The sequence below is a fragment of the Dermacentor andersoni genome, chromosome 3, assembly GCF_023375885.2.
Source record: "Dermacentor andersoni chromosome 3, qqDerAnde1_hic_scaffold, whole genome shotgun sequence".
Lineage (NCBI taxonomy): Eukaryota > Metazoa > Arthropoda > Arachnida > Ixodida > Ixodidae > Dermacentor > Dermacentor andersoni.
In genome coordinates, this window is record NC_092816.1 from 76291407 (window position 1) to 76434502 (window position 143096).

The following is a 143096-nucleotide window of genomic DNA, read 5'->3' on the forward strand; positions in this document are numbered from 1 at the left end:
GCTTATTGAAGGACCTTTCGGAGCACTTGAGACGGAGGCCGCAGTGTCATCTATGCTGCCCCCCCAGTACCCGTACCTATTTTCGAACAGGTCCGATCACCTCCTGCGCGAGAAGGGGCTTTTGTTTGGTGAGGCTAGCGTTCAGGCCTTAACCAGATCGAAGGTTCGGGAGCTCGCTGCAAAGGCGGTAGTTGCGGGGCCGACGTTGTTGAACGATGAAAAAGGGTCAGAGGCGCAGCAAGCTGGTATTCAGAGCACGCCCGAACAGAATAAAATTGAGCCTGTAGCGTTAAAGGCAGCAGATACTGGAGAGGAAATTCCCGACACGGGAAAGTTAGAAGAGCTGTCTCCAGATTTGCTCATCGCGCCTACGTCAGACGGACTTAACAGGTTGCTAAAAGTCAGCCGCTCGGCTTTGATAGCCGAGCAAAAGAAGGATGGCAGCCTAGAAAACATACGCTGCATTATCAAGGAAGGTATCGCCAAGAAAAATGCTCGCTTTGTGGAAAGAGGTGGGGTCCTGTACCGGAAGTATCTAGACCGCAGAGGAGTGGAGTTCGATCAGCTGATCGTGCCTCAATGCTATCGTCAGGATCTGTTGCGCTTGTCGCATGGGGGTTCGTGGTCCGGACACCTAGGAGTTAAGAAAACTAAGGACCGTCTCTTGCAGGAGTACTATTGGCCAGGGTGTTTTCGGGACGCAGACCACTTTGTGAAGACATGCGACACCTGTCAGCGGGTGGGCAAGCCAGGGGACAAATCGAGGGCGCCGTTGAAGTTGGTACCTATCATTACGGAGCCTTTTAGACGGCTCGTTATTGATACAGTGGGACCTCTGCCGGTAACAGCCACGGGGTACCGACACATTTTGACTGTGATCTGCCCAGCGACAAAGTTCCCTGAAGCAGTGCCGCTTAAAGAACTCAGCTCAGTTGAGATAGTCAATGCACTACTGTCCATATTTGCGCGAGTTGGTTTTCCTGCAGAAATCCAGTCAGATCAGGGTACAGTGTTTACTAGCGCTTTGACGACAGCCTTTCTCGAAAGGTGGGGGGTAAGGCTGTTACACAGCTCAGTGCACCACCCCCAGTCGAATTCCGTTGAGAAGCTCCACTCCGTCATGAAGCGCGTGTTGAGAGCATTGTGTTTTGAACATCAAACTGACTGGGAGCTGTGTCTGCCTGGAGTGATGTTTGCTTTAAGAACCGCGCCGCATGCGGCTACGGGGTTCTCGCCAGCTGAGCTGGTGTACGGTCGCTCGCTGCGATCTCCGCTTCGCAATGTGCATCACTATTCTCGCTTTCGGAGGCAAGGCGCACTTCTCGCCAGAATCACTTGATGGCGGAGCCTGTTTAGAAAGAAGCGCCGGAGAGGAACCCGGTTGCCGCATGACGCCTTTCTCAGCGTTCACAGGGACCGGCCCACCATGCATTTCTGATGCCATGCGCCGGCTTCGCGGCGCCGCCGCTGGATGTGGTCGAGTGTCAGGGAAGCGCGCAAGGGGAGTCCCACTGCAGTACGTGCCTCGTACACAACTCGTTTCGAATGTGGCAATACGTTGCGTTGCTATATTGAGTCGACGCTAAACGCATTACCGTTGACAGTCACGGCGAGATCGGTTCTGCCCAATTACTTATTGCTATTATTGTGCCGAAACTGAAAGTGTAAGCCATGCAAATCTTGGAAAATTGGAAAATCTTGGAACGAAGCTGCAAGTATTTCGACACAGTATATTTGTTTCGGCGAACCAGTTGCAGTTTCAGTACCCAGGAGGTGGAATCTGTGGTGACGTCACTATAGACTGCCTCGCTCCGTTCGCGTTATCACTGCACCTGACACACGCGAGTGCGGCCAGAAGAAGCGAACACAGCTACCTCGGTGTATTTTGATTATTATTATTATTATTTTTTGATGAGCACAAACTCGCAGTTTCGTCCGAAAGGCAAAGCATTGAGAGCGATAGCGAGGTGTTAGACTTTACGCAATCTAGGGCTCGTAGTTTCCTGACCAGTATAAACTGCAGTAAACATTTGCTAACGCACTAAACAAGCATCCAAAAACACACATGAACAGTGTATATTCGCAGACTGCGAGCACTCACCTTGGCAACGCTGGCGTTATGCGGAGCTCCGGCAGCAGTTTCTTGTCCCAAAGCGATTGTTCCGTGCTGATGCTCCTATCACCAAAGAAATGGTGCCGCGCTTACGAACACAGGAGGTCACACCATATTTTTAACACTGGGCACGCAAGCACTCTAAGTGTATTAAGCCGAGAGCCTTTCGGTATTGCCCCTGCATGCTTGCCCATGGCACCTGCAACAGATTAGATACACCTTGAAACAACGGTTCGCGGGCCACATACGCTGGACTCCCGATCTCGGATGCCTTGCGGCGCGTGTGCGGCGAATCAGTTCAGCAGAAATCTGCAAGGTGGTGGAGGCAGTTGCACGAAACGAAAACGTGTCATCTATCTCACATTAGCACAAAGCTACAAAGGAAGCCCATACAGGTTCCTAAAAAATACAGCTTCGCAAATAAAAGAAAATTTTGTTCTGGTCTCGATTATCGACTAGAAGTCTGTTTTTGTTCTTTTATGTTGAAGTATTTGGGCTGCCGATAGAATTCTTTAATTGACTTTCAATTCATTATATGATTTTAAAAGATTGCAACGAAGCCAGACCGACTTTTGCGGTAATGCAAAATAGCATCTTTGCAATGTTGCCTATTGTAATTGATTTTTAAAAATTGCTTGCACGATGCTAGTAACCGTAGTAGGCGTAAATAAGAAACGTTGCGATTGGGCACTTTCTGTAAGGACTCTTTTTCATGCGAGAAACCTATAGGATAAATACTTCGTGTCTTATTGTAGGATTCGTACCCAGTGTCACCCCGCGCAGCAGCCCAATGCTTTACCCAGTAGAACGCACGTATTTCACGAAAGAAGAGCAAGTTTACTAGTCCTTCCCTCACGTATGCTACAGAGCTTTGAGGCGCTTCACGCCTGTCGAATAATAGTGATCAAAGTAAGAGTGCGTTAGTTTTCCGCATCGTTCCCTGTGGCAACTATAGCGCTTTGAGACGTGGTGCCACTGCACCGCCTTCGAGATCAGCAAAAGCGAGCGACAGAAAGGACACGCGCCGCGTTGTGCGCTGCGTAAAACGAAACAAATGTTTTAGGAACAGTTTTTCAGGCGTTGACTAAGGGTGTGCCTTATAATTTACAGAACCAAATCGAATAGGAATCGAGTCATTTCTGAGGCTGGCGCGAACGGTGCGATTGGGCGGGAAGAAAGCGAGTAGCGTCAGCACATCTCCCATTTATTAGGCTCATCCATCCAATTCAATTGGTTCATTCAATCGGATCATCTTTTCCATCCAATCGGCATCACTGCATGAAGGGGCAGCAAGCTATCTTTGATGGCACGCAATTAACCGGCACAAAATACCAACAAAACAAGAAGCCGAAGCGCGGCTATTCTTGGGGCTCTACCCTTCGAAGTCGCTTTCGCTCACATGCTTTTCCACTCTAGGGTGCCTCAATCCGTACCTCCTCCCCCGCTCCGGAGCGGTGGGAAAAGAGTACATTGAGGGCACCCTGTTGAATCATCAGCTTCTCCCGCGTTTGGCCATTGCACTCCACTTCTGCTTCGGTGGTGACGTCAACGGTACCTGCATCCAATCACTGCGCAGCTTTGTCTCTGAGTGTTTTCCGCTTTTCTGCGGTCTCTCCGCCTTTCACCTTTTTGTGCGGCGCGTGCGAAAGCTCCCCACATACCCCGCTCACAGAAGCAGTGACGTTTGTAGAATGCTACGAATTCAGCCAGTATAGCTGAGATGCGTCATGGTATTTATTGATCATATGTGTAGATCCATACACTGCAAGTGCAAAGCCACTCATGTGATACGTAAATACGTCTTCATCAATCTATGTCCACTACAAGACCAACGCCTCCCCCAGTGGTCTTCAATAAGCCCAACGCGAGTTGACAACATGTTACGCTTCAAAGTTTCTAAAAATTTCTTCACGACATCTAATTCTCTGCCGTCCTCGACTGCACTTAGATCCCTCTTATCATGCTAGTGTGGAGTCTTTTTATTTTTTTGTTATTCCCACTTGAGCCATCATATCCTTGCCACGTTTCAAAACTTACTTAACTTCTCTATCCCCTCTTGAAGCCTGCTAAACGTATGATGGTGCTAGTGAGAACTAAAAAAAAATGCTACACAATAATACGTTAACAGAATGCGTGGCTGCAGGAAAAAGAACTTCGCGATTCCTTCCTACGCTTACGTAGAGCTTATGCGAACGAAACTTTCTGAGCTCCGCTTGAAATCGACGCGAGCTGCTCAAATGACAAGTCGGCTTGACTCCATCCAAACCGACCGCGTTTACAAGCATTTGGCTGTGCAGACGCAGCTATACAATTCATTCACCGCCGTCGAGATGGCTGAATCCGCACGGCCGTTTGTATGAAATCATCGGTCTGACTTTGGTACGATATGCTGGCTCGGCGCTGCTTCATCATACTAGTGTATATGCAGACACTAGCCTGACGTTATCTTTGGAACCTGCAACATTGGGCCTGTCCATGCTTGGCCTGTCCCACCCGACCGACATACAAGAACGTGACCCTAGTTTGGTCCTGAAATACGTTATTCGGAATGACTGGCAGATTAATGCATAAAGATTGGTTCTTGGTGATACTCGAATGCAGCGATCTGATTGGACCATCACACAAGGCGTGCTATTGCAAACACTGAAGGCTTTTGTGGTCGAATAATGGTAACGCGACCATAGATATTTACACACAGCCAGCAGTGAGAATGATCTCGTTTTGAAGCGCAAAAGACAGCGTAATAAAGCACACAATGGCTGCTATGGAATACCAGCCCACCACCCAAAAGAGACCGCCATTCCACGACGCTGCCTCCGAAGGTTTCGGCTTAACCGTGACTGGACGAATACGTAACACTTCGAAAAGCACCGGCGTTTGCGTTGGCAAGTAACTGTGTGGCCAATAGAACACTGCCAGGACAATGAACAATTTTCGTAATTATTGGTCTTACGTCCTTACATTAACTGCGCAGCAATAAAGGTAGTTGACAAACTATGTTCAAACAAATTACCCAACGAAAAAAATTCTGGCACCGGTGGGATTCGAACCCACGCCCCCGAAGAGACTAATGCCTTAAATAAACCAGCGCCATAGACAACTCGGCCACGCTGCCTTTACTAATATTACCGTCTTTGACATACACAAACAATACCCAAACGATAAAACATTTCAAGGATTTTTCTTGCACGACTTATTTAAAGATTTTCAGTGCTGCCAGGTTCTCTAGCATGTCAATCCATGTTGGCTGTTCAGGGAGTGCCCGATGGACATCCCTGAACCATGCATACTACAGCTTCAATGAAGTGACCACGTCTAGGTCGCGAATTGACACCCACATTGTTCAATTGCGTTCTAGCTTTCCACAAACTGTGCAGGCCCAGGAGCATTATAGCGTCATACGGAAAACCGCCATGTGCAGCTTAAATGAATTGTAATGCAATCGCAAAGCTTGTTGTGGAACGGCTATAAACAAGGCATAAAGAAATTCCCGAATTCCTTCTTCCCAAATGTAAAAAGAAATATAAAGGAAATATATCAAATACCTACGCAAGACAGCTCTCCACAGTATGATTACACGCCATTAGTATGGTTAGCGGCTTAAGGCTTTTGATTCGGAAGCATCAAGAAGAGCTACACAAAATGCCATAGAATACCGAAGATGCAGTAAAACCTGATTAGCTCAACCTGGAGAGGTGGCTATATGTTACCGCCCGGTTTCCTAGGGGGTGCAAATAAACATAATCATCATAGTTAAAGAAAAATAAAATATTTCAATCATTAGATAAGCTTAAATATGTCAGGTGACATGCATCGATTTGAATGCAACAAAAGGATCTAAACAACAATGTTTGGGACTTAGTTCAAAGGGATTTCTCGTTCATCATTACAGATTAACTTTTGGAGTTGTGCATTGCGCTAACCAAAGTAACATAGACATGAGAGTCGCGATGCTGTGCTTATTGATCGTAATAGTGCACTATTATAATGGCATTTCCTTTCCCGCCCCACATTGAAAGAGCCAAGATACGACATGCTGCTGCTATAAAATTCAGGCATCGAAGCAAAAAAGTCATTGGCAGCGGTGGGATTCGAACCCACGCCCCCGAAGAGACTGGTGCCTAAAACCAGCGCCTTAGACCGCTCGGCCACGCTACCGCCACGGGCGGCTTAAATGAATTCGATTGGAATTGCAATGTTTGCTGGCCTTGAACGGCAATAAACAAGGCGCTAAAGTAATCAAAAGCGTGGCAGTTTGGGCGAGTTGGTATGTCATGACTGTTTTAGGCTTGTAGCGCAGCTCAGGAAGAGCAAAAAAGGAAGGAGGTAGGCGTAATCAAAGGGAACGCGCTCACTCATAGCGCTCACTCTGTTTTCCGTTCCCTTTGATTACCCCTACCTCCTTCCTTTTTTGCTCTTCCTGAGCTGCGCTACAAGCCTAAAACGCTAAAGTAATACTTTGTGTGCTCCTTCCCAAATGTAAAAATTAGATGCACAGGAAATATATCAAATACCTATGGAAGACAGCTCTCCACAGTATGATCACACGACTTCAGTACGCTTAGCTGCTTAAAGGTTTTTATTAGGAAACATCAAGAAGAGCGACGCGAAATGCTATAGACTGCCAAAGATGCAGTAAAACCTCAATAGCTCAACCTAGCAAGGTGGCTATATGTTACCACCCGGTTTCGTAGGGGGTGCAAATAAACATAATCGTCATAGTTAAAGATAACTAAGATATTTCGATCGTTAGATAAGCGTAAATATGCCAGGTGACATGCATGGATTTGAATGCAACGAAAGTATCTTAAGAACAATCTTTGGGACTCAGTTCAAAGGGATTTCTCGTTCATCATTTCAGATGAACTTTTGCAGTTGTGCATTGCGCTGAACAAAGTAACGTAGACATGAAGGTCGCGATGCTGCGCTTATTAATCGTAATATTGCACCATTATAATGGCATTTCCTTTCCGACCCCACATTCAAAGAGCCAAGATACAACATGCCGCTGCTATCAAAATTCAGGCATCCAAGCAAAAAGTTATTGGCAGTGGTGGGATTCGAACCCACGCCCCCGAAGAGACTGGTGCCTTAAACCAGCGCCTTAGACCGTTCGGCCCCGCTACTTTTTTTTGTTATTGCCAGTCCTCGACATTTCACCAGAACACACATTCCTTAAATGATATACAGAAAAACAAAAGAAAAAGATAATGAATACAAATACCGAACAAGAAACAGTAATGTACACATTCCTTGCCGTCCGCTACTGTGGCATGACATTGTCGTATTAAATTCCTTGAGCGCTGTCAGGGGTTCAACCCTCGGCAGCCACTCAGGAACAGGCTGTTGCAACTTCTGCACTTCTACATATCGCTGCGTACATTTTCGGAAGTATACACGCGCCGGTCGGGCATCCGGGTCACAATGGTAGCCCGCCATTCTTGCGCGCCATAAACAGTGGAAGCCCGTAAGCATGATAAGGTCGTACGGGAATCCTTCGTCATCATTTACTGCCAGAAATCTGATTCCGTGTGGATCTACCGGTAACTCCTTTTTCAAAGTCCTTTGCAACACGTCCCAGAAGAAAACCCCCTCCCAACAGTGGATGAAGACATGATCTATGCTTTCCGGCTTTTTTACAAATGAGGCAGTGGGTTCCCCATGGCATGTAGAACCCACGTTGTTCCAGGAAGATTTTAACAGGTAGAGTACCGGTGTGCAATTTAAAGAAGAACGATTGCGTGGCTGGTTGAGCTGCCATCATCTTCACCCTTTTCAATACGTCTAGGCCTGGGCCTCCACTGTACACGGCTCTGTACATGGGTACAAGCAAAACACTATCACACAAATCACGGTATAACTTTTTCCGTTTTGCACTCCACAAATATTCACTTGAAAAACGAACACGCAAAAAAGAAACACTATCAACTATTTCCCGAAAGAAACCACGGACAGATCCTGGCATTATTTCGGTACCTACTACAAATTCGGGAAGTGCTCTTGACAGCCTCATTTGAATCACGGTGCGCAGAAATCGGTCATTTGTGTCTCGAAAAAATAAGAACCTGTTCACCAGTTGACGCAAGAAGAGGTGCGCCAATCCCAGACCGCCATCCTTCACACGCCGGAAGAGACTATCTCGGCTGCATCGCTCCCAGCTTGATGCCCACACGAAAACAGCAAACACGTGGTGCAGTTTCTGCACATTAATCCAGGAGCACTGTAGGACCTGCATTACGTACCAGATTTTTGTCACGAGAAACATATTGCACGCTGTAGCTCTCGCGAATATTGACAAGTGACAGGCGTTCCATCGGTCGGCTTTTCCTTTTAGTTCTTTTGTCCGCTCCTTCCAGTACTCGCTGCTGTCCTTGTAGGCATCAAGGGGTGCGCCAAGGTACTTAACTGGCGTCGTGACCCAGGTTACGTTCGAAAAGTGGTCTGGTGTGGACGCCCGTCTTCCATGCCAAAACCCCAAACATTTCTGCCAGTTAACGAAGCTGTTAGTGACGTTACCAAACTTTCTGACGATACCAATGGTATTCAGTACACTCTGCTTATCTTTACAGAAAACAGCCACATCGTCAGAATGTGCTAGTAGCTTCACCTCTGCTGATTGAAGACAAAAGCCCTTAATATATTCATTTTCGATGATGGCCTGACATAGCGTTCCTATGTAGACACAAAACAGGAGTGGACTGAGTGGACAACCCTGGCGAACGGAGCTCTTCACGTTAATGGGGGCCCCCAACGTCTGATTAATTATAAGTCTGCTTTAGCAGCTCCGGTACGCCATGGTCACCCCCTCAGTGATTATGTGCCCAAAATTAACGTGTTCGAGGATGGTGAGCAATATCTCGTGAGAAACACAGTCAAATGCTTTCTCCAAGTCTAGCTGGAGGATCGCTACTGCATCGCACATGGCGTCACAACACTCCAGCACACACTTCATCTTATGGATGTTAGTGAAAATTGTTCTTGCACGAATACCACACGTCTGGTGTGGGCCGACTACTTCCTGAATAACTGACTGGACCCGTCGTGCCAACACCTTCATCAATATTTTGTAGTCGCAGTTAGTAAGCGCTATGGGTCTGTAGGAGGAAAGTTGCTTGAGCTTTTCGTTCTCTTCTGTTTTCGGTATTAATACTGTATGGGACTGAACAAAGGATGGTGGAAGTATTTTCAGTTCGTATGCTTCATTGAAAACTGCTGTTAAGATACGAGCTAGGTGGCCTTTAAACGATTTGTACCAAGCGGCACAAGGACCGTAAGGTCCTGGCGACTTGCCAGGATTCAGGTCTTCGATGGCCTTCATCACTTCATGTTCTGTTAGTGATCGTTCTAAGGTTTCTTTAACTTCGCCCGACAGCTGTGGCATTCGTTGCAAAAATAAATTCTTGAAATCGTGCATGTTGACAGGCCTGTATGCAAAACGTTTTATGTAATGCTCAAAGAAAGTACGCCCTATACTATTATTATCCGTTAATACCACCCCTTCATATTCGATAGCCTCGATCTGCTTACGTCTCGAGTGCTTTTTTTCTAGTCCCATCGCTCTTTACGTTGGCGTTTCCCCGCATGGTAGCCTTTCTGCTCTCGCGCGCATGAGCGCACCTCGGAAGCGCTCTTCGTCGAACGCCTCGAGCTTCTTCTTAACAACGCGCATATCTTCTTGAAAGGCGCCCGGTCGCATGCATTCGAGCTTCGCCAATTTCTCCAATAATGATATTAAATCCTTTTCTCTGGCCTTTTCTTGATATCGGAGTACGCTACTTCTTTCAACTGCCCTCATTTTAATGCTTTGCTACAGCAACTCCCATTCCTCACCAAGACTCATAGAACTGTCTGTTCCAAAAGAATTCAGAGCAGCCACTACCTTTTCGTTGAAGGTTTCATCCCGTAGCAGTTCTACATTCATTTTCCAGAGTTCCCAGACGAATTTGTTTCGTTCTTTCTTGCTGCCCACCCTGCATTTTACTAGGCAGTGGTCAGAATACGATATGGCGGTAACTGTATAGCATTGGCATTGTTCTACTAAATCATATGAAAGATAGATACGGTCTAATCGTGCGTGATTTGTGCCCTGAAAGTGAGTGTACATCACGTCTCGGTCAGCCCTAAAACAGTCAGCGATATCTTCTAATTCGAATTCGTGTATTATCTGCGCCAGGATGTCGCTGCTTTTGTCATAAACTACGCGTCGCGTGGACCTATCCTCAGCGTTCAATACGCAATTGAAATCCCCAACACAGGCTATCGTTCTTTGCACAGAGAAGTGATGCTTTATGTTCAAAAAGAAAGCTGCCCTCGCTTGCACTGTATTAGGTGCATAAATGCAAAACACGCGCCATGGGACATTGCAATAGCTAAAGTCACAAAAGACAAGTCGACCAGAAGTGCTCGAAAAGTAACCCTCTATGACAAGACCTGGGAGCTTCCTCACAAACAACACACACCCCGCCGAAGTCCCTAAGGCGTGGCTCACTACTGTATATTAGTTATACGTGAACCTTCGCACCATGCTCCCGGTCTCCTCCTCGCCGTCTGCCTTGGTTTCTTGCAGGGCTAAAACGTCGAGGTCGTGGTCCACTAGTAGTCTGTAAACCTGATCCTGTTTCCTTTTGGCGGCCAGATCTGAACGTTTAGCGTGCCGAGGCTAAACAGCGGGTTGGTAGCCATTATTGATGAAAACCGGAGGGGAGAAGGCCCGGAGCATGGTGCTCACCTTAACGTCTAGCTGACCGCTAGACGCCTCCGTGGCCATCCGGTGGCCGTCGCCCGGGTTCGTCTTTCGTCGGCTTCGGGGTAAGCCTACGGTCAGTCTCCAGGTTCGGCTTAGGCTTGAGGGTGGAGCGCCTTCCGGGTAGCGTCTTAGCGGGCAGTGCCTCGGAGTCACCGCCGGCCTTTCCGTCGAATTTCTCCTCGTGCTGCAGGGGGATCTCTTGACCGGTGCCGAGACGGATTCGACGCGGGCGCTAGCAGGGGTCGCGTTGTCGTCCGCCTCTGCCTGCGTTGCATCCGTAGCTGGCTGGTGGCTCTCATTTTCTTGCGGAGCCGTCCTCACGCTCTCGACTGTAGCTGCTGGTTCCTTGGGGGGAGGGATATTATTCCGTCCTCCTTCGGCCTGCTTAGTCGTCGCGCCCGTTTCTGCCGCCACTTTGCCGTTTCCAGCTCCCGTGGCCGCTTTCTCCGCCTCGGTCACGTCCATCACGTGGTCTAACGTCGACGGCTCGCTCTCCGCCGAACCCGCTGCTACTGCGTGCGAACACACACAGTCCGCATCGTTGTGTCCAAAAACCCTGCAGCGCGAGCAACGGGGAACCTTGCATTCACGACGAACGTGGCCAGATCCCCGGCAGCACAGGCACTGAATGGGACGAACTGCGGCTACCACCAGCGCAAGCTCGCCGGCTACGCGGATCTGGTGGGGCAGGTCGTCAACTTTCATTCCAGCCTTCAGCTGCAGCAGCACTGCCCGGGTCGTCGAGCCCTTGTCGGAAACGCCATCCACTCGCCAGCGCTCCCGGTTCACTTCCGTCACTTTTCCGAAGCTCAGCCACGCTACCGCCATGTTTGGCTAAAATGAATGGCATTGCAATTGCAATGTTTGCTGGCCTTGAACGGCTATGAACAAGGCGCTAAAGAATCATTTGTGTGCTCCTTCCCAAATGTAAAAATTAAATGTACAGGAAATATATCAAATACCCACAGAAGACAGCTCTCCACAGTATGATTACACAACTTTAGGACGCTAAGCTCGTTAAAGGTTTTGGTTAGGAAACATCAAGAACAGCTACGCAAAATGATATAGACTGCCAAAGATGCAGTAAAACCTGATTAGCTCAAGCTGGCAAGGTGGCTATATGTTACCGCCCGGTTTCGTAGGAGTTGCAGATAAACACAATCATCATAGTTAAAAATTAATAAAATATTTCAAGCATTAGATAAGCGTAAATATGTCAGGTGACATGCATAGATTTGAATGCGACGGACGTATCTAAACAACAATCTTTGGGAGTCAGTTCAAAGGGATTTCTCGTTCATCTTTACAGATTAACTTCTGCAGTTGTGCATTGCGCTGAGCAAAGTAACGTAGACATCAAGGTCGCGATGCTGTGCTTATTAATCGTAATATTGCACCATTATAATGGCATTTCCTTTCCGACACCACATTCAAAGAGCCAAGAAACAACATGCCCCTGCTATCAAAATTCAGGCATCCAAGCAAAAAGTTGTTGGCAGCGGTGGGATTCGAACCCACGCCCCCGAAGAGACTGGTGCCTTAAACCAGCGCCTTAGACCGCTCGGCCACGCTACCGCCATGTGTGGCTAAAATGAATGGTATTGCAATCGCAATGTTTGCTGGTCTTGAACGGCTATAAAGAAGGCGCTAAAGAATCATTTGTGTGCTCCTTGCCAAATGTAAAAATTAAATGTACAGGAAATATATCAAATATCTACGGAAGACAGCTCTCCACAGTATGATTACACGACTTTAGTACGCTTAGCTGCCTAAAGGTTTTGGTTAGGAAACACCAAGAACAGCTACGCAAAATCATATAGACTGCCAAAGATGCAGTAAAACCTGATTAGTTCAAGCTGGCCAGGTGGCTATATGTTACCGCCCGCTTTCGTAGGAGTTGCAGATAAACACAATCGTCATAGTTAAATATAAATAACATATTTCGATCGTTAGATAAGCGTAAATATGCCAGGTGACATGCATGGATTTCAATGCAACGAAAGTATCTAAAGAACAATCTTTGGGACTCAGTTCAAAGGGATTTCTCGTTCATCTTTACAGATTAACTTCTGCAGTTGTGCATTGCGTTGAACAAAGTAACATAGACATGAAAAAGGCGATGCTGCGCTTATTAATCGTAATATTGCACCATTACAATGGCATTTCCTTTCCGACCCCACATTCAAAGAGCCAAGATACATGCCGCTGCTATCAAAATTCAGGCATGCAAGCAAAAAGTTGTTGGCAGCGGTGGGATTCGAACCCACGCCCCCGAAGAGACTGGTGCCTTAAACCAGCGCCTTAGACCGCTCGGCCACGCTACCGCCATGTGTGGCTAAAATGAATGGCATTGCAATTGCAATGTTTGCTGGCCTTGAACGGCTATAAAGAAGGCGCTAAAGAATTATTTGTGTGCTTCTTGCCAAATGTAAAAATTAAATGTACAGGAGTTATATCAAATATCGACGGAAGACAGCTCTCCACAGTATGATTACACGACTTTTGTACCCTTAGCTGCTTAAGGGTTTTGATTAGGAAACATCAAGAAGAGCTACGCAAAATGATATAGACTGCCAAAGATGCAGTAAAACCTGATTAGTTCAAACTGGCAAGGTGGCTATATGTTACCGCCCGGTTTCGTAGGAGTTGCAGATAAACACAATCATCATAGCTAAAGATAAATAAAATATTTCAAGCATTAGATAAGCATAAATATGTCAGGTGACATGCATAGATTTGAATGCGACGGAAGGATCTAAACAACAATCCTTGGGACTCAGTTCAAAGCGATTTCTCGTTCATCCTTACAGATTAACTTTTGGAGTTGTGCATTCCGCTAAACAATGTAAAATAGTCGTGAAAATGGCGATGCTGCGCTTAATAGTCGTAATATTGCACCATTATAATGGCATTTCCTTTCCGACCCCACATTCAAAGAGCCAAGATACAACATGCCCCTGCTATCAAAATTCAGGCATCCAAGCAAAAAGTTATTGGCAGCGGTGGGATTCGAACCCACGCCCCCGAAGAGACTGGTGCCTTAAACCAGCGCCTTAGACCGCTCGGCCACGCTACCGCCATGTGTGGCTAAAATGAATGGCATTGCAATTGCAATGTTTGCTGGCCTGGAACGGCTATAAAGAAGGCGCTAAAGAATCATTTGTGTGCTCCTTGCCAAATGTAAAAATTAAATGTACAGGAAATATATCAAATATCTACGGAAGACAGCTCTCCACAGTATGATTACACGACTTTAGTACGCTTAGCTGCCTAGAGGTTTTGGTTAGGAAACACCAAGAACAGCTACGCAAAATCATATAGACTGCCAAAGATACAGTAAAACCTGATTAGCTCAACCTGGCAAGGGGGCTATATGTTACCGCCCGGTTTCGTAGAGGCTGCAAATACACATAATCGTCATAGTTAAAGATAAATAAGATATTTCGATCGTTAGACAAGCGTAAATATGCCAGGTTACATGCATAGATTTGAATGCAACGAAAGTATCTAAAGAACAATCTTTTGGACTTAGTTCAAAGGAATTTCTCGTTCATCTTTACAGATTAACTTTTGGAGTTGTGCATTGCGTAGAACAAAGTAACATTGACATGAAAAAGGCGATGCTGTGCTTAATAATCGTAATAGCGCACTAAGTAAAGGGAAGTTCCTTTCCCGCCCCACATTCAGAGAGCCAAGATACGACATGCCGCTGCTATCAAAATTCAGGCGTCCAAGCAAAAAGTTATTGGCAGCGGTGGGATTCGAACCCACGCCCCCGAAGAGACTGGTGCCTTAAACCAGCGCCTTAGACCGCTCGGCCACGCTACTTTTTATTTATTTATTTATTGCCGGTCTTCGACATTATTCAGACGATACAGTTATCACACACTTATGTATCACAAATTCCAACCATTGGAGGAAACAAAAAAAAGAAGCACCAACGGAAGGTGCGTAAGGATAGGATCCGCACAATTGAGCCGTCTGTCCATATTGGACTGGCGTTGTCAAACTAAAATTCCTTCATGGCTGTCAGGGGTTCTAGCCTTGACAGCCAATCCGGTACACATTCCTCTAGTTTCTGAATTTCAATAAATCGCGAGATACATTCTTTGAAATAAGCACGAGCTGGCCTAGCGTCAGGATCGCAATGGTACCCTGCCATACGGGCCCGCCATATACAGTGTAGAGCATTCAACATAACAAAGTCATAGGGAACCCCGTCGTCATCTTTAATGGCCAGATACCTGATACCTTGGAGGTCCACCGGTTGCTCTTTCTTCAGGGTTCGCTTTAAGACGTCCCAGAAGAAAACTGCCGCCCAGCAATGTAGGAAAACGTGATCTATATTTTCGGGCTTCTTGCATATCAAGCAGTGCGACCCCCAAAGTACGAGACAACCCTTTCCTCCAGAAACGTCTTCACGGAGAGCGTTCCGGTGTGTAGCTTAAAGAAGAAGGTCTTTACCCCTGGTGGCACCTGCATATGTTTTACTCGTTTAAGTACGTCCTGTCCTGGCCCTCCACTGTATATGGATCTGTATAAGGGCACTGGGGACACTATGTCGCATACATCTCTATACAATATTTTCCTTTTCACTTCAGAAAGATAATCATTTGTAAAACGAACAGAAAGGAAGTGTACACTGTCGACCACTTCCTTGAAATAACCACGCAGCGTTCCCGTCATGCTTGCCGTGCTAACATGTTCCGGCAAAGCGTTACTCAACCTTAGCTGACATATGGTGCGCAGAAAAGGGGCGCGCACATCGCGAAAAAACAAAAATCGGTTTAGAACTTGAAGAAAAAGATGCGCCAGCCCCACACCCCCATCCTGCACTCTTCTGAACAAATTTGTTCGGCTGCACCGTTCCCATGTTGATCCCCAGATGAAAACCGCAAACACTCTGTGCAGCCTTTGCACATTTACTCTAGAACAATAGTGTTTGCAGGACGTAATATAACTTAGTAATAAAAAACACGTTACAAACTGTCGCTCTTGCAAAAATGGACAGGTTATTGCCTTTCCATTTATCTACTTTTTCTTTCAGTTCTTTGGTTTGGTTCCTCCAGTATTCGTCGCTGCTATTGTACCTGTCTAGGGGAACACCCAGATACCTTGTCGGAGTTCTCACCCAGTTCACGTTCGCGAAACAGTCGGGTGCAGAAAACCAGTCCCCGTGCCACAGCCCTAGCGATTTGCCCCAGTTTACTCTGCTACCCGTTACGGCACAGAAATGCTTTACTACAGATATTGTTTCCGTTACGCTCGGTTGGTCAGTGCAACACACTGCAATGTCGTCTGCATATGCAAGCAACTTCACTTCTGTCGCTGCCAATCTGAAACGCCGTATTCCGTTATTTTCATTAATTGCTACACACATTGCTTCTACGTTGATAGCAAATAACAGCGAGCTGAGGGGGCAGCCTTGGCGCACTGAACGCATGATGTTAATAGGGGCCCCCAGAGACTTATTAACAATTAATCTTGTTGTGCAATTCTGGTACGCCAAGGCCACGCCCTCAGTGATGATGGAACCGACATTAACATGATCTAAGATGGCAAACAAAATAACGTGAGCGACACAATCGAGCGCTTTCTCTAGGTCGAGCTGAAGAACTGCAACACCGCCACCGGTGACGTCACAGCACTCGAGCACACATCGCATCTTATGGATGTTTGAAAAAATAGATCGCCCTTTGATGCCACAAGTTTGATGGTCTCCGACTATTTCTTTGATGACGCCTTGAAGCCTGCTAGCTAAAACCTTCATAAATATTTTATAATCGACGTTTGTTAGTGAAATCGGTCTGTAGGATGACACGAATCTGAGTTTGTCTATTTGATCGCTCTTCGGTATTAGAATGGTGTGCGTTTTTCCGAAGGAAGGTGGTAATGATTTCTTCTCGTATGCATCATTAAATACGTATGCTAGCAAAGGCGCCAGCTCTCTTTTAAAAGCTTTATATAGACCTGCGCTGAGTCCATCAGGTCCCGGTGATTTACCCATGTTCAAATCGTCGATTGCCTTTTCGACTTCCCTCTCCATTATTTTTTCTTCTAATCGCTTTTTAACATCATCACTCAAACGTGGCATGCGATGCAGAAAACCTGCTTTAAAACCGTCAACATTCGCTTCCTGAAATGCAAAAAGCGACTGGTAGTGCTCAAAGAAGGCTTGACGAATGCTATCACTGTCTTCAAGGACATTCCCGTTCACTAAGATCTGGTCGACATGGTTTCTTCGTCCATACGCCTTCTCTAAGCCGAGCGCCCTTTTCGTGGGCGTCTCCCCTGCCGCTAGTGCATCTGCTCGTGCTCGCACGATGGCACCTTGATAGCGTTCCTTGTCAAACAGTTCAAGTTTTTCTTTGACGTTTCGCACATCGTCTTTGTACGCACCAGGCGCTCTGCACTCAAGCGTTAGCAGCTGCCCAAGCAGTGTTCTTAAACTCTTTTCTTTCATTTCCTTCTCGAATTTTTTACAACTGGATCTTTCTATCGCTTTCATTTTAATCTTTTGTTTAAAACATTCCCACTTGTCGACGATTGTTCCCGCAGCATCCCATTGAACTTCATTAACCGCATCCCGTACTACCTGTAAAAAGGGCTGGTCATTTAGTAACAAGGCATTCATTTTCCACATATCCCAGTTAAATACATGTCTCCTTTTAATTATACCTACGTTACATTTCACCAGGCAGTGATCTGAAAACGACACTGGTACTACACAATAACTGTGGCATCTTGGAATTGTATCCAATGAAATGTAAATTCGGTCCAAACGCGCATGGTTGCTGCCCTGAAAACGTATGAAAGTCACTTCACGCCCCCCTTCCAAACATTCAAAAACATCATCGAGTTCATTTTCATTAATTAAATCTGATACCACTTCACTGCTTCGGTCACGCACACCTGTATTATTGACTCTGTCTCCAGCACTTAACACACAATTAAAGTCACCTAACAGCATCACGCACATATTACAACATACATATTGTGAAAGGTTCGAAAAAAAAAAACGGACGCGCTCATCTACTGAATTCGGCGCATATACGCATATAACGCGGAACTCAGCATCACACATAACAATATCACAAAGAACAATCCTTCCTGACTGACACGAAAAAATGCTTTGAATCTGCAGTCCAGGCAGCTTCTTCACAAGAAGAACGCACCCTCCAGCCGTGCCTACCGCATGGCTAACCACCGCAAAATACCTAGTCGTGAAACGTCGCACCATGCTCCCGGTCGCCTCCTCTCCTTCAACCTTAGTTTCCTGGACGGCTAGTACGTCTATGTCGTGGTCAGTGACCAACCGTAGGACCTGACTTTGCCTACGACTAGCCGCCAGCCCTCTCACGTTTAATGTGGCAAACCTAAGAGACGGTATTTGAGCCATCTTGATCTAAAAGAAAAGTAGGCCCGGAGCATGGTGCTTACCGCTCACGACTAGCCCTCGGCTAGCCGCCTCCGGGACCTCCCGGCTTGTTGGTGTCCTTAGACGTGGCCGCTTTGTCGGCAGGCTTCTTTTCATGCGGTACATTGGGCTTTGGCTTGTAGCCCAATCGCCTCCCATGAGGCGTCTTCGTCGGCGGTCCCTCACTGGTGCTGGTTGCCCGATCCTCGCGGTCCTTCGTCTGGTCGTGGGTGCGCTTGACGGAGGCAGCAAGAGCCCCAGTATGGTCGTCGTCGGTGACGCTCTCGTCCTGCTGCATTGCGGTCGCGTCTTCAGGTGCGTCTTCACTGACGCTTCCCGTCGCCTGCCCCTCAGTCGTAGCATCCCGTTCCGCCTTACTCGGCTTATGAGTTGGCTGAGCCACGTTGCCGTCTGCCTCCAGAATCGTCGTCACACTACTTGTCGCTGTCGACACCATGTCACCGGTTCCTTTAGCCGCGTCCTCCGCCTCGGTCACGTCCATGATGTGCTCTGCCGCAACATCATTCGCTGGTGGGCCTGTCACAGCGGCATAGGACTTCACGCATTCAGCGTCGACGTGGCCGAAACGTCTGCACCGGGTACAACGTGGGACTCTGCACTCACGGCGGACGTGTCCCGTGCCGTGGCAGCGCAGGCACTGCATCGGTCGACCGGGAACGACGACCAAGGCTAACTCTCCACCAACGCGGATCTGATGGGGGAGGTCTTCCACCTTCATGCTGGCCTTCAGCTTGAGAAGGACGGTTCTGGTGGTTGAGGTCTTGGTTCCCATGCCTTCAACATGCCACCGCTCCCGGCTCACCGCCTCCACCTTGCTGAAAGCCGCGAAAGCCGTCCGGACGTCCTCGTCGGCAACGCCGTAGAGCAGCCAATAAAGCCTAAGCTTCACCTGATGGTCCTGCAGGTCAACGATGAGGCACCGTCGTCCCTTCACTTGAAGTTCCTTCGGGGCAAGCAGCTTTTTCGTTGCAGCTGCATCGCAGAGGGTCACTGCCCAGACATGGTTGATTTGGTAAGCCCCTGTGCATACCACATCAGGCAGCATGCCCGCCGGCAGAAGAGCATCCCTGAAATCCTCCACCTTGTACGGCCTCGCACGTACATCACCGTGCAAAAAGACGGTGTTAACCACCAGTTGTCCTTTAGGCAGCTGCGGCAAAATAAAAGCATAATCCTTATCATCGTTGAGCCTGTTTCCGCGGCAAAAATTGGCCGCTGTCGCTGCTCCACTGGAGCCCATGATTCTGCTGACCGCTCAGCTCGGCTGCCGGAAGCAGAATGTGCTCGGCCACGCTACCGCCATGTGTGGCTAAAATGAATGGCATTGCAATTGCAATGTTTGCTGGCCTGGAACGCCTATAAACAAAGCGCTAAAGAATTATTTGTGTGCTCCTTCCCAAATGTAAAAATTCAATGTACAGGAAATATATCAAATATCTACGGAAGACAGCTCTCCACAGTATGATTACACGACTTTAGTACACTTAGCTTCTTAAAAGTCTTGATTAGGAAACACCAAGAAGAGCTACGCAAAATCATAGAGACTGCCAAAGATACAGTAAAACCTGATTAGCTCAACCTGGCAAGGGGGCTATATGTTCCGCCCGGTTTCGTAGGGGGTGCAAATACACATAATCGTCATAGTTAAATATAAATGAGATATTTCGATCTTTAGATAAGCGTAAATATGCCAGGTGACATGCATGGATTTGAATGCAACGAAACTATCTAAACAACAATCTTTGAGACTTAGTTCAAAGTAATTTCTCTATCATCTTTACAGATTAACTTTTGGAGTTGTGCATTGCGTAGAACAAAGTAACATTGACATGAAAAAGGTGAGGCTGTGCTTATTAATCGTAATAGCGCACTAATTAAAAAGAAGTTCCCTTCCCGCCCCAGATTCAGAGAGCCAAGATACGACATGCCGCTGCAATCAAAATTCAGGCGTCCAAGCAAAAAGTTCTTGGCAGCGGTGGGATTCGAAGACACGCACCCGAAGAGACTGGTGCCTTAAACCTGCGCCTTAGACCTCTCGTCCACGCTACCGCCATGTGTGGCGAAAGTGAATGCCATTGCAATTGCAATGTTTGCTGGCCTGGAACGGCTATAAACAAAGCGCTAAAGAATTATTTGTGTGCTCCTTCCGAAATGTAAAAATAAATGTACAGGAAATATATCAAATATCTACGGAAGACAGCTCTCCACAGTATGATTACACGACTTTAGTACACTTAGCTTCTTAAAAGTCTTGATTAGGAAACATCAAGAAGAGCTACGCAAAATCATAGAGACTGCCAAAGATACAGTAAAACCTGATTAGCTTAAACTGGCGAGGTGGCTATATGTTACCGCCCGGTTTCGTAGGGGTTGCAGATAAACACAATCATCATAGTTAAAGATAAATAAATATTTCAAGCATTAGATAAGCGTAAATATGTCAGGTGACATGCATATATTTGAATGCGACGGAAGTATCTAAACAACAATCTTTGGGACTCAGTTCAAAGGGATTTCTCGTTCATCTTTACAGATTAACTTCTGCAGCTGTGCTTTGTGCTGAACAAAGTAACGTAGACATGAAGGTCGTGATGCTGTGCTTATTAATCGTAATATTGCACCATTATAATGGCATTTCCTTTCCGACCCCACATTAAAGAGCCAAGATACAACATGCCGCTGCTATCAAAATTCAGGCACCCAAGCAAAAAGTTGTTCGCAGCGGTGGGATTCGAACCCACGCCCCCGAAGAGACTGGTGCCTTAAACCAGCGCCTTAGACCGCTCGGCCACGCTACCGCCATGTGTTGCTACAATGAATGGCATTCCAATTGCAATGTTTGCTGGACTGGAACGGCTATAAACAAAGCGCTAAAGAATTATTTGTGTGCTCCTTCCGAAATGTAAAAATTAAATGTACAGGAAATATATCAAATATCTACGGAAGACAGCTCTTCACAGTATGATTACACGACTTTAGTACACTTAGCTTCTTAAAAGTCTTGATTAAGAAACACCAAGAAGAGCTACGCAAAATCATAGAGACTGCCAAAGATACAGTAAAACCTGATTAGCTCAACCTGGCAAGGTGGCTATATGTTACGGCCCGCTCTCGTAGGGGTTGCAGATAAACACAATCATCATAGTTAAAGATAAATAAAATATTTCAAGCATTAGATAAGCGTAATTATGTCAGGTGACATGCATAGATTTGAATGCGACAGAAGTATCTAAACAACAATCTTTGGGACTCAGTTCAAAGGGATTTCTCGTTCATCTTTACAGATTAATTCCTGCAGTTGTGCATTGCGTTGAAAAAAGTAACATAGGCATGAAAAAGGCGATGCTGCGCTTATTAATCGTAATATTGCACCATTATAATGGCATTTCCTTTCCGACCCCCCATTAAAGAGCCAAGATACAACATGCCGCTGCTATCAAAATTCAGGCATCCAAGCAAAAAGTTGTTGGCAGCGGTGGGATTCGAACCCACGCCCCCGAAGAGGCTGGTGCCTTAAACCAGCGCCTTAGACCGCTCGGCCACGCTACCGCCATGTGTTGCTACAATGAATGGCATTGCAATTGCAATGTTTGCTGGCCTGGAACGGCTATAAACAAAGCGCTAAAGAATTATTTGTGTGCTCCTTCCGAAATGTAAAAATTAAATGTACAGGAAATATATCAAATATCTACGGAAGACAGCTCTTCACAGTATGATTACACGACTTTAGTACACTTAGCTTCTTAAAAGTCTTGATTAAGAAACACCAAGAAGATCTACGCAAAATGATATAGACTGTCAAAGATGCAGTAAAACCTGATAAGCTCAAACTGGCAAGGTGGCTATATGTTACCGCCCTGTCTCGTAGGGGTTGCAGATAAACACAATCATCTTAGTTAAAGATAAATAAAATATTTCAAGCATTAGATAAGCATTAAATATGTCAGGTGACATGCATAAATTTGAATGCGACGGAAGTATCTAAACAACAATCTTTGGGACTCAGTTCAAAGCGATTTCTCGTTCATCCTTACAGATTAACTTTTGGAGTTGTGCATTCCACTAAACAATGTAAAATAGTCATGAAAATGGCGATGCTGCGCTTATTAATCGTAATATCGCACCATTAAAATGGCATTTCCTTTCCGACCCCACATTCAAAGAGCCAAGATACAACATGCCCCTGCTATCAAAATTCAGGCATCCAAGCAAAAAGTTGTTGGCAGCGGTGGGATTCGAACCCACGCCCCCGAAGAGACTGGTGCCTAAAACCAGCGCCTTAGACCGCTCGGCCACGCTACCGCCATGTGTGGCTAAAATGAATGGCATTCCAATTGCAATGTTTGGTGACCTTGAACGACTATAAACAATGCGCTAAAGAATTATTTGTGTGCTCCTTCCCAAATGTAAATAATATATGTACAGGAAATATATCAGATACCTACGGAAGACAGCTCTCCACAGTATGATTACACGACTTTAGTACCCTTAGCTGCTTAAGGGTTTTGGTTAGGAAACACCAAGAACAGCTACGCAAAATGATATAGACTGCCAAAGATGCAGTAAAACCTGATAAGCTCAAACTGGCAAAGTGGCTATATGTTACCGCCCTGTCTCGTAGGGGTTGCAGATAAACACAATCATCATAGTTAAAGATAAATAAAATATTTCAAGCATTAGATAAGCATTAAATATGTCAGGTGACATGCATAAATTTGAATGCGACGGAAGTATCTAAACAACAATCTTTGGGACTCAGTTCAAAGCGATTTCTCGTTCATCCTTACAGATTAACTTTTGGAGTTGTGCATTCCACTAAACAATGTAAAATAGTCATGAAAATGGCGATGCTGCGCTTATTAATCGTAATATCGCACCATTAAAATGGCATTTCCTTTCCGACCCCACATTCAGTGCCAAGAAACAACATGCCCCTGCTATCAAAATGCAGGCATCCAAGCAAAAAGTTGTTGGCAGCGGTGGGATTCGAACCCACGCCCCCGAAGAGACTGGTGCCTAAAACCAGCGCCTTAGACCGCTCGGCCACGCTACCGCCATGTGTGGCTAAAATGAATGCCATTGCAATTGCAATGTTTGCTGGCCTGGAACAGCTATAAACAAAGCGCTAAAGAATTATTTGTGTGCTCCTTCCGAAATGTAAAAATAAATGTACAGGAAATATATCAAATATCTACGGAAGACAGCTCTCCACAGTATGATTACACGACTTTAGTACACTTAGCTTCTTAAAAGTCTTGATTAAGAAACACCAAGAAGATCTACGCAAAATCATAGAGTCTGCCAAAGATACAGTAAAACCTGATAAGCTCAACCTGGCAAGGTGGCTATATGTTACCGCCCGGTCTCGTAGGGGTTGCAGATAAACACAATCATCATAGTTAAAGATAAATAAAATATTTCAAGCATTAGATAAGCGTAATTATGTCAGGTGACATGCATAGATTTGAATGCGACAGAAGTATCTAAACAACAATCTTTGGGACTCAGTTCAAAGGGATTTCTCGTTCATCTTTACAGATTAACTTCTGCAGCTGTGCTTCGTGCTGAACAAAGTAACGTAGACATGAAGGTCGTGATGCTGTGCTTATTAATCGTTATATTGCACCATTATAATGGCATTTCCTTTCCGACCCCACATTCAAAGAGCCAAGATACAACATGCCGCTGCTATCAAAATTCAGGCATCCAAGCAAAAAGTTGTTGGCAGCGGTGGGATTCGAACCCACGCCCCCGAAGAGACTGGTGCCTTAAACCAGCGCCTTAGACCGCTCGGCCACGCTACCGCCATGTGTGGCTAAAATGAATGCCATTGCAATTGCAATGTTTGCTGGCCTGGAACGGCTATAAACAAAGCGCTAAAGAATTATTTGTGTGCTCCTTCCGAAATGTAAAAATAAATGTACAGGAAATATATCAAATATCTACGGAAGACAGCTCTCCACAGTATGATTACACGACTTTAGTACCCTTAGCTGCTTAAGGGTTTTGGTTAGGAAATACCAAGAACAGCTACGCAAAATGATATAGACTGCCAAAGATGCAGTAAAACCTGATAAGCTCAAACTGGCAAGGTGGCTATATGTTACCGCCCTGTCTCGTAGGGGTTGCAGATAAACACAATCATCATAGTTAAAGATAAATAAAATATTTCAAGCATTAGATAAGCATTAAATATGTCAGGTGACATGCATAAATTTGAATGCGACGGAAGTATCTAAACAACAATCTTTGGGACTCAGTTCAAAGCGATTTCTCGTTCATCCTTACAGATTAACTTTTGGAGTTGTGCATTCCACTAAACAATGTAAAATAGTCATGAAAATGGCGATGCTGCGCTTATTAATCGTAATATCGCACCATTAAAATGGCATTTCCTTTCCGACCCCACATTCAGTGCCAAGAAACAACATGCCCCTGCTATCAAAATTCAGGCATCCAAGCAAAAAGTTGTTGGCAGCGGTGGGATTCGAACCCACGCCCCCGAAGAGACTGGTGCCTAAAACCAGCGCCTTAGACCGCTCGGCCACGCTACCGCCATGTGTGGCTAAAATGAATGCCATTGGAATTGCAATGTTTGCTGGCCTGGAACGGCTATAAACAAAGCGCTGAAGAATTATTTGTGTGCTCCTTCCGAAATGTAAAAATTAATGTACAGGAAATATATCAAATATCTACGGAAGACAGCTCTCCACAGTATGATTACACGACTTTAGTACCCTTAGCTGCTTAAGGGTTTTGGTTAGGAAACACCAAGAACAGCTACGCAAAATGATATAGACTGCCAAAGATGCAGTAAAACCTGATAAGCTCAAACTGGCAAGGTGGCTATATGTTACCGCCCTGTCTCGTAGGGGTTGCAGATAAACACAATCATCATAGTTAAAGATAAATAAAATATTTCAAGCATTAGATAAGCATTAAATCTGTCAGGTGACATGCATAAATTTGAAGGCGACGGAAGTATCTAAACAACAATCTTTGGGACTCAGTTCATAGCGATTTCTCGTTCATCCTTACAGATTAACTTTTGGAGTTATGCATTCCACTAAACAATGTAAAATAGTCATGAAAATGGCGATGCTGCGCTTATTAATCGTAATATCGCACCATTAAAATGGCATTTCCTTTCCGACCCCACATTCAAAGAGCCAAGATACAACATGCCCCTGCTATCAAAATTCAGGCATCCAAGCAAAAAGTTGTTGGCAGCGGTGGGATACGAACCCACGCCCCCGAAGAGACTGGTGCCTAAAACCAGCGCCTTAGACCGCTCGGCCACGATACCGCCATGTGTGGCTAAAATGAATGGCATTCCAATTGCAATGTTTGGTGACCTTGAACGGCTATAAACAATGCGCTAAAGAATTATTTGTGTGCTCCTTCCCAAATGTAAATAATATATGTACATGAAATATATCAGATACCTACGGAAGACAGCTCTCCACAGTATGATTACACGACTTTAGTACCCTTAGCTGCTTAAGGGTTTTGGTTAGGAAATACCAAGAACAGCTACGCAAAATGATATAGACTGCCAAAGATGCAGTAAAACCTGATTAGCTCAAACTGGCAAAGTGGCTATATGTTACCGCCCTGTCTCGTAGGGGTTGCAGATAAACACAATCGTCATAGTTAAAGATAAATAAAATATTTCAAGCATTAGATAAGCATTAAATATGTCAGGTGACATGCATAAATTTGAATGCGACAGAAGTATCTAAACAACAATCTTTGGGACTCAGTTCAAAGCGATTTCTCGTTCATCCTTACAGATTAACTTTTGGAGTTGTGCATTCCACTAAACAATGTAAAATAGTCATGAAAATGGCGATGCTGCGCTTATTAATCGTAATATCGCACCATTAAAATGGCATTTCCTTTCCGACCCCACATTCAGTGCCAAGAAACAACATGCCCCTGCTATCAAAATGCAGGCATCCAAGCAAAAAGTTGTTGGCAGCGGTGGGATTCGAACCCACGCCCCCGAAGAGACTGGTGCCTAAAACCAGCGCCTTAGACCGCTCGGCCACGCTACCGCCATGTGTGGCTAAAATGAATGCCATTGCAATTGCAATGTTTGCTGGCCTGGAACAGCTATAAACAAAGCGCTAAAGAATTATTTGTGTGCTCCTTCCGAAATGTAAAAATAAATGTACAGGAAATATATCAAATATCTACGGAAGACAGCTCTCCACAGTATGATTACACGACTTTAGTACACTTAGCTTCTTAAAAGTCTTGATTAGGAAACACCAAGAAGAGCATCGCAAAATGATATAGACTGCCAAATATGCAGTAAAACCTGATTAGCTTAAACTGGCAAGGTGGCTATATGTTACCGCCCGGTTTCGTAGGGGTTGCAGATAAACACAATCATCATAGTTAAAGATAAATAAATATTTCCAGCATTAGATAAGCGTAAATATGTCAGGTGACATGCATAGATTTGAATGCGACGGAAGTATGTAAACAACAATCTTTGGGACTCAGTTCAAAGGGATTTCTCGTTCATCTTTACAGATTAACTTCTGCAGCTGTGCTTTGTGCTGAACAAAGTAACGTAGACATGAAGGTCGTGATGCTGTGCTTATTAATCGTAATATTGCACCATTATAATGGCATTTCCTTTCCGACACCACATTCAAAGAGCCAAGAAACAACATGCCCCTGCTATCAAAATTCAGGCATCCAAGCAAAAAGTTGTTGGCAGCGGTGGGATTCGAACCCACGCCCCCGAAGAGACTGGTGCCTAAAACCAGCGCCTTAGACCGCTCGGCCACGCTACCGCCATGTGTGGCTAAAATGAATGCCATTGCAATTGCAATGTTTGCTGGCCTGGAACAGCTATAAACAAAGCGCTAAAGAATTATTTGTGTGCTCCTTCCGAAATGTAAAAATAAATGTACAGGAAATATATCAAATATCTACGGAAGACAGCTCTCCACAGTATGATTACACGACTTTAGTACACTTAGCTTCTTAAAAGTCTTGATTAGGAAACACCAAGAAGAGCTACGCAAAATCATAGAGACTGCCAAAGATACAGTAAAACCTGATTAGCTTAAACTGGCGAGGTGGCTATATGTTACCGCCCGGTTTCGTAGGGGTTGCAGATAAACACAATCATCATAGTTAAAGATAAATAAATATTTCAAGCATTAGATAAGCGTAAATATGTCAGGTGACATGCATATATTTGAATGCGACGGAAGTATCTAAACAACAATCTTTGGGACTCAGTTCAAAGGGATTTCTCGTTCATCTTTACAGATTAACTTCTGCAGCTGTGCTTTGTGCTGAACAAAGTAACGTAGACATGAAGGTCGTGATGCTGTGCTTATTAATCGTAATATTGCACCATTATAATGGCATTTCCTTTCCGACCTCACATTAAAGAGCCAAGATACAACATGCCGCTGCTATCAAAATTAAGGCATCCAAGCAAAAAGTTGTTGGCAGCGGTGGGATTCGAACCCACGCCCCCGAAGAGACTGGTGCCTTAAACCAGCGCCTTAGACCGCTCGGCCACGCTACCGCCATGTGTCGCTAAAATGAATGGCATTGCAATTGCAATGTTTGCTGGACTGGAACGGCTATAAACAAAGCGCTAAAGAATTATTTGTGTGCTCCTTCCGAAATGTAAAAATTAAATATACAGGAAATATATCAAATATCTACGGAAGACAGCTCTCCACAGTATGATTACACGAATTTAGTACCCTTAGCTGCTTAAAAGTTTTGATTAGGAAACATCAAGAAGAGCTACGCAAAATGATATAGACTGCCAAAGATGCAGTAAAACCTGATTAGCTCAAACTGGCAAAGTGGCTATATGTTACCGCCCTGTCTCGTAGGGGTTGCAGATAAACACAATCATCATAGTTAAAGATAAATAAAATATTTCAAGCATTAGATAAGCATTAAATATGTCAGGTGACATGCATAAATTTGAATGCGACGGAAGTATCTAAACAACAATCTTTGGGACTCAGTTCAAAGCGATTTCTCGTTCATCCTTACAGATTAACTTTTGGAATTGTGCATTCCACTAAACAATGTAAAATAGTCATGAAAATGGCGATGCTCCGCTTATTAATCGTAATATCGCACCATTAAAATGGCATTTCCTTTCCGACCCCACATTCAGAGCCAAGAAACAACATGCCCCTGCTATCAAAATTCAGGCATCCAAGCAAAAAGTTGTTGGCAGCGGTGGGATTCGAACCCACGCCCCCGAAGAGACTGGTGCCTTAAACCAGCGCCTTAGACCGCTCGGCCACGCTACCGCCACGTGTCGCTAAAATGAATGGCAATGCAATTGCAATGTTTGCTGGCCTGGAACGGCTATAAACAATGCGCTAAAGAATTATTTGTGTGCTCCTTCCGAAATGTAAAAATTATATGTACAGGAAATATATCAGATACCTACGGAACACAGCTCTCCACAGTATGATTACATGACTTTAGTACCCTTAGCTGCCTAAGGGTTTTGATTAGGAAACATCAAGAAGAGCTACGCAAAATGATATAGACTGCCAAAGATGTAGTAAAACCTGATTAGCTCAAACTGGCAAGGTGGCTATATGTTACCGCCCGGTCTCGTAGGGGTTGCAGATAAACACAATCATCATAGTTAAAGATAAATAAAATATTTCAAGCATTAGATAAGCATTAAATATGTCAGGTGACATGCATAGATTTGAATACGACGGAAGTATCTAAACAATAATCTTTGGGACTCAGTTCAAAGCGATTTCTCGTTCATCCTTACAGATTAACTTTTGGAGTTGTGCATTCCACTAAACAATGTAAAATAGTCATGAAAATGGCGATGCTGCGCTTATTAATCGTAATATCGCACCATTAAAATGGCATTTCTTTCCGACCCCACATTCAGAGCCAAGAAACAACATGCCCCTGCTATCAAAATTCAGGCATCCAAGCAAAAAGTTGTTGGCAGCGGTGGGATTCGAACCCACGCCCCCGAAGAGACTGGTGCCTTAAACGGGCGCCTTAGACCGCTCGGCCACGCTACCTTTTTTTTTTTTTTTTTTCTTTATTGCCAATCCTCGACATGTCACCACAACACACAGTCCTTAAATGATATACACAGAAACGAAAGAAAAAGACAAAAAGGAAATAATGAATACAAAAACGGAACAAGAAACAGTAATATACACATTCGTTGCCGTCCGCTACTGTGGCATGACATTGTCGTATTAAAATTCCTTGAGCGCTGTCAGGGGTTCAACCCTCGGCAGCCACTCAGGAACAGGCTGTTGCAACTTCTGCACTTCTACATATTTTTCCATACATTCTCGAAAGTATAAACGCGCCGGTCGGGCATCCGGGTCACAATGGTAGCCCGCCATTCTTGCGCGCCATAAACAGTGGAGGCCTGTTAGCATGATAAGGTCGTACGGGAATCCTTCGTCATCATTAACTGCCAGAAACCTGATTCCGTGTGGATCTATCGGTAACTCCTTTTTCAAAGTCCTTTGCAACACGTCCCAGAAGAAAACCCCCTCCCAACAGTGGATGAAGACATGATCTATGCTTTCCGGTTTTTTACAAATGAGGCAGTGGGTTCCCCACGGCATGTAGAACCCACGTTGTTCCAGGAAAATTTTAACAGATAAGGTACCGGTATGTAATTTAAAGAAGAAAGATTTCGTGGCTGGTTGAACTGGCATCATCTTCACCCTTTTCAAGACGTCTAGGCCTGGGCCTCCACTGTACACGGCTCTGTACATGGGTACAAGCAATACACTATCACACAAATCACGGTATAACTTTTTCCGTTTTGCATTCCACAAATATTCACTTGAAAAACGAACACGCAAAAAAGAAACACTATCAACTATTTCCCGAAAGAACCCACGGACAGATCCTGGCATTATTTCGGTACCTACTACAAACTCGGGAAGTGATCTTGAAAGCCTCATTTGGATCACCGTGCGCAGAAATGGGTCGTTTGTATCTCGAAAGAAGAAGAATCTATTCACCAGTTGACGCAAGAAAAGGTGCGCCAACCCCAGACCACCATCCTTCACGCGTCGGAAGAGATTATCTCGGCTGCATCGCTCCCAGCTCGATGCCCACACGAATACAGCGAACACGCGGTGCAGTTTCTGCACATTAATCCGAGAGCACTGTAGGACCTGCATCACGTACCAGATCTTTGTCACGAGAAACGTGTTGCACGCTGTAGCTCGCGCGAACATGGACAAGTGAACGGCGTTCCATCGGTCGGCTTTTTCTTTTACTTCTTTTGTTCGCTCCTTCCAGTATTCGCTACTGTCCTTGTAGGCATCAAGGGGTGCGCCAAGGTACTTAACTGGCGTCGTGACCCAGGTTACGTTGGAAAAGTGGTCTGGTGTGGACGCCCATTCCCCGTGCCAAAACCCCAAACATTTCTGCCAGTTCACGAAGCTATTAGTGGCATTACCAAACTGTCTGACGATACTCACTGCGTTCAATACACTTTGCGTATCTTTACAACATACAGCCACATCGTCAGCATATGCCAATAACTTCACCTCTGCTGCTTGGAGGCAAAATCCCTTAATGTATTCATTTTCAATGATGGCCTGACATAGCGTTTCTATGTAAACACAAAACAGGAGTGGGCTGAGTGGACAACCCTGGCGAACGGAGCGCTTCACGTTAATGGGGGCCCCCAGCATTTGATTAATTATAAGTCTCGTATAGCAACTCCGGTACGCCATGGTCACCCCCTCAGTGATTATGTGGCCAAAATTAACATGTTGAAGGATGGTGAGCAATATCTCGTGAGAAACACAGTCAAATGCTTTCTCCAAGTCTAGCTGGAGGATCGCAACTGCCTCACACATGGCATCACAACACTCCAGCACACACTTCAACTTATGAATGTTAGTAAAGATGGTTCTTCCGCGAATTCCACACGTCTGGTGTGGGCCGACTACATCCTTAATGACTGACTGCATACGCCGTGCCAACACCTTCATCAATATTTTGTAGTCGCAATTAGTAAGCGCAATGGGTCTGTATGATGAAAGTTGCTTGAGCTTTTCGGTGTCTTCTGTTTTCGGTATTAGTACGGTATGGGACTGGCCAAAGGATGGTGGAAGTATTTTCAGTTCGTATGCTTCGTTGTAAACGGCGGTTAAGATATGAGCTAGGTGGCCTTTAAAAGATTTGTACCAGGCGGCACAAAGACCGTCTGGACCTGGCGACTTGCCAGGATTCAGGTCTTCGATGGCCTTCATCACTTCATGTTCTGTTAATGGTCGTTCTAAGGTTTCTTTAACTTCAGACGACAGCTGTGGCATTCGTTGCAAAAATAAATTATTGAAATCGTGCATGTTGACAGGCCTGAATGCAAAAAGTTTTTTGTAATGCTCAAGGAACGCATGCCCTATGTTATTGTTATCGGTTAATACCACCCCTTCATATTCAATGGCCTCAATCTGCTTACGTCTGGAATGTTTTTTTTCTAGTCCCATCGCTCTTTTCGTTGGCGTTTCCCCGCATGTTAGTCTTTCTGCTCTAGCACGCACGAGTGCGCCTCGATAGCGTTCTTCGTCGAACACTTCGAGCTTTTTCTTAACAGCGCGCATATCGTCTTGATAAGCGCCCGGTTGCTTGCATTCCAGCGTCGCCAATTTTGCCAGCAATGTTTTTAAATCCTTTTCACTGGCCTTTTCTTCATAACGCAGTACGCTACTTCTTTCAATTGCTTTCATTTTGATGGTTTGCTTCAACAACTCCCATTCCTCGCCAAACTTTATAGAACTATCCGTTGCAAAAGAATTCAGAGCAGCCACTACCTTTTCATTAAAAGTTTCATCTCGTAGCAGCTCAGAATTCATTTTCCACAGTTCCCAAACGAATTTGTTTCGTTCTTTCTTGCTGCCTACCCTGCATTTTACCAGGCAGTGATCCGAGAATGATATGGCCGTAACTGCATAGCACTGGCATTTTTCTACCAAATCGTATGATAGATAGATCCGGTCTAATCGTGCGTGACTTGTGCCCTGAAAGTGAGTGTACATCACGTCTCGGTCAGCCCGAAAACACTCAGCGACATCTTCTAATTCGAACTCATGTATAATTTGTGCGAGGATATCGCTGCTTTTGTCATAAACTACGCGTCGCGTAGACCTATCCTCAGCATTCAATACGCAGTTGAAATCCCCTACACAGGCTATTGTTTTTTGCACAGAGAAGTGATGCTTTAGGTTCAAAAAGAAAGTTGCCCTCTCTTGCACTGTATTAGGTGCATAAATGCACAACACGCGCCATTTGACATCGCAATAACTGAAATCACAAACGACAAGTCGACCGGAAGTGCACGAGAAGTAACCGTCAATAACCAGTCCTGGAAGCTTCCTCACGAACAACACACATCCCGCCGAAGTCCCTAAGGCGTGGCTCACTACCGTATAGTAGTTGTACGTGAACCTTTGCACCATGCTCCCGGTCTCCTCCTCGCCGTCTACCTTGGTTTCTTGCACGGCTAAAACGTCGAGGTCGTGGTCCACTAGTAGTCTGTAAACCTGACTCTGTTTCTTTTTGGCGGCCAGACCTCGGCCACGCTACCGCCATGTATCGCTAAAATGAATGGCATTGCAATTGCAATGTTTGCTGGACTGGAACGGCTATAAACAATGCGCTAAAGAATTATTTGTGTGCTCCTTCCCAAATGTAAATATTATATGTACAGGAAATATATCAGATACCTACGGAAGACAGCTCTCCACAGTATGATTACACGACTTTAGTACACTTAGCTTCTTAAAAGTCTTGATTAAGAAACACCAAGAAGAGCTACGCAAAATCATAGAGACTGCCAAAGATACAGTAAAACCTGATTAGCTCAACCTGGCAAGGTGGCTATATGTTACCGCCCGGTCTCGTAGGGGTTGCAGATAAACACAATCATCATAGTTAAAGATAAATGAAATAGTTCAAGCATTAAATAAGCGTAATTATGTCAGGTGACATGCATAGATTTGAATGCGACAGAAGTATCTAAACCACAATCTTTGGGACTCAGTTCAAAGGGATTTCTCGTTCATCTTTACAGATTAATTCCTGCAGTTGTGCATTGCGTTGAAAAAAGTAACATAGGCATGAAAAAGGCGATGCTGCGCTTATTAATCGTAATATTGCACCATTAGATTGGCATTTCCTTTCCGACCCCACATTGAAAGAGCCAAGATACAACATGCCGCTGCTATCGAAATTCAGGCATTCGAACCGACGCCCCCGAAAAGACTGGTGCCTAAAACCAGCGCCTTAGACCGCTCGGCCACGCTACCGCCATGTGTGGCTAAAATGAATGGCATTCCAATTGCAATGTTTGGTGACCTTGAACGGCTATAAACAATGCGCTAAAGAATTATTTGTGTGCTCCTTCCCAAATGTAAATATTATATGTACAGGAAATATATCAGATACCTACGGAAGACAGCTCTCCACAGTATGATTACACGACTTTAGTACCCTTAGCTGCTTAAGGGTTTTGGTTAGGAAACACCAAGAACAGCTACGCAAAATGATATAGACTGCCAAAGATGCAGTAAAACCTGATAAGCTCAAACTGGCAAGGTGGCTATATGTTACCGCCCTGTCTCGTAGGGGTTGCAGATAAACACAATCACCATAGTTAAAGATAAATAAAATATTTCAAGCATTAGATAAGCATTAAATATGTCAGGTGACATGCATAAATTTGAATGCGACGGAAGTATCTAAACAACAATCTTTGGGACTCAGTTCAAAGCGATTTCTCGTTCATCCTTACAGATTAACTTTTGGAGTTGTGCATTCCACTAAACAATGTAAAATAGTCATGAAAATGGCGATGCTGCGCTTATTAATCGTAATATCGCACCATTAAAATGGCATTTCCTTTCCGACCCCACATTCAAAGAGCCAAGATACAACATGCCCCTGCTATCAAAATTCAGGCATCCAAGCAAGAAGTTGTTGGCAGCGGTGGGATTCGAACCCACGCCCTCGAAGAGACTGGTGCCTAAAACCAGCGCCTTAGACCGCTCGGCCACGCTACCGCCATGTGTGGCTAAAATGAATGCCATTGCAATTGCAATGTTTGCTGGCCTGGAACAGCTATAAACAAAGCGCTAAAGAATTATTTGTGTGCTCCTTCCGAAATGTAAAAATTAAATGTACAGGAAATATATCAAATATCTATGGAAGACAGCTCTCCACAGTATGATTACACCACTTTAGTACCCTTAGCTGCTGAAAAGTTTTGATTAGGAAACATCAAGAAGAGCTACGCAAAATGATATAGACTGCCAAAGATACAGTAAATCCTGTTTAGCTCAAACTGGCAAGGTGGCTATATGTTACCGCCCGGTTTCGTAGGGGTTGCAGATAAACACAATCATCACAGTTAAAGATAAATAAATATTTCAAGCATTAGATAAGCGTAAATATGTCAGGTGACATGCATAGATTTGAATGCGACGGAAGTATCTAAACAACAATCTTTGGGACTCAGTTCAAAGGGATTTCTCGTTCATCTTTACAGATTAACTTCTGCAGCTGTGCTTTGTGCTGAACAAAGTAACGTAGACGTGAAGGTCGTGATGCTGTGCTTATTAATCGTTATATTGCACCATTATAATGGCATTTCCTTTCCGACCCCACATTCAAAGAGCCAAGATACAACATGCCGCTGCTATCAAAATTCAGGCATCCAAGCAAAAAGTTGTTGGCAGCGGTGGGATTCGAACCCACGCCCCCGAAGAGACTGGTGCCTTAAACCAGCGCCTTAGACCGCTCGGCCACGCTACCGCCATGTGTGGCTAAAATGAATGCCTTTGCAATTGCAATGTTTGCTGGCCTGGAACGGCTATAAACAAAGCGCTAAAGAATTATTAGTGTGCTCCTTCCGAAATGTAAAAATAAATGTACAGGAAATATATCAAATATCTATGGAAGACAGCTCTCCACAGTATGATTACACGACTTTAGTACCCTTAGCTGCTGAAAAGTTTTGATTAGGAAACATCAAGAAGAGCTACACAAAATGATATAGACTGCCAAAGATACAGTAAATCCTGTTTAGCTCAAACTGGCAAGGTGGCTATATGTTACCGCGCGGTTTCGTAGGGGTTGCAGATAAACACAATCATCATAGTTAAAGATAAATAAAATATTTTAATCATGAGATAAGCGTAAATATGTCAGGTGACATGCATGGATTTGAATGCGACGGAAGTATCTAAACAACAATCTTTGGGACTCAGTTCAAAGGGATTTCTCGTTCATCTTTACAGATTAACTTCTGCAGCTGTGCTTTGTGCTGAACAAAGTAACGTAGACATGAAGGTCGTGATGCTGTGCTTATTAATTGTAATAGTGCACTATTACAACGGCATTTCCGTTCCCGCCCCACATTCAAAGAGCCAAGATACGATATGCCGCTGCTATTAAAATTAAGGCGTCCAAACAAAAAGTTTTTGGCAGCGGTGGGATTCGAACCCACGCCCCCGAAGAGACTGGTGCCTTAAACCAGCGCCTTAGACCGCTCGGCCACGCTACCGCCATACGCGCTGGCGCCGGAGCGTGCGACTCGTTGCCTGGAGCCGCTCGCGACGCGTGTCGCGTGGCTTGCTACACGTGTCGCTGGCGGCTGTACGCAACGAGTCGCACGCCACGCGAACTCGTTTTTGTCGTGCCTGTCGCGCCCTCTCCCGGAGCTGGAACAAAACAAGGTCCGGAACCCTGCCCGTGGAGTGTCGCAGTTTGGCGCGAAGTGGATCACGTTCAGCGGCTGTTGACGGCGGCTAGAGTGTACTAGACAATTTAATTGCAGGCTACTGCACGAGACGTTCATTTATGGGTTCCCCAGCCGTTTGATCGCAGACGCTAGTTAGAGCGGGCGTGAGAGAGAAAATCTGGGTCCTTTGCTCCTGGAATATATGACTCAGCCTAGGCACTACGGAGCAGGTTTCTCAGCGCTAGATTGTTTAGAAGCGCTTGAGCGCTTAGTAAAAGTTTATTTACACTGTGTGAAAAAAATTATGATAGTAAACATATGTGCACGTAACTAAACAGGCGATATACGAGTAACGCGTTCACAATTCATTATGGGAGTGTTTCGTGATCTGAGAGAACAGCGGTGACCGAAACGAGGTTGTTTGTAGTCAGAACGGTCTTATACAAGCGCAGGCTTTCGCACATTTCGTAAGTGTTTATTTTTACAGGGTTTGACGGAAGTGCGTGGGAAATGGCGCGTGAAATGGTCTATCACAAGCAGCAGCGCTCTTTAAATCGAAAAGCGTAATAAACGAATCTTTAAGAATGCATAGTCAAGTTGAGTCGGATTTATAGGCGCAGTCACACCGCTGCCGCTCCGAATATAATTTTCCACAGTTTGGAAACTGCATACAGCCTTTCGCTAGTTACATAGAATATCCCGGTTTTGCTCACTGAAACAGGCCGGTAACGCCTGCTGGCAACAAAGGCATCGACAAGCTGAAGTAGTGCACCAATAGACCCCAGAAAGTAATTAAAGGTAAATCGCCGTGTGTTTTCCTCCTCGGTAGCTTCGTGCTACACTTGTATGACAGTTTTCCCTTTGATTAACCTTCGTTTACCTTGGGGGATTCAGAAGAAGTGTTGTGTATGAATGTTTTCCCTTTGATTAACCTTCGTTTACCTTGGGTGGTTCAGAAGAAGTGTTTGGCAATACACAAGCGGGTTTCAAACAGTTTTAATCACTGCTCTATATGTAAATCAAATTTACGTTTAAATGCACAGGACATATCTTACACATGCTTGAGGCATGACAGACATTAGTTGTATTAGAAAAAAAAGAAACATGTCCGTTGCAGTTAACCAACGAAAACACATACACACGCCGCACGAAGACTTGGAAGTCTTGTATTTTTTGTGACTACTTGTAACGGCACATACGTAAGTGTTAAATGAGAGCAATGCACATGTCTACACAAAGTTGCATGCTATCTGATACAAAATTAGAGCGGTATTCTCGTAATATGTGCTAATAATTATTTTAGGGACTACTTCAGAAACCACGATGTGCCAAGCTTTCTCTCCCCTAAGCATCCAGTTTTAATTGCGGAGCTTGGAACCGGGACGCCTAGTATCGGGAAATCGTGACAACCGGCTGGAGCCGCTAACGAATCATCGGCGCCGTTTATCCACGTAGTGACCATGACGCAGCTAAATTGCGGCTACTAGCATTAGTTACATTTACTGTGCGCTTCGGGCGTGCTTTCACTATCGCAGGAATGTTAATGTCTTACGCGAACCTCGTTTGGTTTTCTTTTGCAGGCGGACCACAAATACGTAAGTATGCAATAACACATGCACAATTGTGTTTCTGTATGGGGCCTTACGGTCTCTTAAGCTTATCAGCGCTGTAGAAGTTCGTCATGGCTATTCTGCATTGCTGGAAAATATCTGTTTTCAGTCATTTTTGGAATACTACTCCTATGTGAGAAAAGAAAAAAGCACGAGTAGGAAAACTCTACCGGATTTTTTTTTTTTTGTAATACTAAAGCACACGCAACATTTACAGTGAAATTACACTTCCGCATATTCAGATCTCGGGAGAAACCACCAGAGGTAATGATTTCTTTATATATAGAGAGAGAAAGTACTGCCTCACTATATACTTATGTAAAGTTAAATTCTGTGAAGCCAGCAAACAATGAGACCGAGTGCGGTATAGGGGAAATTATCTGCAGTTTTTATATGAATTACAGAAATGATAAATAAATGAAAATGAAGGTTGATGAAAAAATAACTGCAGGTGGCATACGAAGCCACGTCATCGCATTATGCGTACGGTGCTCTTACCAACTTAACTACCGCGGCGCTGTTTTCCCGTCAACTTTCTGGAGTATTCATGTTTATCTGTTAGAACTTACCCTCGGAGTATTAACGAGCACCACGTTTGGCGCCCATGGTAGTGCATGCCGAACATCCTATCTACCGCATGCGTCACCACATGAAAAAACAACTTGCCGCAGGTGGGGAACGATCCGACGCCTTCGCTCGATCCATCGTTCACCACCTGCGGCAAGTTGCTTTCCTAGCGACTTTCATTGTCATTAATTTATCATTTCTTTAATTCAGTTAGTAAGTACAAGTAATTTCTCCTATGTTGTTCTTTGTGTCCTTGTTGGCTTCTTATGAATTATAAAAATCGGGCCCTAAGGTTAACGCCTTTTCTTCTCGTTCACACACACACACACATATATATATATATATATGTAATCTTGTCGTACGTGAAGAGAAGAGCTGCACCTAAGGCAGTGGGTGGCAAACAAATGAAAGTGCTCTTTTCAAATGTGCCTAAATGATCGTTATTGCTATCATGGCCGTACACATAATAATTGGAGGCAAATAATTTTCTAGCGCAATAACGGAACAAGCAAATAGACAAAACGCAAGGCAAAACACTCTCTTTTGTCTTCTCTATTTGTCCCATTCTTGCGCCGGAAGATAGCACGACAATGGGGAACCCAGAAGCAACGACAGTAGCTTATGTTTATTTGCAATCTTTCTTCAAACATTTCAGACATCATTCATTTGCCCAGTACTCTCTCTGGTACACAATGAACATGTCCCGTCACGTTATTCATTGTTCACAACTGTTCAGCGACATTAGCACACTGATGAACCTCAGCGCTTCAGTTATTTTCTTGTCTGTCTCCACATCTTGAGAACGCTTATCTTTTAGCTCACGTTTCAGCCTTATAGATAAGGCTCAAGGGGCAAGATACGGCGATTGAGTAAAGGGTTAGGCAAGACAGCGTTGTGAAATCATTTTTTTTTTTTTGTCTGAAAGTGCTGCAGTCTCAATGCTAATTGTGGGTGGTAACATCATGATGCCCGAGCCACTTGCCGGATCGAGTTCCGAAAGTTGTGGAGTTTTCTTCAAACTGCATCCCGCGACCGTTTGGGCACTTCAACATAAAAATGCCGGCTGCTTGCCTGAACCTCGTGGTTCAAATTGGAAAGAAACGAGATCTTTGATAATAAAAAATTTCCCAGTAGAGAACACAGCTTGATGCACACATTTTCCATGACATTCACCATCTAAAAAGGAAAGCACACGGTGACAGAAGCTCAATATAAATCGAAGCCAGCGAGCAGACAAAACTTCTTGCGAGGAGCTGCTTGGTGTGCCGATGGCGACTGTAGTGTGGCGCACACTTCCGCGTCCCTCCCACCTGCCTTAAAAGAAAGAAGAGGTTTCGTTACTTTTAGATTCGTCTCGTACGCCATACCGGCAAGCCTAGCCCAACAGCACATTCTTGTGAAGTTATTAGAGAGGATATTTAGGCAGATAATTATGTTAGGGAACGAAGGAGAATGGGGATGAAAGAGAGGAAAGCTACCGGGAGCCTTTTTGAGGTGGATGTTAACAATATACTTCTCTTGCTTTTAAATCTATCGGCATCTGAGCTACCATACGCTGTATGGTGTCAAAAAGCGTCGCGCGTTTGTGATAAGCAACTGCTGACAGAAAAAAAAAAGAAAGAAAGCGGTAGTTGGCAAGCATGCTTCTGTCACAGTAACCTATTGCTGATTGCTAATACTAATTTCTACAGCTAACTGTTATTTCTAATTGCTATAATTAGTGAATTATGAGCAAGAGTGAGCTAGAATCAAGTTTGGCTGTAAGAGCCCTGTCTAACCGGCTCTTATTTAAGCCACATTCGCTATTTCTACGCGGGAACTCGTCGATACGGTAAGGACTCTATGCAGCCTCATGTGGTCGTCTAGCATCGGCTTTACATTGTTTTTTTTTCAGCTGCATGTATACCTGTAGAAAACTATAACCAAGGTAACCTAGCTGTTTCACGTAAGCGCTCCAATGAAATTCGTTCGCCGGCTAAGGTTGTGTAGCGCGAATAGAAGGAAAGAAAGAAAGAAAGAAAGAAAGAAAGAAAGAAAGAAAGAAAGAAAGAAAGAAAAAAAGAAAGAAAGAAAGAAACTGCAGATCCAACGCAGACGTTAGAATCTATGTGGAGCGAAGTATTCGTCAAGAGTATACCTTCAATCCTATATAACTTATACAACTTACGGCGAAACATATAATCAGGTTTCGGCTTTCATTCTATGGAGCGTTTGTGTTTATCTACTACAAAATTAACAATACCGTGATCACACGGCACTCTCGTGCAATTTTTATTTACATGCTTTACATCGGTCACAAGCTCTGCCGAACTATCAGGCGCATCCAGAGTGCAATATGTCCACGCAGGCGATGGGATTTGGACGAAGGCGACGTATTCCGAGGAAGGAATGATGATGACAGGTGTACAGGCGCAGATGAGTAAGATGCATGCGTAAATACGTTTAAAGGTTTTGTGCCTCCTGTGTCACCGTGGCACACACCTATAGTTCTGGAGGATTGGCCAAGAATAAGCACATGCGCAGTAGCATATACTGAATTATTAAAACGAAGAATATCAAGTAAATCAAATAATATATTGAATATAATGCTTTAATTAAATAAGAAGTAAGTGGGATTCAGAGATACCTATGAACCGACGCTATATCTTTAGCTGTTATGTAATTTTCTTTATTCCGCAGAACAAAGAGGCGCTTGGTTGGTTGGTTCGAGTACAGGGATTATATAGGTTCATTCGCTGGTATTTGCATTCAGCACTCACATAACCTCGTTATATCAACAAGAATTATCGCCAAGGTACTGACCGATCTGGCAGTAGACAGGCGAAACCCGGGAGGGTGGGAAAAGTAGGCTTCGCTTTCAAAACAATGCCCGTGTGCATCGTCTGTGTAAAACTAAATGTCTTGCCTGTTCTCGCTGTGCAACTTCAGTTTTTCAATAAGCACTACGTAATAGATCGTTGTGCCAGTGGGCGCGCAGCTCTCGCTGTCCTCGAATCTCGCTGTCGGGCTCCAACGCAGTGAAGTGGAAGATCTTGCAGTCCGAGGTTCGCGAGGTAGTCGAGCGTCCAGGCGGCGATGGAAGTGAGGGCCAGTGCCTCGTGGTGTGCTTCTACGACCCCACCGCGAGCGAATGGGACGCCAGCGTGGTGATGGACCTGGAGAGAGCCCCGTTCTCGGAGGCCTGCACTCACCTGGTCTACTCGGACGTAGTAATCGACAAAGACGCGGGAGGGGTCCTAGATTTCCGCAGGGCGGACCTGGCCATCAGTGAGCTCACACTGAACGACTGGATTGATTGATTGATTGATTGATTGATTCATTGATCGATCGATCGATCGATTGATTGATTGATTGACTAACTGATTGATTGATTGATTGATTGATTGATTGATTGATTGATTGATTGATTGATTGATTGATTGATTGATTGATTGATTGATTGATTGATTGATTGATTGATTGATTGATTGATTGATGTTAAAATGAGAAACTGTGAGTCCTTCCGATTCCCCGCAACCACTCTGGACACACCCGATGTCAACAACTGTGCTGCACCTGTGTGATGCCCGTCATGGACCGATTCGCAGATGTCGACAACGTCATAACTACAAACTGAAGCAAATAACTGAACAGAATGCATTGCAGGTTTCTCAGTATGCTGTCAAGCTAACTAGTATTGACTTGCATACTGTCTGTAACAACCTTCGTGGCACACTTTGTACCACCCGCACTTGGGGTATTCTTCATCGTCATATACAATCTGGAATGTCGCGCTCAGTTGGCTCAGACGGTACTAGATATATTTGCCGCTCACTACAAGAAACATGCATGGCTGACAGAGAATGCGTGGGGCACCTGCAGTAGCGTTAGGTTCCTGCTCCCGATACCCCAGTATATCGGGACTATTCTGGTCAACACAATAATCTAGGCTACTTAGATGGCTCGATCACTCACACGGAGCTTAAAGCAGCACTAAATTCGATAAGGTGCAATGCAGTCTCTGGCACGAAAAATATTCAATGTACCTTTGTACATAACTTTACTCAGCCGGATTTTCGCTAACTTATCACCTACCTAAATGAAGTCTAGAAAAGCGGGGCACTTCCACCTATACGGAAATAGACTACCGTAGTTCGAATCCCTAAACCTCGCAAACCTCTAGATAGTCGGCATTTGTGTTGTCCGTTAATCTCTATTATGCAGAGAACGAGTGCAGAGAAGGGGTGCGCTGGTCTTGGCTGGTTGGCACGTAGTTGTAGCTGCACGCAGCTGGGCTGCGTAGCTGTTTGTTAAAACGTGGCATTAACTGTTTGTTAAAAACGTGGCAGCTTGCTATGATGATGCACCCGATGGGGTGATTTCATTGCTATCCCGGCGCGGATGCCGTGTTTTTGTTGGTTTTCTGCGCTGAGCCTATGTTTTGTATGTACTGCATTCCCCAGCATTAAACCAGGGGTTGTTAGATCCGCGCCTTGTCTATCACTCTCACTTCATCTCGTTCGAGCGCTGTTTGTTCCCGCCCCCGAGTTTCACTTCTTTTGTTCGTAACTCGCAACATGCTTGGTACTTCAACGAGATGTTAAACACTATGCCTCACATAGTTCACTGAAGTGACGGGTGAAAAGCAACTACATGCCTCGCACAGCGCGGAAAAATGGGGAGAAGGCGAGCATTCAGCAAGTACTATATTGAAAATACATTAACCTACACACTTCAAACTTCGGTAACACGTCCCTTATAGAGCTAGGCGGCCACCATTTCTGCTAAGTATGATATCTCCGGTGTTGTTGGCGCTTCTCCGGAAGCGGGGAAACTTTTGAAGCGTGTTATATAACGCCTCTTAAATGATTCAAAAATGAGGGTGTGTGAGTTTTTCTTAACCGATAACTGACGCACACAGGTCAAAATTTCCCATCACATTGTTCATGGTATTCGTCGCGTTCCCTTAAAATTCAAACTTCGTCAATGATCTAATTCTTCTTTTTTGCTTTCTGAAACCCGTGAGGACAGGCGTATAATCTTCTTTTGAACTTTGTCGTAAAACGTCGATTTGTGCCCAATATCAAGCTTACTGTTACGCTAGGTTTGCAGTACGTGGTGCTGAAATTGTAAGTTGGTTATTGTTATGATTCTCACGAGTTTACAAAGCCAGAAAGAACTCGAAGCCATTCGAGCCATGCTGAAGTAAGATCAGCCTGCATAAATGGCTGCTGCTCCGAATTCGCGACGGAAATCGCTCACGCCGTGCGCAGAGCTGCTGCCCAAGTTCATGGAACAGGCGACAAACACAAAGACCACCGTGTTGGCCGAGCTGCGGTCTCGCAATCCAAGGGACACCGAGAGCATAGAGGCGACCCTTTTCCCTTCGGAGTCGCCGAAACTCGACATGTTCGCCAGCGCCATGCAGGCCTTCCTGGAGAGCTACGGCTTCTCGGGACTAAGCCTGGACGTCTACAACCCTTCCAGCAAACTTGACAGTAGTAACCATTACATGCAAATGATCAAGGTGAGTCCTGGAACAGCGTGCAAATGCGTAATGCAGCACAAGTTCGTTATTACGTCCCTCGGCATACTGCGCTTTCCCGGTTATAACATTGCCGAAGACGCGTTCCCGTATTCTGCACGCTCAGTATATACGGCACGCTCAGCGTTACGCGTCGCCAGTTCCCCCAAAAGTGTTATTTAAGACCAGTGATCCGCTTTCTCTAAAAGCGGCGCTGCCTCGTAGATTACATTGTTCATAGAGAGAACGGGGAAATTTATTAATGGTGTATTCGATTGGTCACGCTCTGATCCTTTTTGTTTAGAAGCGACAGATGCATAGGTCGCTTGAAATCCAAGCGAGGCTCTAACTTTCCGATCGAACGTTTTCTTTACGCTATCTCGGAGCAAGCATAATGTTAGCTTTGGCACCGTGGTGTGGCTCCACTGAACGTTCAAGCCCGACATCGACAAGCGTCGGCATCTGGCTTCGACACATTGCCCCCGCAGAAAAAACGCCTTGCAGAGCTAGTTATTGCGTAAACGTGACAGATTTCATCGGAACTATACTTCCGACGAAACTCTTAGGCGCCGGATTAGCACGAGCAGATGCCTTGCTCTCCATGTATCAACCTTCACTTCGACGTGACACAATAATACATTGCCGCCCCTGTTCGGCGTAAGCAGGCCACAGCGCCGCTGAAAGAAGCCACAACCGGGGGAAAGCAATGTCACAGCGAGCTATTGTCACGGCCAGTCTGCAATGCGTACGCGCCACGCGCGTGCACTCTAGTCCAACTGTGCTGTCGCTGCGGCCGCGTTGGCACACCGGTCGCCAGGCGCGGTTACCACTGTTACCACTAGGCGGTCCCATGACCGTCTAGTGACCAAACCTCCCTGCGCTTCCAGTTTGGAGTATACATGCACGTAAAGTGCATGTATACAGCTAATATTTGATCTTGTCGTTTCGTCTTTTGTGTGTTCGTATGTGTGTTTGTTCGTGCGTGCGCGTGTGCGTTCGTGCGTGCGCGTGTGTGTTTGTGCGTGCGTGTTTGCATCCCGAGAAGGTTAGGGCATATCACATCCGCAATCACCACTCTGATGACTTTGCTTCACAAATTTGTTCAATTCGGCGCTTTTTCAGGGTCTGAAACCAGGCTTGTCCCAGCACAAGTACTTACTGGCAGCGAATGTGTATTTCACCAAAGGTTTCAACGATGGACTTGACTACAAAGAACTCGTGAAGTGAGCATTCATATGCGTTTTCTCTAGGTGTTAATCGTGATCCCGGTGGGAAATCAACGCAGCACGTTTCTCACTTGCTTCGTGATAAAATCAATGTTTAACCTCCCTCACGCTTATACTTGCAATGCGTCATGATTCCCAAGCAACTCAGTAAGGGCTCGTTTGTTCGACATAGTTCTGTAAGCTGAAGTGTCAAATACAGAAAAACGCACGGAACAGCAGTCTTAAAGGGACACTAAAGTGAAAATTGATTTCTTCTGCATCAGTAAATTTCCGTTCTACAATACCAAAAACACTCTTACAACGATAAGGCGTTTGGTAAGCCAGAAAAAGCACAAGAACGAAATACGGGTGGCGACGCCTACTTATGTTCCCGCACCTGGGGGCTGTGACGTCTTGGATTCTGATGGCATCTTCTAGGGCCTACTAATTATATATAGCGGTACGGATTGACTACATTGTATTCTAAAGGAAGCAAATATTAAACATGGCAAGTTTCGGGAACCTTTATTCAGCCAACGCGGCCCAAATGCGAAAACATACTTTGGAATCCCTGACGTCACGCTGACGTACCGGCGCTGGGGTTTCGGCGCGAAATTCAAATACTGATACTTGCACCTTCATTTTCTCATCCAATAATCAAACTATTTTTTGTGAAATGACTGCCTGCAGGGTTCTCAAACAATGCTTGATTAATCTAAACTGATTTATTGTTTCGCTTATTTGCCCTTTATTTGCCCTTTATTTCGAGCCATACGTTGCAATCGGACCGCATTGACGATGTTCTTATGCGAGGTGTCCACTGCTTTTCTTGTTCCAGTTTCAGTCGATTTCTTCCATTACACACCTAGCGGCGGTGTCTGAGTGGCTGTCGTCCCGTTGCTACGAGGTCGACTGTTCCATTCTCAGCCGAGGAGGCTACATTCCGATTCGGGCGTATTGCAAGAACTAGTAGACTTAGGACAATATAGCAGGACGTCATATAATGAAGTGGTCGTCAAAATTGATTCCGAGTCTGTCACCCCGCCCACTTTACACCACTTGTTGTATTACATCGATTTTCCACTCTTAATAAGCGCAGGGTATTCAAATTAGCGCACGCTTTGTATGTCTATACCCTGACCTTTGTCGCTTTCGCAATGGCATTGCGAACTCACCTTGGTTGCTGAGTGGCTATGGTGTTGGGCTGCTGAGCACGAGGTCACGGGATGGAATCCCGGCCACGGCGGCCGCATTTCGATGCGGCGAAATGCGAAAACACCCGTGCACTTAGATTTAGGTTCACGTTAAAGAACCCCAGATGGTCGAAATTTCCGGAGTCCACCACTACGGCGCGCCTCATAATAAGTGGATTTGGCAAGCAAAACCCTATAATTTAATGGCATTGCGAAAGAAAGGCGTATTATCACGCGCTAACTGGAATGTATAACGATATACTTGTATACAAAAAAGATCGCTAGCGTGGCCATTTTTTTCGGTCTAGTGTAGTACGTGAGGCTTCCAAATGTCTTGCGTGGATAAAGTTTTCAAAAACGGTCAACGGAAACGTACAAGGCTGTAAAAGGCTATGGCCTGTTTTTTCATAGATATGCATACTAGAGAATAACGAAAATCTGCACCCTTTGGTGTAGACCGCACACATAAGATTTTGGGACTGTGCGCGCGTGAGCAATTCTGTATGAACTAGTTGTTTTCTTTCGCGTTCGCCACACTGCACACTTATTCGACTTGTGTAAGACGTTTCAAATTTGCGCTCTCCAACAGAAACGTCGACATACTTATCATGGGCACTCACAACCTGATCAAGGATGACAAGATAACTGCATTCCCGAGCCCTCTGTACGGGCCGAAGCCAAGCGACATCTCTTGGGTGCGTCCGAACAACTGTCACCCGCGTGCTGCGATTTGATCGGTTCTTAAGGGACACCTAAGAGCGACTGCGAAACTGTTTATAGCAGTGAAATATTGTTTAGAAACTCTAGTTAAATTCATTTGGCGGTAAAGTGCTGGAGGATTCTGCCTTAGGCCTATACGTACAGCCTATGTATATACGTGAGGCACAAGGCTCTCTTTCTTCAGATTTGCCATCCAATACCTTCTCTGCGTCTAAGACAATGTAAAATAAATAAATAAATAAATAAATAAATAACTTGCCTTCATTAAATCTTGGGACACTCTACGCAAACTCACGCCTGAGACAGGGCAGTTCTACTCTGTTTCCATGCAAATATCTATTACACGCGTGACAGAAGCTGTGTTGTAAAATAGAAACGGTTTTGGGTGTTCATTGTACCTGTAAGAACCGTATAAAAAAAAATTTCGTTTATTCTTGAGGCGCGTAAGCAACTTCAGGCCTTCTCGTTGTGTTTTTGGTGGCACCCATGTTCTGATGCAATATATCGTAGTTGGATTATGTCCAGTAGGCTCGGTCTGCTTTGTTCTTCGGCCTGCGCCGTTTCTTCTGGGGAGAGCCGTTCTCCCCGTCAGCAGAGATAACGTCGTAGCTGCCGTCAGATAACCAGTGCAGATAAGCAGTAGCCACGCGAACTGGTATTCTCGTAAAACGCAGAGCGTACGAAACCAGCTCTGGAAATGCGCCGCGCAGAATAAAAAAAGAAAAGGAAAATAAAAGTAAAAAAGGAAGGTGCACAATGAAAACAAAAAATAAAGTGGGCGTTGTTATGACGTGAATGTCACGTGGGTCCTGCGCTTCGATAAGGGAGAAGCCTGAGGCGGAGTCACTTGCGAACGCTGGTAGAGGGAGTGAGAAAATAAACTGTTTTAGTTTAGCGTGTTTAGGGTAATAACTGGCTTGCGGAATGCTAGGCTCGAAAAGTTAACCAACCCATAGCGTTTTGAGCACACAAGATATTTTTCAGATTTAACGTTAGCGGCTTTTGCGCGGTTTACGTAAATATCGTGGCAACGTGGCGGCAGTTCCGGCCCAACGTTTGCAACTGAATTTGGCGTTGCCGTTGTGGAACTCACTTCGTTCGTAGCAAATCACTGTGTAAAACGGCTACCGCTCAGTCTCAGGCCTGTTCGACGGTATATTATTAGGGATAACGCTGCGGAGTTTTCTAGGTCGCTTCTCATTTCGAACGCTCCGAAATCTAACAAGACAAGCTTGCGGGATCGCAGCGCCACTTATCGGCGAGGTCGTGAGCTAGGCGCGGGACGTCTCGCTTGTACATACTGTTAAGAACGGCCAGCTGCAGTGCAAGTTTGCCAGCCAGTTACGCCAGCGGTGGTAACCTCATCTTGGAATGCCGCCGCCAACCTCTAGCCTCGTCGCCGTTGCGAGTGAAGGAGTTCGACGAAGCCCCTCTGACGTCTGCTCCGGACCTTTACACCTGTGTGTGTGTGCGGCACGTGTATGGAAGCCCTCATCCTCCTCCAAGTCGACAGCTCTCATCCTCCAAAAGGGCGGGTCATATTGAATAACGTCGAACTATGACGCCGAGCAGAGAGCTCATAAGCAGCAATTGCCGGCTGCTAGTGTGTGCTCGTTGTAGTGCTAGAGATGTACTAGTGAGCTGCGTGCTCGTTGTCATGCTCGAAATGTACTCGTAAGCTGTGTGCTCGTAAGCTGTTTGCTGTATGTTTGTCTTGCGGGCTCCATTTGGGAGTCACGCTAGACTGTCGATGTATGTCTTGTCTAAGATGTAAATAATGTAAATAAAACCTGCTCGCCTAATCCTGTCGCCCCAAGGTTCTCCCGACAACTACGACCGCTCCAATCCCGACAATACTCATTTCACTGCCCATCGGCAGGCACGAAAAGCACAAGTACGACGCGCTTATGGCTCCGATTGCGCTGTTTCTCGCACTCTTCGAAAGCACACGCCAGGCTTGGCGAGTAAGTAAATGACTTGTGAGCGCCATGTATGCGAAATTTTGGGCACGATCCCATTGGACCATCAACGTCCTACAGATGTCCTGCAGAGATCCGAAAAGGGGCATTCGGACGTCCCCAGGACACATCTAAGAAGCCTGTGGAGACCATTCTTGGATCTCCATGGGATCGTCCCATGCACGCGAATTGGCGTTCATAGAAACGTCCCACGAACGTCATATTGGAAAATTCGGACGTCCAAGAGATGTTCGAATATGAATTATTTTTATTGCATAATCCCGAGTATAGGGACATTTTTGTCAGGATGTAGGACGCTTCTGGGACGTTCTGTGTTACCAATCGTCCAAAGTACGTTTGTGGGACATTTGGTTGTGGATTCAGGTCATCCACAGGGCGTCCATGTATTAATTATAAGTGACTATAATTAGGACGTTCCTCAATATAATGACAACGACAACAACAACCACAAGAACAACAATGCAGTGGGGCGTCGCCCCTGAGTTCGTCTCGTCACAATGCTCCGTGCACTGTGTCGGACGCGCAGGACAACGTCATCGACACCGTGGTGACCGCCACCGGCAGCACGGATCGCCTGGTGGCCAGCATCTCCTACTCTGGCCGCGAGTTCATTTTGAACGAGAGCATCAACGATGCCGAGCTCGGCATGCCGGGAAAGCTCGCCTCGAACTTCAGCGTCGGCGGCCCCTACACGCACATCAGAGGGATTCTGTCGTTCTTCGAGGTACGAGGCCTTGCAGTCGAAACTCGGTGGCTTGGAACCAAAACAAAGAACGTGCAGTGGAATACCGCGCACTGTCGAAATCGGTGGGCGCTAAGCTATTTTTGGGGTGTATAGATGGTTGTGCTAGATGGACACCAAAGAGAAAAAAGATTTGAACTGTATTAGTAAATTACCCGTCTGCGAGATCAAGAAAGAAAGAAAGAAAGAAAGAAAGAAAGAAAGAAAGAAAGAAAGAAAGAAAGAAAGAAAGAAAGAAAGAAAGAAAGAAAGAAAGAAAGAAAGGAAGGAAGGAAGGAAGGAAGGAAGGAAGGAAGGAAGGAAGGAAGGCGCTATTAGCCTACGAGATGGCTTGGTAAGTTAGAAAAGTAGCAAGAACGAAATACAGGTAGCGACGCCATCTTGAAGTTTCCGTTCCAGCTCACCGTGGCGTCGTCAATGGTTACGCCGACTGATTGAGCCTAGGTAACTTTTTATCGCTAAAGATTAGCTACAATTTATCGTAAAGGAGTCAAGGACTGAACTTAGCAAGTTCAACGGCTTAACAACAGCCTAAATAGGATAAAACAATTTAAGATCCACGACATTTTTTGCAAGGGGGAGCGCAAAAATCATGTCAAACTAACCAGCCCAACAGCTTACTATTCTATAATTCATGTCGTCACGCGGACATACCGGCGTTGAGGTTTGGGCGTGAAATTAAAGAATAAAGTTTGGTCTTTATTTTCTTTTGTAATAACCAACCTCTCGCCATAGAGTTAACGAAGACGGGATTCAAAAAGAATACCTTATCACTTTAGCCTGGTTTAATGTTTTCCTCTAGACTCTCAAACAAAATTACACCCTTTGGGTCGTATCTTGCCGCAAAACGATAATCGTCGTCTGTCTTGTCCGCATTTCCTTTCCTTAACGCTGCGAGCGTCCGCATTTCCTTTCCTTAACGCTGCGAGCCCGGTACTTCCAAGTCAAGAACAGCATGCGCGTTATCAGCATGACAGAACATTCTCGACGGGAACGTAGCGAGTGCAGAGTTTTCAAGAAAGGAGATGCAAGCAAGACAGATGACGATACTCATTCCACGGGATGCATGAGAGCTAAACTCTGCAGGCAAAGGTATGAGAACGCAGAAGATAACATGCGCAGCCAGTGCGAACCAGGAAACTGTCCGAACATGTAGCTTACTGAAATGCTCTTTCCTTTGCCCCAAGCAGACGACGCAACTGAAAGCTGTCGCATCATCTGCCGAATGTGGAGGTCCTAATTAAAGCGCCCTCTAACGTTAGACCCATACCTATACTATATGGGTGCAACGTTGGGAGATGCTATTAGGCTGAGTTAAGAAGAACACACACAGACACACACAAAAAAATTACAAAGTGACCTAAACAGGCTTTGGGTGCGTATGTAGCTTGAGTAAGCTACAATTTTAAGGCTCCCTAATGTGTTTGTTTACTTACAAGTATTCAGCCAATCCCGCGATCTCACCGCGATTCACGCGCAGCGATTCACTCTGCACCCCAACGGGGAGTAACGGTGTCCTGCGGCTAAACGTAAAGTCGCGCCTTCCATTTCTAGCTGTGGCGGCCACATTCGGAGGCGAATACGAAATGTGCTCGTGCACCAAAGCTGTAGGGCGGAGGCTAAAAGCTCCCACGTGGTAAAAAAAAAATTAATCCGAACGGCGCCAGACGTGGTGCTAACGCTATCATGAGTTGTCCGCCACAGTATCCGAATTCGTTCCCCCAAGTATCGTTTTCACTTGTAAACACCCGACGGCGTCCTTCGACATGGACGCACGACGTTTGAAAACGTAGAACACGAATATACTTCACGTCGTAAGTTAATTGTCATAGGAAACAGCTAATTGAAGAATCACTTTAATAAATTACGTAATCATCGGCGGCTCTCCGTTGCCCGAGTTATAGGAAGACGCTCTCCTCCTTGCGGGAGAAGCATGTCTGCGGCGTCTGACGTTCGCCTCGCGTTAATCGCTTGATGTAAAGTGTGCGCATGTTTTTTTTTTTCTTATAGTTCCTGTATCAATCTGAAGCCGCATAGTCATTTCCCTATTTAGTAATCCGAATTGATAAATAAAACTATGCACCAGATGTCAGTTTCAGCGCCTGCTTATCGCATTGCGCCGAGAGCCTACCAGCGGATCAACTTTATCACGACAACCGTGGTGCAAATAAAAAAGCCCAGCGCGTCATGTCATATGTCATGACCCCCCCCCCCCCCCCCCCAGGCAGTCGCTTAATAACCGTTAAAATTGAGCTCTGACCTCGGAGAGTGCGGTGACTCACCTATTGTTCCTTATGGATTTTAAGAAAAAACGAAATAAGGAGAAAGCGCGTAGGAACGTTTATTGACAACAAACGCAAATAACACGAAAGCCAGAAGAGGTTCTACCTGAAGCGCCCAAGTGCACCGCCATATTCGCTGACCGGAGCACCTGGATGGCGGTAACTGGCGCAAGGCTGCGTGATCTGCTTAAATATTGCGCATTCACGTGTAAGTCTTGACAGGGTGACGTAACACGTGCAAAAAATAAAAGAGGACGAATATACACCGCACAAGCAATGTCTATCGCGTTAAATACATTCTCTCCCATCCTCATTTGTCCGTGCTATGCCGTGCTGCCCAAGCATAGATATGCATCAACACCAACTTGCCCAACTTTCAATGATGTGGCAGTGAGCATACACGGGGTTTGACGTCACGAAGCTGCATTGTTGGCTTTCAGGGTAGCCATAGTGGAGTTGCCTTGGAGATAATCCTGACCATCGACGGAAATCCAAACCCCCAGCATACGAGCGCTGTTGCATGCATTTCACTCCAATCGGAAGGCGGACGTCCCTGACGAGAATCTGACATGCGAGCCAAAGCTCTCGTCGGCTTCTAAGGCGTAAACTTTGGAGTCGCGCTCCTTCCCCTGCTAAATGCTTTAAAACACCGTATTTCATACACCCCGCAGATCTGCGTGATGATCCACAGTGAGCCGTGGAAGCACGCAGTCAACAGGGATGCCAGCTGCCCCGCAGCCAACAGGGGTCTCTACTGGGTGGGCTACGACAATGCCTGGAGCATCAGACAGAAGGTGAGTATCGTAGATAATCCGTCTCAGACTGACATCGTATAACGCGTTTCCTGTAGCAATACTTTTCGAGGCGCTTAGAACACAGCATTTTTTTTTTCCCTGGGAACTGCGTTTTTTTTTCGCCCGTATTCTTCCTCTACGCTTTGGTCAACGGGGCGAGAGGTTCAGTTTAATTTGTCGATTCGAGATTTTCTGCGCATTAGGCTCTCTCAATATGCGTCGGGGAACTGACGACCCTTCATTAGATCGAACATGTCGTAGAATCGGGGTTCGTTAAATCGAGTTTCCACTATATCTGTTTCTCAATAAATTCCATTTCCATTTCCATTTATAACTATCTCGTTTGTTTTCTTCACGTTATCGTCTTCCCTTTGTGCGGCAAGACACGTGATTCCACCGCTGAGCGAGTTCTGAATTCGTAGTTACTATTGAGCAGTAATATTCACGAAGTATGCACAATATGCATGACCCCCAATAGTTCCTACGCACTTTCACCTTAGCTCGTTTTTTTTTTAATCCATAAGGAACAATAGGTGAGTCACCGCACTCTCCGAGGTCAGAGCTCAATTTTAACGGTTATTAAGCAACTGCAAGGGAAGGGGGGGAGGGTAAGGCGCGTAAATTGACCTGGCACTGTTTTCCATCAACATGGCCGGGACGCGAGCTCTCAAAAAGAAAAGAAACAAGTCTGGTTACCCTCAGTATCTTCAGTATGGTACCAGTAGAGTGCTATAGCGTCAAGAACGTTGATTTGCACGGCACCGTCATCGTATACTGCAGAGCAGCTGGTTCGCGATATCTAAGTAACGCACCTGGGCGTGCGCAGTAGGACTCCCATTATTGACAGGCGGCTGTAAATTACGCACCAGGGGTAAACGTACATAAATCTGTGTTTAACATTACCTTCTAACGTCATTGAGCAGTGTATGTCCCCATTCTATAATCGGAGAGTGCGTTGTAAGGTAATGCCATAAAGCGGGGCAATCATCAAATTTTTACCCCTTTAACCCCAAAAATATTTCCCCCAAAACGTACTAAATTCCCAAATTTTGTTTACGTAGCCATTAATTTTTCTGTGACATTCTTATTATGAAAATATATTGCTTGTTTCTTGATAATTCCTTACGTGTCTTTTCCCGACTTACACCGCTTTCTAATGTTGCAAATTGAACTCAAAGCCTACTACCGCCCGTAACTCGTTTTTGGTGGTGGGAACCACGCAACATCTGGCTTAAAACAACTCTGTCTCGTCATTGGCGATATTGGTACAACCTCCCACAACGAGCACGGCTCGGGATTTGGGGTTAAAGGCTTAATCATCTCATTGATTATTTAAGGAATCACTGAAGCAGTGGAGGGTATACAAAGATAAAGATATGTGGTAGAACAGTTCTTCGAATGGCTCAGTAAACTCTGCTGAAATGAGGAATCAAATGTATATTATGCCAACTGAGGTAGGCAAAGAATTTGAATCTGCGGATGCATTGGAGAAAAAGAATATCTTTTATAGGTTTTTCTTTTTGGGGAATAAAAGTGAAAATGGTTGTAAAGTGAGTTAGTTGCTCATGACGAGCTCTTGGTGGCGGCAGTAGCTAAGTATCTATCAGCAAGCTGGAATCGCTAGAAATATTTTTGGCTCATTGTGCGTATACGGCCCGCACCTCCTGCCGACACGTCACCTTCTTTTCCATTTATAACTATCTCGTTTGTTTTCTTCAGGTTGTCGTCTTCCCTTTGTGCGGCAAGACACGGGATTCCATCGCTGAGGGAGTTCTGAATTCGTAGTTATTATTCAGCAGTAATATTCGCGAAGTATGCACAATATGCATGACCCCATATCCAATGTGTACTGGGGCCATTAAAAATATAGCAAAAAATTGTCAGTACATCACTGAGTTGAAATGAACTTGGGATTAAGTGCAAAAAATAATTAAAAGAACATATAGGGCACAACAACTGGAAAAAATAAAATATTACAGAAAGCTTACAGACGTCAGAATGAAGCTCTTCAAAAAATAAAATTAATTGAGTGATAGCAAAATAAACCACTTGGCAATAAGCACATTCTGACAGGTCAAAAAGAGTTGCACAGCTATTATGAAAGTTTGAACGCAATAACCCCACCAACCCAGCAGGAAGAAAGTAATGGTTCAAAGCAACACTTTTCCAGTTCCCGTAACAAGTTTTGTGTGTTGCTAATTTCGTGCGGTATGCTACACCACCCTTTTGTTCCAGCAAACTGAAATAAGTGTTTGCCATAGGCGTTTCTTTTTTATTATAGATTCAAGTTGTCAAACATTGTTCCAAGCAAAGCGTTGTGGCAGTGCATAGTAATAAAACTTGGAAAGGCCGGTTGTGGTTTATTGCGTTATTATTGGGAGCAGTGTTTCTTCATAAGTATGTTTGCCGGACGAATGTCTTTGTTTGCCGAACGCAGGTTCGATATGCGCTCGATCGTGGTTTGGCGGGCATAGCCATCAAGAACATGGAGATGGACGACTGGAACACAGTGTGCAAACGAAGGATGGTGCTCACGAAGACGGTGGCCCGGCAGATGGCGCATTGTCGAGTCACGCCACGACGCAAACATTGACCACTGACTGCCATCCAAGAGGAGGGATACGATGGGAGCGCCAAATTAGTTAATTCCTTGCCAATATTTTTTAACGCGAAACATAACAATCACAACATTATTAGCGATTCCTTTACGCACGCTCTATCGAATTTTTGCAGAAACATCGAACAGCGCGTATAAATAATTTGATATTTAAATTTTTGTGATGATAGCCTTACTGAATATATTGGCGCGAAAATATGGCACACATATACCACTGGGACTAAGATTGCTCCTTAATTTTAGTCTGCCATCGGAAGTGCTACCTTACTGAACACGTGTGTTTATTATTGAGCTGAAATTTTCTGTGAGATCGCGTGTAAGATGATTATTTTTGCCCTGACGAAACTTTGATTGCCTTTGTTTACAGCGAAGTGTTATTGCAATGTGGTGTGTAACAACTACCATGTTCTATTTCCAGGGCTGACTAAGAATATATTCCGCACATTTCGAGCCAGGAATTAGCCAGTTAGGCTGTTGGTCCAACTATGTTTATGTTGATTTCCGTACCTGAGTTGATGAAAAAAGAAGTGTGGCAGCAAAATCAGGCCAATTGTCGTGACTGCCTTGTTGAGTTACGCACAATACACAATGGTCCTTGAGGTGCACTCAGGCTTACCTAGCTGTAGAAAAGGCATACGTTGTTGTGGCCTTGTGTACTTGCGTGTGCGAAACAATATGGGACGTTGCTGAGCTACGCTTTCGGGTCTCCCACAGGTTAGCGCGTTAAAAAGCGCCAAATGTGATAAAATACCTCTCCACACTCTTTCAATATATGATATTTCTCTTGGCATGCATCAGGCAGCGTCAGTTTTGTAGCTGATTTTCGGGATTTATGCCTCAAGTTTCACCCCACTCAAACTATTTCTGCCCAGCAGACTTGACTTCACTACCACCTGTCTTTTACTTATCAATATTTATGTTTTGTAGCTTATGGTTAAAAATAAATTCCCTCAATAATTAGCTGTTTGACTATAAAGATGTTTGTCGTAACAATTCGTCGTAAGGCCGAATTGATGTCACATGTCATTAATGTCCTTTTTTTTACTTTTTCGAAAAAAAAAGGGATCAATACGCACAGTGACAACTTACAGGATAATTTGGGTAGTATTTTACCTGAGCTACAAACGATTGTAATATGGTAGGACCATTATAAACGACTAAGGGACGTACGCAACTATGTTGTAGAAAAAAAAAGAACTCGGGTAACATTGCGCAAGATACAGCATAACTGTGTCCTCTGTTTTACTCGAGAGGGGGATCATTTCGTTATTTATGTTGGATATTAATATTCAGGAAAATAAGGGGACGCTTAATAGCCAGGCGAGTGACCAGTTCGTGATTGCTATTCAACCTTCAGAGACCATTGTCCTTTACCATGACAATGCTTTCAGTCCAGCCTCTTTGGCCATGCGCAATTGTTTTACAAAAAAAAAAAATCTATGGCAACGTTCTTACACCATTCATACAGGCCAGAACAGACCTGGCCTGGCCTCTGATTATTATTTTTTTTTTTTTTTGCATTCCTCATGTCCCAACTGAAGGGATCTGATCTTGAAACATTGAACTCTCGTTTTCATTCCTATCGTTTTCAGTTTTTTTGAGAATCATCCTCGTCGTTCGGTTTTTTGTCTGGACGCAAGTTTTTAGCGTGGAGAGACCACTTCTGTTTGACTGCGTTGCCAACCTTGTCGCTCTTAGCCGGTGAAATATGTTTTACTTCAACCTCATTAATGAGGTGTTCAGATGCTTCGTCTTCTCTTCTCGTTGTTCCTGCGACGACGGCGTATGTCTTGGCGCACTGAGAATGGTCATGGCCAAAGCGTCGGCAGACCTCGCAGCGTGGAACTCGACAGTCCCGGCGAATATGACCGGTTTTATGGCACCGCAGGCAAAGAAGGGCGTTGCCCGGAACGATGGCAAGGACGAGCTCCCCTGTTATACGTAACTAGTGCGAGATATCGTGGACTATAGTACCCGCCTTCAGCTGCAGCATCAACGATAGCGTCGTTGAGCTCTTGGCCAAAATTTCTTGAACACGCCGCCGTTCTTTCGCTGCGTCTGCCACCGTACCGTATGGACCAAAGCTTGTCGTACGTCTTCGTCTGACACGTTTCGCAGCATCCAGTGTAACCGTGCGGACGCCTTTGTTCCTGGGGTCAACGATAACACATCGCCGTTCTTTGACTATGATGCTTGGGGTAACAAGCAGTATCCTAGTGGCTCCAGTCATCTTCATCATGACCACCCACAAGTGGTTCATCTGATACGCACCCAAAGCTACTACTTCGGGGAGCAGCTCTAGACGAAACAGAGCGTCACGGAAATTCTCAACCTTGTACAGTCTTCCACGGACATCCGCCTGTACAAAAACAGTATTAAGGACGATTCGTCCGGTCGGAAAGTGCTGCAAAATCACCTGATAATCGTTGTTGCCAAAAACAGCATTTCTGTTACCGCGGCCGTTCACGGCCACCAACATCGCTCCGTTGGAGCAAATGATAACAAGCCCGTTCACTACGGTGCCCGGAAGTGGAACTTCGGAACGGTGGTTTGGAAAATGAAACTACATAAACAGGTAAGCAAAACAATATCTGGCAGCGATGGGATCAGAGACCTCGCCCCCGAAGATACTGGTGCTTAAACCAGCGTCTTATACCACATGGCGATGGTACTTCTTTCTTTATTGTCAGCATGGCACAATACAGTGCACGACACACTTTCGCTATCGACCGGAAGAAATCGAATGCCGTAGAGTGCAAGCGGCAGTTCCCTTTTTCAGGGTTCTTTGCAAAATGTGTCATAGGAAAATGGTGTCGCTACAATCAAGAAACACGTGCTCGATTGCCTCAGGCCTTTTGCATATTATACAATCTACCGACCATGATACGAACAATTCTTTTTCCTGTAACCCCGATTTTGTAGAAAATGTGCCGCTATGTGACATGAAAAGAAAGGTTTTGACTGACGCCCGCATAGTCATTCTTTTAACCCTTTTTAACACATTGCTGCCTGGCCCTGGATTGTACAGTGTCAGCGCCTGTTTTTTACAAAGGCGCAGACATCATCCCATCAATTTGGTCTTTGTAGAGATGTTTTATTTCATTATCCCTGAGATATTCTATAGAATATCTTACTTTGCAAACTGGATAGCGGCAACAATTTCGTGCATGTATGCGCGGGAACTAGGTTGCATAAGGGCACGTTATGACAAAATGACATCAGGCAGAGCATTAGCCAATATTACTTGCAGAACAGTCCTTAAAAGAAGATTTGTATGATCGGGAAAATATGCCTACAGACAATTTGTGTCACAAACAAATGAATCAAGCCCAGTCGCTCGGACCGCAGTGGAAGGAATAGATTTCTGCAGCTCAGCCTTTCCCATAATGAGTTCCATACAAAAACAGCCAACACTCAATGCAGCCATTGAATACTAAGCGTGACACGTGCAGCGTTTGCAAAACAAACAAAAAATATCTGGCAGCGGTGGGATTTGAACCCACGCCCCCGAAGAGACTGGTGCCTAAAACCAGCGCCTTAGACCGCTCGGCCACGCTACCTTTTTCATTCTGTATTGCCGGCTTTGACATGATACACAAACAATACACAAAAGATAAAACTGGGCAACAAGGATCTTGCGGGCACGAGATATTGAATTTTTTTTCAATGCTGCCAATTTATCTAGCATGTCAATCCATGTTGGCTGTTCAGGGAGTGCGCGGTGGACATCCCTGAACCATACTACAGCTTCAATGAAGTGATCGCGTGTAGGTCGCAAATTGACATCAACACTGTTGAACTGCGTTCTAGGTTTCCACAAACTGTGGAGGCCCAAGAGCATTATAGCGTCATACTGAAAACCCTGTTTCTACCGGTAAGAATCTTATTCTATGTGAATCTAAAGGTTACTCTTTCTTTAACGTCCTTTGTAGCACATCCCAGAAAAAGATGGGATCCAAGCAATCTAAAAATGCATGCTCTATCGTTTCAGGCTTCTTGCATAAGAAGCAGTTAATGGACTACGGAACAAAAATACCTTTGTCCCGCATCCATGTTTTAATTGATGATGTATTAGTGTGTAGTGTAAATACAAAAGTTTTTACCGAAGGGTGTACGGGCATATATTTTAAACATTTTGAGGACATCTCCTGGGCCTCCACGGTTCGACATACGGTAAATCGGTACAGGGAGCATAGTGTCAATTAGGTCCTTATACAGTTTTTTTCCTAGTAATATTGGCAAAATATTGCATTGAAAACCACACATCCAACATTCTCTACGCAAGCACGACTTCTCGTAGATAACCTTTAAAGGCACCATGCAATGCTTCACACGAGCATAGAACAAATCCTTGAAGGTGATAACGTAAAAGCACTTGCATGATTGTGCTAAGGAACACATCATAGGCAGTTTTAGTTTAGTGTTTGTCGCCTTACGTACTGTAAACGTAAGCACCTTTGCGGGACTTTACGGTGCGCGTCCTTTCAAGTCAGTTAGTTTACCGTACGGGAACGCAAACGTAATATAAGACGTAACCGGAGGTAGCGCCATATCTTGTTTAAATGAGCAATTAATTCCCGTCTTGGCTACAAGCGAGTCGCATGTAGCCGAGGAAGTGGCCACTCCGTTTATGCGTGCGCGAAAACGTCGCGACAGCGATTCAGCAGCAGGTTTTGCATCGCATGTCCTGTTCCTTTTAGCGAACTCGTGGCACGCTCAAGTGTTTTTTGGTACCCTTTTTGCTTGGCTTAAATAAGCTGGGACGACATTGAGGCAGTTATGATGCGTGAGCGAGAACGAAGACCCAGGTTGCATGCAGCCAGGATTGGGCTCCTCAACACAGATGCCGTCCCTGATCACACGTTCCATCGCCATTTCTGGTTTGAAAAAGCAGACTTCCCTACTCTTGTGAAAGCGTTGAAAGTGCCGGACTACGTGGCAAGCGCTCAAGGAGTGAGAGTGTCTGCCCAGGAAGCCCTGTGCATGTGCTTGCGTCGCCTGGCCTACCTCAACCGCCTGTGTGACTTGCAAGACATCTTCGGTCGCCACTACGGCGTCATTTAAGATGTATCAAACAAAATTATGTTCCCCATTGAAAGAAAGTTTGGCTTTCTGCTCGACGATCTACTCTCCCACCGATGGCTCACACCGGCGGATTTGCGGGACATGAGCAATGTAAGTTTAACGACGCATTATACTTTCTTACTTCACATTTTTGTATTAAAAATGAGAAAGAAATACCCTTGCTGTGTATTGAACTTTTGAAGCGCTGCTCTGACATTACGGTTGCTTTCAGGCAGTTCATTTGAAAGGAGCTCCACTGGATAACTGCTGGGTGTTTATACAATCCCAACCCATATGGGTACAGCCCGACCCATATGCCGGTCGGCCAATGATCAGCGGGTATACTTTTCCGCACTGAAGTAACAGGCACTGGTGAGCGCGAACGGGCTCGTTTGTGAACTTGACGGGCCGTAGCCTGGGTGCAGGCATGATGCTCTTAGGTGCCACTTTATTCATTGAGTGGTGCTCGAACGTCTCCCATACATGTGCGGGGCCTCACTGCAGAGCTCAATAAACAGCACTGGTAATAGTTACTTCTGCCCTCACACAAATGTTTCCTTTTCTTTTCATTTTAAACTGACTGACCCCTTTAATATCGCCATAATTCGGAATCTTAGGAAAGAGGCACCCCTTTGTGCTCTGCTTAGCAAGCAGAGCACAAAGTATTGTGCTCTGCAAGCAAGCCTGCTTCTCAGCAACTGTCACACATGTACGTATGGCAGCCAGGTGTCCTCCTGCTTCGGGCTGGAGCCGCCTTGCCTTTTCGATTATCTGCATCCCAGACAGCAATAAGCCAGGACGATGAACATACTGTGATATTCTTGCCGAGAGCACAATATTTAGCTCATTATTTTATGTTTACAAGTGCTTTGAGGAAGAGCAAGCAGTGTTTGCTGAGTTGCGTTTTGCAGGCGGTTTATTTCTTGTTCTTGGTACAGCTAATCAGCCCATAACTTAAGCTCTTGCTCACGCACCTGAAACTGCTTTTCCATTCTGTATTGCTTGAGTTAATACTTCTGCCTCTTCAGTTTCTTTCCTCCCTGCTCCGCTTTTCCGCCTTTATTCTTTCTCATTACACTGCTATCTCCTTCTCTCTGATATCGCTTTCATGTTGCCACCACTTCTCAAGAAACTCATGATCTGCATTTAGTTCTGCTGGAAGCCTCCTCCTTCCTGAAAAAAAAAATGAAATGACATGAATAGCAAATTTGCCTATGTATTACTGAATAGTATGGCGTATGAATGCACGATGAGGTTCTCGCTGTATTCTATATATATTTCCTGCTGGAGTTCTTGAACAAGCCATGCACGGCTCAGGTTTATTCACGAGCATTTGCCATTGCTTGGTGCATTGGAATGTCACTATTTTTTAAAGCCAGCAAAGCTCACATGTCCACATTTCACTGGTAGCACTGGGGATGCTGGAAGGAACAGCGGAGGTAAGTTGGAGGGTATATGGCATGGTAAAAAGCAGGGTACGTTCTTTTTGCGTACACGGAGGAGTAGCGAATTTTTCTAAAATGCTTACTGCGAGCAGTTTGTATTCTCGGCATTGTAATGTCGCCAGATTCATCCTGTGCCGGGTAAGCGCCCGTTTCTGACCGCCCCACTGTGTTGCCTGTAGAGGCCACTGCTTCACGTGGCGCACATTGGGTGTTCTTATCTGGATATATGGGGTCGCAGGGTGAGCGCAAACGTCGTCGCCATCTTATATTATGTCAGAAGCTGAGTCGCGCTTTCTGGTGGCTCCAGTGCTGAAGCACTGCAACGCGAGCCTGTAAAAATATGCACCGCACGACTTCATGCGGTAGAATAAATATTCATTATAGAAAATACGACTGGGTACGCTAGAATACCAGGACGCAGTGAGGCAAACAAACACATACGGGAATGCCCGTATGTGCCTTTGTGTGCCTCGCTAAGTCACGCACCTCCCGCACAGCACGAATTGCTAAGTTGCCAAATAAGTAGCACTCCTAAGTCATACAAAGTGTCTGTCTTTTGATTGTTTAAGTCTAAGAACACAAAATACACAGTTATATAGTGCGGCGCAAGAACAGCTGAGCCCAAACCAAGTAAAGAAAACATGAACTGTGAGGCGATATTGTACGATTAACGTGAGTGCCATCCGTAGCTGACGACACTCAGCAACTGACGCCTGAATAATGGCGTTTCGCGTATTAATATTGCCTCACCGTTCATGTGTCGTTAACTTGCTTTAGGTTCAGTTTATCTTGGGCCACCCGTAAGCGAATTGTTTACAGTCCGCCTTAAACAAGCGCACCCTAACAAATAGTGCGCTGTCGCTCAGAGGAGACGCTAGTGTTCTTGCACACAACGATATTAGGGGTGGAGGAAAGCGGAACAGAGCACCTGTTCCGTTGTCGAGGCGACTGAGTGGAATGGGACGGTACGTCCGTTTGGCTCTTTTGCCGTTTTACAGCCAAGCTAAGTGCGCGTGGTTCATGTATGTGGCGCCCATGCTTATACGAAAATCATAATGCATCCTTAAGAACCCTGATAACATCTCCCTTATTAAAGTAAAAGCTGACGAGGCGAATTACATGCACCAGTCGTCAAACTGTACAGACGAAGTTGCATCGTGCTTCGCAGCTGCGCCGTTTGTGCCGACTGTAGCGGTTTGGAGATTCCGAGACGTGGGCCTAATTTCTGTAGCCATTCGACCTAAGAGATATTGAAAAAAGCTGCTCACTAATGATTTTACAAGAACTATAAACCACAAAATACATACGCGTAAGTCCTTGAGATGACTGCAAAGCTGCGGCCGCACTATCCCTGACCGCGACCGCTCTAGGCCGCTGTGACGCATTCGATAATCTCCGTTCTCCAATTTCTAGGCGTACTTCGGCGGCAAGCTCGGAAATTTCCTGGAACGTTTTAGCATGCGCAGTTATCACTTGATCAAAACAGCACACGGGACGCGAATAAAGACTTTTTTGTGGGTGTTTACATTCTGGAGAATTAACGTTGCCAACATACTTTCGAAGATATGCTCGGCCATTCTTGGTGAAATGTGACAGCAGAAGCTTGCATCTCTCATGCAGGGTTCTTCCGCTGAACACCTCCTCGGTCGCAAGTTGCATGTTTTTCGCAATCTCTTGCCATATTGATAGTTTTCGTAGCGGGTTGGAAGCATTCACCTCACGGAGAAGACCTAAATCGTCATTCTCAGTGAATCGAAAGCGTGTCACACCTGTTGCTCGTACAGGCTCCATTTCTGAAGTGTTTGCCAGCAAGACACTCGCGTTACCATGGCGACGCCAGCGACATTGAGTTTTATCAAATCTGCCCAAGACAACACAATCCATTAGCCACCAACCAGCCGTTCTCATGACGACGCGTCTCGTCAGGCTCACGGACGCCGGAATCGCCCAACGGTCTCAGAAATTGGACGCGCTATGCGCTCATAACTAGCGTTTCAGGTGAGCTTAGAGGAGAGAAGGAGATTCTTGATGATGGGAAGTAAAGGTTTGGGTAAAGTGCAGCGCAGTAACTGTCTCTCGGCAGAGGACACCTCAACCGCGCTGCACAGGGGGTAGGGAATGAAAGTAGAGGGAGAGCTTAGAAGATTCGAAAGCTCATTTCGATAGTTTCTGGCGATGAACGAGAGTGAGAGCGTAGCCATCACGAGAATTAAAGGTGAAGCGGGAGCCATGGGTAACGCCATGTTCGACAACGCTATTTCTTAGCGTCCGTAAATATTGCAGACGTTAATACTCGCAAAATAACGTACGTTATTTGAGCGCACGTAAACCGCAGAAACCCAATAACGTACCGAGCATGCGCAGTGAGGAAGACGCTATTTCTTTACGTACGTAATGCTTTTACGTTCGGTTGCGAACGCTAAACTAAAGCTGTCTATTCTGATCGCGAAGGTACGTACATAAAGCGCGCCATAACTTGTCGCACAAATAAATGTGCCAACCCCAGGCCCCCTTTCCTTACAGGCAAGAACAAGTTTGCACGGCTGGTTCTTTCTCGAATCGATGCCCATATATTTTGGATGTTGGATGTTGATCCGCGAAGCACACAGCACATTCATGACATACCATATCTTGGAGGAAAGAAATAGGTTAGAGACTGTGGCAAGTGAGAACATTGACAGCTGTCGCCCTTGCCTTGCGTTAGCCTTTTGCCTTTGCTCTAGCCAGTTGTTCATTCGAGTACGGATCAGGGTCGCGATAAGAGTCGGGAGGCACGCCTAGATACGTTGTTTCAGTGGTTGACCACAGAAGTCGAGAGTAGTAGCCTTGCGTTTCATCCGATTCACCCTCCCATCCCAAAACCCATAACTATTCTCCCAGTTTATTTGCGCACCGGTGCATTTGCAGAAGGTTTCACAAATACTATCTCTATTTAAACAGAATATGGCGATGTCATCGGCATACGCCAATATTTTCACATGTGTTGACTGCAACCTGAATCCGTTCATTATTTTGGATGGCCGTGCACGGAAGCTCAAGATAGGCCGCGAATACCAGGGGCGACAGCGGACATCCCCGCCTCACAGAAGACCGCACTTGCACGGTGTCAGGTCCCCTTTTACAATGACCCGTGTTGAACAGTTTGCATATGCCATCCTGACACAGTCTGTTATTGCGCTTCCTACGTTAGAATGCTCTAATATGGCGAAGAGAACATCGCGGGAAACATGGTCGAAGGCTTTAGCGAGATCTAGTTGCATCATAGCCACTTGCTCGCCAAATACATCACAACATTCTAGCACACTACGAGCCACGTGTATGTTCGTGCCGATGCTTCTACCCTTTATACGACTGGTCTGATGCGTGCCAACCAGCCTCGTTATCACACCCTGCAATTGTTTGGCCAGTGCCTTCATAAATACCTTATAGTCAACGTTGTTAAGGCTTATCGGGCGATAAGACCCCACCAACTTACGTTTTTCAGGTGCCTCAGTTTTTGGGATGAGAACGATGTGCGAAGTTGTGAAGGACAGTGGTATATGTTTTTGCTGATACAATCCGGCAATAACTTTGAGCAAAATCTGGACTATCATTGTCTTGAATGTTTTATAAAATGCTACTACTAGGCTGTCAGGTCCAGGTGCTTTGCCAACAGGTAGTGCATCCTCTAGTTCTGTCATGGAAATCGGTTGCTCCAGACGCGTTCTTTCTTCTTCATCCAGCTTTGGCACTAACGACAGAAACTCTGCTTTAAAACCCCTATAACGGTGCACGGTTGACCGAGCATTTCTTCGAAATCGTCAGCGACGACGCGTTTGATAACATTGCTCTCCGCGAAAACGTAACTCCCGCTTCTTATTTGCCGTATTTCATTACTGCAAGCGTATCGTTTTACGTCCGATAACGCATAAACAAAACACTCTCTGGCAGCAGTGGGATTCGAACCCCCGCCCCCGAAGAGACTGGCGCCTAAAACCAGCGCCTTAGACCGCTCGGCGGCCACCGCACCTTTCTTTCTTTTGCAGCGAAGGATCCCCAAGGATCGTGTCCGTGTGTAGAAACAAAATTCTACATATGTGGGCCCGTCCCGAAGATAGCGCAACGCTTGGCTGACCCGCGGCGGAGGTGAAGCAGGAGTTAAGCACTCCCCCTACGTGGGCCGATCCAGCAGATAGTGCAATGCCGGGCCGACCCGGGGCGGGGGTGCAGTTCGCCATTAAGTGGCCCACATACACAACTTCGCTGGTCATCCTTCTTCACAGAGTGGAATGGCACTGAGCTTTTTTTTTCCCTTATTGCCGTCTCGGATGTGGAAATACAAAGTAACATATGATAAAACCCTTCAGCTACCCTTGAGCTGACGCGAGCGGTGCCAATTTTTTTCAACGGCACTAAAACATCAAGCAGCGGCATCCACTCTAGTGGATCAGGCTGCGCCCTGAAGCTCGGCCGCACTACTGACATAAGCCCATACATGTTGACGATGGTTTGGAAAAAGAGAGCACATAAACAGGTAAAGAATCAGAAGGGTTTCGGTGTGATCTAGTTGGTACGAATCAAAGAAAAAGATATCTGGCAGCGGTGGTATTCGAGCCCACACCCCGATGAGACTGGTGACAAACCAGCGCCGACCGCTCAGCCACGCTACCACTTTCTTTTTGTTATTGCATGCAATTATGAGTAGTGTCATACAAAAAATGTTACGTTGGATTTGGACACACATGATAAAGAAAGGCACACATGCTACGCAGTTCAATGAAAGTTCAAAATTCGGGAGAACAAACACGAGCGTCCAGACACGATAGCCAGTAATGTACCATATGATTTGTTTATGTTATTAGAACTGTACTCATTATGGAGAAGCCGAATGATCGACATGTGTGCCAAGCCAACTCGCTCGGCAAGGCCGCTCAAGTGCTTCGTGTGGTTACAACCTCTGATGCCGTTCCTAAATAGATTTCGGACACGCTACAACACTTAGGCTTGTGCGCTAGCTCTGCATGGCACCTAACAGGAATCACATTCGATGGCCTACATCTTTTGCAGCCATATTGGGGAGCCTGCAGCTGCATCCTGATGCTCGCTTAGAGGAAGACACATGTCACATTGTTCTGCAGTAGCGGTTCGCAACGCTTTTGTACCGGCCTCTACATTTACTTATTCAGCGGGGCAAGTACGAGAAGTTTTCTTTCATATGCCGCCAAAATAAAGAACTGTCAGCTGCCCGGAAATATAAGAGGCTATGTATACGAAGTATACGAAGGATTTCATGAATACTTTGTTTAGCGCAAAACGACAGAGACAAGAAAGACGACAGGACAAGGCGCTTTCGTCGTCTTTCTTGTCTCTGTCGTTTTGCGCTAAACAAAGTATTCATGGATTCGCACCAACTAGCCCGCCAACGCATTGTGCTGAACGAAGGATTTCCTTTGTCGCTTCGTAGTCTCTTGTGAATGACACTTGTTCTTTTATTAAACTTCCTCCTCCTCGCATATTTCCGAAAAATATCAGAAGAACGATTGGCAACATGATCAGGTGCATCATCAGGTGATCAGGTGATGAGGTGCAAATGGTAAATGACATAAAAATCATTTATTTAGCTGAACTTAATAGAAAAGTTTATAGAAATAGGAGAAACGAGGCGGAACGTCGCGGAGGAGGAAGGTAGGCGGACTCGCGCTGAGTTGACCTCCTCTAGCAGTTGCTACCGGTTTTGTTTGCGATACGGACGGACTGACTCCGTCTAGTGATAACATCGTCCTGGCGCGCCGTACGCTGTGTGTGTGAGTAAAACCGTGCGATGGTCAACCGATGATGGCGGCTCAATCTCGTGCGCGCAAAGGAAAAAGGGGGAGGGAAGCGGGCCATCTTCCGTCGAGCGTATGGCGCCGGGGAGGCGACAGAGGGGTGTGTTGTACTTCGGCCGCGTGCTCACGCGGTCTTTATCTTGAACGCGATCTGCTTTGGTGGGCCGATGGCTCGTAGTTCTACGTGTGCTGTGTTCTTGCCGCTCAGTCTGCGTTGAAGCGATAGACAGCGCGAAGGTCACATCACTCGCAGCTGCTGCCGCGATTCCTCACGCCAGCGTCATAAAGAAAGAAATTCAACAAGAAGGGATACTAGGCGAAAACCGGCAACAGGGAACACGTAACGCCAATCTCAACCCCATCAGTTAGTTGACGCGAGCATCGGAAAAAGAGAATGTGAAATGAACTTACAATGCTTTATTTTCTTTTTTTCTTTCCCGCTATAACTAAAATGTTTTGAGTATAAATGAACTTATACTTTCCGACTTATTTTCTTGCGTTACCTATCAACAAGCTAGCGGCACACCAGACGCGCCATATGCATGCGTCATTCGCCACCGAAGCGAGCGAGGCCAGCTGCGCTTGTGAAGCTCGCCTGGTCGGCGACCCGTCTCTTTTGGATGTAGCCCGTTTGTTGGGCTCCCGGTGTTTTCCTGCGTTCTGTCTGCATTTCGACACGGCACCACTGCACTAGTGCACTTCATTAAGGTGAGGTATTTTGTTTGACACTCTGCGGCGCACTTCAAGCCCATTTAGGTTTACTACAGAAAGCAGAACCTATATAGTGACGCAGTTAGCGAAGAACAGCTCCACCGTCGAGGCCTAGTTCATTGAGTTACACTCACTGGGAGATGTTTTCGACGCTTTCTATGAGCCACAGCATTATTATAACTTATTTCGGTAGTATTTGGGCACGCTCGCCGCACCTGGCTTTGTGACGCAAAGCACCTCGGGCTTGTGACGCAGTTTCGCGTGTACTGAATCTTACCAGGACAAGTTATGGCACTTTCTCACATCCTGGACATAATTGTAACTAATTTTGTTACTTTTTGGGTTACTTTTCAAGCACAGTGGCCGCGCCCGGCGTTGTGGCGCAGTTAGCGAAAAGCAGCGCGGCTGTGGGCCGCAGTTAGTTTCGCGTGTACTGGATCCTACTGGGACAAGTTCGTGACCCAAAAATTATTGCAATTAATTTGGTAACTTCTTGGGATACTTTTGAGGCACTCTCGCCGCTCCTAGGGGTTCTGAAACAGCAAGAAAAGCAAGCCGGCCGAGGCGACAGTTAGTTTGGCGTGTACTGAATCTTAGCGCGACAAGTTTGTGATGCTTTCTACGGCTCCACAACGTATACCTTCTTTCGGTACTCACGCTTGTCGAAGAAGCGACGAGCGATTGCCGTCAGTGATAACACTGGAGTCTGTTGCTTGCGCCAGCAGAACGCGCAAAAGATAACGCCGAGCAGCTCAAAAAACCGAGAACTCGAAAATTGTCTTCTGAACAACTTAAAACAGGTTTTGCACCCACGTATTTGCCTTGATTACGAATAGGCCTTCTGCGAGCGTCTACAATGGTCTGGCTGAGAGCCTGTGCTGTGGCCACCTTTTATACTCGTATGTAGCGTACAATCCCGTCGGCTGAGGCCAAGTTGTTTTGGAAAGGCGCAATGCTTGGAAATCACGTTTTCCTCATAATTTCTGGAACGGCTTGGAATGAGTCGGGTATTTTCAATGCCATGTAGGTAAAAGCGAATTGCTTTTGTTTGTAATGTCGCCCATTCACCACTTTCGCACGTTTTCCCTCTACAAGCAGTATTCCTACAAGGGTTAAATACCAGAATGACACATGCTTGTAATTTACCATCTTTCAGCTGATGCCGTCCGGTAGAGCTTCGTACGGGTACTGCTGCTTACCTGGTGCCACAACGTTGTATGAACGCACAAAAATCCCGGAACGAGCATTTATATAGAGCCAAACAAACATTTCCTCATTTCACAAGGCGTTTTGCGTGCATTTAATGAAATTGCATGTGGCACAGATTCGATTGAGGCTTGTAAATATCATTTGCAATCATTTTAATTAAATAAACGATTCCGCACTATAAGACGCCCGCGATTAAGCAGCAGAAGCAAAAGAAGAAAAAAAAAAAAGAATGCCGAGTAGCGCAGCCGGCGTAGCGCATGCCAGCTAGCGTTCAAAACTCGCGCGCCCAAAACCGGAAACAGTTAACCCCATCCATTTGGTGCGCTACAGTTATTTCGGCCGCTGGGCACCATTGGGAGTGTCCGCTCTTGAATGCGTCTCTGTGCCGGCGTTTTTACAGCGAGCGTCCGCGGTCTACGAGTGTGGTGTGCTCATGTTTGCCCGTGCGCACTGACACCGTGCTTGTTATTTAGCTAACAAGCGAATGTTTAGATGGCGGCGTTCTACTCCGGCGGCTGCTGCGTTGCCACGGCCGCGCGAGCCCTGTCTTGAGTGCGATCTGTGATGCAGACAGTGTAGGCGTCTAGGAACACCGAGGGCCGATAGCTTCGTGTGCGCTATAGCACAGATACGCTTGCGCCCCACCCGCGTTCACGAAACGAAACTCGCTAACTTTTTCGTTTCATCCTCTTGCTTTCGCCTCTATCCGAGGGCGATGTGTGCCGCAGGCCTCCTCCAGAAGGTGCATCGGATCGGTAGCGGTGGCTGTCATTCCGAATGTTCGTCATAGCCGAAGAGTGCGTCTGAGGTGGTTCGTCTTAAGCTCGTTCTTTGTGCATCGATTCTATGGAAAGCCAAGCAAACGTTCCCAGGTTGTTCGTTTTACGCGAGAATTCGGCTTAGCCGAGTTCATCTTAACGAGAGCTCACTGTATTTTAAACGTTTTTGACGAACCACTCTGCGTTTCGTTTGTAGCTTGGCACTTCTTTCGATTCGATGGTTCAAGAAATGTAATCCACTTTGCGGCTATCCGCAAAGCGACATTTGATATAAAATATTATGCAACATGAAAATATTGCAGGGCAGTGTATGACGACTTTGCATGGGAAACACTCGTCGAAGGCGTCCGTTCAAGGCATCTGTTGAAAGTAACGCCACACAAACGCTACTTTCTACACTCGAGCAATGTAGACCAGTCCTCTACTCCCTCTACATCACGAAGCACAGGAAATGGCATGTTCACAACGTTTGCGGGAAAGCTCCATTTGCGTTACGTGATCGTCACCTCAAAACATTACAAATAACAGCGATCTACACTGTCATGTTATGCTTTCTAGCTTACTGCCTTCATATAGTAGGCAGAAGCTCTTAGCCTACATCTTGACGTTATATTCGTTTACGACTGAAAAGCGTAGCCTGTGGTCATTTACAATAAAAACATACTATGCGTCTGCTAATAAACTAACCCAACGAAAAACACAAACATATCATAAATGGCCGTGTGAGACTTGCAGAATTATGTCACTGGTTGAATGTTTTCTATATGAACACATACACACAGTAGTACATTGCTTAAAAAACGGGACGTAAATACAGATTACCTCCAATGGCACTAGTACATTCACATCTTCAGATTAACTGTTGCGCGTTACATTTGCAATCTTGCGAGTTTCGAAAGCTGCAGGGTGCGCGCCATCAACGTGGTAACAAAATATCGAAAGCACAGTAACAGTCATTTCAGTATAAGCTTCCTTGTATACACTACTGCCGCACTGTGCTGAAGAGAAAAAAAAAACTAAACTAGCACAGCCGCATTAGCGCTCGGGCATCGCGTTGCAGGGACGTAACCAGCAAAGCTGTCTGTTTCCAGGATTGAAACTTATACTCCATGCACCTTATGCCCTTAAACGAAAACGAAGACATTTAGAACCATCATCAACGTGGATACCGGGGCCATTCCAGCGGTTCGCGTTATTCACAGTACTGAGGTCCCACGAAGACGCATGTCCAACGAAGGCGACGTCGGTCTTGTTGAGTGCGCACAACGTCTGGTTATAGGTACGTTGAACAACATACCGAAAACAGTTCAAAAGAAAGCACGCATATCGCTGCGTATTATCCAACGTCCTTTCGTGCATGCCTGTATTTCAAGCGACTTGACCGTCCTTGTCGCGGCAGGGTTTCAAAGATAATGTTGACAAAACAGGGGTACGAGTCAACCAAAGTGGCAAGTCACATACACACACAAAAAGAGGTTATAGAGTTTCTTCGTTGTCATTCGTGGGTCACCGAACGATACATGCACGGGTCAGTCGGTGACGAACGTAGTCAGTGTGTCATTTGTAGACGTCGGGTAGAACGCGAAGTAACTGGAGGAGGACAAAGTGAATGCTGTTGTCGTTACTACCTTGAGGAAAAGGCCGAGCAGCACCTGCACAAGGACAGTTTTTTTTTTCATTATCCTATCATTAATCGCTAGTACGTCCTAAGCCTGCTTGTGACAATACAAACACTTAAAAATTGCTACGAGTGGACCAACGAGTAAATAGGTTATTTAGGCTGGAGCACCCGGTGAAACAATTCCGAAAATGGTCGGAGCGATATAGTTCCCAACTAAGAACGCTGGAACGGCAGTTTTTCAACCGCGCATAACAAAATTGTGCGCGCCAATATCTACAGTGAATTCCTAAGTAGAAAGCAGAGTGCACCGCGGCCACACCATGCATATTTGGAAGTGTGACAAAGCCCTGAGAGAAAACAGCTTCGTTAAGACAGCACCAAACTGAAGAACAATGTTGACTGCTTTGCCGTCCAAACAAGGTGGCTGCGCAGCCTGTCGGTAAACAGGGACAGAAAGTTCACCTCTGCATAAGAAAACGCACGACATTACAATTTCGTATGCTCCTAGTGTAAGTTCAAGCTAGATTTCCTTCTTTTTTTTTTCGACAAGAGCTGGCGTCACATCGCCGAGACGTGTTCCATATGCGTTGCGAAATTTGAGCTCAATGCCATTTTCTTTAGCCGTAAAGGTATACTGGCTTCAACGCTGGTCATAATAATGACAGAGGTAGTGCACTAATTTATCTACGACTTGGTACGGCTTCGTTGATAAAGGGCACCGGGCTTTCTTTTATTTTTCTTTACGGTTCGACTGTGCTGGTGTCCTGAAGATATATGTCACATAAAGTTTCTTGAGGAGATGAGTTAGGTTTCCTCGGTGCATTAACAACTTATACATTTTGCCACTCACCCGCCGTGGTTGCTCAGTAGCCATACTGTTGGGCTGCTGAGCACGAGGTCGCGGGATCGAATCCCGGCCATGGCGGCCGCATTTCTATGGGGGCGAAATACAAAACCACCCGTGTACATAGATTTAGGTGCACGTTAAAGAACCCCAGGGAGCCGAAATTTCCTCATAATTTGCTCAAAATGTAAAACCTCATAATTTTTTTTTTTTACATTTTGCCTCTACTTTGCGAGTGCATAATTTTGTCTCGACATTCTTTGGAGTGTGTGCCGCTAGAGATCTCGATAACGTTTGAAATGCAAGTTTCACCGTGGGCAATAACTTTTTTAATATTTTACACACTTTTTGTTTGTAGCATTCTTGAGACATATAGGTTGGCATAAATTTGATTCACGGTGAATCAATCTAATCGTAGTACAAAAGTTATTTGCGACAATATAATAGGTCAACGATACGAATCTAGAAGGGTGTTTGACGCTGGAACGGCACCATTTATCGAAACGCATGACCTGTTTCTAATTTTACCGATTGAATGAACCCATGTATTTGAAGCGCACCTAAAGTCTCTGCAGGCGCATGCGAAATTCTGTAGTCCAAGATGTACATCCGTATAGTTCCGAATTCATATGAGCAGCATTGTTTTTTTGAAAATAGGTCTTCTCTTTTATGCATAGCTATCACAAGGAAAGTGTATTCGTGACGCCAGAGTACCAGCTCCGCGTTAACTCGGGGGGGGGGGGGGGGGGGCACAATTTATTTTTCTCGTAACCTTTGCCGATAGTCTAGGTAATGTGTCAGCTCAAAATAAACTAAAAGTTGAGGCGTGGTGTCACGTTGCAACATGCTAATACGCCACTAATCATATAGTCGAGGAGATCCTTAGAGTGCAGCATAGTGTGAAGGTGAGGCTGACAGAAAAAAAAAAGCTTTGAACGGAAAAAATTACAAGCTCAAACGGAAACTGCAGAACATTTTGAACACGTTAAGAAAACGCTCTAGAGCGCTGGACATTGCTGCCGCGTAAATGCGAGTCAGATACTACGCCGTACGCTGCGGCGAATGTAAAATTTCGCAAAATAGGGCACTTGCTCTGTACTGCGGTTTTCCAAGCCCCCTTTCTTTGTGCACCGTATATATATATATATATATATATATACACACCCTGCACCCATCTTTCTAGATCTTCTAGGAAACCGGGAAGCAGAAGTTTATGCTTCTCGTTCGTGCTGTCAGTGTTTTTTACAGGTTGCTCGTGGTCACCTCTGGCAGTATTGTGTGTTAGTGAGTAACAGTGCGCGAAGCCAGTGTCGTAGATAAAGGTAGCAGCGAAGACAACGTCGACGAGAGCGAATGGGTGGGCGCAAGAAGCCGACGACGAAGAAGCGACGCGCGTGATATCTGACGTGCCGTCAAAACCAAATACTAAAAAGAAAGGAACCATTAAGGGCCGTACATTATGGCTGACATAGAAGAAAATGAAGGAAGAAGAAGAGATGAGGGAGAGACCCTAGAACGGCGTGGTGGTGTTCGGACGCAAGTGAGCGCCGAAGAAGTCAGCGTCCGCCGGGAGCGGGAATAAAACGTCGCGCCGTGGACAAGTTTCCAGATTCCCACAGGCAGAACCTGGACTGCCTAACCTCCTGAGCCAGTTCAAGGTCCCATGGTGTGACAACCTGGAGCTCGCTTAAGGAGCGACCAGTGCCTTCAGTCGAGGACGGCACGGTGCACTGTGAAATAATTTACACCCTTAAAAGTAAGAAAGGGTGTAAATGTCTATAATTAACACCCTTCGGGTGTCCGTTATATAAATAACACCCTAAAGGTGTCAGACACATTTACACCCTTTTCCACTTTTAAGGGTGTATATTATTTTACAGTGTGCTCTTCACCTACGCGACCATGTGCCAGAACTGTTGGTGAGCCGCACCCCGCTCTCAGTCTACTGTCCTTGTGTATTCAGACACACCTAACTATAGGATTAGAGTAGCGGTGACTTCGATTAATGAGAACTGCGTTTGTTATAAGCAGTGCAGATCGGTCTTTATCTTTTTTTTTCTATCCTTTGTTCACGTGTGTTTTCTTTCCACTTTCTATATGTAAATACACATTCTTCTTTCACTTCTGAAATCAAACGCTCTCATCCTTCATTTCAATAAAAAACATGGATAGCGATATTATTTTAAGTCGCCTTCCATAAACGAACCATGACAGCCAGATGCCAACTTCCAAAGGTTACCATGACTGCACCGCGGAAGGAAGAAAAAAAGAAAGGCGCGGCACGCGGCCAGTCCTATAGGCGCCGCCTTAGCTGACAGGATGAGATGAGCGGGAAAGGTTCAAGTAACTTAGTTAATAGGTACTGACGGCCTGTTTGGTGATCCATAATTTTGGTGAAGTGGCGTACTTGAAAAAGAAAAAAAAAAGACGTTCACACGAACATGAATGATGAGGACAGGCACAGGCGCTGCTTCACCAAAATCGTGGCGAAAGTAATAATCGCGCTTGCGATATCACCGTTCATATTGCGGTCCGAATTCGGGAATATATCCATATAGAGAGAGTCATCGCATGTATTTCGTGGTGTTTATCCGGTTTCAAGAGAAGTGTTTCAATGCGCCTTCGACTCCGAGAGATGCAAGCACACCAGCGTGGGAATAGAGGGAAGTGCGGTGCAAAGCGCACGCAAGGCTATACTGATCACTCAGTTTGGGACACGAATGCAGCGTACCATCTCGCCGACGTTGGCGGTGGTGTGCTCGTAGACGAAGACGAGTCCGAGATGCGCGATGGGCGTGATCACGGGCAAGTAACAGGTTGCGGCCACGGGTACGACGTAGAAGAGCGGATCGCGCTGTGCTTCGGCTCCCTGCGCAGAAGGAACAGGCTAAGCTTGGCCGGCGCCGGTATAGAGGCTGCAATCTTTGCCGAAATGAAACAGACTGTGGCACGATCTTCAGAAAATGCCATCGGCTCATACGGCGTGCTGCCGCGATTCCTTATAAAAAATTAACAAAGTGGCCACTGTCACTTAATGGAGGTTCAGTCGTTCAGTCCCCAGACCAACCGTGACGCGGCTCAACGCCAACGAATCGCACCGCCAGCAGCCAGCTAGCCGTCGGCGTCATTTGCATACACGTCGTGAATCGCTGCAGAGGAGTGATGGTAATCTCTGTTCGCGGACTGCATCAGGTCGCGCGAACGTAGCTTTCGCACAGCTTTGAAGCACTGAAGCTGCAACAGGGGAGCCCCCTGGTTTGAACCGAACACCGCACCGGGCCGTTCGCTTGATAATGAGCCGGGCAAGAAGCCTATGAATTCGGTACATGTAGCATTGCTATGTATGCGTGAGAGCTTGTAGCTGCCATATGTTCCCGCACATGCGTGAACCACACGTGGCGACATTGCAATTGGAATGAGACAAGCCCAATAAACCGTTTTTCCTCTCTTCTATATCGGCTTTCTCTCGAAATCATCCGAATATTCAGTCGGCAATGATATTTCAATCACAGTAATCTTCCCTGTCAGCGAGATTTAAACAGACAAAATATATTTAAGCGGTTCACAGAACGACACTTCGTGCAACTATGAAATGCTAGCATTGACAATCAGCCCTTTGGCTTCTGTCTTGTAGTGGCCGGCGTCTCTGTACTGTGGCAAATGTGCAATGTAGGAAAAAAAAGACACCGCACTTAGCTGCTAAGAAAATACTATTCACTTAGCGTTATCACCTAAAAGAAAATCCGCGTTTGGAGTAGCAGCACACAAGGAGACATACGTGGTATATGTAGCAGCCATCGCTTCCTCCCTCTCTCCACCCTGCCGCATACAGTGGCGTAACAGTGCTTACATTGCGGGTACGTTATGTGTTCGGATGCCTTCCCATAGTGCACACGGACGGTACAGTAACGTCGACTGCGGGCTCACCATGTCCGAGATGATTGGCACCAGCTGAGCGGTGAGCATGCCAGACTGCTCTCCGCCCTCGTTGACGAACGAGGCGACGGCCAGCAACACCAACAGCTGCCAGGTAGCCGACATGTCGCGAAATCGCTCGTTCGTGTAGCTGCTCACCAACCACACTGCCAGCCCAGAGTCCTGCGTGGAACGGGGTGCGCACACTATGTATATTTAATTGAGTTCATGGTCACGGTGATATAAGGAACTAAAGTTGGTCCATTGCAGCATTCAGATCGGAACAATAAACCTCGCCCTTGAGTTATGACGATCTAACGACCTGAAGAGATGCGGGCAAGCAGGGAAACATGCGAAAGCCATTACACATCCTTCCGGTTTCATTACTTTGCGCGAATTCATACATTTCGTTTGTTTGATCTGCATCGTCCTGTACATTAAATCTAGGAACGTTGGCCGATGAGCAATAATTACCAAACCATACCAAGAGCACCAATGGAGGGACTACATAGTGGTGACCGACGATAAATTATGCATTCCAGTGACGTGCTAGTGGGCAAGAAGTGTTCGGCTGCTAAGCACGAGGTCGCAGCAATGAATCCCGACCACGGCAACCATATTTCGAGGCGGGACGAAATGCGAAAACACCAGTGTACTTAGATTCAGGCGCACGTTAAAGAGCCCCAGGTGGTCGAAATTTTCGGAGTCCCCCGCTACGCCGTGCTTCATAATCAGAGCGTGGTTATGGCACGTAAAACCGCATAATTCATTGATATATATATATATATATATATATATATATATATATATATATATATATATATATATATATATATATATATATATATATATATATATATACATATATATATATTAGTGGGAAGGAAGGTAGCCATGTTTACTGGCTGACGGGTCAGCCGAAAAGCCAAGCCATCTCTGCCCAAGAATCTGCACTGCTCTGCTCCCGGAAGTTACGCCAGTTTCGGCACAACGAATGTTATAGCTTATTTTATGAAGTAGTCTACTTTGTCTTTCAGCATGGGGTACAACATATCTATGCTTTAATACGGCACAAGCGTGAGAAATAGCCTTAGTTGGTAAAGCAAAATTACGAAAAATAAAATGCAGCCCTAGCTATTGGACAATAAAATGAACCACAGGCGCTGAATCCTGCGGCTGTGATTTCGTCTTCCTGTGGTCCTATAGCGTGCGCTGTTTCTTTAGCGTTGATTTAACCCCACAAAGCCCAAACACCATTCCGCATCAAGAAAAATATAAACAACTTGAACACCTTTATTTTAGGGTATTACAATTGTATTCATATATAAATACAAGGAAAACAAAAATAATCGTAATTTTGGCGCAGAAATAATTACCTTAATAATTATGACTAATAGGATTACTGAACTGTCGCAAACAAACTTCGCTCCAGCATGTCAAAACGCTACTATAGGTTTCGCATGAAGATTCCCGCGCTTATGCCAGTCTTTTGAGGTGTCAAACGGCGTACTAAATATAAGGAATCAACCTGGGTTGCTCGGCAAGCATGCGTCTAACATGCTTCGGGAGGTAGTAAATTTTGGCACTATATGTTGCCCTACGCCCCACTTACTACCACTCGCACGCTTGACCCAGCCGGTACACTTCGAGTGACAGTTCCCCTCAAGGACCAGTTCTGAACCCCATGCAGCGTCTGCAACAGCCGCGTCTCAAACGATGCCTGAAAACGCCATCACGAGGGGACGGTGCGAAAGCGATCCTATTACCACTGCGCCAGCGTGGCGGTACCACGCAGTACCAGAGGTGTCAGCGCTCGGTACAGTACCGTACCACCGGTGGTGCCGTACCAACATGCGGGTTTTACCGTTGTGTCATACTGCGCTATCTTTGGGATCGGCCGACGAAAAACGGTCCGACACTCGCAGGAAACTGCGGTTAGTTCCCAAAAGAAAGCGAAACGCTTTAGAGCGAAACTTTGGGGTCTCGTGGGGGTCAATACACAGTGCGCATGCGCAGCGTCGACATTCGGCAGCGCGGCGCACCCTCAGCGCTGCCGATAGCCAGCGGCTGCCGCCGTGAATGAGGATGATGTTCCAGGGCAGCTGGGCGACCACGTCACGCAGGGGCACGCCGCTGACGCTGGGAACGCCGAACACCAGGGCGAACGCGGCCAGCGTCACGCAGGTCACCAACTCGGCATGGCTGAAATAAATCGCGCAGAATAAACAAGACGCAGTCAGGTAATGTGCACCCGAAACAGCCAACTTTCGGCGAATTTCTACAATTTCTACAGGTTGGAATAACAATGACTTCGGTCCTCCAGCTCGATTCGCGGGCTCTAGAAAATCTTTTTGACCAGAGAAGCGTCATCGTTGCCCCGAGATAAAAAGCGTATGCAAAGCAGAACGGATGAAATATCGAAAAAAACACATGCAATTGCACAAAACACACAGGCACAACACACAACACACGTACATACACTAACGCGAATGCACACACGCACGCCACCTTTTGACCATGTTACCATTTTCTTTCGCCAGGTTAATGCCATTTAATGCATGCTTTGCAAGTCTAAACGTTCTGCCTTTTATTATTATTATTTTGCCTTTTATTTTTTAGATACCTCGCCGCGCCGAGCGGGACTAAACAAATATTGCTGTCAGCAATGGAGAAACGCGCAGACGACGATAAACAAATGTACTCGTGCGTCACACACCTCGTGAATAGTATGACAGCGCAAGCGACCGTGGCGACCAAGCAAATGGCGAAGCAGCAGCGTTCCTGTAACCTGCAAAGGATATGTCAGAAAGATGTGGTTACGTCTCGACGCCGGCCAAAGTTTGACTGTCTCTTTTTTTCCCCGTCAGCTATCTTGAGAACACTTAACACTCGGTTTCATAGTCGATTTCAAGTTCTCCCTATTCAAATACACGTGAAACTTAAAGCGACGTTGAAGAGACACATATCATCAATTTATCCTGAAGAAGTATTCTTTGAACACTATATTTCGTTAACTTTACGAAAATATATTAGTCTTTAAAAAAGAAAATGAGGGCTGAACTTCTATTTTTGAATTTCACACCTAAATACAGTATGGCGTCACGCATTTCGAAGTATTTTATCTTATTTTGGCCGTCGTGCCCCTGTAATTGTCCTCGAAAACTCGCTAAGTTCAACCTTGAGTTCCTTGAGAAAACAGTACAGTTTATCTTTACCGATAAAAAATTAACCAGTCCTGAATAGATCTCGTCAAAATCGATTATGACACGGCGTGGTGGTGCAGGAACTTAAAGGAGGCGGCGTCATCCATCTTCTGCTTTTTTTGTATATTTTTTCCACGCCTCTTCTCACAGTAAGAGTGACTTCTTTGGTATTATAGAAGGGTAATTTACTAATACAGTACAAATTATTTTTTCCTCTTTAGTGTCGCTTTAAGCACGACAAGAGCCAAAACGTGACTTCTTTTTTTACGGACTGCAATATCAAGAACACATTGAGCGTTATATTTCATGCTCGATTCAAAAAAGTAAATACCTGTGAAACTTAGGATTTATCTTGTTCGGTCATCGGCTGGTCGATTACTAATATGTTGCATTTAAAATAAGCTGTGAAGGTGCGGCGTTGCAATATCGCAGGCTACGCAAAGAGTTTGTTACAAAATATTACCTAGAGGGAAATATGGCCTCATCGTCTATGCAACGGGCGCTGTCCCACCGTGGGAATGCTGGGAAATGGGTTCGAGACGCTTTGTATCCAACGTTGCTTAACTTTAAAAAGAAATGTAATTGCCACAGAGACAATGCTTTCATAGAACGAAGTTGTCAAATAACGTCCTCGCTTTCCCGTAGCATATAATTTCTTGTTAGATATTCACATTTATCACAACTTTTAGGCGAAGGAAACAAGTACAGGCGATTGAAGCTGATGCACGGAGAGCGCAGACCTTGTAGTTCTGCTTTCAATTTATTTCTTCCATCTATAGAGGGACACTGAAGAGAAACATAAACGTACTTGAAGTGCCTCAGTAAATTACCCCTCTAAATACAAAGGAATGCCGCACTTATCATAAAACGAAGCTCGGTTACCAGGAAAGGACTCCAGAATGAAAGGCGGTTGGTGACGCTTAAGTTCCCGTATCAGCTGATCGTGACGTCACGAACTTTAGCGGCGTTTGTTCAGGGTTAGTTCATCTTTTGTCCGTTAAGATAGGCAATCTTATGTTCTAAAGAGCGGAAGACCGAATTTGGCAAGTTTCGAGTGCATTTAGCGAGCCACAATGAGTCACGTATGAAAATATACTTGAAATACGTGACGTCATACAGAGCTAGCGCCGTTAAGGTATAGGCGTGAAATTAAAAAAAAAAAAGCAAACCATTGAAATATTTTCTTTTTGTCTGTGTCTAATGACCAACAAACTATGTGAAATTGTTGCAAATAGAGTTTGAGAAAACGTTTTATCACTCTAAACTGCATTAGTGTTTATTCTTTATGTCCCTCTGATTGCCAATGGTTCTATTCACGTTTCATTTATTAGCACAAGAAGAGGAGGAGGAAGAGGAGAATGGTGGAATCTACGGGCAGATGTAGCCTTGAAGTGGCAGGCCAGCAATCGCTCCTCCCGAGCGTCTACTTTTAATTACCATGTGGGAATATATATGCGTGGGGATAGGGAGTGCATTACGGTACACACTTTATTCCGTATCCAAACAGGCTATCAACTGCGTTGCGTGATTCGTAAAGCTTAAGGTTACTTTTTAAACTTTTTAAACAGCATGCTCACTGACCTGGAGAGGCGAAGCAGAAGGGTTGGTCTAAAAATTAATCTGCAGAAAACTTAAGTAATATTTAACAGTGTCGTAAGAGAACAGCAGTTGACGATAGGTAGCGAGGCACTGAAAGTGGTAAGGGAATACATCTACTTTGGGCAGGTAGTGACCGCGGATCCGGATCAAGAGACTGAAATAATCAGAAGAATAAGAATGGGCTGGGGTGCGTTTGGCAGGCATTCCCAGATCATGAACAGCAGGTTGCCATTATCCCTCAAAAGAAAAGTGTATAACAGCTGTCTTACCAGCTCTCACGTACAGGGAAGAAACCTGGAGGCTTACGAAAAGGGTCCTACTTAAAATTTAGGACGACGAAACGAGCTATGGAAAGAAGAATGATGGGTGTAACGCTAAGGGATAAGAAAAGAGAAGATTGGGTGAGGAAACGCGAGTCAATGACATCTTAGTTGAAATCAAGAAAAAGAAATGGGCATGGGCAGGACATCTATTGAGGAGGGAAGATGACCGATGGTCATTAAGGGTTACGAACTGGATTCCAAGGGAAGGTGAGCGTAGCAGGGGGCGGCAGAAAGTTAGGTGGGCGGATGAGATTAAGAAGTTTGCAAGGACATGGCCACAATTAGTACATGGCCGGGGTAGTTGGAGAAGTACGGGAGAGGCCTTTGCCCTGCAGTGGGCGTAACCAGGCTGATGATGATGTTGTTGATGATGATGATGACTCATTGAATATTGGCTAAACCCCACACGAGTTCTCACGGTTCGATGAAACATGTGTTCTTGAAGAGTAATAAAGAACTCTGCATTCTACGCGCTGTTTTAGTACGAACAATGCACCATGCTGACAGACGGAACGCTGCTAGCCAAACGCGTCTTCTCGGCGCTACCTCCGGGAAAGATGCCGATCCTAAGTCACCACATATAGGCGTTCCCACGCAACAGCCGCACGGCTTCACCAGTTTCCTTCTTGGCCAATTGCATCAAACTACATTCCGATCACTCGGTCCCATTAAGGTGCACCCAAGTTTAAGTACGCATTGAGTGAGAAACAACTGTTGCAGTACGACGCATTATTGGAACGGGAAAGGTCGACCACCTAGCTCGTCATCTTAGTTCAGAGTCCGTAAATCTGGGGCAGTCGTTAGCCACTGGTTCAGTAACTTATGTGCTAAGAATCCAAACTCAAGACAGGAATATTTCACCTCCCGGCCGTAATTGCGCAGCCATAGTAATGGATGGGATATTAATTTGAATTTAAGAGTGAATCGAATATTGCACCAACAGTGCCTGTGTGTTGCCTGCGTTAAGCCCAAAGATTAATGAATGATCACTTCGCATTGCGATCAATGTGCGTGATGTGAAAAAGAATCACCCAGGTGCAAAGCGTCTATTCATAAAGGGACACTAAGAAGAAACACCAAATCTGCCTAAAATCCCGATGCATCATTTCAAGACCCTGCTTTCATGCATTGGGAAAAATAATTGTTCATTACAACCGTATGAAATGAAGGCGAAAGTTTTCATTCTTAAATTTTGCGCGGCACCGAACCACTGTGACAGTGAGTCAATGTTACGTCAGGAATTTAAAATCATCCTCGAGTGTTTGTTCCAACTCTCCTCGATAAGTTGTAGAAAGTCGCCAGGCTGAGTCCTTGGTTCTTTTAGAGCACAATGCATATACTACATTATCGATGAAAAAGAACAGTTAATTAGTCCCGATCAGATCCTATGAGAATCTATGACGTCAAAGCGAGTCGGTGCGGGAACTTCAAGTTGGGTGCACCAGCTCCCTTTAGCCCTGGCGCCTTTTCTGGCTCACAAGTTCACCAAATGCGGTAAAACTAACGTTTGCCGCGTTCAAGAACAGCAAGTTACGAATCAAGATTAACCTGGTATTCCTTTAGTGTCCCTTTAAGGAACGGTATTGAATGAACGCTCCGTAGTCACTGCCCTTGTTTCCACTTACTCGATCTTGCCCATGCTGCACAGTTTCGCTTGCATTACGTCACGAATGGCGAGGGCGGATGATCGCGGTGCGAGTTCGTCACTGCAGATGAGAACGCCACAAATACATTTAAATATGAGTCGTCGCGATCAGATCAGTGCCGTGAATGTGGACACTACTGTGGACGCAACTATACTGTGCTAAAAAAATGTTGCAGGTGATTTCTGGAAGTCATTTCGTGCAGTGCAATGTTGTTCAATTAGAATTGCACCGCCACTTAGACAATGACACTGCCAGTATTTCTGCGAAATACAAGAGTTTCGCAAGGTGCACGTTAAAGAACCCCAGGTGGTCAAAATTTGCGGAGTCCTCCACTACGGCGTGCCTCATAATCAGAAAGTGGTTTTGGCACGTAAGAGCCCATAATTTAATTTTTAAGAGTTTCGCATCCTCAGCGTAGCCAATTTGTTCACTAGCTCGGCATGGCTAAGAGCCATGCTTTACTCAGAGCCAGCTCTGACTTAAGCAATATGCGACACAAATAAAATACTTTAATAGTTATTTAGCGAATTGTTAGCAGCTATAGTCGATTATAAACTGCGATTTCTCTAGCCAGGAACGTCCGCCCCTTCAAGTAATGCAGCACAATGGGTACATAGCGCTATATGCAACAGGCGATAAAAAAAATGTGCTAACACTAAAAAAAAGGCCATCTATGACACCTATATACGCGCATACTGTGAAACGCGCGTTTAGTGATTAGCTTACTATTCGCTGAGGTACGCGAAGAACAGCGCCGTCCAACAGAGGAGTGTGGTGCACAGTGCCACGGGTAGCACAACCAGCGCGCTCACCTTGAAAGAGTACCTGCACCAGACGCGCCAGGAAAAAAAAAACTTTTGGAGGGAATGGTTCTTTATGTCGCCAAGTGTATAACGCCCTTGGGCTTTTTTTAAACGGTTCTGGATCCGCATGTGTTCGTCACTTGACTTGCTGGAATTGTCCGCACACAAATTCCAAAGGCCATGATGCCTTCCTCCGTAATAACCAAGCGTTCGTCATAACGGGCGCAGCTATTCAAATGGGCTCAACTGGATACGAACAAGCACCTTCTTGCCAAGCAAAGCAAAACTACGATTTATTGCGTTCTGTGTTTCGAAGAATCTGGCCCTAGCTTGATGCATAACCACGTATAGCAAACACTGCAGTACTGAACATGAAAGAGCTAGGAAGGATGGAGCTATTGTCGCCGCCCCTTTTCCTTATGCGGCGGAATTCTATGAAATTTTATTCGTCTGCTGTGCGAACTCCGGCAAGTGATGTCCAAGTGATGTCCACCGTTATCAACCATTCTACAGACTGGACGATAAGATATACGTAACTTTCTGCTTTTTCACACTTCATAAGCTTTTAATTAACCCAAAACCTGAACAGACACTATGTCTAAATTTTATATTTCAACCATGTGCATGAAACAATGAAGGCAACCGCCTTCAACAGTGAAGCTGTTAGACTCTTTAGACTTTGTGACACCAACGAAGCTTAAATCCCTTCAGTGTAGGATGAAACGCGGATCCATTTCATTCGCCCATCTCGCGTTGCCATTTATTGGTCTAACAGAGATATGGGTGTTGCTAGAGTCCGATTCTCTCTCTCGCTCTATTGCGTACGCCCACATTTTGTTTTGCACAGGCGCACTCACCTGGGAACACCTGCTGCAATGAGTGCCCTCGTCGACTTCGCGCAGGCTGATGCGAGCGTCGAGGTCATGACGACTCCGATGATAATGGTCTTTCTGATGGTGAAACACATCCTGGATTACAAAGCAGAATTACAAAACTAAATCACCATGAGCATTAAAAAAAAAACACTACACGTAATGCCGAGCTGTCAATCAGGCTTGCTTGGCCTGTTCTGACTGGCCATCTGGTGCGCTTGTACTGTCAGTTCATGAAAACGTCAGGATCTTTCTGTACAATCTTTCTTCAGCAGTCCAAAACAGAGATTTTTTTTTCTTCTTTTTGACAAGTAAAAATAAACGGATAAGAAATGATTCTTTATCATATGCGCTGTGTTCGGTCATAATTTCACCACGGGATCATTTCAGCATAAATACACCTACAACGTTTTGGAAAGGCACGAATAATCGTGCATGGCCCCATCTGATAGACTGCAAATTGTACCACACTAAGGATTCTGGAGAATCTGTTGACGTCCCAGGCGGATTGAAAAAAAGGGCAATTGCTCAAAGCGAACAAAATAATAATACTCACTTATCATTTGAGAGCGTCTCGAAATCTTCTGACACACCTGGAAGGGATAAACGCTCGCTTTTATTTGTTCTTTTTTTCTGATGAAAATTTTATTAAGAAAAGAAAAAGGATTGGTAGGATAGCTGCACCTCGGTGTAATACGCCCGCTACTGCTACCGTTTTGCTACCGTATTCATTTGCGCAGTTATCCTGGTTATCCTTCAAAATATGGCATAACGAACGTGTATCTTTATTATAGAGGCTTCCGAGTTCACCATATTTATCTATGGAAAAAAATGTTAGTGAATGCTCTCCGACATATATTTGACATGTCATAAAGCTTGGTGTTGGCCTGAGTGATCTACGTTAAAAAAAAAAAACGAAATACTCGTTCTAAAATTTTCAGATTGTTTCTTGTACCGCTGCTTTCAATAAAATCTGTTGAATAAAATCATGTTCGGCTTCAGTTATTGACTGAATGGGCAATATTTTCAAATTCTGTAAGCAGGCTTTCCCACACATCTCACTTGTCCTAACCGATGGTGTCGCGTTCCCGGTAGTAGCAATGTTAAAGCTGGGACGCGCGTTTTGACACCTTGGACGATACGGGCAACGGAAGATTGCCGGCCCACACGTTGGTACCTTAATTGCCATCCCCGAGGCCCTCGATCTAGGTCAGGTCAAACGAGGTGTACGGAGAAGCACACTTGCAGGTATTGTATATCATCTATTCGACTCCTCTAAAGGCCCAATCACAAGAAACAAGTTTCCGGCGGATTTTCGGCATCGGCGCTGTGATCTCGCATGGGCTAAGGTCCCTAGATAATCTGTAGACTTTGGCATGAGCCCACTTCAGCATCAAGCGAACGTTGCCACCAACGTCGCATTGTTCTTTACGACACCGGCCGACGCAGAAAAATCTGAAGGAAACTTGTTCCCCATGGTTGGGGCTTTACTTCCACATTGTCAGATCACATTAGGGCGTGTTATTGTTTGGCAGGGCTTCCGCAACGCCACTTTATAGCGAGCTCTTAACATTGTGTGGCTGCCTATTAGTCTACTGCTCAGTGACGCTTCCCCTACCTAGTAGTGTAGCAGGTTTATTTCGGGAACTATAGGGACAGTATGTTGAGGATGACGTGGCTGCAGGTAATCACCGCTTGTCACATGCCGCATACCCTATGGAAGCAAGCAAATCAATCGCTTAGGAGTGGCGCATAATTTCATAGTGCAGGAAAGCTTGCCTGTCGACTCTGCTACTTGAAACTGCTTGGCAATCGCTATAATTGGCCTTTCAGGGTTCTCACTCATCACGGCCTCTACCTGTTGAACAAACTGAACCACCTGAGCGCCTGTCAGACCACTGGCAGCGCTTATTTCTCTCAGATGATAATTGGCAACAAACTTTTGTCTCACAAAAAAATGGGGGGGAGGAGGGATTGGGTGATGTGCAAGAAGGGGGAGATCACCAAATCGCTGCGGTCTGCGTGTAAGCTGACGTCCCCGACAGCGTACAGATTCAACTCCTGTACCAGACTGCAAGCTGATATCCTGGAACAAGTGGGCTAGATGGTGACAGAGGGGTTGGAGAAGACTACGTTAAGCACCTATAGACGAATGGAATGAGAATGCTGTTTTCCACGGTGACTCAAAGCCGTATCCTCAAATACCACGCCCCTCCAAGTATTGCCTTTGTGTTCAATGTATCACGCATCATTTGTATAAAAGTTGCTTACGTAAGTTTGGAAGTAACGTTTTTGTGTTTTAGATACGTTTTGGCTTAGATTTATCTGGATTTTCATTTAATTTTCGTAAATACTTATACTTTTAGTCTGACATATGCTCTTTTTCTTATCTATAAGTAAGGAAAGTATATACTTTATTGATTCCCATCTAGCCTCAGGCTTGGGATCCAAACGTGTTTGAACAATAGTTTTTTATTAAATATTGTTACGGGGATGTTGGGCGTATAGAAAGACTGTATTTACAACATATACACAGGCAGAGTCAGTGTAGTTAGATATGACTGACCAGCAACAACACCCAGCAGCCAGCGTCTCGCGATATTCTTCTTCCTTCCTCTTCTTTTATTCTTCCGTAACAATATTTTAGGCAATAACATCAATCAATCAATCAATCAACGTATATTTTGGCTTACGAGACGAGGTGCGGGTCAGGTCATCGCGGGAGTAGTTCCAAGGCACCAACACTTTCCTTGAGCTCCGAGAGTCGGCCGTGTCGCCGTAGTTAATCTGCGATCATGAGGCCGATTACTGCCGTCACTTTATCGCTCGCCATCTCATCGACTGTTTTTTGCGTTGGTGTTGCGAACACTATTGGGTTCCGCCATTACAAGGAATGCCGGTTTACTTGTCTTGGTGCATACATGCCGCCGTCTAGTGTAAAAAATATCAGGTCATTGGATAATAGAGAAGACAACGTGTCCTGCTAGACGAGGAAACTTAACTGTAAAACAACATAAAAAATACCTCAACGAAAAAAAAAAATTACAGCGTACAATTTTTTTCGTCATCAAGTAAATCATCATCATCAGTAACACCAGCCTATCTTTATGTACACTGTGGGAAGGCTTCTCCCAGCGATCTCCAAGTACCTCTCTCTTGCGCTAGCTGATTCTAACTTGCGCCTGCGAATTTCTTATTTTTATCACCCACCTAATCTTCTGCCGTCAACTGCGCCTCCCTTGGTACTCATCCGGTAACTCTAGTGATCCACCGATTATCTGCCCTACGCATTACATTGCCTGCTAAGCTCCATCTTTTTCCCTTAATTAATGTCGACTAGAATATCGGCTCTCCCATTTGCTCTGATCCACGACGGTCACTTCCCGTCTCTTAACGTTACGCCTAACATTTTTTCGTTCCGTCGCTCTGCGCGCTTGTTAACTCGTTCCCGAGCTACTTCGTTAACCTCCAAGTTTCCGCTCCATATATTAGCACCAGTAGATTGCAATAATTGTACACATCTATTTTCAACAACAATGGCAAGCTCCCAGTCAGGATTTGGCTGTATGCACTCCAACCCATTTTTATTCTTTCGTAGATTTTCTTTCCGTGATCAGGGTCCCCTGTAAGTAATTAAGCTAGATAAACCTGAATTGCGCTAAACACGTGCAAAAAAAGGACTAGCGCTTTCTCTGACGCATTAAGTTCACATTGACTGCTAGAATAGTTGTTTGCCTAACTGCGGCGCTAGACAGCAAACAAGCGCTACATAATAATCAGGTATGCTAGGACTCGCATCTCAGATCAATTACATAAAATGAATTGAGCGCTGTGTTCAGGGCCACGCAAAAGCGGGGTTTGCCGCAGACCGGATCGCTGAAGCTTTCCGCAGCATCTGAAAAACCTTCTATCATAGCGGGTTAAAATTCGCTTTTGTCGGCCAAGGCTGAGGGGTATATCGGGACAAACTTTTATTCCGCTTGATTGCGTACGCTTGGAGGCCATCAGTCAATAACGCAGAGACCACCGCGAGAAGTGATTAAGGTTTCAGGGATCAGCCTATCGCAAAAGTGTCAGCAGAAAAAAAAAGAGGGAGGGGGGGTTTATCAAAATTGGCAGCGGTGGGATTCGAACCCACGCCTCCGAAGAGACTGGTGCCTAAAACCAGCGCCTTAGACCGCTCGGCCACGCTACCCACGCTCCAGCAACGTACCTTATAGAGTGCTCACTGTTTCCCTTTTAAATGAATGCCTATAGGTTGACGATGTTGGGAGAGCTTCACGCTAGTCTAGCTGACGCGTCAGTGACACAAATGTTGGGCTGCTGCGACTTAGACAAAGTTACTCCCTGCAACACAGATCTACATATTTGCGTGACTACGACATCGTCCAAGAATTGGACAGCTACAGTCCATTGTAGGTACACAAGTGTTTCAAGCTTCCACCCACACCGGAACAGGGCTATACTTCCGCTAGGAGTCGAACCCGCGGTCTTCTACTCAGTGTTTAAAAGTCCGAACGGACTAATCATAGAGCAACTGCGGGGTGATAAGGGGCGATAATAGTAGAAACTTATTGGTGATAGGGAAATGTTATATCGATTATCGTGCAATAATTGAATAATGTCACTTTGCGTATGTGTTGTAGATGTGTTCCGCATGTGTTTGAAAAAAATACTGTCTCGCGTGAGTGTTTTAGTCGAAGGAAAACCATGAAAGAACTGCGCATTAACGATTATGCCGCTACTGACACTTTACACCGGTAGTTATAGTAGAGTATGGAAGGTCACTGCACTATTAACTTTTCACGCTCTCTGGTTTAAAATTTGCGTCACAAGATGTCGCAACCAGCGTTGAATCGAACTGAATTGACTTTTGTTTTATAAATATTTTTAGGGTTTGATAAGGATATTTGAACCCATAGCGAGAGGCTATTTTTTGGGTCCGATTGAGTATGTACTACAGTGTGTAATCAGCGGCACACAAACCGCGAATAAAATTTATTTAGATGCCATACAATAAAATGGATTCACACTAGGAGTAGCGAGCATCAACCATGATGCCACCTTCCATTTCACAGACATTTAAAAAAGAAACATACAGAAATACATCTCTACATACAAACACTATTACAAATGCATGCCACAATGAACACACTCACGTTGTTGGAAAAAGTAGTGCTTGAGTGACTGAACGAAATTGTGACTGCGCTTTATGATAGAGGAGTTTGTTCTACACGTTCAAAATCTTGCGAACTCTAGCAATCAACGACCTAAATATTTTTCCTTTCTTTGTTTTTTTTTCGTTTGTGGAGGGGTATAGGGTGAATGTTCCAGCATTCATATGCAAAATTTCGAGTGGTTAATGTGTGAAGTGATGCGTTAAAATGGCATTACAAACATTCTTGGGTATTACGTGCGAAAATTACGATATATTATGAAGCACGCTCAGTGGTGGTCTCCGGAATAATTTTGACCACATGGGATTCCTTAATGTTCACCAAATGCAAGTTGAATGGGCGTTTTTTTTTCGGCATTCCGCCCTCATCGCGATGCAGCAGCATCAGCCGGGATCGAACCCACGACCTCGTACGCAGCAGCGCGACGCCATAGCCACCGAGCTACCGGAGAGGGTAACCCGATAACAGCGTTGTTTATGCTGTACGCAGCTCCTGTTACCCGATATTCCGCAATACGTGTACGGACAAGCTAAATCTGTCTGTTCTTTGGTTTCGACTGTTTAGTTAGTCTCTCAAGTTCTAAGGTTGGCAGATGTGCGCGATACCTGCTGGATGGCGGAAAGTCGCCGTCCCCTGCGCCGGTGAGGGGCCAAGTTTTCGGCGGTGACGCTTCCCGACTCGCGCTCCTCGGGCGCCACTTCGGCGGGAAACACGACGCTGGAGCCGCGGCCCACAAAGCTGCCTCCGGGTCGGACTCGGGTTGGACTCGCCACCGACGGACTCCTTGGAAGCAGAGACGCGGAGCGCCGTCACGCGATGAGTAACGAAAAGTAAAGTAGCACGAAGCTACCCAGAAAGCCAGTGCCTGTTCATCAGGAAGAAAACTTCGCAGTTGGATAAAAATTTGAGCGTGCCAACTCGCTCCAGCGCTAGGACCAGATTTCAGAAAACGAAGCGCCAACGGTAACGGCACACAAAGGAGGAACAAAAGACAGGACAAGGCGGACAAAAAGACAGGAAGCGCCTTGTCCTGTCTTTTTTTTTTTTCCTTCTTTGTGTGCCGTTACCGTTGGCGTTTCATTTTTTGAAAGCTATGCACCAGCTAGCCCCACAACGTGTTTTACTGCTAGGACCAGAAATTTCCTTCTACTCATGCAAGGGGCGTTCATACCGGTAAAATCGTTGCGTTCAATCAACTAATCAATCAGTTTTATTCTGCCAAATAGAGTACAAAGAGGCATATGAAGGTGAGACCCCAGGATCAAAAGGCCGTAAGAGGGCTCCCTATATACTTTAGGGCTGGGCAGTATCGAAGATACCTGTATCGTAGGTACTATTTTAATATACTCTTTGGGTATCTTGTATTTGTATCATGATACTTTCAGCAACACGTGTATCAGTATCTGCATTTTCGATACATTATGCGATCATGTATCTGAAGATACAGGATACACTCGTAGCAAAATCCGTGAACAAAGCCCATGTCAGTAAGGCAAGCAATACAGGGCAGTTAAAATTTATTACAAGAGATATTGATGCTAACTATAGCTTTAAATAGCCATACACGATTGAGAAAACTGTATGCTGCGCGGCATTAGTATTAACAATGAGGAAATACGTACCACATAAATTTTTAATTATAGCCATTGAGCGGAATGTTGCAACTGCAGAATAGAAGTTGTGTGACCGTTCCTATAGCATGCCCTTTTGCTAAAAACTGCGCTCATAACATACTTTCAAGAAGTATGTTCTGAGGATGTTGTAAAATGCATTGTTTGTGCACAGCGCAACACAGAAATGCAGAGCGCAGAAAAATATAATCTGCAACAGCAACGCACATCGCTTCAAATTTCTAGCTTCTTGATTTAACTTTGCAAGCGCTGACACAGTTACTTATACATGCCCGCACACACGTTCTATAATGAAATTCAAAGCAGTAAAAGTAGGCGATAAACAAAATATAACCGTTTTATTGTATTTATTCTGCTAGACGGTGTCGCACAAACGCCTCGGCGCCAGCACGTTCTTTGAAGTCATTTGACCTGAAAAGGCACTATTTGCAGATTATTCTACGGCAGCTGCACAAAATTTGGTCAGAAGTAGATCACTAGCAATGATTTGCATAACATGAAGACAGAGCATTACTGCTATAACAATTAGCGAACAGCGTGCAAAAGTGTTGCTGTAGATACCGCAGTAGCTCGGCAACCACTGAAACACGACGTTGTGTTCTTTCATCATCACGCATTGGTGTGTTTTTCGTATCTTCCACGCGAATTGTTCACAATACGTGCAACGAATAGTTGTAAAAAGACAGTGTAGGGCCGCCTTTGAGTAGCGGAATATTGCCCACCAATTAGCCGGTTTTTGATTAATATAATAAACAGCGCCTCAGAGGGCAATGAGCTCCGATCACGTCGTTGTTTTCACGTGGTAAATATCGTACCTGACGACTACCGATCGTGAATAGATAAGCACTGCGCCGGTGTAGCTGTTCACACTGCAGAATTAGATATTCTTATATAAGTTCGAGCTTTATATAAGCGCTTTAAAGTATTACTTTCTTTTTATAGATTTTCATTCGTTGCAGTTCATAACAGTTTCGTAGCTGGTTTCCGCTCCATCACCCCTCTCCGCTATATTGTTCCTCCAACGCGATTTTACACCCTTTATACTGCCACTGTCCACACACCCGTAAGCTTTTTAATTACGGTCTAGGTCAATGCCACATTTGCACATTTTCTCTTGCAAATACCACAATATCTGCTGTTACGTTATCTACAAATTCTTCGTCTGAGGAGAACAAAGTCAAATCAAAATGTGTTGCCTATACTACGGCACGTCCAACTTTAACCTAGAACCTAATTTACGCGCACTTTGAGCATTGATACAAGCTCACTAACCCGTTCTCAGGGTGATGATAATGAAGAATTAAGGCGTCTCACTTGAAAAGGGATGGTGGCATATCTCATCAAGTTTGTTCTTTTCAATTTTTGGTGTTTCTTCGTCTTTAAGCGCCTTAACGCCCTACGCTACATTTGCCCTTGTATGGAAACACTAAATTCATAGCGCGACGCGTCCTTTACAAGCGTTGTTAGGTTCACAGAACGCATGCAACCTATTCAGTGCATTCAGTGCAGTTTCCCAGCTCCTAAGTTCGCGTCCTACTTGGTGCTTGCAGATAAAAAAGATGTGCTACATCTGCTGAAGTCATGAGTGGCCCTCGCTAACACTCCCAGGGTTATATCTTGTAGACATACTCAAATACCTAAGAAAGCACTCGTCAATGTGGAAGGCGTGGCTTTGGCTTCCATCGGCAGAAAGTAGTTTTTTCGTCCTCTTTCTTCTCCCTTTACCTTATTTGCTCACTTAAGTTAAAACCACACGCAATTTCGCCTATGCTTTCCTTGGTTTCATTGTCTGTTGACTTCGTATGGTTGCGTCTACAAAAAAGTTGAGCCCCTCGGTCCCTTTGTTCTCGTTCTACGATATATTCTTTTGTGACATACGCGTAGTCATGCAGAACGCATTTGAAAGTGTTATAAAATGTTACAGTCCTAATTTCTTGGGATAAGCTTTTCCAGAGTCATGTGGCAACATATGAGTATGGAAAGATACCATATACCGTATTTATTTCTGGCAATGATAATGGCTGAAATATGAACTGTATAATGGCGAGCATTGATCTGATGCAATATTTGTACTGATGGGCATCTTGCAATAAGGCGAATATGTGTGAAGAGTAGTAAGATGACGGGGTAATTGAGGCAAAGATCTATAGAGTCATATGAAACGCTATATAGGCAAACGCCCAAGGTCCATGATTTTTCTCCACTTGAGGCAGAGGAATAAGGCCGGTTGGTGCATTTTTCGTTCATTTGTCCTGGCTTCTTTTTTTATCTTTCACACTACACCCCTGAACAGTTACACAACAGCTATCCGAATATGTTAGTCACAAGAAAATCTATTCGGCTCCGAGCTCTACCAACAGATTTGACTAGGAGGATAGCGAATGGCACACAGCGATCACGAGTCATGCACAACTCGAAGTGAAGGAACATTTTAAAACCAAAGTAGTTCTTCAAAAGCTCGCAAGGGTGAGGATCTTGGCGGAAGTTGTAAGAAAGTTTAATTTTTATGCAAGGAAGCTTAGCATGTATGCAAAAATTTTAAAAAAAGGAACAAAGCTAGAATGCTAGCCCATTCAGGTTCCTCAGACGGAAAGCTTGGCGATTGAGAATTTCATCCAGCGGACGAACGAGGCAGTATAGCATGATCATCATCATCAGCCTGGTTACGCCCACTGCAGGGCAAAGGCCTCTCCCATGCTTCTCCAACAACCCCGGTCATGTACTAATTGTGGCCATGTCGTCCCTGCAAACTTCTTAATCTCATCCGCCCACCTAACTTTCTGCCGCCCCCTGCTACGCTTCCTTTCCCTTGGAATCCAGTCCGTAACCCTTAATGACCATCGGTTATTTTCCCTCCTCATTACATGTCCATAGCATGATATGTGTTTAAACTTTTAAAAGATGTCGTTCACTTCAGCATATAGAACAGAGGGTGAAGGCGAAAGCCTGCGCACTGAACAAGACATTCATTAAATTACCTGACATTCTCGTTCGAACACGTTATTACTTCTGATTGTTTTCTCCAACCAAAGGTCGTGGGTTCGAGTGCCTGAATTGGCGCTGCCTTAATTAACGGTGCCTAAATTAATGTCGCCCTAATTAACGCCATAGGTCGTGGGTTCGAGTCAAACGAAAGGTCACGAGTTCGAGTGCCTTAACTTTATATTAATTAACAGTGCATTAATTTCGCTTTAACACCAAAGGTTGTGGGTTCGACTCCCACATCAGCTCGAGGATTTGATTCTCTCCGAAGATCGTGGGTTCTAGCACCTGAATTAACTCTATGCTAATTAAATTTTCCTCGTCGTTTTGTCAAGATGAGCGACATCGGGGCCAGTCGTGGAAGGAGACGACGACGAACGCCCGAGCAGTGCCAAGAACGAGTCTCGGCGCGAGGCGTGCTCACACGACATTCTTTACCGCGCGTTGTGTTTTAAGGCCACCGTCTGATGAGGCATTTAAGGCAGCTGCCTTAAAATGCTACAGAACTTGCGAGAATTGTCTGATATTGCGTAAGCGTTCTTTGGCTCGGCTGCTACTTCGCTTTGGCTTACTTATTTAGCTAGCTTCTTCTAACCCCCCTCTTCTTTCCGCCTTTACTTCCCCTTTCCATTTTTCTTGTGCAGGGTAGCAAACCGGATGCTTTAACTCTGATTAACCTCCCTGCTTTTTCCTCATTTGCATCTCTCTCTCTCTCTCTCTTTATGCATGTCTACCCATCACTACCAATAATTTACTATTACAATATTATAACGATTACATATGTTGGCCAATTATGCCTTTGTTTTTTAGATAGATCCTCTCAACAGAGCGGGAAAGCTGTCACAATCGGCATTTTATTTTTGTTTTTTTGTTACGACCTTGACGCAACAACGGCTGACGTCACCAATTTTTTGTATATTTTTAAGGCAACCAATCATCTACTATTACGCTATTTTCAGATCTAGCAATGAACTATTCTATCATTTTCAATACTCCGCATCCCAAACTATGCTTCTTTTTATGCAGACGTGTAATGCGGAAAAGTAAGCTTTTGAGCAAAGTAACCTTTCAAGGTGGTATGACGAGAACGGTTCTCTTTTTTTTTTCATTTTTCATACCTTCCTTATCAATTCTAATGTTACCAGTCATCTACCTTTACATTATTGTATAACGAACAAATGTCTAAACTTCACCAATTATGCATTTATTTTTCAGATACATGGTGTGGGACTCACGGTGTTACGGAAAGATTTTGCTGGATTTTGCTGAAAGAATGCTTACGCATTAAAATGACACACCTCGAACTGCTGGCACACATGAAGAAAATTGTCGTTAGCTAAGTTGTGAAGGCTATGAGTGGACAATGTGACAAAGTTCGACATCTATTAGCATACCTGACTAGTTTAACTGGCATGTCAACGATTGGTACCGAGTGATACGAGTATGATATTGCCTTCTTCCGTACATCACGAAACTTTCCTAAGTCGATTATGTATTACTTGCATGCACTGACAGCACATTCTCACAAGACTCTTGTGACCATTTCCTTTATTCTGTAGAAATGTTTCCACCGTTAAGCTGGCTTACTCGCAGATGCACAGCATTTCTTGGTGCGCAGAGTTTGAATAAAATGTAGTGTGCTGACCCCAAATCCAATCAATTCTTTTTTTCGTATAGTCACCGTGACATCCAAGACCACCGTCACCCCTATGGCTATGTCATGCAGCATGTTGAAACCGCGATGACTTTCGCGATGGAACGTTAAAACCTGTTCGACCTGCGCCGATCCTGAAGGCGGTACAATGGCGCACAGTTTCCACGTAGCGTTATCTGATACGATGAAAGTACAGGGGAATTAGGGCCGATTCCGAAGACGAGGGGTGTAGCCCAGTAATAAATGCGAGCTCTGACTAGGAAACAAGACGACAAACTGGCACCTGACGCACGTGCCAAACTTCTCAAAGAGCAAGTCGGCTTTGGTGCGAGAGGCGTATGCGTGCAATCATGGTCTATTGATTAAAGCACTGGGCTGCTGCGCTCAAAGGCACAGGCTCAGTTCCACTGTCCGATCATGGATTGCTTTCTTACTGCAGATGCCCGAAATGCGCCGAGGTAGGAATCTTCATATCGGTCTACCTACTTGCCTGCCTATTTACCGCAATGTGCGTGGAATCAGGCAAAGAATGCTTGGCATTAAAGGGACGTTCATGTGGCGGTTACGGTCCTGTCGTAGTGACAAGCGTACTTGTTTCGCTTTTTCCTGTGGCCATTTTTAACCGACGAAAAACTGTTCCGAGTTGTCGCTCGGAGCAAGACACGACTTTGTGTATCCGAACTCTCTTCTCTCCACTGTTGTCGCCGATTTAATCACAACAATGTGACGATATATACTTCTCCAGGAAAGCCTCTCGGAGCAGCTCCATAAAAAGAACTTATGTTCACGCTTTTTTGTTATCCTTCGAAGCAATCTATCGGAATGCCCTTGATTGGTACCGGCGAGGCACTCCGAGATAAAGAATACCGACCTGGCAGAACGGCGACTCTGGCTCCAGGGATCCGACAAGAGTCTCCTGCGCTGCAGCTCGCTCGTACTGGCCCGCTCTGCCCTCCGAGTCGTCAGGTCCGACAGGTGCTCGGTAACGTTGGGCGTCAGCGCGGAGAGCGGGAACGAGTTTCTTCGCATCTTGCCGGGAGACGGCGACGGCGGCGTAGAGCTCCGAGCACCGGGGCTGCCTTTGCGGAACGAGGCGACGGCCGGCGGCTGCCGCTGCTCGAAAGGAGACGGCGTCGTCGACGTAGAAGGCGTGGATCCCGACTTGGTGGATTCCGGACGCACCGACAGCGTCACCAGCGTGGGCTGTTCGTCGCTCGTCTGCGGCGGAGTCGTGTTGGGCGACTTATCGGCCGAACTGCTCTGGCCCTTCAGCGCAGCCCAGGCGGCGCCGCACGTGAACCGGCCGCAGATGTCCGACATGACGGACGCCATTTTGGGCAGAGTGAGGCGCTCCCTTCGACTGCGCGTGGTCGCCGCGGCGGCAGACCTCTCGGGGCTGTCCCTGTAAGCGAGAATGCATAGCGGGCGGCTGCATAGGCGGAATGTGGGCGGCATCGACCTTTCGTGTCGTCGGTTTCACTCCTTTACAACTATAGACGTGTGCGAATGTTCGGAATCTCCGAGTAACCTATTCAGTATTGTCCTGTTTGGTTCAATCGGTCCTCGAATCAAATAGTCGCTATTCGCCAACAGCAAACGTTTTTCGTAATTTTCGCGTATTTCACAAGTACCAGCTGGGCACAATACAACGTGAAGCTGAAGTCAAAAGACGCAAATTTATCCCGTGGCGCACTCCTTTCCTGTCCAATCCCATGAACGAACCCCCCTCCCCCGCACCCCGCAAAAAAGAGAAAGAAAGAAAAAGAAAAACGCAGCCGCACACAGCGTGCGTAGACATTACGAGCGCCGATATAATGCACGTACTGTCCTATAGGCCGACGGGTGAAATAGATGGTGTACTCCTTTGTAAATTATTCGCTTCATTTTCGTGCAGGTGCCACATCAGGCGAATGTTTAAACAGACTGCGTGTACGGTGCAATGGTCTCTTTTGCGGTCACATTCTAGCTTTTAATTCGTGGGTGTCAGTAAATTAAAGGACATATTTCACTGCGATACGAATTATACGGACACTTCAGGTGCATTTCTGACGTCGTTGTCGGCGTCGCGGTGAAGTTCCGGATAAGATCCAAATGCGATAACGTATCAGCCGCACGCCGTGTGCTGTGGGTGCGACTGAAAGCATGCTACGCTAAGCCGAGAAGGGTATTGGCTCAATCTCGCTGGGAGTAAGGCAGCAGTGGCGGGGGGTGGGGGTGGGAAGGGGGGGGCTGTGTGTTTACCTATAGGGCGTGTTCGCGCGTGACCCCATGCTTGTTAATTTAGTTAGTAAGTCAATGTTTACACGTTTCTACTGTCAATAAAACTAGTATCTTTACTTCGTGTACTTATCTAATGATTTGCAATCTAAATCGATGCATCGGCTGTCGGGCGAAACTGCGACATTTTTAGCAACGAAGAAGAAAATGGGCATACATCTCAATATAGCACAAGCTACGTATAACACTTGTTTATTATCTGCACCAAGTATAACAGTTAAAGAAGGGGTCAGCTACCACCAGGGCTAGTTCGCCGTGCGGCAAATTACGCGCTCCGCGCAGAGACGCGAAGTACAGCTGCACGTAATCACGGTTCACCGGTAGTGGGTTCACAATATACACCGCAGGGTGTTTGAACGCGCCACTTCCCAGCTTCGAAGAAAGTAGCGTTCATCGCATCTTTGCTGGTATAACAGTTAAAGAACATTTACACTCTAGTATGCTTCGCGGTGTCTTTATTAACCCAGCCTGGCAAACTTCCGTAGAACTCGTTCAATATAGCAGAGATGGTCTCAGTAGAAACTTCAGTAGTAGTTGCATAATATGTAGAGCTCCCAGTGACATCTTTTACGTCCGCCACTTCGTTGAATAAGAACGGTTAGTTGCTCGTCCCAAGACCATTAGAGTGCCCCACGCCCTAAAGAGCATATAAACACAAACTACCACACCGACAATCTATCAGGGGAGTCGCAATCCGTAATTTAATTCTGACAAGTAGTTGCAAGGAACAAGCGAATTATTACGAATTTTTACGTGAAGCTTTCTTTGCGATCATTTCACGGACTTTCTCGACAATGACTGCTGGCTGGATGAATGCTGCCGCTACTTATGTCTTACCCAATAGATGATACTTAAAAAATCATGAGCCTTTCCACTCTGTCAAGGTGGTTGACCAGCGAAGCTGCTTAGCACACGACACGGAGGTGAAGCATAATTTTGACCAAAGGTACGAAACCCATTTATTGTATTGATGGCTGGTCATCGTTACGGATCCTACGCACGCTCATTTATTGTCTTCATCGGTGGCCATTATTTCGCTCGCAACTGCACTCACATTCTTTGATAATGTTAAATCGACGCACGTACGCCGCTGGGTGGTCGGTTGGGCCGGATCGCTGTGGCATCGCAAGGGATATGTCGGCAACACGGAAAGCGCAAACCGCTCTCTTTTCGGTGCCGACACATCCGCATTGAAATCAGCGACAACGACAACAGAGGTAGTGTCATCGCAGCTAATTCACGCAAAGTGAGTAGCCATGAACCTCACGAATGGATGCAACAGTGCTACACTTCGCCTGCCAAAGTGAGGCCAAACCCCTTCTTATAAAACGGAGGGGGGGGGGGGGGGGGCTCTCCGCCCTCCTCCCTTCCTTACGTTAAGCGCTGGACGTACCTATCACTCTGCGGCGGTGAGCATTGGATCTTCCGTTGCAAAATGCTGTCCATCTCTTGCACTAGGCGCTCGTAGTGGACCGGTGACAGAGTGGCCCGGCGATTTTGCAGCTGTAATTGCAGCACAGAATTCATTATATATACGCTTTATGTAGTTGGAAAAAGCAAGTTGGAAAAAAGCTTGTTTAATTGAACACTGAACCTGAACCAATGGCACGGAAACAAAAAAGAAAGAGCTGGATATCTGCAAGCGTACATCCTTGTGCCTTGCCTATTTAAAATCTCAGATTCACAAGAACCTTTTACTGTCTGCCAACATTCTTGGGTTCCCTAGCTACTTGCGTAAATGACTTAGCACTATTCTCAAATAGCTGACATCTGTTATGGCGTCAAGTAGTTAAAACAAGCCGCGCACTATCATCTCATGGAATTTAAGAGTTCTCACTTGCAGTACGAGAGCTTTTACAAGGCATTGTTTCGTTCTCGTATTGAGGCACACATTCAGAATTACCGCAGTTCATAAAAACCGTAAGTTACCTCTTCATATGCGATGGATGCATGATTAAGATTAATATGCAGAGCTCTGCGCCTAAAGTGAACGGCCATATTGCGCTGTACAAGTTACTTCTGAAGCAGAATTATGACCTTCTGGCTTATAAACAAGAATGTTTCAAGACCGTACGTTTCTATCAAATATGAATTGTGCCGAGCAGGTCAAGTCCTCTCGGAAGTCGGTGGTCTCTTGCATCGCAGCAAGATAGCTCAACCCACGCTGAGCGTAATTTCACGCTTTTGTGAATTCTGTGATCAGACATTGAAGGCATTGATAACGAAAGAGAAGCCAAAGACCCGAAAAACTGTATTTATATAGGTCTGTTAGAACGTTGCGAACGTTTCTTTTTCTTTTAAAGGGGGCCTGAACCACTTTTGATCGAAGTGGAGAAAGAGATTTGAAGTGAATATAGGCTATTTCAGAACAACTTTGCCGCAAAAAGTACTTTAATGCGTTCAGCAGAAGCGAAGTTATCGGCAATCAAACACAGCCTTAGCTGTACTCCCTTTCCTCCTCCAATGCCTTGCACTGCGAATGCTACGGCGGAGACACCACCGTGGCGCGCAGTTCAAATTTCCGATTTGGTGCCTATGCCACGCTAAACGTAAGCCAAACACGGCTGTCCTCAGAAAGCCGCAGTGCGCTTAGCCACTGGACTAGTGGCGGCACCTCGCGACGAATAGCAGCCGCGTAATGGAATGTGCTTTATGACGAAATAAAGCACACAGAAAAGAGCGAGGATCATGGGCTTTTCGAAACTAGAGCGTTTGAGAAAAAGGTGACTTCGCGCTCCGCTTGCGAGCTCCACGGACCACGTACGACAGCAGAACTTGGCTGAGATGTTCATAACAGCGTGTGCTACCCGCGAACTATGTTATTTCACCAAGCCCAAGGGGTGGTTCAGGGCCCCTTTCAGTGTATAGATTTTACAACAACAGGCTTGGTATATCTGTAGACTTCCTGCAAATAATCAGCTACAAAGTCCCCATGATCCACAGTAGGCTGAAGGAAATAAATTTTGTAACAACTTTTGTCCACAAGAAGTTTGTAGATATTTTATAACCAAGAATACAGATATATGAGAAGGCAGTGCGCTCTAGAGGCGTATAGAGAACCTACAGATTATCTTAATGTTATTGTAGTTTTTGTTAGCAAATCAAAAATCTTGCCCTGCGGCATATAGGAGTACATAAATGAAACCGCGGAGGACTTGCTCACGTAAGAATTGAAGGTTACTAAAGAATGCGCAGTTTCGCCCGAAAGGCGAAGCATCAATTGCGATAGCAAAATGTCAGACAGCTATACGAAGTAAGGATAGTACTTCTATGAGCCATATAAGCTTGTAAACATTCGTTACCTACTAAATTAACAAGCATGCCGCACGCGCACAAATGCAAACATGAACACATCTCGCTCGACGACCACGGACACTCGTTGACGAAAAGGTGGGGTCACAAAAGCTGCAGCAGTACCGAGTGAACTGCCCTTCGTGCTGCCTTTCACTTCATCACGTACTAGGCGGCGAGAACACAGCGCACACGAAGCCATCAGTCCTGGGCGTGCCTAGACTCTGTACCCACCGTAGATGGCTTTCAAGATGGGGCCAGTGCGGCCACGCTCATCCGCGTCATGCGCAGCCGCCGCTGAAGTAGAAAGCCCCTCCCGCCTAACCCACCTGCGACCTTGCGCACAATGGTAGACGGTGCATTTTATGCCCGCCTTCCCTAGCGCGCGCGAGGTCGAGTCACCATGCTTTCCGCCCACCCTCGCACGTTTTCACTCACACTTACAGCATAAGGCTCGCGGCCGCGATGCTATCGCTTTCGAACTTGGAACGGAGCATCAGGGTGACAGTGACAGCGACGTCGACGACAGCGGCGGTAGTTCGCCTGGACTGTCCAAACGATTCCCCATGCAATAAAGAACTTACCAATAAGCGATTAAAAGGTAAAATATCCGTAGAATTTTTAAGAACCTCAGTAAAGGGTCATTGCAATAAACGATTCAAGATTACTGTAACCATTGCGTAACATTTATCATTTCATATCTGCGAGGGTGGTACGGTTCTTCAAACGGCTTCCCATAGGCTGAACACGTGCCCTTGCCTGGCTCGGCGATCGAAACTGCTGCGAGACGAACTTGCATCGCAGGTGGAGCACGGCTTTCTCGAGCACCGAGCTGAGCACCAGGGCCACCAGGAAGTCGGGCAGGACCAGGGCGCCCAGGAAGGAAGCCGTCATGAAAACGATCACGAGGGGCCGTATGCGAGCCCCGGATGCGCCGAGGAGCCACAGGGCCGTGCGCAGGGACAAGGTCGTCGAGTCGGCGGCCACGAACAGCGAGAAGCACGCGATGAGCAGCACCGACTCAACCTGCGCGCGCCGGGGCCCCCGCGCACAGAGCGCGGTGGAGATGTGGTGCCGTTAGGTGGAGGGCGACAGTGCGCGCCGCGTACAATAAGAGAGGTCTGCCGGTAAATGACGAAGACGCGTTGTTAACTTTCGTGCGGAAGTGCGCGCGACAAATTTTCATTGCAGTCGGTGTGAGGAGATTGCGTAAGAATGTATAAACAGTCTGCTAACTGTCGAGACTTACTACAGTCGAAGCTCTGGTTTCTCTCTTTAGGTAAGAAATGGGCGACAAATTTCTCACCGGTACATCTGTAAACTTGCGTCCGATATTTCCATTTTACAAATGTTACAAGTAAACTGAATGCAGAGACGAAGGATTTGAGAAGTACAACTTCGGGAGTTGTGAATTGTAGTTTTACTTAATCGGCTGAATGAACTTATCTCTGTACGTGAGACAGAAACGACACTGCAACTACTTCACCATCAAGTTGACCATTGCCAAAACAGCTGCATCGAGCGAAAAGCTTCGCGACTTGATTCACGAAGCTTAACATTCACCATATACACGAAAGGTAAGGCGATACCACGCTTCGCAGTTCATCCGAGTAAACGCCGGTTGTCATTACGCTGCGCGTGGAACTCACCCCGAATCCGTCTGCGGCGGCGGCAGCGTCCTGTGCGTGAACGTCAATCAGCGAAAACAGCAGCAGCGAGAGCAGACACGTCGCCACTGGAAGCGGAAGTAGTCGCAGCAGCCACATGCTGAGCACCACCAGCAGGCAGTACGCGCTCCCGGACTTCTGCACAATGAGATCGCGGATTACATTTAGAGGCTCTATGACCAAGGGGTGGTACAGCGTGTCGCTGTGCGAGTCAATATCACTTTCACGCAGAATTGCACGGCATTTTCAACGGCACGTTTACGATGACAATACTTATGCGCACGCGTGCACGTACATTCATGGCAATGGCTGGCATCCCTGCGTATCCAGCTATTCATTAGGACACTTGCTGCACGTTCCCTTGACTGTCTGCATACTTAGCACTTTGACAACGTCCTAAAGACGACGCGAAATGAAGACATTATGAAAGGCGCTAACCGCTACCCACTGAGAAAATCACCTGCACGGCAAAATTATGCGCCTTTATTGCAAAACTCGATTCTGTTGCATGTACACATATGAATTGGTTTTGTTATGGGTAAGTGTCAGGCTGTTCCTCGAATTCGTCAGGACTCGCAAGCCAGTTTGTGTTTCATGGAGCCCTGAAAGCGGTAAAAAGTTTTCAAAGGGCTGAAGCGATTACTGACTGTTGCGAATCAGTTGCTCAGCCCGAACTTAAACTAGACTCAGATGTAGAGGAAAGTGTGGTCATATACCTAAAATTCCTTTGAATAACCTCTATAGTGAGGTGGTTCTCAGAACAACATGACAACTCGGTGCTAACTAAGCAAAACGCACGAGTTGTTTTATTCATGCAGATATTGAAACACTGTTACGTGAGGCTTACAATTTATGGATCGAAAAAATTGCATTCAATAAAAATAAAATATTCTAGTCCCTCCTGTCCTCACAGACGCTAAACAATATACGATGGTAATGTGGATTATTCACAAACTATTTTTAATCGTATTCTTCGCCTTCTACTGCATTACACGTAAATATCCTTACTCAGGCGGTATCCTTGCGCAGCGAAATATAGTTTCGAGCGCAAGGATAGTCGAATACTTCGCAATTAGTTGCATACTTCGGCGACGGCCGCGTATGGCGCGGGCCCATGTTGAAAGCTATGCGCCGGGTGCTGATGGCTTCATGTGAGCTGTGTTCCGGCCGCTTTGTTCGCGCTGAAGCAAGAGGCAGCACGAAGGGCAATTCGCTCGCTGCAACTGCCGCCCTTCTTCACGCCAGTGTTCGGGCAGCGAGTGTCCGCAGTCATCGAGTGCGATGTGTTTATGTTTTCCGGTGCGCGCGTGACACCATGCTTGTTAATTTAGCTAGTAAGCGAATTCATGCAGTCGATTAAGATTACTATCCTTACTTCGCATAGCTGTCTAATTTGCTAACGCAATCGGTGCTTCGCATTTCGGGCGACACTGCGACATGTTTTTGGCGCGTAAAACCCCGCAATATTTATCTCTCTCTCTTTCCTTCCCACTCTTAGGACTGAGTCCGTTCACCACATGCCATCTTGCGGAGCTCCGTTCCGTCGATGCAAGCTAGGCCTCACCTTCGGCCGTGTAGGCGTCACTACACCTTCCACCCACCGGGTTCCCCTATTTCGTAATCTGGTTCTGGCTACATTGTGGTCTTGTTGGAAAAGAGCCACAAAGAAAGCGGCTCTTCACGCTCACCGTGTTGTGCAGCAGCAGGATCGGGCTGAAGCAGACGGATGGAGCCGCACATAGCAGGAGGTGCACCACCAGCATCCAGGCCTTTTCGCCGCGCCGAGTGTTTTCTGAAATGCGCACCGGCATCGGGTTGTTCTGGTGGACGGCTCGCAGTCGACCAGCACAGAGAGGATTGAGGACAGCTTGCAAGCCTATATGCGACGACACTCGACGCAGTGCAGCGCGTGGGAGCACGTTCTTCTTCTGGTTTGTCTCGTGCTTTATGTCGGTGATGATGATCATGAAGGGTTGTGAAAATGACAACCCTCCCACCAGCCCCCCGGGGGGGAGGGGGGGGGAATAGTTTAAGTATCGAACAGCAGTGGGAAAACAAAAGATAAAAGAATACAAAGGAAACAGATCATAAGTGAGGAAGAAACAACGTGCACAAGAAAACTCAACCTTTAACACAGAAAAAGCTAATAATAATAATAATAATGTGATAATAATGATGATGATGACGACGATGACGCACAGGGAACGCCATGAAAGAAATTCGCTGTTTTCTCGGAAAGGTGAAGCACCGATTGCGACAGCAAATTAGTAGATAGCTGTACGAAGTAAGGATAGCAGTTTTATCGGCCGCATAAACTTGTAAACATTCGATTACTAACTAAATTAACGATGTTCGAATGCGTAAGCACCCGCCGTGGTTGCTCAGTGGCTATGGTGTTGGGCTGCTGAGCACGAGGTCGCGGGATCGAATCCTGGCCACGGCGACCGCATCTCGATGGGGGCGAAATGCGAAAACACCCGTGTACTTAGATTTAGGTGCACGTTAAAGAACCCCAGGTGGTCGAAATTTCCGGAGTCCTCCACTATGGCGTGCCTCATAATTAGAAAGTGGTTTTTGGCACGTAAAACCTCATAATTTATTTTAATTAAGAATGCGTAAGCGTGACTCAAGTAAGTGAGTGAGGGAATAAACTCTTATTCGGTCCAGCAAAACGTGATAACACGCGCACCCGGCTAACCCCACGACGGGACTGACAGATCTAGCCTGCCGGCCCGATCGCGGGCGCGCTGGACGGCCAGGATTTCACCGAGGACGCAGAAAGAAACAAACACTGAGAGAGCGCTGTCTTCGTGTGTCTGCTTCTTTATACGTCCTTGTTTAGTCGCGCTTACACATTCTATCATGGATATACACCAACTAGGCCGACAATGTGTTTTAACTAAATTAACCAGCACGGTGCCACGCGCGCACAGGTAAACATGAACACACATCGCTCAATGACAGTGGAAGCTTTCTGTGAAAACGCCGATTGACCTCCGCGCATCTGTCGCTTCAACGCGTACGAGCATCTAAAGCACAGCGCATAGGAAGCTACCAGCACTACGCACACTCTGCAAACATCCCAGATCGCTTTGCAAATGAGGCCCGCGCAGGCGCGTACCTTGGCCACGTTGCCGACCGCCTTCAAGACACACAAGCGCCGGCTACGCGTCCGTACGGCGTCCGCGATTTGCGTGGCCAACGCCGTAGTAGACGCCGCGTTTGTGTCCACTCTGCACGGAGCGGCGGGCGAGGAGTACATCGAGGCACCGTACCAGCCGCTGGGGAAGAACGCCCCTCCTCCCTTGCTTCACCCCTCTGCCACGCGCACCACAGGAGAGGGCACGCTTCCAGGCCGCGTTCCTCGCTCGCGCACGCGAGATTGAACCGTGTTCACCGGCTCACCCCTACAAGATTTAACTGATACGGAACCTCACGGCGACGCTGACGGCAGAAATGCGCCTGAACTGTCGATATAATTGCTATCACAATAAGGAAATACAAATATAAAATGCAAGGGCAAGAAAAAAGGCACGTCATCTATGGCAAGCAGTATGGCTTTTTTGCAGATGTATAATAGGCTTGTCGCAGTATGTTATGAATCGATTTCTTCCCGAATGGTATTCTTTCGGATATGGCGTCCGAACTGTGAGGCTTAGATGATAACATGGAAGCGAACATACCTTAAAGCGAAGTTTGGTCGAGCTGTAAATGTATAGAATGCGCCTCCGAAGGTGAAGCCTCGTTCCTTGGCTTTTCATTTCCCAGTGACATTGGAAAATAAACATTCTAATAAAGTAACTGATGCATCGTCAGGTTTTCAGGCTCCATAGCATAAATAGACGCCTACCTTGGTCGATGGGTATGCGTAGCATGCATACTCATTTAAGTATATCATACTTTTATTGTAGAAGGTTTGTTGGGCCCCCTAACACTAAATGTAAAAATTGTCCATTATAGTATCAATAACTACTCAACCAGGATGTTTTGATGAAATGTTTTCTTTTATTTGACGGGTACAGACAGCACAATTTTGTATTTAGTCTCTCTACTTTTTGCAAACTTCATAAGTTCAAGAATGGCGTAGACTGCACAAATGCCACCTCGCATCGACAAAATTTTTCACCTGATGATTTTGTTCTTCTATAATTTTTTTTAGGTTCAGAGCGTTGAATGCAGAACTGACATGCCAGAATTTGAGTTCAGAACGACGGTACGGTATGTTCTTCTGAACATACTAGGAAACTAGGAAAGACATTTCTTTTACGCCACGTGGCTTTCCCGCAACATAACTTCAAGTTCTACTTCAGATGTAGTACATGCTTGACTTGCATTGTTGTCGCTTCTAACGACATAATACATGGTACAAAACGATCTCAAGACTCCTTTCAAGTGCAACCATTAGGGCGGTAAAGGAATCAATTTGCTGTCACATCGATTAGCTTTTGTTCATCTAACACGGTGTACCATGAAAAAAAAAAAAGAACAATAGGCGAGGCGGTCGCTACCCAGAGAAGATAGATGACAGAATGTCATGTCTTTCTTGTAGACGCAAGAAACGGCCTCTGGAAATGGCTTTATTGGACCAATAATTGTGCAAGCGTCTCCTCAACTGCTTAGAGACACCGTTAATAAGCAAAAGAAGAGTTAGTTCAGCCAGATCGAAGAAACAAAATAAATCCAGCATGCACTGCGACCTAGATGAATCGATAACATTTGATTCGAACAGACAGCTGGGGCCTAAGGGTCGAAAGCTCCACGTCGGCTCAAGAGTCGGTGTACCAAGCTACCATAGCTCCCCACTCCGACGATGAGTCAACTGCGCGCACTCGTGGGTGCCGTCTGTTTCCTGTCCTTCTTCTACCAGTTCTACACCCTGCTGATCGTCTATCTCGAGTACAACTTTAGCGTCACCATGGACGAGCGACAGCGAAGCGACCACATTATCTTTCCTGCAGTCACTGTGTGCGTTGACGGCTGGTGAGTATCGCAAAGTGACGCGACGGCCATGAGCTGTGCAGCGTTGCACATGGACGTAAAATTCGGAAACTACTCCTACGCTAGAATTGTTCGTAAGAAAGAATTTCTGCCAATCCTGATTCGAGACATATATTTAGCGAAGGTGGCCGGCCATTGGTAGATAGCACTGACGAACGAAAGGCTTCGTGAATTCGGCCCCTGATCTTTAGTCTCGGCGGCTGCGCAAGCATTCAAATCAAGTGCATTTAGGACAATAGTTGGTTATGACAGGGGTAGAGCAAGCATAAGTACGCGTTTGAGTCGTGATCACACAGCGGTTCCTCGATGATTGGCTTTATCGGGAAATTGCTGCAGCCGAACAAGAACAAGATGCACAATTTGCTCATATTCTTGCAAAAGTTAGGGTATCTTCGACTAGTCACTCCACACCTTTGGCTCAGGGCAGTAGCAAGCGCGGCCACTGTCAAAATAATAATGCGCAACGGCAGCCTCTTATTCAAAAGCTACGGAACGCACATGGACAGACAACTTAAAGGAAGAGCTCGACCGCAACAACACCGCGGAGCCGTTCGATATATTCAAGAATTTTAGCGTTCAGTAACATGGTCAAATTTTTGCCTTCCTGCAAGCAAAATAAGCACGCGTCAGCCTAGCTTTTTTCAATGGCACATACAGCACTTGGCTCAACAAGTGATTATTATTCAAGACTCTATAACATCTACGTCTCATTATTTTACGTAAAAATAACAGTAACCGAAATATTGATCTGGAGAAGACATCTACTAAATACTGTGCAGAGGGTCATTAGACCGAATTTCTCATTAAGTTATTCTTACTAATAACGTGTTCCCACTGAAAGTGGGCGGCCCTGTATATATTTATTTTTAACGCTTGTTTTAGCGCCTGCAATCGCACATTTTATACACTCATGGTGACATACAGACTACATATCTGCTCACATGTTTTTTTCTTCTTCCTACAGATGACAGCGATGCCTATATTGGTATTAGTTTCCATATATAAAAGGATGTGAAAAATTCGCCCCATCGATACGCCTGGCGTCTTTTTTTTAACTTTTTTTATGGGTGGAGGTGTCCCCAGAGGTGTGCGTGTATGCGTTCATGCGTGTGCGTCTGTATGCGTGTGTGTGTTTGTTTAGTTGTTTTCTTAAGAGCGCTGCATTATTCAGTGCTGAAACAAAGCAACGATGTCATCGCCGCTGGCTTAGTAAAAGAAAATGGAATTCTATATATATAGTATAACCGAAATAACTTTTTTTTTCTCCTCACATAGGCTGAGCACCGAGAAGCTCTGCAAGTACATGCCAAACAAGTGTAAAAAGCATGACATGGTGAGCTAACAGCGTCTGCTTTTGTCTGACAGTTTGTATTGTTTGATGCACACTACTTTAGTAGGCTGCTCATATATATTAGAGTTTCGTGTGGGCCATTCGGGCCATTCGGGCGTTCACCATCGTCGCTGTTGATGGTCGGCAAGGAATCACCAATGCTGCGTCGGTTCGGACGAAGGACTCGGAATTAGCTGAACAAATGGCTATTGCACTAGCCCTGCTGGATAGCTCACGGGATGTCATCTATAGTGATTCAAGATCTGCAGTCAGAGCATTTGAAAAAGGCACCATTTCCAAACAGGCCCTCAGACTTATTGGGGGCAAGGCAATCACGCACCACTTCATTTATTGGTTTCCCGCACACCAGGGTCAGATAAAGGGTGCTCCTCCCAACCTCAACGAGTCGGCTCACGGGGCTGCGCGTGAACTTGCCCACCGCGCTACCCTCGACCCATCGGAAGCCGACTTCCCAGAGAACAGGGACACGCCCTCCTCCTACAACGAAATTACTAAACACTACTATCTCAGCCGTAGAACCTACTTTGTTCCTCATCCGCGCCTCAATAGAGCTCAAGCATTAACGCTCCGTCTACTACAAACGAATACCTATCCCAATCCGTCGCTTTTACATAAAATCTATCCGGATATTTACACCAATGCTACCTGCCACGATTGTGGAGAAATAGCCACGTTAGACCACATGCTCTGGCGGTGTGCCCGGTCACACTCTATCATCGCTAACAGATCGGCCAGATGGGAGACGGTTCTCCGCAGCCCTCTTCTGGCTGACCAACTCTGGGCTGTCCAGCAGGCCCACGATGCGGCCGAGAGGCTCGGCCTTCCGGTTCCCACGTGGGAGCGGCCCGCTTCGTGAAGACTCACGACCTGCAGGACTTTATTAAAGTTTTACCATACCATACCATACCATTCGGGCCACGCGCGATATTTCAGTGGCCCGCTCGTCCTATAGGCCGGAATCAAGGCTTTTCGTGCCATACATTGTATTGCATGGATTTCCGTCTATTTGCTTGTTTCCTTCTCGTTGCTGTGTTACTGGATGCGGGACGCGCGTTCTCCGGCAACACTCGTGTGCAAGATTGAAAACGCTCTGCACAAACCTTTATATGCGAGAGCTTCACGCTTAAGCCGCAAACGCGTCGTTGCGTATCTCACCTGTCACAGTTGCACGCTGACACTGTTCCTGTTTTAACGATCCTGCGTGCTGTCAATTTTTCTTTAATAATCTTGCTTTTATCTCTGAATTTGACCCCAGATATACGCTCCCGGTTTGTACGTGCCCCAGGCAGTGCCGGAGCTGCGCAAGAAGGCGTCCTTCCTTATCCAGGAGCTGTTCACCTGCGTCATCAGCTCTGGAAGTCTACGCTGCCCTGCCTTTAACTGCACTGACAGGTGTGCGCCACGCACATGATTGCACCGGACAACAGCATTCTTGAAAGGAAGGGGAGGGGTTGGATGAGGGCGAGGGGGTGGGGAGGTGCGTGTGGTAATTTCACGATCGTCGGCATTGGAGGCAAACAACTCCAAGTGTTGCTCTGGAGCTACTGGCTATATAGCTGAAAATTTTTGTATACGGCGTGGCATATTTTGCCTCAGAAGTTTTCGGGATCACTGCATCAGCGAAAAGGCATGGTTTAGGCACCGCCCTCGCATGAAGCCTCGATGTTAGCGATCAAATATACATCAACAAGACTAAAAGCTGATCGAGTCAATTATTTGGCTGTTTTTCCACCGCGAATTTCATTGATCGCATACCATGTGATCGTGGTATGTGAAGACATCTTCTAATATACTTAGCACGCACTAGGAAAAAAAAACTTAGCGTCCTTTTTTTTTATTGACGTGATGAAAAGGAGATGACTCACAAATTTGGTGCCAATTGCACTGTTTTATGAGAAGGTGTGTTTTACACATGCTTTCTTCCGCACTCACATAATTCTCAAACTGGCACTCTCGTTCGTGCAACACATATATTTATACATAAATCCCACTTTGAATATACAGCTTACATATATACCGTATAAGCCCTCAAATGTGTTGTAGAACATGGAACCGCAGCATACCTTACGCGCATGTGTTAACCAAAGTGAACGCTAATGCAAGTGTCCAGAAAGGGTTGAGATAAGCTGCAGACGGGCGCTAATTATTTTGGCACATCTGCCGCTGTATTTGTTCGTGAACCATCTGGGCGCCCTGTCGATAGCCTACGAGATGAAATTTAAAATGTGCCGAATGTGGGATTTATTGCATTGACCACTAGTTTATGGTAATTGAAGCATAGTAAATTCTAAGTTTCAATTTCTGACCGTCTTTCTTGCTCTTTAATTCAGCGAACATCTGGCGCAGGTATTACATGACAGCTGTTTACATCGACACTGGCTAGCCTCTGTAAAAAAAAAAAGAATGATTACAAAGGAAAAAAATTATTATTGAGTCAAATACATTATAAAGAGACTAATGAATACAATTCATTCCACTAGCATCAGCGAATGGTCACACGACGCTTCAGTTCGCTTGAAACAGAACAAAACTGCAAATAGAATAATGGCAGTAGCGCTGCCTCGCCACAAATTTCGTTACTGATATTAAGACACTCTTTTCTCAGCTATTAAAAAAAGGATCTAAATTTTCTGTTCTTGCGGCGCACCTTTTCAACCCCTGGCGAACGCGAGTTCTGTTGCTCACGTATCATCACAATACACCTGCTGCAACGACCAGTGCTTACAACGGCATGTTTTCTCCACGTCTTTCCAGAATCGACAGCACCTACTACCGGCTCCCTTCGCAGCAGTGCTACACGTTCGACGTGAACGCCATGCCACGGCATGAGCACCCTTTCAAAGACTGTCCGAATCAGTGGGAGTGGGGTGAGTTGACCTTGCTTGCGACAATGAACGCCAGCATGCATACATAGAGTGCGTTAGCATAGCTTTCTGCAGCACATCGTGATATTGTATTCCACTATGTCAATCTATACCTCGGCCTCTGTTAGACGGTTTGAGCAAAGCATATCGGTCGTTTTCGCAGCACATGCCTGTCTTTGAGGACGTTTTCTGTAGAGCATTCGGTCTATATAGCAGATTCCCAGCCATCGCTGAATGCCGTGACGTCATCTAGAATAGAAGTAAAGCACTTATGCGGCAGCGGTTACGTTTTCTGTTAGGCCTATAGGAATCTCCAACAAACAAGTGATACTGAAGCCAGGGACAAAGCACCGTGATACTTTGTCGTCGAACTGAGACGAGGCTAAATAAAGTCTAGTGCTGCCCTTAAACTCTGATTTAACCAAGACGATAGAACCCGATAATTTATTTGTGAAACAATAATTTCGTTAAATTGTGACCACTCAGAACACTCATGTTGATAAAATTTTTGTGAAGGTAGAAATTGTCGACCTAGTGCACGAATTACAAAAGAATACAAAGAAAGTATCGTCCCCAGCAAAGCAAAATTCGCCACGAGAATGTAAATCCGTTCAATTGCTTGTAGAAAAGTAAGAAGAGCACAGTAAGAGTGGTGGCGTCTAAATGTCTCATGCACATGCACAACCACGCAGTTACAGGCATTCATTGAAGATCATGCAGAGGAGGACAAGACGATAGTTACTCAGTAGTGACGTTGGCTGCGCAAGGGAAGCAAAACAAGCTTACAATTGATACCCGTGTCACAAGGGCACCCACAAACTCCTTTAGGATAAGTGAACGCGAGACTTCCTAAGGGAGACCGACCTCAAGGAAGTTGCGGTCGTGTCACACAGACAATAACGAGGTTTTTTTTTTTTTTACAAGAATGTAACTTCTCATTATGCTCGTCGCTATTATAACTAACGCTCCTACCATAAAAACATTATTCAATATATTTAATGCGAGAAACAGACCTCACGTTAAAAATCAAAGTGCGCTCACTAAAGATACCAGTGCTGACAGCGACACTAGCCGCCCTGTGCTTATCTGTGTTTACCTTTGCAGCGTGGCGAGCTGGCAAACTAAAATAAAGCGCAACATTTCGTGCACGGTGACCTCCTGAGCTTTCCTTTTATTTTGTCTACTGTGCCGGTGTCATTCATGAGTGACCACACCTACCACTGCACGACAAGCACAAGTGCTATGTTTACACGAACCCGACGGGAGCGGGTTGAGTCAGAAATCGGGCTGACCGAGCAGGACGTGACCGCGCTTACACGAACTCGCTTCGGGCGAGTCTGAATAACGACGGCACACAGCGTCGAGCCGAGACATCAACGTGTTCTAACTGGGCTTCTGGTTCCTGCGGCCGTCTGCAACAGCTTTGTTTCGTGGGCCTTATTGCTACGATGAGGTTGCACTGCACAGGGCTTGTCTCGGCCTCGTCCTGATGTTATCCCCGCTGTCGGCGCCTAAATCGCGACGTACCAGTGTCCCCACGCAAGTCTTGGCGCTGGTGGACCCTACCCGTCCGCGCGTACGTGCACGTTGCAAATGGGTCGGGTTGGATATACCTACCCCATGCAGTCGGGCTGATTGAGCCCGACTCGACGCTTGTTCAGCCCGCCCGGCTACTGTTTACATGAATAGGGCAGGCATATTCAAGCCCGACAAGACTACTCGACATGAATCTGTCGAGTTCATGTAAACACCCTGGAGAAAGGAGGAGGAAGTAACTTTATTGCGTGTCCTGCGAGTTGGTTGGGAGGGCCAAAGGCCCCGCCTAGGTAACGGCCAGGAGTTCGTGGGTCTTGGCGGCATCCTCAGCCCGCGGGACGGCCCATAGTTGATCCTCGAGGGCGGGGCTGAGCAGCGCGGCTTCCCAGCGCGTGCGAAGGCTGTTGCTAGAGGCCGCGTTCTCGTTATTTTTATGTATTCCTCGGCATTCCCATAATATATGCTCCAGAGTGGCTCTGGATTCGCATGTGTTGCATTTGTCCGTTTATATATATCCGGATATATGAAACGAGAAAAACATTTCGCCAGCGGCACAGGTTGAGAGTATTGTGCAGCGAATAATTGTTGTTGATGTGTACTTGAAATTTTATTTAATTCCATATAACTCCCTTCAGCCATCGAGACAGATCACTGATCTTCCTTGACCAAAAGCTCCATTAAAGTACCTTAGCGGAAGGGTGACTGTGTGACATCGAGTGCAACTCCCTCGAGATATAGACGACGGAGTTAAAATGAGTTTGCGGGTGCCCGTTTGACAAGAGTATACCTGTAAGTCGAGCAAACATGCCCATATTAATTTCGACAAGAGATGCTGGTTGCGACGAGCAGCCGCAACAGTTACCGTAATCGTGATCAAAGAACATCACTCGCGCTCTCCCAAACAGATAGATGACCGACACTCAACCAGCGTGGCGCAGCTTCGCTAGAGGCAGAATTCATACCAACACGCTCAGAATCATCGATCAAAAGCAGCCAACGAGACCAGTCATGATCATCTGGATACCAGCTCCCCACGGCATTCCTAGCAACGAGATCGCCAACCACGTGGCTCGAGTTTTGACCCGCCGAACCGACGACGAGTAATGCGAGTCCAAACGCATGCATCCTCCAGTCTCGTACCAAGACATAACACAACATTACAAGCTGACCCGCAAAACATGCCTCCCCCCTCCCCTCCTCCCTCTTCACAAACACACACGTCACTACCTAGAGAGCAGGAGAGATTCTTCCGAGCTCTACAAGTCAATACGTTCCCCCCACTGTTACGTTTCGCCTACAACGCGCGGTAATGCCGGCGCGAATGCAACGGACGCCGGGGCTTCGTTCAAAGCGGCGGACATTTTGGCCCGTGCGACGCCGCCGCAACGCTTCCCCGCCAAGCGTGTCCAGGCGTGTTTCAGTGCCACGTGTCTTCGTGTGTGCGTGTGTGTGTGTGTGCCCTCGCTTGTCAAAGCGCGGCAGCCGGGGAGCGGAGTTCCCCGAATGAGGAGCCTGGAGGTCTCTCGGCTCAACCGTTCGCGCCGTCGTGTGGGCGGGTTGGCGATGCGTCACTACACTCGGTTCAGCAGGTCTCTCGGCTCGACCGTGCGCGCCGTCGTGGGCTCATGCTCCGCCGTCCCGTGACCTTCATCCCGTGACCTTCATCCCGTGACCTTCCCTTTTGGACCGCGACGCCGAGAGTATAAGAGCAGCTGCCCCCGGACGCCAGGAGGGAGGCTCCGACTTGTACTGTTGAGTTACGTGCTCTCCCGTCTCTCCACTTCGGTCGACCTGACCGGCCGCTCTTTTGCTATGTTAGAATAAACAAGTTGTTCTGTTACCAGTCTTCTCATGCTTTGCCGGGACCTTCGGATGCTTCCAGTGCCCCAGGCCGCCAGGCCAACGCTACCCTTGGGGCTTGCGACCCATTGGCAATAACGGGCGTCAGCACCGGGACCCCAACAACTCGGGCCAGCGGTGCGATTCCAACAACTGGTTGCCAGCGGTGAGATCGCGACAACGGAGGCCAGCAGCGAAGAGATGCGGTGGACTGTATGCTGAGCAGCTCAACGACCATCCGGGAGCAGTGCAACGAGCCCTGTGTGATGACTGGTTGCCTGCAGCGGAACGACTGCGCTGAAGTCTTGGCTGCGAGGTTTGGTGAGTGCGGGACTTTCTTCTTCTGAGTTTTGCCAGGCTTTTGTTAGTGTCAGAAACAGAGCTGGTAATTGTGGTTGTCGTTGCTACCGGGTTAGTTTGCGGCAAGACAATAGTAGGCAGTAGAGAAAGCAGCATTCAGAGCAGCCATGGATTTGAAGTCGTTGCGCAAACCGAAATTGCTGGAGCTTGCAAGAGAGTTGGGTCTGGATGTCTCAGACAAACTCAGAAAACCAGAACTGCTAAGGGCTATTCTTGAGTTAGAAGCTGAGGATGACGAGCTGTCGGAATGCCTTGAGACCATTGAGGAGAGGGAGACGGCAAAAAGACAGGAGCGTGAACTTAAAGAACAGAAAGAGAAAGATGAGCGTGAACGAAAAGAACAGATAGAACGAGAGCAACAAGAGAAAGAAAGAGAGCGCGACCGTCAACACGCTTTGGAAATGAAGCGTCTCGAGGTAGAGACGGAACGCGCTCGTAATGGAAGTCAGGCACACGGTGCAGGAGAACGAGTATTGTTCAAAATGAGTGACCTGATGCGGCCGTTTAAGCTTGGAGAGGACATTGGTTTGTTCCTGGTTAACTTTGAGCGAACGTGCGAGAAGCAGGGGTTCTCTCGGGAAACGTGGCCACAGCGCTTGCTCACTTTGCTACCCGGCGAGGCGGCCGACGTAGTCGCTCGCTTGGAGAGAGAGGAGGCAGAGGATTTCGACAAAGTGAAATCGAGTCTGCTAAAAAAGTACCGGCTGTCAGCGGAGGCGTTCCGTCGGAAGTTTCGGGAAAATGAGAAAGGCAAAAGTGAGTCATATACAGAGTTTGCGTACAGGCTTATGTCAAACATGCAGGAGTGGCTCAAAGAAGAGAAAGCGTTTGGTGACCACGAGAAAGTTCTGCAGTGTTTCGGGTTAGAACAGTTTTATAGTCGGTTACCTGAGAACGTGCGGTACTGGGTCTTGGATAGGCCAGACGTTAGTACGGTGGCTCGAGCCGCTGAGCTAGCCGAGGAGTTTGTGACGCGTCGGGCTCGTGGAGCTAAGGACGGTCAAAAGGGTGAATTTGGCTCTAAGTTTGAGAGGCCGAAGTTCACGCCCATGAGAAAGCGGTTCGAGACGAGGCAAGCGCGCGTGTGTTATACGTGCCAGAAGCCGGGTCACTTTTCGGCGCAGTGTCCGACCGAACGTGAGGAGACGGCGGCAGCCGAAGCCGAACGCGGAAAGCGGTTCGAGATGAGGCAAGTGCGCGTGTGTTATACGTGCCAGAAGCCGGGACACTTTTCGGCGCAGTGCCCAGAAACAAAACCAAAAGTCGTGTTTTTTTCATTAGGCAGCACTGACGAGAACATGAAGCTTCTCGAGCCTTACATGCGAGACCTCCTCGTGAACGGGAAAGAGTGCCGAGTGCTTCGCGATACCGCAGCTACGATGGATGTCGTTCACCCCTCTTACGTAGAACCCGATATGTTCACGGGCGAGTGCGCATGGATCAAGCAAGCAGTGGAAGCTCATAGCGTGTGTCTGCCGGTAGCAAAAGTGCTTATTGAAGGACCTTTCGGAGCACTTGAGACGGAGGCCGCAGTGTCATCTATGCTGCCCCCCCAGTACCCGTACCTATTTTCGAACAGGTCCGATCACCTCCTGCGCGAGAAGGGGCTTTTGTTTGGTGAGGCTAGCGTTCAGGCCTTAACCAGATCGAAGGTTCGGGAGCTCGCTGCAAAGGCGGTAGTTGCGGGGCCGACGTTGTTGAACGATGAGAAAGGGTCAGAGGCGCAGCAAGCTAGTATTCAGAGCACGCCCGAACGGGATAAAATTGAGCCTGTAGCGTTAAAGGCACCAGATACTGGAGAGGAAATTCCCGATGCGGGAAAGTTAGAAGAGCTTCCGGTCGAGCTTCCGGGACTAGGCTCAGTGACGAACAGGAAAGACACCGATCAAGTCATTAGTGACTTAATAAGTAAAGCATCGCTGTCGCCTGAGCAGAAAACAGAACTACACCAGCTCTTACAAGAGTTTCAAGGTCTGTTCTCTGAGAGGCCTGGTAGGACTTCTGTCCTTACTCATGACATAGAACTTACCTCCCCAGAGCCAGTACGATCCAAGGCGTACCGGGTGTCACCCCGCCAGAGCGATATTATGGAGGCTGAGGTAAAGAAAATGCTACAGCTCGGTGTTATTGAAGCGGGTGAGAGTGATTATACCTCCCCTTTGATTTTAGTTGAGGTACCGGGCAAGGAACCTCGTCCTTGCGTCGACTACCGCAGGCTTAATTTCATCACTAAGGATCAAATTTATCCGATCCCTAACATCGAGGAGCGCCTTGAGAGAGTGAGTAGCGCTCAGTTTATTTCCACCCTAGATCTTGTCAGGGGTTATTGGCAGGTTCCACTTACAGAAGAGGCTAGTAGGTATGCGGCGTTCATTTCACCAATGGGGACATTCCGTCCTAAAGTTTTGAGTTTTGGTTTGAAGAACGCGCCATACTGCTTTTCAAGCCTCATGGATAAAGTGTTGCGGGGACAGCAAGAATTCGCTTTACCGTATCTAGACGACGTAGCGATATTCTCCGCGTCCTGGCCTGAGCATTTGGCGCACTTGCGGGCAGTGCTAACCCGCCTGCGCGATGCGGGCTTGACAGTCAAGGCTCCCAAGTGCCAGTTAGCACAGGCCGAGGTTGTCTACCTCGGACACGTGATTGGTCGGGGTCGTCGCCGCCCCTCTGAAATAAAGGTGGCCGCTGTGCGAGACTTCCCGCAACCGCGCACGAAGACCGATATTCGGTCGTTCTTAGGTGTCGCCGGCTACTATCAGAGGTACATCCCCAGGTACTCTGATATCGCGGCTCCCCTAACGGATGCTCTAAGAAAGACAGAGCCGCAAACAGTCGTCTGGGACGAGACAAAGGAAAGAGCTTTTAGCGCCCTAAAGAGCGCCCTAACAAGCCAGCCTGTGCTACGATCGCCCGACTACACAAAAGGGTTCGTTGTTCAGTGTGATGCTAGTGAGCGAGGCATGGGCGTTGTACTGTGCCAACGGGAAAATGGAGGAGTAGAACACCCCGTCCTGTATGCTAGTCGTAAGCTGACCAGTCGTGAGCAGGCGTATAGCGCCACCGAGAAAGAGTGTGCGTGTATCGTGTGGGCCGTTCAGAAATTGTCATGTTACCTAGCCGGCTCGAGGTTTATCATTGAAACGGATCACTGCCCTCTCCAATGGCTGCAGACCATCTCTCCCAAAAATGGCCGCCTCCTGCGCTGGAGCCTCGCTTTGCAACAATATTCCTTTGAGGTGCGTTACAAAAAGGGGAGTCTCAACGGTAACGCCGATGGCTTAAGTCGAAGCCCCTAACGTGGGAATCAGCCTCAAAATTGCTTGTTACTGATGTTTTTCTTCCTGAGGCAGGATTTTTTTTAACTTATTGCTTTTGTGTAGTGTTTCAAAGTGATGATGTGCTTTTTAGTGCAATTTTTCCGATTTGTGGACGCGTTCTGAGTGCTGCTAAACTACTGTAAGGAACTAGGCAGCAGTATAAAAGGGGAAAGAGCCTGGCAGGGCTTAGTGAGGGTTGTGCCGTGCTTGCTGACTGAGCGGTTGACTTTCGGCGTAGTTCTAACGCTTGCCGGAAACGAGAACAAAAATGTCAACTCTCCCGAAGTCACTTTGCAGTGTCCTGTGTGCACCTGAACGTGAGAACGAGGCCTTCTCTGTGCGCTGCGCTCAAGAAACGCCAAAGGACGCCCGACTACGGTTATGAGCATCATCGAGCGACATCCCTCCGGACAGCGGATGCAGTCCCCTGACCATCGGGATCTCCTTCCCCCGGCGGGGCGGTCTGTTACGTTTCGCCTACAACGCGCGGTAATGCCGGCGCGGATGCAACGGACGCCGGGGCTTCGTTCAAAGCGGCGGACATTTTGGCCCGTGCGACGCCGCCGCAACGCTTCCCCGCCAAGCGTGTCCAGGCGTGTTTCAGTGCCACGTGTCTTCGTGTGTGCGTGTGTGTGTGTGTGCCCTCGCTTGTCAAAGCGCGGCAGCCGGGGAGCGGAGTTCCCCGAATGAGGAGCCTGGAGGTCTCTCGGCTCAACCGTTCGCGCCGTCGTGTGGGCGGGTTGGCGATGCGTCACTACACTCGGTTCAGCAGGTCTCTCGGCTCGACCGTGCGCGCCGTCGTGGGCTCATGCTCCGCCGTCCCGTGACCTTCATCCCGTGACCTTCATCCCGTGACCTTCCCTTTTGGACCGCGACGCCGAGAGTATAAGAGCAGCTGCCCCCGGACGCCAGGAGGGAGGCTCCGATTTGTACTGTTGAGTTACGTGCTCTCCCGTCTCTCCACTTCGGTCGACCTGACCGGCCGCTCTTTTGCTATGTTAGAATAAACAAGTTGTTCTGTTACCAGTCTTCTCATGCTTTGCCGGGACCTTCGGATGCTTCCAGTGCCCCAGGCCGCCAGGCCAACGCTACCCTTGGGGCTTGCGACCCATTGGCAATAACGGGCGTCAGCACCGGGACCCCAACAACTCGGGCCAGCGGTGCGATTCCAACACCACCCAATCAGAAATCCCCTCATACCCCCTACACAAATGTATCCGCATTGCCGTTTCTGCCGAGAAGCCGAGTTCCCTAGACACGTAGTAGGGGGTCGCAGACACTCACCACTAAAACCTCCAGACCCCTATCATGCCAACGAGCTTTGGAAGAGAGCCTTCACCAGCTCTGACCGCCAGGATTAGTAACGACTGATCGCGAGGGCCCAGAACGCGGCCCGAGCTCAAGGCATTCTGGAATGAGGATGTCTCTCCAAAGCTACATTCACACAATAATGTTCTCTCTCTCTCTCTCTCTCTCGAGGACATAATTTTTGACTGCTCGCCATGTGTCTAAATTTTCGTTAACTATACTTTCTAAAACCTCATTCCTTGCACTGCCGTTACACTTCCGCCTAAGATCGTATTTGTTTGTGTATTGATGGACGCTTTCATTAGAGAGAGTTCGGAGTCACATCAAAAGTTAGAAGCGATATTCGAATTTGCGCCAACTTAAGGAAGTCACTCCGCAAGCAAACTATACTGAAAATATCGCTTTATCGCTCTTTTGCACATATGAAAGGAGTTTTCCTTGCTTACCTCTCGGCTATCTTATCCATCTGTTCTATTGCACCCCCCCCCCCCTGCCCTCTTGCTGACTGCCGTTCAGGTAACAGCAAACTGCACTGGACAGTTACTGTGTGATTAGCAATAATTTCCTTGCCTTCCTTTTTGTTTATTTTATTTTAGTAAATGAGAGCTAAAGTTTCAAGAAGAGATACCTGGATTCCTGCGCAAAATTCGGTAAATTTCTGAGGAGTCTACAAAGTCTCAACAGTCTAGCGCAGCGTCTAACTCGAACGTTCATGCCCGCCATGCGCTTCGTCAACATAGTCACCTCCTGTGATGGTGTCGTCCTCCGCGCCATCGAGTGCACCTTAAGGTATCTTAATAGCTTAAGGTAGTAAGTATCTTAATACATTATTATCTTAATGCGCTTCTTAATAGAAGCTGGTACGTGTGATCATAGGTATACCATGTGTCAGCGGATATCACACAGAGGAGCTTGAAAGGCTTTAATAAACATCCTTGTCAAAATTCTTTGAAACACCGGGCATATCTTTCAGTTAGCCATAGGCTAGAAAGAGTTTGTGTTCACTAACCTGACTCTGCTGTTGAGAGTTGTGGCATGGGGCCCACAATTTTGCGAACTTCACAAACCTCAGTGACTAATCCAAAATTTTTAACTTATTGTAAACCTGCATGCTTTGTATGATTCTTAAGACACAAGAAAAGTGGGAAAACTGAACTTTTAACGGACAGAATCAATTGGCGCCTTAAGGTGATCATCAGACACTTGAATTTTAGACAATATTTAGAGAAAGCACGCTCGACGTGTTGTTAAATATACGTCGCATACATGGCGTCAATGTCAGCGCAATTCTTCTGGGCCCGCAAGCCTGTTCGCAAGACATTTAAGAAATCGAAAATAAAAAAGAAAATAGGTTCTGTGGACTTAGCCGCCGGAACATTGCCGCCCGACAATTAGGTCGTACACGGCGTAATCATCTGACTCTTCTTTTGAAGGCGTCCCTCAGATGGAAGCTGCACGCTTAAGCATTGCACATCTATAACCCGTCGCGGTGGTTCATAGCGTTCGGCGGCTGAGCTTCCACGATGTCGCGGGTTCCAATCCCGGCCGCGGCGGCCACGTCCTATTGATAGCCCAGTGCAAACATTGTGGTTACCAAGCGTTTTGCGTATGGTAACCCTTTAACTAATAAGCCCGAGCCTTTGCGCGCAGGAATATGCGCTTTCGTCTAATTTCCTTTCTTGTTTCACCTCAATTTAATTTCGTAACTCTTCCGCATTAGTGACATTTTATTCACTTTGCTGTGAACTGAACTGGTTCAACTGAAGTTAATCTATATGACTGCCTTTTGAGGGTATATACAGTATCTTGTATATGGCTTCCTTGAATGAAGCATATACGGTAACTCATTCCTTTCTCTCTGTGCCCATCGTGTACGTGTTCTGGTATCGAATAATAATGATATATATCAAGTTCCAAGTGTATATGCTTGTAATGTGCCTGTGGTCTGTTTATTTCCCTGTAAGCGCTTGTGAAAGTTTCCTTTTTTTAATTTTTCCATTTTTATGTCGATCTGTATTGCTCTCTCATTTCATGCTTTTTTTTACCTGCAATTTTGGGGCAGCGAGATCTTCAGTAGCCACATCTACCATATTGTCGCGAGGAATCAACAATAAGAACAAAGAATCCTAGCTGCACTGGCTGTACAGCTTCCTCTTAAAAACTTTTCGCGCCCTGTCTCAGAAAATTTCGTACACATTCGCCAGAAACACCATCTCTCTCTCTTTCTCTCTCCGATCGTTTGTGAACTGTGTAGAACTGGAGATGCATTACAAGTTTTCGAAACGCGACACGATGCTACTACTGCCCCGCTGGGTCTACCCGCTATTCGTGCACCAGACTGGACTCTGCCCTCCCGACCAATTGTCCGCGGTCCAACTCCTTCCGGGGAAAACCATCCAAGTCACCGCCCAGCAGGTGAGCGGGATCTCTAACTGGTGCTACTGGATCGGAGAATCCGGAGAATGGTCTTATGTTAGTAATTATGGAGTTTTGAAAATAGGGTCCCCAAGTGGATTTCCGTATCGAAAAATTCAAACTTTTTTGTAAGCGTTTTTGCGCCCTTTTGTATTATCATTCCATTTTTCGCACGCCAGGTGGATTTAACTTCGGCACCCTGTTTCTAAAGCTCCCTATTGTCTCGTTCATGGATGCTCTGTTTTCGCCGTTGCATCTTTTATGTCGATTAATAATATGTCCCTATGCTTGACTTATTTCTCCTGTTAGTCTACTTTTATGAACTATCGAGCCCTTTAAGCCACAATGCGTGTATAGTGCACATACTTTATATTTCAGTAGTCGTAGAGGTAACTTCGCTTATCTGCGCCATAATATTCTATAGCACGTCTGGCGACACCAAGCTGCTGGGGTTGCGCTAGACTACTTTCTTTTTCGCAATCTCTCAGGAAGAAAGGTCAAATAAAAGATTTGAAAAAAAAACTCAGCGTACATGTTGAAACCTACGAGAAGCAAAACTTTTAGCGAAGCAGTCAATTAAATTCCATTAAACTAAATGCGATGCTTCCAATTGTGTTATTTCGTCCCATGCAGGTCATCTAAGCTTATACAGTGTTTATGATTAGGCACTGCATCACTCACAAGCTATACCGAAATACAAGCTCCAAGTCAGGCGGATGCACGCGTGAGACGTCGACTCATAAGTGTCACAGCGACGGAGATTATGTGTGATGCCTGTCAAGGGTGAGAGAGAACGAAACCCTTATTTGTAGTGGGGTGTGGCACCTTCCTCGTATATGGCTGAGCCATTGTAGTGCAGCGCCCCATTGGCTCGCGCCACTCCGCGCCCACGCGGGATCAGCAGTCGCGGTCCCTGCGATTCTGAACTGGTCAGCGAAGTTTCCCAGGAGGAAGTTGAGGAAGAATGGGGAGCAGAAGTGTATCCGCGAAGTACAACGCATGTGTGAATACAATTAGGCATTTTGTATTCCTGTGTCTCAATGGCACACGCCCATAGTGGAGGGTTGGCCGAGACTACGCACAGCATCACTTACGTACTCAATGACACAAGAACGGGGTAGACCAGATATCAGAAATTTAATGAAATAAAAATACGCGGCCGCAAGCGAGCGCACGAGTTGAGCCTCCGCTTTTGCAGCTGTTATGACGTCATATGGTAGCTACGCGGCCGCGCGCGGCGCAGCAAGGAAGAGCGTGGTTGTGCGGCTAGTATGCTTCGCATAAAAAGTAGTTGAATATCACGCGTCACGCTTTAGAGATTGCGAAGAAGCCAGTACTCTATGCAGATATTTTACGTCATGATCTAATATTTTATTACATAGGATACTCATGAGCTCACTGGCAGTGTGTTTGTCAATTCCGTGCGATGCGAGCCAAGCCGGCTCACATGGCTGTGTCCTATCGAGACGGATTGACCGACAGGCGTGAAACGGGTGGGCAAGGCAAAGAGAGCTTGGCTTTAAACAAAACTTTGATATAAATTATTTGTTTGTGCTTTAGAGGGCTCACTTATATTCATTACAAGTATGCAAGCAGTTCGTGGTGGTCATTGTTTAGAGGAACAGTGGACCTGTAGCAAGCATATATGCGCTTAACATTATCAGGTAGAGCAGAGCCCACAGTCCCACAGTTCATCTCAGTGTACCAGGAATCGGGAAAAAGTCTGAACTGTCGTCGCCTGTGCTGAAACAACTGTCTCTGCTTCTTCTGCACGAGAGGTACGCGGACAGTGAACACATTTATACTGATGGTTCCACAAACATGCAGTGTTCGTCCGGTGCTGTGGTTGTCCCAGCAAAAGCTATTACCATCAGCTTTAGGACTGACCACCCAACATCATCGACATCTGCTGAACTAACTGCTCTTCGCGCTGCACTTCGTTTCGTCAATCGGGAGCCAGCTCGACAATGGTCAATCTTCAGCGACTCAAGGGCAGCCCTACAATCTGTACTATCAGCTCTGCGTCGCGGGCCATTCGAACAGCTCGTATTCGATATTAGATGCCTACTCCATACATCACAGGAGAAAGGACACCACGTGACGTTTCAGTGGCTGCCAAGTCACTGCGGCGTCACTGGAAACGAAGATGCCGATAATGCCGCTCGGGCAGCTCTTGAAGACGCACAAGAAGAAGCCATACCGCTTTCACGATCCGACGCAGCTAGCAGACTTCGAGTGCTTGCACAGGAGATCACGCTATCTCTATGGTGCACACCAAACAGCCAGACCAACCAGAGCAACCGTCAATACCATCTGCCCTCGTTGATGCATCTCTATATGCCAACTGGACTCCGCCGAAGAGAGGCGACCCTGCTTTATCGCTTATGGCTAGGGGTGGCTTTCACGAAATCTTACTCCTTCCGCATTGGAATGGCCGACAACGCTCTCTGTAATGCCTGTCTTTGCGAGGAGACGCTGGAACATATTCTGTGCGACTGTCCTGAATATAATGTTCAGCGACAGTCCCTGGCATCTGTTCTAGCGCACCTTGACAGTAGACCATTGTCCCTCGACACGATTTTCACATGCCGCCGACAGAAGACATCGCAGGTGAAGGCGACAAAGGGATTACTTCGGTTTTTGAAAGAGACTGGATTGGACAAGCGGCTGTGAGAGTGATGTCACGTACCATGCCAGATTGATGGACTCCAACGGACGATGTGTGTGTGCTGTGCTATGTGCTCTCTCTCCCTCTCCCCCTTCCCCATCTTTAATCTCCCCCATCCCTCTCCCATGTGTAGGGTAGCAAACCGGTTAAGCTAAACTGGTTAACCTCCCTACCTTTCCTTCTCCACTTTTTCCTTCCTTCCTTCCTTCCTTATCGTAAGCCACTTGTCAACCGGTTCCTGAAAAAAACAAAAACAAATTCATTGATGGCCATAGCTCCCATTCAAGATTGCTCATTGGCCGTAAGGAAGTTGGGCGGCCAAATATGATAACAAAGCCTAACAATATTTCAACAAAATTTCACCTCTGCCTTACGGCACCCCTTCAACTCAAAGGTGACAGTCGAAATGTCGCAGGCTATCGTACTGATAAAAATTACCTTCATTCATTTAGTCAGAAACAGTATCACTTGGCATGACTCCAGCTCATGTACGCATCATGTCTTAGTTCAATTATGGCATAAATATCTTTGGAAAGTGATTAGTTGACACTTCCGATATTGTCGAATGTGGCCTTAACAAGCACAAGCATTACTATACCAGAACATCACATCGCTATCGGCCTTCTCGTGGTTTAGCGCAGTTGTGCTTATTAGATCTCAGATGTGCAAATTGAGTCTATAGCCGGTTGCTTACTCTTACTGTTCTGTGCTTACGCAGATATATTGAAATATAACAAAAGAAAATTCCTCCTTCAGCTGCGCACCTTCAGGCTGCCTGCGCCTTACAAAAGCATGTGCACCGATTACAAGTCACAGGGGTCTTTCCCGGAATTCAAGGGCATGCTCAACTTCGACGTAAGTATTTTTGACATCGTAATGGTGTCGGTTTATACCACACATATGCGAAGCATTATTAAAAAAGAAAAGTTGAATGAAAGTCGGTCAGAACTTACACAGGGTCGCAGTCTAACGCGCTAGCACACGACTTTGACGCAAACCATCAGGGCATCAGTCAGCTGAATCCTACGCTCTCATAATAGCAGCTTCTAGAGCACTCTGGAAACACGATATTACTTCATCGTCAGAGTATAAGCTCGTGTAAAAAGCAATTTTGCGATGTTCGTCCGTACTTACTACCAACGTCGCGCCAAGTTCTGTATAGTAAGCTATGTATACCACCGGCGCGTCGTTTAATAAGTGATGAATTAATTTTCAAAAACTGGAGACATTTGTGACGTTGCAGAGTTACAACACCAGCTAAGCTGTTTCTGTTGAGCAGTTCCAATAAAAAGATTCAGTTACCTGTATTTAAATCCGCTCTTTCAAACGTTGCCCGTATGGGACTTGTCCGTTTGAAACCTTTGCCACCAATAAAACGTCTTCAGGGACTTGGTAAAGAATTTTTGTACAAATGCAGTGATTCACCTCCATGAATTTTACTTCGCGAGACCATTTGCCGTTTATATCCCCTCATCTCTCCCCCTGCCCATTTTCTCGTGATGGGATCTTGTTGTAGTTCAGAGGGCAGCATGTTAAATTATGCGTTGCTCCTCAAACACAGTCATATTGCTCCGGATAGCCTTCGTATGTAATCTACTGCTAAGGCTTGTAATTTGTGCACACACTTCAAACTTCATTTACACATTACGTATCACCTGCCTGTAAATTTAAACAAATGTAAACAATGCGCATTTCTTAGTTCATCGAGGTCAACATAGAAATCTACTATAAACCTTGTATAACGGAGAAAATAAGTGCAAGAAACAAGAGTCCAGTGTTTATTTGCAACTGTTCCTATTCAGGAAAGCTGAAGTTTCGTCACACATTGTACTGAACATGATCCCCGTTTCCGCTTGAGTTAGGGGGAAGCATAGCTCATTACGGCAGTATGACACTTTCGGAAACATGCTTAAATTGTTAGTAAATGCAGTGTTTATTTCACGCGCATTCAACTTCGCACAGATTTGACATAGCCTTTTCGCTAAATTTCATCTCAGTAGCATTTGTTGTTCTGCCAGGGAAGAGGGCTAAAATCTGGGCGCTCGTAAAATACCCATAACGCTCCCGAGCGCTAGCATAAGTAATTTATTGCAAAAGCCGCAATAAAACCACGTACTTTGAGCTTTGTCTACGCAGCAGCCATTGCCTATTCCTTATTTTAACCAAACAAAAACCAGGTACCTTCTTTAGTTCACCAAGGACAACGGGCGAATTTCGTATCACACATAAAAATGCCGTGAAACCGAGGGTTCACAAATTTTCTGCGATGCTCCTCATTAAGTTCACAGCATTAAAATTTCAGGACATTTCACACTTAAGATCGATGCCACTCATTTCTTCGGACTATGAAGATTGTGTTACGTAGCAGTCTTTCCGGAAATCGAGAAAGGTAGCGCTAATAATGAAAGCGTGACATTTGCAAACACTTCTTTTGAAATTAATTGTAGCAGCTGTATGCCATCCACACGCATTAAACTCTGTCCACATATTTCCCGCAGTTGTCCTCCTATTATTACTAAGTTCGATCTCCGTTGCAATGGTAGTTATGCAAGGGCTGCTTGCAGAATTTTGCGCCGCCAGTGATGACTGATCATCGGTCTCATAATGATTTTACTGTGCCAGTTTATTTTTATTTTTGTACCAGCTGGGCTAACCTTAGCAGGGACGCAACGTATGAAATGGCTACGCCCTTACGCATCCTTCTACGATCGCAGCTTTGCATGCATAAATGCGGCATGGAGCTGGAGGTCGCCCACTGCGGCTGCGTTCAGGCTACGTACGAGTTCACTGCCAGTTACCCGTTCCCAACGTGCGACTTCGGCGAATCAGGTGAGCTAATGCTTTCTGCAGCACTTCTTTCCGTTTTTCTCAAAGTGTGAAACAGATTCAGATCCTCCTCACACTTTCCCCATCGATCATAACGCTGAAACCACGTCGAATGCTATTCTGAACAAGCGCATTAATGGACTTCGCTGACCGTCCATCAAGCAAAAGCTACAGCAAAAGTATGCAACGGACTTCCCATGATTAATACACTGTGGTGAAAAAAAATTGTCTTGCATCACCTCTTTCTTGACTAAATTTAAAGTTCGACTTCTTGTTCACACTTCGGCGCGTGGTTGCTTGCGTACGTGTATGTGTTATTTAAGAGCATGCGTCATATGCATTTTTTGTACATTCGGTTAGCGTACAGATACAGTAGCGCTCAGTTAAAATACTAGACCACCGCTGTTTGACGCATATAAAGAAATCTCCCAAAACGTCGAGAGTGTGACAGGTTACATATTGGTTGGCAACCAACCTGCATCTTTAATTTTATCCTCTTGTGGTAACGTCTACGGTGCATATTATTCACGAATTCATGTATTTGAAATATTAGTCAAGGCCTCTCCCTTCTTTCACATTTTTTTTTCTTTCGCTTTCTGTCTTTGAAAGCGCACGTGTATTTTTTTTTTTAATTTAGAAAAAGTCTGCACTATTTCCATCAACCGCGCAAATATATCCCGTCTGGATATGTAGACAACTCGCAACGTGTATTGAAGAGAGTGAAGGTTTCCAACAGTAAACAGGACTTCGTCGTGATTCTTGTGGGGCACTTTGAGGTATTCGTTGCCTAGTCGGTACAGTTAAACCAACGCATATGACGGTTCACTGTTCGCACAGCAAATCGTTCTATATGCGCATTCGAAACTAGACGGCTGATTTCGCTCTCTTGCAGAACAATGCAAATCGGCACTCACGGCGAACGGAACTTACGACAAATGTGCTCGCGTTTGTGGCCTACCGTGCGAGTAAGTAAGGCATCTTGTGCATTGTACAGCGGCGCTTCACGCGACTAGTGGAGGCTCCTTAAGTGCGCCGAATTTTGGCAAGAAATATTGAGACATACTGTTCCCTGCTTTTAAAATTAGGAACTTGCATGCCCCGTGCATCCGAACGTTTCACAGACGCACACGGCATGGTCGAGGGAATCGCATCAACGCATTTTTCCTCATAAACCGCAGTGTCCGCAGGTGAATATATCTGCTGGCTCAAAGAATAACGGAAAGAGGGAGAGGAGGCGCGGAAAGGTAGAGCGCTTATTCAGACGTATTTCGCGTTGTCTTCCCTGTGCAGGGAAAAAGGTAAAGAGATCGAGAGCAAAAAATAAAGGGGTTGTACGCCGCTTTATCCAAGTTTTCTGCACTTACAGCCCAGCTGCCCCGATGTCCCACGTCATTTCTTAAATGGCCTAAAACATATATTTATTCTTCTCTTTCTTTCTCTCTTTCTTTCTTTCTTTCTTTCTTTCTTCTTTCTTTTTTTCTTCTTGGTTCTCATAGAGCACAAATATCTTGTCAAACGTTGTGCGCTAGTGTTCGTGTGTATAACATGCTTTTTGTCATTTTTCTTCTTTATTTTCCTTTCTTTATTGCTTGCTTAAGCAACGAAGTTGTTTTTTTGAGGATAGGCGGCTTTGGCGTAGCCTATCTGCTCCCAGTTCTACACCTAAATAGTGAAAAAATGTACTTCTTTTACGAGACTTGACTCTGCACACTATGACACGCAACGACGAAGTGCATCAGATGTAGCCGCGAGTGTCACAGCATCACAGCCGCGAGAGTCGCTGGAAGTGCCATTTGTCAGACTGAAATTAAACGTTGCCGTCATTGAGAACGCAGAACGAGAGCCCGGCGCCGAAACTTTCAACATGGACATCAGTTCCACGACTAAGCAACCTAGCGAGTAATCAATCGCGTGAGATATTACACCGGATACAGGGCCTGACGCTGAAACTCCCACGCAGGTCAACAGGCGCCTTGTTGAAATGCTTACGTGGTGAAATGCTTACGCAGCTTTAGTGAGGTTGGCGCTCTATGTACACTCTACGTCAGAAGTACTCGGGCCACTTTGCCTGTGACCGTCAGGGTGAATACGGGATCTTTTAGAAAGTTCCTGTGGTACGTCATAGTTTTGTAGGCCCTGAGGAACGAAAAGAACTCCGGTACTGACCACCCTCAGGTCTGGAGTTCCAGGGGCGCCGTGGGAGTAGCACCGCTGAATTCCGAACGACATGGTCATGGCACAGAATAGCATCTGTGCTTTAGACAAAGAGTGTATATGCGTGTCCATATATCTCTATCCTTACTTTATCAACATCATCCTAACTCTCTTAAGAAAAATTAAATTCTGGGGATTTACGTGCTAAAACCACGAGCTGATTATGAAGCATGCCGTAGTGGGGGACTCCGGAATAATTATGACCATCTGCGGATCGTTAACATGCCCCCAGTGCAAGGGACGCGGGCGTTTTAGTATTTCGCCACGATAGAACTGCGGCCACCACGGCCGGGATTTGAGCCCGCCACCTCGTGCTTAGCAGCGCAACATCATAGCCGCTAGTCCTCTGCGGTGGTTCATAACTCTCTTTAATCCCCTCTATTCTTCTACAGTGCTGAGTAGCAAGTCAAAGCGCACCTTCTGAGGCCTCTGTGCCTTTCTTCTAATAGTTTTTTTTTTTTTTTGATGTCCCCACCACCGCAACACCTCACTCACGAAGGCCCTCTACGGCTGGGCATGTGTGTTCGCAGATTCGATCCGCGACCGCGGTAGCCGCGTTCCGGAATTACAGAAGGCAGGTTACCTGCAAACGTTTAACGTTACTGCGCACGTTAAAGAACCGGGCACAGTCTAAGTTAATCCGGAACTCTTCGTTACGGCCTTCTTAGTGGACAATGCGTTTTCACATTCCGCTTTATAAGAACGCAGATGGTGCTGCCGGGAGTCGAACTGGTGACATGATTCGCAGCGGCAGTACACCAGTTCCACCAACCCCGAGCGAAGGGCACGTGAACAGTGAAAATCATCCACTCGAATTCGAATGCTGGGATAATACTTGCAGCGTAGAACACTCAGGTTAACACTGTATACATTTCTCTTTGCAAAGTACGGTGCAATCAAAACAATGCTTTTTTATTTGCCTCGAAGCATGTAGTGACACGGACAAGTGAACTGTAACGCAATTGTGCTGCTTTCCTGTGAAATAAAGATATCCGCTGTAGCGGAAAATACTCGTACCCAGAAAACAGGCAGCAGGATTAACTGCTTTCCCATACCGAGAGATGACCCACTCCCGATAGCTGGTGCACCGAAAAGTTTGCCGAATATTTCTCTCGCAAAAAAAAAAAGAAACACATGACTCACCTCTTAAGCTTGAAGCGGAATGTAGCGAGAGGAAGCACGTGTTTTCAACCTCCCCACCTGACACCCGATGTAAACCAACCCATCTATTTTTAAGTTTCAGGCCCTGGTGACTACCAAAGGCGCCCCGATGATCTTAGAAGAAAACATATGCATAAGCGAACAATACGCGGCCTCATATTTTCGGAGCAACGCGCTGGCCTCAGGCTCGCTTTGGAGCCTAGCAGGTTTTGGCGACCGACATGAACAACGTGAACGTTAAAAATATTTTGCCAACTTTCGGCATTATATTCCAATCCTGAGTTCCCGTTTCCCAATGTGTCACTCAAGCGATGCCAATCTAAGCACTCAATAGAGAAGGCTGAGCATATTGCTTTTATTTACTGATTGAAAAGTTAATAAATAATGGAAAGTTCGTCTCTCTACGAGTAAGTCTGTAGACTTTACTGCATTTCTCATTCAATATTTTTGGTTTTACATCGAAAGTTAGACCACACCCCCTTTTAGACTCGATGCGAGCGTATTTTTGTGGGCGTTTGAGCATTTCCAAGTAGACATTTCTGCCTGCATTGTCAGGTGGTCAGAGAATAGGACGCAGTGTCGTGGATGTGTGTCACTTACTGCACCTTTACCTCAGCTCACAAATACCACGCAGTGAAGCTAAAGCTACTGGTCCCTGTCATTCAAAAGGAACAAAAAAACCGGCTGCAGGTGCCGTAAAAGACTAAATGATCGACAGTTGTGCACAGCTGATCTATCCGTTAACTTTTTATTCAACCGGTGTAGTGCGGAAGAGGATTAGCGGCCAACTGTGGACGGCCTCTTAATCTGCTTATTACTCCTGAGCGGCTGTGCCAATCGTAGGTTTTGTTGCGCTACACGTAATTAGGGAGATCCAGTGCAGTTAATATAAAGGGTACAGTGTCCACACTTTCGCATGTAGGAAGATGTTCGAAGACATTGAATGAGAAATCCCGTAGCGAAACACAATCTTATCTGTGTCCTTCCTTTTCAGACAAATTCTGTACGACGTCCGCATATCTGCAATTTCCGATGAACAGGTTTGTATGTTTATGTCTTTTTTCAGCTGCTTACGTTCGCCCTGGATGACAGTCCTTTAATTATCATCTATACTGCAGCACTTCTGAAGCGATGGCAGAAAAAAATAACATGAAACTAATTAATAGCTGCAGCTATCAATTCGACACGACGGCTCCCTTATCAGTCGTGCTTGATGTCATTGTGCGACACAAGAAATTCATATGTCAAATTGCCTCTTTTGGCCTGTGTGCCTCTTATCAGTTCTCTCTGTCAAAAAGACTTGCTATACATATATATATATATATATATATATATATATATATATATATATATATATATCAAAAGCAACCAAACTGCTGTAATTACATTACTCTTTCTAAAACGCAGAGATTGAATGCAACCCCTGAAAGCGTGCTTTCAAGCAAAAGTAGCACTTTTAAGATCAATACCAATGACTTATTATGTTATTGGTTGATTATTGCGAGATAACATTTCTTTAGTTGCCTCACCATTGCACGTTGTGTTTCATGGACACGCAAGCTACATGTCGAACACTCACGTGCATGCACTCATGTGTTTAACTTGAATAAATCGTTCCCTGCCAACGCTGTTCCAACGAAAACGTCTCACAACGATTCCGTGCCTGTTTCTTTCCAGGGCCCAGCGCGGGAAAGAATGTACGTCAAAATGGCTTCACCTTGATGAATGACTCCCTGCCCTGTTTATTTCTTTTTTAAATTTTATTACTTGTGCGTGCTTTTTTTCTAAACCGCGATCAAATTATAGAACTGAGACTGCCAGTGCATTAATTACCAGAAATGTAGCGCCGGAAAGCGTGGAGCGATGTTTACCACGCATGCTCTTTACTGGGAATATGGGTTCATTGTCGGGGCACGATTGGCTGTGTTCCGAGAACGATCGCCAGTGTCACGTGCGTCCCACGTGCACGCTTAACGCAGAAGAAAATAACAGTGTGTGTGCACTACCGTCACTAACAGTTTGTGGTTCGTACTTCATCGGGAATCTGTGAGAATGAAAAGGCGATCTTTCTGTGACAACCAAGTATTCCGTACTATAAAACGACCAATAAAAGTATGTCCCGTATTACTTGTTGGTGAGCACATCAGCTTTTTGGCTCGGTGAACGTCATACGGGGCGATAAGACGAGGGACGAGTTAGACATGTAGGCGTGGCACTCGTCATGCACCATAATTGTCGCACCCAAAATTGCCATGTGATTTATAGGAACGCACGAGCTCTTGTATAAAATGTCATACGTTCATGTGGCACCATGGATAAGGTGTTTGCTGGGCATATGGGCTTCTTCAATAGAATTTGAATAACCCGCACATTTCAAAGCCACCATGCAGTACAGGTAAACTGCCTATAGACGAACGTATTTCATCACTCCCTTACTTTTATACATGAATATGTGGCACGGTAGTTGCAATGATACGATTGCTATAAATTTATCCTTGGCAGGGAGTGTGACATTTGAGGCAGAAGAAAAAATGTAAGAGGTTTCTTTTTTCTTCATGCGAAAGCATCGCATGCCCCATTACGCGAAAACCCGTCGGGGTGACCAAAAGATGGTACCAAAACTGGCTGATGGCGCAAACAGTAAAAACACGTCACAAATCCTCGGATGGACGTCGAGTTTCTCAGGAAGGTTCCTGTACACAGTAAATTAATGACTGAAGAGAAAATCTGGTACCTTTCGGTCTGGCTGGCAGTCGAATCCAGACCTCCGGGGTGCGAGACGAGCTCGCTCTCCCGACGCCACGGCGGCTCCACGGTTCTGGCTGACTAAATGTGCGTCTAGTGTGTGCCTCATTGCGCACGTCATATCGCAGCCATCTGGCTGAGTAATGGTGTGGCCTAGTGCGTGCGTCACTGGGCACGCGGCATCGCAGCCAATGGGGAAGATGTGGCGCCACGTCGTGAGTGTATAAAATGCGCGCGTCTATGAGGTTCCGAGGTCTACAAATGGCGAAACGCTTTCGCATTCCCACTTGTTCTAAGTGTCACTGCCGAATTTATCTCTTCGTTTTTATCCGAATTATCAACGTTTCTATCGGCGGGCAGATTATGTTGTATTTAGGTAAAGCTTGGAAAGACCAAATCCTCGGCATCACGCATGACGGATGCAGACTGCATCCAATTTGATGTCATTTCTTGTACACAAAGCACAGCCATTCTTTCCGTGACATTGATACACATCGTAGACTTCCATTGAATTGTAGCACACACCTAGTTTCATCTACGCAGTTAAGTGAGGTTACATTGATTTTTTTTAGAAATCGACATATAATCAGTGACATATACCCAGTAAAACACGTTCGCGCTAAATGGGTCAACTGATGAGAGGCACATACGCAATGATCCATACCTGAGACACAGCTTGTCCCGCCGATAGGTTATGAACGTGGTTTCGTCATCACAGGAGACCCTTACTCTACGAGAAGGTAGACGACCCGTTAGTCCAAGTTGGCGAGAAAACAGAGAAAGTCCATGAGCTGCCCTAATAATGTCCAACCGTCGCTTTCGCGACGACCATCAGCAAGTTAGTTATGAACCCTTTAAACCTGGGCCACATACGCTTTCAACCGGCAGTAGCGTGGAATCGTTCCACACATATCTGGACTCAGCACATTCATATGCTTGTATAACCTTGCCCTATCGCCCTTCGGGGTAGCTGAGTACCTAAGGCGCTAGTATACTCAGCTCGAAATTGCGGGCTAATCCCCGGCTCCGGAGACTGCAGTTTGAGGGGAGGCAAACTGCGAAGACGCCCGTGTGCATCGTAGCGCACGGTCAAGATCCCCACTTGGGCAAAATTCTCTGTAGACCTCCCCTACAGCGTCCGCGGGACGTAAAACGACTATTCACTATAAAATTGTAGTTACTCTAACCTATATTTTCCCTACAAATTTCTTTTTTTGACTTTTAGTTACAAAAAAGCAAAAGGTCATGTTTTTTTCCACAGCTTATAGCCCATGTAGCTATGAATGATCTTGCGTACTCGTGAGGGCAGACGGAATGTTGAAATTCCGTAGTTTTCCTGGACGCCTTTCTTTTTCCTATAATAGACAACTCGAGTGCTTTCCTTCCAATTTCACTACATTGAAGTGTGACTCATACCTAGTGATACAAGTTAGTGTCAACAAGGTTTATTGGAGATGGGCACATACCTCGTGGCCAATGTTCAGTGGACCAAATTCTCTTCAAGGAAATTCATTGAAGCGTTGCACACGCCTAGTTTCGCATGCCCAGTTATGATAGCTGAAATGAGCTAGGCTAGCTGAAGAGAAGCCCATGCCCAGTGGCACCTATGCAGTGACCGAAATTCTCATCAAAGACGTTCATTCAATTCTGGCACTAGCCTGCTTTCACCTATGCAGTGATGCAAGTTTGGGGGAGCCAGCGTTGTTGAAGAGGAGCTCATGAACATTGCCATTCTTGTGTACATCTTGTGTACATATAACTCGTTTTCAACGAGTTATATGTAAGTGACAGCGTGTTGCATCAGGGTGATGCGCCATAGCATATTCTATGCGCTCACCTCGCGTTCATGTAAATGTGATTGGAGAGCATGCACTATATTCTGCACCAGTTCTCCTGCTGTTTGCTTATTTTCTTTCTGACTGCAGGGAGAAGTTCACTCTGAAGCTTCGCTTCCGCTCAGACATTGAAGAGCTCGTCCTGTACCAGCCTACGCTGACCGTTAAGTGAAACGTTTTCATTTCCCCTCAAATGATTCAGTCAAATGCACTTTACTAACGGCAACCTGCACAGTCGAATGCCTTGAAAGACACGTATCGCTAAGAGAGCTAGGCTGTGTGGTCGAGTAAATTTTACAGCAGAGCTTTATATGGTAGCGGATTCCTCCGTCCGTCGCCTGTATGCCGAAAACACCTCGAAATTTGCATACGTTGGCACTTCTGTACGTACTGGGCCTCGGCATTTTGCTACGCATTCCGTGCTCTGGATTACTCATCGCAGATTTCAAAATGCATACAACCGAGGAACTGTGATATTCTCAGCCATTTTTGCCAAATTTCAAAAGGAACCATGAGATGAAAGAGAGGACAACATCGGCAGGACTGATTTCTGGCTGGCTGAGAACGTCGGAGGGGGGGGGGTAGCCTTTGTAGCGGCTATTGTGTGACGTGAAACGGCTACGCAGTATTTCCCATGAACTTTCAGTGACTTTCACCGGATATCGGTGTGTCCCGAAGGGAAGATGCGACATTCTTGTACTTCAAGCACTGCCATGCAAGCCGACGATGAGAGTGTGTCAAGAACACACAGTGAATATGACATGCAACTATCGTGAACAACTTTCGCTCTTCTTTTTTAATTTTGTGAGGATTTACCGTAAAGAATATGGAGAATAATAGAAAATCATATAAAAGCTTGTAACTCTGCATCGTGCAGAAACTGCAGCAATGTCTCTGCCAAGTTGTCCCTAACCCATTTCCAGAGCATTACCTCCGCATGGCGAAGGAACTTAGCTGGTCCGAAGATGCCTACCTTGTATATGCGTGCGTTCAGCACAAATGCCGGTGTGACGACCCGAGCTCGACGTCACCTAAGTGTTGGCTCTGCCACGTTCATCTGTGATTTGAAACATTACTTGTTAGAGTCTACAGAATCCGTGGAAAAGGTCGAGACTCTTTCCAGCGTATTGAAACAGAAAGGCTCCCCGAGTGACCATACATGATTGTTTCCCGCAAGGACATTGTATTTACATGAGAGAAGTGTTTCTCTTTCTTTCGAAGTTTCTTGAAGATACCGATGCCCTCAGCGAGCGGTGACAATTGACATTACTTGCAAAATGCTTTATGTGGCAGCATGTTTATGACATGCTCAGGCGAAGCAACCGCCGACATGCCTTTGCAAGGCTACATCCGCCTGTAGCTAACATCTTACTCCTCTTCTTCAAATGATGCGGAGACAGCTTTCACAGAGTTTGTTCAAGTCTGGAAACGTTTGCGCGAAGACAATCAGAAAAATTTAGAATGTTTTCAGATGAAGCTCTCGGGGCTCTCGCCTGCTTTACAAAGATCCATTGCAAGTATGCCGATCAATTAAGAGCTTTACATTTTGCCCCCCGCGTTCTATGGCTCCCACCGGTATCTGTGCAGGCTGTTCTCGTTTTCTTTAAACTTCGATGTCGACACGCTTTCTCGTCTACCTTCGACAATTGTTGAAAATTGGCCGCCCCCACACGAGTCGCAGCAGTGCCGAAGAACAGGTGATACTAATGATTGAGGATGGGTGCTACGAAAAGCCAGCAGTTAACAACACTGTGATTGGCATATAGAAGCCAAGAAATGAAACGAGAATCGCTCTAGAAACAAAATCCTAGAAAATAACCAGTGCGCTCAACGACAGTATTTTTTTTTTATTCTATGACCACGTCATACAGCGGATCGAACTACTTGCGTACGCCGGCGGCTACCTGGGCATATGGCTCGGAATGTCGGCCCTCGCATTCCTCTTGGATCTCCACGGTAAAGCGTATTGGCACAAGTATGTATACACGTTCGAACTATCTCCTGCTCTCTCTCTCTCTCTCACACACACACATACACACACTCTCTGCACGGGACTTAATCCAGGGTGAACAGACTTCAGTAAAATTTCATCGAACAACGCCATCCAAGACCCAAAACGAGAAGCGTGCGCGCTTTCAGCAATCTACCTAAGGCATAGTTCGTTAACGTTAACGGTGACCCACTCTGTTTTTAATTAGAGGTAAACAAAAACATTGTTGCTTTGCGTATTTTCATTGCCTTTTTTACTGTATTTTTTACAGGAAGGAAATCAAGAAGATCTTCAGTACTATGTTGACGCCGAGCGGCCAAAGTTTGTGGTGAGCATGTCACCTGCGTACTTGTATAATCTGAACGTACCCGTCTTTCCTCCTTAGCGCTAAATATGTACGATTTGAAAGGTTATCAGCACTGAAGACCCGTCCATGTTAAATACAACCAAGGTGAACTAAAATCACCTAACTTTGCCTACCTTTCAGGAACAATTTGCTTGCTTACGCTTACGAGAGCCTCACTCAATTGTCAAAGCCATTTGTATCTGTGTTAAGCAAGGCTGGGATAATTCAACGATTCTATGCCAATATTTATTTTGATTTGGGGCTATTAGTTCGTGGACCTAGCGGCGCACCGCCTACGTTATGAGTCGGATCGGCTAATCGTGGGCGACGAATGATGAAAAAAAATAGATGCACATAACCAAGCAAAATGAATAGTCATATTTCGCCCACCCATGAACGAAAGCACAGAAAAGGAAGCAGCACTCACCCAATATACTTTATAATTTGACAACAATAGTTGATGACGTACATAGAGAGAAATTTAAAGTTGGCGAAGAAATTAAAACATTTGAATATTAGAAGAAACATTATTCAGTCAAAATCAAACGGTCGCTATATCTTAACGATTCCTCTCGCTCGATTCAATTACTTTCTCATCACCCGCCACTCCCGATTACCAGACCCTTGCCATAACCGAAGCAAAGTACTGCATGAACTTCCTACGAAGCGCGCAACGGACAATAATAACAATATAATTGTTTCATTACCCGGGCCCTGCATCGTCGCTTAACGGCACAAAGCAACAACATAAAGAAACAGCCCAACAGAAACTCATGACTGAGGCGGAGATCAGGGTGACAGCTCGATTGGGCATTCGTTTCTGTTTACGAGTTATTTTTATTCCTTGCTAATTTGCGAGTCTCTAATTACGACATCTCTAGCGAATTTTGTTCAACAATTCGACCAACCTCGTTCAATTGAAGCTTACGCTTACGTAGTTTGTACCACAACTGGATGACTGACCTTAATGATTGACTGGCCCGTAGGTACGTCTAGAGTCGTAAATCAACACTGTGACTATTAGATGCGCCGCTTGGAGGACTGTATGCTTCCTTCTTGTTATTTTCTTTTTGACAATTATGAATACATTATTTCTATTTACCCTTTTTTATTGCAGGCTGAAAAAGAAACAACGATGGACTGACCCTGTGATTCGCGTCCGCTAAAGAATGTTCAGCTCAAGTAGCTGCTTCGAGATCAAGGTGCCTGCAATATTCCCTAACGAAAAAGAAAAAAATAAGAAAAGAAGAAGCGCCGCATGAATTGAAAAAGCAGACGCAGCAATTGCTTCATCACAATCTCAGACTGCATAAAGTTGCTCCGAAAATAACAAAACCTGATGTATGCATTTCTTGCAGACCAGCATCATATGAAGCACGTGAGACTATGATAAAGGGTGTCGACCATTCTCGTTAACCTAGTTTCTTTTTCTTTGCGTTTTTGTCTTTCACTCACGCGATTCGCAGTACAAATTACGCGTTCATTATTTCATCGGCAACCGAATGGTTCAACATTTTGGCAGTGGACCAATCTAAAGGACGAGCCTATGTAACCGTGAACTCACAGCAAGAACTGACATGGCATAACGTATTTTTAGATCCCTCTAGAGCTAAACTGCGAAGCACTTTATTATTGTTGTTGTTTTGTTTTTTAGTTAGTACAGAAAGAATCATTTAGGGCTTGGCAATGATGCTCAATGTCACTGAAGGTCGAAAAACAGCGGTAAAGTACTTTTGTCAGTCAGGTCCACAGTCAAGACAACTGCAAGAGAGAGAGAGAGAAAAAGCAAGGACAGATAACTGCAACTTTTTCCAAGAGTTCTACAAGTGACAGGGGACGATTAGTTATTGTTCCTGGCCAGGTACTGCTACATGTGCAGTAGCTGAGTCTGAATCGATATGATAAATGGTCGGTTCTTGCAAAGAAACGTTCAATTTTAGAAGCATTGATAATCGTTTCACGTGAGCGTGCCTTGCGACGGATGAAGTCTGCAACAGCCCACCGTTGCAAGCTTAGGTTTATGCACCGGCAGACAACTTTTAAAATAGCGTTTCAAAACAAGAAATTAACTTCATCTTTTCGAATTAAGTGACAAACCGTTGTGATCAGTACTCGCCGGACTGCGAAGCAGTGACAGTCACACCTAGCGTAACTCTGGAGAAACGCTGCTCGGGATTGTTATCAGCTCTGAGCACGCTTTTCCTTCCTATCTCTGTCATCTGCTCATCCTTTATTCTCCTTCCCCACACTGCTGATTGATATTCAGGAGTCTGCCGCGTTCTAGACAGTTAGGGTGCCGCCAGCAGGCTTTGCTCTTCTGTCAACTAATTTCTCTCTCGGTCACATAAGTGGCCTTCCTTTACCCCTATTTTACTTCTTGCCCTAGCTGTCGTTGTGTTCTTGTTGTTGCTGTTAAAGGCCCATAGCACATACACACGATAGGGGATTGGCAAAAAAATTCCAGTGGTTACCCCAGTAATAGTTGATTTGAGGATTTGTTCTGTTTAAACGGTGCATCGTGCGGATGGATATCTCGGCCTTTCAAGTTTATCGCGGCAGCGGTCTTCACTTCTAAATGTCCTGTTCTTTTTTTTATCTTAGAAGGTAAACCTTGTAGAGAATATTTGCAAGGAAATCTCCAAGTACCACCCAATACAGCGATAGAGTTGGTGGTACGATGACGACGACGACGACAATAAGGACCTTCAATAAGCACAACTAAAGATACGGTACAATTACAATGGCAATGACGATCATGGCACCTCATGACGATACATGAAAAACCCAACAACAATGGCAGGTAAACGATGCCAACGGTGACGGCATGGCGTTGATAACCATCTTTACAGCAACTATGACAGCTGTAAATACGGCACGACGGCTCACTCATTCTAGGCACCTGTTTGGATCCTGTGTGGGAACAAACATCTTCAGTAGCTTCACTGAAGAAAGCGTAAGGAGAGCAGAAGGGAAGCATTTATGTAAACGCGGCTATGGTATAGAACGCGGCATCCGGTGCGATATCCCACTGACCTGCATAGGTAGTGGCTCCAACTCTGCTTTGAGTGATGGAACTTGTTAGTACCTGATTGAATCTGCTGGAAGCTTGTTGGATCTTGCTGCTGGTGTGCGACAGGTCAAGCGTTGGATCACAAGCTGAATCTTACCAATGATGACATTTTACAACGATGACGCCTGTGACGGATGACGCAATGATTGTCGGATGAGAGCTAGTTGGCTTCACATGTTTAAAGAGGAAAAGAACCGCGGCGTCAGACGGGACGTGACGAAGGAGTGGGCAGGACGGCAGATATGTTTGCCTATGGCGCACAGGGCGTACGGACAACCAATGAATGACGATATATATAAAATAAACAATGAGCGCGAATAGCTATCGTTGTAGAGCTGACCAGCAGCTAATGCCGGCTGAGATGAATTCCAGGGAATCAGGGATCGAATTTACAAAGCTTTTCGATCGGAGGTGTTCTTTGCCATCGGCTGGTCGCCTTCGCTGACAATATGCCCAGCATCAA

General features: G+C 45.9%; 2 protein-coding genes, 3 long non-coding RNA genes and 22 other non-coding genes across 29 annotated transcripts; 4 read left to right on the top strand and 23 right to left on the bottom strand.

Moving 5' to 3' along the window:
- Positions 1-6189: 6189 nt before the first annotated feature.
- TRNAL-UAG (transfer RNA leucine (anticodon UAG)) lies at positions 6190-6271 on the bottom strand. The gene has a single exon. It is a non-coding gene; the product is annotated as a tRNA-Leu (tRNA).
- A 6081-nt stretch (positions 6272-12352) lies between these two features.
- TRNAL-AAG (transfer RNA leucine (anticodon UAG)) lies at positions 12353-12434 on the bottom strand. Its single transcript has one exon. It is a non-coding gene; the product is annotated as a tRNA-Leu (tRNA).
- A 667-nt stretch (positions 12435-13101) lies between these two features.
- Positions 13102-13183, bottom strand: TRNAL-AAG (transfer RNA leucine (anticodon AAG)). The gene has a single exon. It is a non-coding gene; the product is annotated as a tRNA-Leu (tRNA).
- A 670-nt stretch (positions 13184-13853) lies between these two features.
- Positions 13854-13935, bottom strand: TRNAL-AAG (transfer RNA leucine (anticodon UAG)). Its single transcript has one exon. It is a non-coding gene; the product is annotated as a tRNA-Leu (tRNA).
- A 670-nt stretch (positions 13936-14605) lies between these two features.
- On the bottom strand, positions 14606-14687 carry TRNAL-AAG (transfer RNA leucine (anticodon AAG)). The gene has a single exon. It is a non-coding gene; the product is annotated as a tRNA-Leu (tRNA).
- A 6323-nt stretch (positions 14688-21010) lies between these two features.
- On the bottom strand, positions 21011-21095 carry TRNAL-AAG (transfer RNA leucine (anticodon UAG)). Its single transcript has one exon. It is a non-coding gene; the product is annotated as a tRNA-Leu (tRNA).
- Positions 21096-21764: 669 nt separating this feature from the next.
- On the bottom strand, positions 21765-21846 carry TRNAL-AAG (transfer RNA leucine (anticodon UAG)). Its single transcript has one exon. It is a non-coding gene; the product is annotated as a tRNA-Leu (tRNA).
- Positions 21847-22517: 671 nt separating this feature from the next.
- On the bottom strand, positions 22518-22599 carry TRNAL-UAG (transfer RNA leucine (anticodon UAG)). The gene has a single exon. It is a non-coding gene; the product is annotated as a tRNA-Leu (tRNA).
- Positions 22600-23268: 669 nt separating this feature from the next.
- Positions 23269-23350, bottom strand: TRNAL-UAG (transfer RNA leucine (anticodon AAG)). Its single transcript has one exon. It is a non-coding gene; the product is annotated as a tRNA-Leu (tRNA).
- Positions 23351-24019: 669 nt separating this feature from the next.
- Positions 24020-24101, bottom strand: TRNAL-AAG (transfer RNA leucine (anticodon UAG)). The gene has a single exon. It is a non-coding gene; the product is annotated as a tRNA-Leu (tRNA).
- A 668-nt stretch (positions 24102-24769) lies between these two features.
- On the bottom strand, positions 24770-24851 carry TRNAL-UAG (transfer RNA leucine (anticodon UAG)). The gene has a single exon. It is a non-coding gene; the product is annotated as a tRNA-Leu (tRNA).
- Positions 24852-25521: 670 nt separating this feature from the next.
- Positions 25522-25606, bottom strand: TRNAL-UAG (transfer RNA leucine (anticodon UAG)). Its single transcript has one exon. It is a non-coding gene; the product is annotated as a tRNA-Leu (tRNA).
- Positions 25607-26272: 666 nt separating this feature from the next.
- TRNAL-UAG (transfer RNA leucine (anticodon AAG)) lies at positions 26273-26354 on the bottom strand. The gene has a single exon. It is a non-coding gene; the product is annotated as a tRNA-Leu (tRNA).
- A 668-nt stretch (positions 26355-27022) lies between these two features.
- Positions 27023-27104, bottom strand: TRNAL-UAG (transfer RNA leucine (anticodon AAG)). Its single transcript has one exon. It is a non-coding gene; the product is annotated as a tRNA-Leu (tRNA).
- A 667-nt stretch (positions 27105-27771) lies between these two features.
- Positions 27772-27853, bottom strand: TRNAL-AAG (transfer RNA leucine (anticodon UAG)). The gene has a single exon. It is a non-coding gene; the product is annotated as a tRNA-Leu (tRNA).
- Positions 27854-28522: 669 nt separating this feature from the next.
- TRNAL-AAG (transfer RNA leucine (anticodon UAG)) lies at positions 28523-28604 on the bottom strand. The gene has a single exon. It is a non-coding gene; the product is annotated as a tRNA-Leu (tRNA).
- Positions 28605-29272: 668 nt separating this feature from the next.
- On the bottom strand, positions 29273-29354 carry TRNAL-AAG (transfer RNA leucine (anticodon UAG)). Its single transcript is given in 2 exon segments — positions 29273-29306; positions 29317-29354. It is a non-coding gene; the product is annotated as a tRNA-Leu (tRNA).
- A 4940-nt stretch (positions 29355-34294) lies between these two features.
- TRNAL-UAG (transfer RNA leucine (anticodon UAG)) lies at positions 34295-34376 on the bottom strand. The gene has a single exon. It is a non-coding gene; the product is annotated as a tRNA-Leu (tRNA).
- Positions 34377-35045: 669 nt separating this feature from the next.
- On the bottom strand, positions 35046-35127 carry TRNAL-AAG (transfer RNA leucine (anticodon AAG)). Its single transcript has one exon. It is a non-coding gene; the product is annotated as a tRNA-Leu (tRNA).
- A 669-nt stretch (positions 35128-35796) lies between these two features.
- TRNAL-AAG (transfer RNA leucine (anticodon AAG)) lies at positions 35797-35878 on the bottom strand. The gene has a single exon. It is a non-coding gene; the product is annotated as a tRNA-Leu (tRNA).
- A 7612-nt stretch (positions 35879-43490) lies between these two features.
- LOC126544956 (uncharacterized) lies at positions 43491-48358 on the top strand. Its single transcript, XM_050192533.3, has 3 exons — positions 43491-43738; positions 44858-44958; positions 46723-48358. Exons 1-3 carry the CDS (start codon positions 43502-43504, stop codon positions 46865-46867), a joined length of 483 nt encoding a protein of 160 aa, XP_050048490.3. The 5' UTR covers positions 43491-43501; the 3' UTR covers positions 46868-48358.
- A 4021-nt stretch (positions 48359-52379) lies between these two features.
- Positions 52380-56464, top strand: LOC129380164 (uncharacterized). The gene is made up of 2 exons (XR_011893008.1): positions 52380-52650; positions 55088-56464. It is a non-coding gene; the product is annotated as an uncharacterized lncRNA (long non-coding RNA).
- A 2281-nt stretch (positions 56465-58745) lies between these two features.
- Positions 58746-58827, bottom strand: TRNAL-UAG (transfer RNA leucine (anticodon UAG)). Its single transcript has one exon. It is a non-coding gene; the product is annotated as a tRNA-Leu (tRNA).
- A 12748-nt stretch (positions 58828-71575) lies between these two features.
- Positions 71576-105804, bottom strand: LOC126544924 (uncharacterized). Of its 3 annotated transcripts, XM_050192476.3 has the most exons (16): positions 105476-105804; positions 103770-103925; positions 102880-103146; positions 100223-100332; positions 97424-97954; positions 90891-91068; positions 87802-87895; positions 85665-85701; positions 85094-85204; positions 84160-84258; positions 83413-83493; positions 79379-79450; positions 78705-78864; positions 76675-76845; positions 75479-75616; positions 71576-71934 (listed from the first exon to the last, which is right to left on the bottom strand). In XM_050192476.3, exons 1-16 carry the CDS (start codon positions 105752-105754, stop codon positions 71812-71814), a joined length of 2607 nt encoding a protein of 868 aa, XP_050048433.3. In that variant the 5' UTR covers positions 105755-105804; the 3' UTR covers positions 71576-71811. The 3 variants fall into 3 exon arrangements, with proteins under 3 accessions (XP_050048433.3, XP_050048442.3, XP_054917714.2); XM_050192485.3 differs by lacking the exon at positions 75479-75616; XM_055061739.2 differs by lacking the exons at positions 83413-83493; positions 84160-84258.
- On the bottom strand, positions 89222-89303 carry TRNAL-UAG (transfer RNA leucine (anticodon UAG)). Its single transcript has one exon. It is a non-coding gene; the product is annotated as a tRNA-Leu (tRNA).
- Positions 105805-129123: 23319 nt separating the features above from the next.
- LOC140216363 (uncharacterized) lies at positions 129124-133754 on the top strand. The gene is made up of 3 exons (XR_011893009.1): positions 129124-129275; positions 130165-130237; positions 133642-133754. It is a non-coding gene; the product is annotated as an uncharacterized lncRNA (long non-coding RNA).
- A 3563-nt stretch (positions 133755-137317) lies between these two features.
- Positions 137318-141010, top strand: LOC126542833 (uncharacterized). Its single transcript, XR_007601856.3, has 4 exons — positions 137318-137390; positions 139099-139202; positions 139489-139545; positions 140681-141010. It is a non-coding gene; the product is annotated as an uncharacterized lncRNA (long non-coding RNA).
- The last annotated feature ends 2086 nt before the right edge of the window (positions 141011-143096 follow it).

Bases quoted from the DNA above. Each gene is read 5' to 3' on its own strand.
- LOC126544956 (XM_050192533.3), top strand. From the start codon at position 43,502: ATGGAACAGGCGACAAACACAAAGACCACCGTGTTGGCCGAGCTGCGG. The intron at 43,739-44,857 runs GTGAGTCCTGGA...GCGCTTTTTCAG, and splicing joins ATTACATGCAAATGATCAAG to GGTCTGAAACCAGGCTTGTC. The intron at 44,959-46,722 runs GTGAGCATTCAT...GCTCTCCAACAG, and splicing joins GACTACAAAGAACTCGTGAA to AAACGTCGACATACTTATCA.
- LOC126544924 (XM_050192476.3), bottom strand. From the start codon at position 105,754: ATGATCATCATCACCGACATAAAGCACGAGACAAACCAGAAGAAGAAC. The intron at 79,451-83,412 runs GTAAGTGGAAAC...TATCCTTTGCAG, and splicing joins TGCAGCATGGGCAAGATCGA to GTTACAGGAACGCTGCTGCT. The intron at 71,935-75,478 runs GTACGCTGCATT...GTCCTTGTGCAG, and splicing joins CCGCCAACGTCGGCGAGATG to GTGCTGCTCGGCCTTTTCCT.